This window comes from Microchirus variegatus (genome assembly GCF_963457635.1).
Source record: "Microchirus variegatus genome assembly, chromosome: 8".
NCBI classification, from domain to species: domain Eukaryota; kingdom Metazoa; phylum Chordata; class Actinopteri; order Pleuronectiformes; family Soleidae; genus Microchirus; species Microchirus variegatus.
Window position 1 is genome coordinate 25040994 of NC_139809.1, and position 144179 is coordinate 25185172.

The window sequence follows — 144179 nt, forward strand, 5'->3', positions numbered from 1 at the left end:
CACAGGCACACACACTGAGCTCATCTATGAAATCCTAAAACACCCTATTCTCTAATGGTCCAGAGCTGGAAAGTACAATTAGTATATCGAGCAGAGTAACTTGAGACTTGCAGTTTCATGAGGATAAGCGATAGTTGGCATCATCATCCTTTTCATCTTTACAGCCCGCTCACCCACAAAATGAGAACATCACAAAACAAGGATTTTTTTTTTTGAAACATTACCCATGATCATTATCCAGTGGTTCATTCATACTGTATGCGATTGCTGACTACAGGTCACACATGAGACTGAAAACAAGCTGTGTCATATGGGATTATAAATTGGGAGTTGACACCAATTTCGGCACAAACTGCATGTCGTCATTCAAGACAACTTTGTTCACAACCTCACTCACTGTCTCTCAAGAATAATTGGATGTGAAATGATAAATGTTTAAATGTAGGGGAGCAGCACTTACAGGCTGCACTCGTGTCTGTGAGGCACTGGCACGGCCAGTCCCACAGATTACGTCTTCAGTTGGGCACGAGTGTGCTTGTAGAGGGAAATCCTACATTTCTTGGCCACTATACAGCATCGCGCCTGGGCAGGAATAGCAGGAAGACCACTGTTCATTCATTATGGACCACAAGACAGCTGAGGACGGAAGAACTTTCAGCTCTCATGGCTCTGACACTTTTGACCTGATAACTACTACAGGCAAACTGTTTCAAGTTCATATAGAAGAGGGACGCATGGACAAAAATAAAACACCTTCAGTTCTGTTCTCACTTTTGAGTGCATGTGGGCACTGCCTGAACATTTTCATTCAGGGGAAAAGATCATTATGTCCTGTTAGCTCCAGCTGTGTTAGGATTCTCCTCTGTGATGATGTATTCACAACAGGTCTTTAAGTCCAGGACAGTGGCAGAAAGAACCACACTTTGTGTCAGAGTCATTGTTTTACAGTGAACAGCAGCTTTCTGCAGATGAACCCCCGCTGTTTCAGCACCTCAGCAGCGGACAGCTCTCTAAATACCCAGCAGTGGTTGCGTGTGTGTGTTTGTGTCACTGATCTGTCTCCTCTCTTTCTCTCTGTGTGAGTGTGTGTGTGTGTGTGTGGGAGAAAGAGAGAAGAGATGCTACGCACCTGCATCAGCTGTCTACCTGTCCACGCTTAAAAGCGATCACCCTCCAAAAAAAAGCCACTCTTTTCCCTCTCCTTTCGCTGCTAAGACACAGAGCAATGACGCACAGTGGCAAAAGAGTAAGATTCACTCACCGTGTCTCGCTGCATCTCCCGGCACAGTGAGAGTTAATCTGCAGTGCGGGCGAGCAGCTACAGCATGTATCTCCGAACACACCGGTTTGTTCCGCCTTACTCTCCCTCTTGCCCTCCACTCCCACTCTCTCTCTCTCTCTCTCTCTCTCTCTCTCTCTCTCTCTCTCTCTCTCTCTCTCTCTCTCTCCTTCTCTCTCTCAATCTCTCTGTGCCCTGCCTCTCTCTCCCACAGAAACAAGGGATGAGACAACCGTTCTTCACATCTCCTCCCTTTATATTCCCTCCATCTTGCCGAATTTCCGCAGAAATGGACAAGAGGTTTTGTGCCAAAGATGGAGAGCAAACAAATTCAGTTGGACCAAGTTGAAGAAAGCGATTCATTTGTAGTTGATTGCATTGAAATATTTACAAATCCAAGTTATAAAAGGTTACAGTGATTCAACCATCGGTTAAAGCCCGGTATGGTTAATAAAAAACAACAACAACAAATACACGCATTTATTAGCGTATCACTTATGAATAACTACCGGCATATTCACTTATTCTGTGTTCAACCAAACTAAAGGCGGTGACTGCCTTGTTGATAGGTTTACCCAGCAGCCTATCACCCACCACAGTGAGCCTGCTCACGGTCACGCGCAGAAAGGTGAATGGGAGCGACGCCTGCCTGTCAGTCAAACTCACTGAACATCACTTGTTATTATTATTTATTTACGTCATCCAAGACAACAGCAGCAGCAGCAGCATCATGTAGGTCCAGCTGAAGTCAAGTTTCTAGAGGCTGCACATGGGTAAAGACTATGTGCATTTAATTTATACATCACTTTTCAAGCATACGTACAGTGCATTCTAGATTATAAAAAGGCGAGAATATAGACTCAAATCATAAGGAGAAAAATCAGAAAGGAATGCAAATACTTCAGTGTAAAATAAAGGTAGTGTCTGTGTTGTGTTTTGTGGAAGGTCACAGATTAAAAATGTCAATAAATTGAACCCATACAGGCTACGTCACTGCAGTTTTACATCAGCTTGAGAAGCTGCAGTGTATCATAGCTGAGCCTGAGCGCGCTCCCGATGCTCGTCAGCTGCTCTGAGCCACAAGTCACTTTCTCCTCAAGCCGGTTTCCGCCGGTTACAGAGCAGAGCAGGCAAAGAAAGCTCTCCCTCTCTCCCTCAATGATGTCCTTGTCTTAACTGTGCCTTGGTAATGGTGCAAAAAGGGGAAATGGAAAAGAAAACACAGCATGTCTCTTCCTATATAATCCACCTAGTTTATTACCGTATATTTAGTTACACAACCAAGTGTTATTCATTCAAACAACTCTGCCCTCATTTCTCTCATTATAATTTACAATTTCTTTAATGACATAGTTGGTCATTAGTAAATCCAGTGACTCATTTATACTGATTACTGTATATGAATGCCTGATACTGATAATAGACAATTTCACTTTTGTTTTGTATTTAAAAGGTACAGCATGTACAATGTAATCTTGTCCCACACTAGAGAATTTGCAAATCTGACTTGATTTTAAAAACGTGGGAGACCACAGACACAACACACTTTCTAACCTTTATTCAATGTTTTAATATCACGAGAATGCACAGACTAGATGATCCAGTCAAGACGCAGGACCACACACTTGGCTTTTAATCAAACGATTTCAGGGATTACGATCTCACAGAAACTCATGTGATTTAACGTGACTTCACAATATAAACAGACATGGAGTCAGTTAATAGCTGTTGCGTGTGCACGATGTGAAAACTGTAGATTGAGTCATGGCTGAGAAGATGGAATCAATTTGGCTTGTATGAGTTGCAGTTCTAAAGAAAAGTATGCAGCATCAAGTCAAGTCTTTGTCATTGGTTATTGCAGGGTTCTGCTCACGAACCTATCGCTGTTCAGTCATAAATATCAAACATGTTAAATACTTATCATTTGAAAACAGGAAGACTCTGATGCATCCGATGATGTTAAAATCACACCTGTTAACTTCACAGGATCATTTAGCCAGACAATCTAATTCAAATTAGCCTAAAATCGGAAGCTCCCACGGTTGTTGGAGGGCCTGATAGGGATTATCCAGGCTTTAGATGTATTTATTACAACAGCAATTGAAGATAACATAACTCCATATGTTTTGTTTATAAGTGTATAATCCCCTGAAGTGTGAACCAGGAGCTAGGTCAACTCTATAGAGGCTGCCATTTTGGACTTAACATATTTTGAGTTCTGATGTTATTTAGGTTCCCCAACTCACTTGAAGCAGAAAAAGAGAGTTGAGAGAGTACATGTGCTTAATTGTGCACACTGTACCCTTAACATTGTTGCACGTTACATTTAAATATAAACAAAGTCCTATTAGATTCAAACTCTTCAAATAAGTTCAAGCCTATGCTGATGTACAACCCGAGCTGCAAACTCAGTGATCTTAAACCTGTGAAGTTTGGGAAGTGCTGGGGTTAGAGTGCTTCCCCCACAAAACCATGGGACTAAGAGTAACTGAGCAGCCAAGACTACAGAGAAGGTGGAACAGAACACTCTGACACCGAGGAGCTGAAGAGCTCAGGCACTTATACAGCAGGTGAGTGATGAGAAGCAGGTGCATATAATCAGTCCCAAGCTGCCTCTGTGCACCCACACACACACACACACACACAGACAAAAATACAGGTATGTCCAGGTATGAAATGAGAGACTATGAACGATTAATCATAATTCTGACTGAGCTAATAAAAAACAAAGTAAATCTGACCAGAGAATGAGAGCAGCGCACAAAAATGTTCATTTACCTGTCACACTTTGCTGCCCTCCTCACAGCTGCTGCAGGCCTCTCTGCTGACTAACTCTTTGTGTGAGAAGCACAGGTGATATGTGTCTCATTTATGACGCCGCTGTTCAGTTGTGTAAGGCAGGACAGTGTGACAGTGAAGCAGCATGTGGGGAAGCTAAATGGACTCAGTCATTTGGAAATCGTTCAATTACACCTATAATTTTCCCACTGTGACCTGTAAATATGGCTTCGGTGCAAAGGGCTCATTTGACTAAGAACAGTCCAGTATACCTTAAAGACAATAAACATTGACACTAACGGGGAAAAAAACAGTTTGGAAATAATCTCATAGGCTATGTAAGGATTTTGAATGAATGCAAAAACACTGCATTTATATTAATAAAGGAATAGAAGGGCACCACTCTTAAATCTTAACAAAAACAGATCATGCCTGTGTAGTAAACATGCACAGAAACTATATGATTTACTCACACACACCTTTATATTCACTGAAGCCAAACATTTTTTATTTTTCTAAATAAGACACTATTTCAATTTCGACTTTATACAGGAGTTAATGCTATTGTTCTGCATGATCAGCTCTCTCATAATGTAAAGTTGTAGCTGTGTCCACAGTGTTGTCCTCTTTACTGAACAAAATACCCTCATGTAAGAGAACCCACTGCAGAGAATAAAACCCTTATATTTTAACACTTTTCATGGGCGTTTAGGATGGCTTGCATCTGTTCTACCCATCACACGGTAATACCTGACAAGACATTGAACCAGTGGCAGGTTCCATGATAGTATAAGCAGTATTCCCCTTGTAAACATATACTATTGGATGCACTGCACTGTATATACACACAGTCGCGATGTATTCTATAGTATAACCATGTGAATTCCGTTTGTGTATTTACAGCAAAGTTAAATATTTTAACTCACACAACATGAAATTTAAACCTGTTTTGGCCTAAGTGCTCAAAACATGTATAAGTATAAAAACATGTGATTGTTTTTTGTACCATATGGTGTCAACATAAAAAATACATGTGCTTATCAAACAACAGGAAATGATTCCAGTATCAGGCCTAACAATACCACTCCTTTCTTCTCTCTGACATATTTATTACCCTTTTTCCTCTTTTATTTCTACTTTTGACAACTATGAACTGTATAGCTTTTATTGCTTTTTCTTTATCTAATATTCTCAGTGGGATTGTACTCTTGCATGAACAGCTTATAGAGCTATATGTTTTTGTCCTGCTTGTTGCCCGTCTCATCAAAACGTCTCCATGTACCACAGTACTGCTGTTCACTGGGCCATTTGGACCACAACCGCTTTCCAAGCTCTGTCTTTGTCAAAATCATGTGCTCCATTGGATGCTTGCTGCTGTGGGAAGCAAAACCGGAAAAAAGGGGAGACAAATTGTGAAAAGGGGGAAGGTGGGGAAAAAAAAAATACTGCGATAAATGATGTGTGACGAATGAGCGGCACAATCAATTTGCATATATGACAAGCTCATTGATTTTTAAGACGCAATTTACATGAGCTATAACTGGTGAGTGTAAAACAAGGAACAGGAGTCTTGTGCGATGGAAGCATGATGATGAACATTCCTGCTTTCCTCTCACCTCATAGTAATGGGTCAGTGTGTGCATGCTGTCTTCGCACTCTGGAGCCCCCATGCGGAGCTGACTCTTGTAGGAGGCACAGTGCACCACAGTGGCTGAAGTGAGAATCGCCTGGACCAGCAGCAGCACCATCAGAATGAGCAGGAGGATGTCATAAGATTGCTGGACCACACACACACACACACACACACACACACACACACACACACACACACACACACACACACACACACACACACACACACACACACACACACACTGATGAAATCAGATTGATAGCTCTCAATAAATAGTAGCTTCTAGACAAATAAATACCTGCACAGTGCATGCTACACCGTGCTTCATTAAAGCTCACCTTGGCTGTGGACACATCATGCAGAAAATTTTCGATGAAGCTGATCACACTGCAAGAGAGGAAGCCAGAGGCTGAGAAGAGGAGGGGAGATGTCACACTGCTGATGGCAATCAGCACCTCCACCTGAAAACAGAGTAAAACAGGAACTGAGGAAAGTGGGAGCAATAAAAAAGAACGAGTACCTTTATAGACACATAAGAAAAAACTGAAAAAGAAAATACACTTTGTTTGTCAAACTGGGAAATCTATTTTGAAGACCCAACCTAAAGCCTCACATGAGCATTTTGGCTCAGAAGAATCCAGAGATAAACATATGCAGAGGCTGGTAAAGAGGAAGTCACAGTAGTTATGGTGGCTCTGTCTGTTCTGCTACAGTATCTGGTGTAATATATTTATGTATGAGTTTTCCATGATTTTTAACTGGAAAAAACATTGAAGTTGGTCTAGTCAGTGAGTGAGCCATAGACTGCAAATGACCATTGGGACTGTTTTTAAGCAGAAATAAGATATTGTGTTTTGTCAGCAAAATGTTGGAGAAATGATCTGACATTTTAGGAAGTTACATGACAGCACAGATACATAGACTTGACAGCAGACTGTCAGTATTCAGGAGGCAAATAAAATAGGACCCAATGCAGAACCTTGAGGTACCCTAAAAGAAATGTCACTAAAAGTGCCTACAGTAACTGAAAGGTACAAAGAGAACCAGCAATATCATAGTATAATGTACTGTAAAATATTGTTGTGTATACTCACCAGACATTTATTGGGGTATTCTGATACCACGTGGCTTGCAATAGCACTAGGAAAACACTGCAAAACATTAAAGATCAGACACAAAGCTACCAGATAAGACCGTTGATAGATTTCATTTAGTCTCAGTCATTATGGAAAATTAGTTTTAGCAGGGAAAACTTACAGCCACAAGGATCCAGAAAAATGTGACGGACAAGTATGGACCTGGTAACAAAGCATCCATGTTGAGGGCAATAATGCCTCCAAATACAGCAGAGATTCCCACAATCACTTCGATCACCTGTAGAGACACTCTTTGTTGATTGATAGAGATGCATACTGGAAGGATAAGGTGATCATTAAAGCAGCAAGATACTCACAGAATATGCTTTAAGGAGTCGAGTGGGGAACACTGCAGGCGTTATGACCACTGGTCTGTCGTATGTCGCCGGCTACAAGACAGATAGTAAGATTGAGAGGAGTTAAAATGCAAGAGTGAAAGCTCAAGGGAGAGAAAGAATGGAGGCAAGTAAAGCAATCAATCACTGTCACATGCACAAACCCACACAAGTTCGGGCAGCTATTCTTCTTAGGACACAGCATCGAAAACAAGCTACTCTCCCTAACCATGACTAACCCTAACCACAAGACCTGAACAACCACACACACACACACACCTTCCTGTGACAGCAGCAGTCCTCTGCAGAGCGAGCAGACAGGATGACAGTGCTGGCCATCAGCACCTCGAGCAAAAGCATCAAGATGAGGTTAAAGTTGATCTGAGAAGAGACACAGACAGATGAGGAAGACAACAATACTACAGCAAACTATTGAAGAAATCAAAACTATAATCTAATATAGAACCAAATGACTGGTAGCTATCATCATCATCATCATCATCATCATCATCATCATGTTGTTATCATGTATTTACATTGACAGCAGACGGGTTCAGGACCAATTTACAGCCAAACCAAACCAGACAGGTGGTTGTTACAGCAAATGTTGACACAAAGACCACTTGGAAATCTGACACCTAGAAAAAATAAATCATGTTACCTGCATTAGAGCTTTGTGACGATCAGCAAAATTCACTTAAAAATCCATTAAATCACAATTAGCTTCTTGGCCTTTGGTGTGTTTAATGTTTACTCACCGCAACATGTCTGTTCTTGGCAATGGCAAAACTCGCTATGGCTGCTGGGAGGCCCTGTGAAGAAAAACAAATGCATCTCTGAGAATAATGTGGTCCTGGCATTTAGACATGATAGTTGAATCTAAACTTTGCTTCTAAACCCGTTAAGCTATTTTTGAAGGAAATACCAGCATGAAATTGTCACTCCACTTATTCTTGCAGGATGGTCACTTACAGAGCCTGCAGCACAGCGTAGGTAGTCCATGGCAACAGGAAACACATTTCCCAGGTACAGAGAGAAACCAGATGTAATGAGCAGACTGCCCTGAGGACACAGGTATGTATGTACATACAAATACACAAACTCATATACGTGCATTCAACAGGTACACACATAAACATTTAGGCCATCTTAAAAGTGCAGCGCAGAACTTCACTCAGTGCTGATTAAGACTATTAGTGCGACATTAACGTGCTGCCCTTTTTGCCCCTGCCTGCGCCTGCACTGCTGGTGTGTACGCAGCACAAACGCTCCCTGAATCAGGTCTGATAGTATTGCTTGACAGAGCCTGTTTTTAGATGAAGCATACAAATAACGATACATTGTTTCTGTTCAGGTCACACGGTTGGTGTAGTTGTTAGCGCTCTTGTCTTTGCAGCAAGAAAACCTTTGCTCGAGCCCTGCAAAGGTTGGAACAAGGGTCGTTCCGCACGTAGTTTGCATGTTCTATCTTTGTGTGCGTCGATTTTCTTCCAAAAACATGCAATATGGGTATTAGGTGAATTGGACACTCTAAATTGACCATAGGTGTGATTGTGAGAGTGAATGGTTGTTTGTCTCTATATGTGTCGCTGCAATGAACTGTCGATCTGTCCAGGGTATTCCCCGCCTATCGCCCTGTCAACTGAGATTGGCACAGCACCCCGTGACCCTCGTGTGGAGAATAAAGCGGTAGATGATGGATGGATGTTTCGGTTCGCTAAGGCTGAATGATAACATCAAAAAGTGACACACTGCAGCTTTAAGATTACACTTACACCATTTCCTCGTTAACTGATTTCACCTTAACTCTTCGTACTTGATGCTTCCACATCAGTTTTCTCTGTTCCCTATGACTCATAGCAGTCAACAATTGTTCCTGTGTTTCGACTTGCATGTGAAAGGACAAGACAAGATTTCATGTTGCCATCTCACTCAAATTAAAAAGGTTGAGGTACCCTCATATTAGAAAACTGTTACCCCAACCCTTCAAATTTGTGTGTGTTGGACTTAAAAGGTGAATCCTGTCATGTCCCTCCTGTGTAATGCTCCCTCTCTCACCCCTATGAGGACACTGTAGAGCCAGGCCCTGTAGCTGAAGCAGGGATGCCTCAGAGACTCCGGCTGGGACAGCTGCAGGTCACTGGCCCGCACGTCCACTGTGTAGCTATCCCGTTCATTCCTGTCCCTCTCCCCCCTGTCTGGCCTTCTCTCTGTTCCCCTGTCACTCCGTCGTCCCAGCGTCCCACCACCTCTCTCCAGAGTGGGCATGTGGCTGTAGGTGAACTCGTCTCTGGCTGACAGCTCCTCACACTGCATCCTTGAAAGAAATGGTTAACAATTTCAAATAGGTTTAAATAAGTCTTTTGTTTGTTTTGGGGTTTTGTAGACAAAGAGCATAGGCCCTCTCTGCCCTTTATCTTATTTTCCTCTTGGCTACAGAATCATCAACACGAGGGCTTAAGATATACTTCAGTATGAAAATGAAAATCTACATTGTAATTCAGGAAAAAGGAAACTAAAAGTACATGAAAATGTACAGCAATGAGGCCAAATACATGCAGTACGACAAACACAACACTTCCTTTGCCTGTTTTCACATAAGCACTGACCTGCTGTCGAGTCTCTTGTAGAATCTCCCAGAATACTATGGAAGAAAGGTATCCTTCAGAAACTGTGATCGATCCAGGACATGGAAAAGGAAAAGTTTATTTTTGTACGCAGCTCCTTGTGCTCCCCATTTCTCTTTCTCGCATTTACTCTCACATTAACCCTCACTCTCCTCCTGTCTTCTTCTCCCTCTCTCTCTCTTTTACACAATGTTTCTTAGAAACTGTTCTCAAAAGTTTTTTTTTTTAAATCCTTCAAAGCACGGAGTGACAACACATGGCTCTTGTGCTGCCAGCCCACTCTGTGCCAAAGAGAGAGTGTCTGTGCATGACAACAAGGGGAGGACAAAAGGGGCTCGCACTGGGGGCAGAATTCTCGGGGCAAACTCCCCTTTTGCACTCCCATTTGTGCACAGAACACACACACACATGCACATCAAACCTACTCACAAAACTGAACAATGGATGTTCAGAGCTGCCTGCACGACAACACACAAAGTTGTGTGGTTGTTGTGTTGTCCTCATCGCAAGAGAAACGAAGCAGCCTCAAATAAAAAGGAGAACCACACAAATCCCATCATGTGACATGTCAAACAGTTGGTTTTGTCTTTATATAATTGAATGTGTCACCCTGCAGAGCTCCACTCATGACTTCGTCTGTGGTTCTCTACTTGCGGTACACAGGCCAGTAAATTAAGATGCCCTGCAGTGCTTTAGAAAAGAGGCAACAGACACATTTCCACGGCTAAATCACATGGTCCCTTGTCACAACACAATTACTCTGATGATGGATCATTTTTGAGTGTCCTAACTGCTCATTCAGGAGTGGATCCTGTTGGATGACACCATGTTGTGAGTGTGTTCACCGTGACAGAGTGTAGGCATGTACACATGTACTGTATGCGCGCCTCAGGATTCCATTCAGTCTTTTAAAGAGTGGAGCATTCCCTGCTCAACATTGTTCCTGGGCAGCGGTAACCATGGCAACTCCTTAACAACTGCTGTCACCCTGTCCCTTCTAATTCTAATTTCTCTCTCTCTCCCTCTCTTTCTCTCACATGCACACAGCACACAGTCAAAAAGAGGAAATACATTGCAACAGTGTTTTTTTTTTACGCACGCACACACACAAATGTCTTGGCAGGATTTTTTTTTTGAGAGTTTACCCTTTTATAAATATCTTTAAAAAGAAATTTGGCTAAAAAAAAAAACATGCACCCATCCTGCTGCCCCTGCCATGTATGCCACATACAAAGTACCATGTTTGACACTTTGACTGCAGCAGGTTGACACAAAGCCTGCAGCAAAAAATCTTTAAAAATAAAAATTTTATCATGGAATTATGACTTCACAGGTTTGTCTTCAGCCTTAAAAGAATAACAATACTCATTCTCTGATCGCCCTCTGCTGTAAAGTAAGTTTCCCTTGGGGTTGAACACAGTCTCTATAACCCTAATATCTCATTTACACTCTCACCTCACTTAGTGTTAAGGCCATCAATGACACTCTTCCACTCTTTCTTAAGTCCCAGCTCAGTGTTGAGTCTCAAGCTGCTGCCCCATCCCCACTTCCTGGATGCTGGTTTCCTTAGGGTGTGTTCAACTCAGCTCCACTCCATCCTCAGGATCTGCTCAGCAACAGGCTCCTCCTGTCCTCAGGCAGGTGTGAAGGTCTGCTGCAGGATTCTGGTTTTCCTCCAGGTATCTGAACCACAACCTAAAATAACAGGTATTTTATCATACGAAACATTTGTGTGCTAAGAACTTCAGAACTGAGCGTGTGTAAGTTTTGGGGCTTCATAAATAAGTGTAGTATAAAAAGATGGAGGAAGGATAAAAAATAAGTAAATAAATGCATAAGTATTGCGTAAGTACAGTATTCTTTATATTAATCTTTATCGAGGAAAGATATATCAAGTCATACATACAAGTCATGTTGTTTCACAAAGCTGGACAACAACCGACGACGTCATGTTCCCAGTTCAGGACTAAACAAGCCTGTAATCTCTCACACAAAAATGACAACACCATCTGCTACACATTTATATTGACCCATGCTGATGACAAACAATGTTCTCACTCACACATGAAACCAGCTCCTCAGTGTCATCGTTGTAACAGTTTAAAAGAAAAAGAAAACAAATCGGACCACAGCCATCCTTCTGACATGCAACATTAAAACACAAGATATTTAAAACAGGAGCTCTTTGTTTTTACAGCAATATCCAGCAACACACATGAGAAAACATCTGTGGATTTATACATTAACTTATTAACATTATCAATAGCTCTGTTATTTATGAACAATATGTACACAGTCGCTGAGGAAGGAAAGGTCCTCATTTCCCAAAGATGCCAAGAGTCAGCTGATGAAAGTTTCCATTTCTCAGTCACATTACAGGTACTTGTCAGTTGTTTTACATGTATGTATGTATTTATGTAATATAATGCTAAGTGACAAATATACAAATAATTACTCTGTTTAGGTCCAGGTGTTGAAGCAAATATTCACAACATGACGCAGCAGTTCTTCCTCACAACCAGGAAGTGATACACTGATGGCTTTATCACAGTATGCTGACATTGTTCCTCGTCTAAGCACAAACAACCGCATGTTGTGACTCTGTTTACACGTGATCCACATGTAGCATATGCACTTTCTTGGCTGTGAAACTCCTGGTGGTCGAGGGGAAAGTATTGCAATACAGAATGTTTACTGGCATACTGTGATGTCGTAAAGTTAATTTGTAGAAGACAGACACCAACAAGGCAGACACACAGACTTGGAACCATCTGTGCTAAGATAACAAGAAGCATATTAGCAACCGAGACAGAATTTAATAACTGAATACTTCACAAGTCCTGTTTTTCTCTTTCACTCGAATTGAGCCGTCAATGAGTTGCTTTTCAATAAATTGTCACGTCTCTGGTGTTGCTCTGTTTAATATTCTCTGTTTCTGTGAGGATCAAGGAGATCAGACGATTGATCCTTTGGAGGAGGACAGGTGGATAGAGTGGATGCGGGTGGCCAGAGTTTTCTCCAGGTCCTGTAGGATGTCAGAACCAGGACTATCTGGAGGTGCATCGTACAGCAGCTGCTTGAATGGATCCAACTCAATCAGCATGACCATGTTCTTCAGGAAGAAGCCTTCTATGTAGGAGGCCAGGTCTGGAGCATCGAGAAACTGCAATGGAAAAGAAGCAAAATGACATTTTGCAATGCTTAATATTTCCTTTGCATCACTGGAGATTACAAATATATTCACACCTTAGTGTGGTTGTAGAGCTCCACACAAGTCTCTGTGTTGATGTTCTTGGAGCAGATACTTTCACAGTGTCTCTGCAATGCCTCCAACTGGAAGAACTTGGAGGCAGACAGAAGCTGCGGCAAAAGCACAAGTCATTCATATTGACATGGCATGGACTATTTATATTAGATAAAAACTGGGTAAGAACTGGGTCAATATCCACAAAAAGCCTCACCTCCATAATGTCAGTGTTCCTGATGTGCAGAGCGTCTGTTCCTCCACAGTAGAGATACTGCATCACCAGCTTAAAGGGGAAAAATATGTTATATATGCTACAGAATTTTAAGTTTATATAAACAGTCTCATGCAAAGTGATTATTTTACCTGGAAAATGTGATATTTAACATTGCTGATTTCAATGCATGTGTTTTCACCACAAGGTCTGTTTGCTAGAAGAGATTTAAACCTTGAATGGATTAAAAGAAAGAAAGAAAAAGAGACATGATTAAGCCTTGGCATGGAAAACAAGCCTTAATGTAATTCATTCTTTGGTATTATAAACATGTTCTATCGCAGATAATTGAGTGTGTTGCAGTTTTCTGTATGCACCATGAAGCACAACACATCCTGTACGAAACGATGATGAAATTAGTTTTTTAGACGTTTCCTCTGAGAACATTAAATCAACAACAAAGTGACGTGTTATTTCTTCTCAATCATTTTATGACAGGACTGATTGTTTATTGTCAGTGTAACACGACACAAGGGTGTAATAGACATCCTTTTTTTTCAGAGGCAGGAACAAAAAATACTTCAAGCACTATATACTTTCTTCTTGGGAGTGTTCATACGTCTAAATATACGACAGTCTGAGGTGAACGTGTTTATTTTGAAAGCTGTGTACAAGTACCTGCTGGAGGCCGTAAAGAGCAGGACCTTGTGGGCATAAAAAGGCTTCCCCTCCACCAAAAATGTCACATCTGACATTTCTTTATTGTTTAAGAAGTGAGGATCTGAAAGAAAACATGTGGCCACACACAAAAGAAGTGAGGAAAGAAAGCATTCCACTGAGCCTCCATTGTGGACTGATTGCCAGAACATGTAAAATACTTTCTTACAATTTCTGTTCAACTCTCTGAACACTAGATGGCATTAAGTGCACTTTAAACATTTGCCAGCCAACTAAAATACAAACAACTCCATCAAAGGCTTTTATGCCTGAATTGTATTCACACTTTGACATAGAATGGATTTTACAGACCAACAAAAACAAGATAAACGATGATCTCACCAAGGCGTGACGACTGCTTCCTCTTGATCTCTACCAGTTTGGGGATGGGGTAAGGGCCATAACACTGGGTGAAGATTGTAGACAGCTGCTGGCTGATCACCTCATTCTGACGACATGCAGAAAGAATAAAGTAAAACATCAGCAGGGGGGAGAAGCACTGCTCATCTCTGCCGGTCTGCATGTGCACATACCTTTGCAGGGGTTCACACGAGAACAATAGCACACACCTTCTCCACTCTTCACAAACATCACTCAGCAGTTCAGTGAGAGCGGTTAATCTTCTGCAGGCTTTTATCAGACTTAGCACTGACACATAGATTCAAGCAGATGTTCCCATAAGCCACATATCCAAGGTTATTTCACACCTTTGAAATTGGATCAGATGAATATCAGGCTTATATCTGGCACCCCTGTTCCTCAAAGAGTAATGGAGAATGAATGTAACTGGATGGATGGATGGATGGATAGAGTGTATAAGAGAGCGAGCCATGTAGTATGAGGCATGTGACTCTGTGTATTTTGCTGCAGTGTTTCTTTCTTATTTTAGCAATGACAGCAAACTCATCATGCAGGCAGAGCCATGCTAAACCACAATAAAGAAGACAGAACAAACAGAGATGCCAGATGGGACAATGGTGAGCTGTTTTGGATGTAATATAGTCAACCAAGGGGATCATGAGTGTAAGTAATGAGATAAAGCCCTGACCTAATGAGCCATAACAGAGAGCAGTGTGGTGCATTTCATAAATCATTATCATTTTAGGTAATTGATATTGAGTGGGCCTATGGGGTTGTGTCAGTCTGCTGGAATGATGCTGATGACCTGACTATGTAACGATAAGGGAGGAGGAGGAAAATGCCATGGCTCAGATTTTATCACAGGAGATATTTTGATCTTTGGATCAAAAGCTTTGGAAAAAGTCCCAGTCTTTTCACGATGATCCCAGTAGCATGTGAAAGAACTCAAAGTGAATCAACAGGTGAGGCAGACTGCGGTACCTTGCTGGCTCTGAGGATCTGGAACATGAGAGGCAGGCCATGTGTGATGAGCTCCTCCGTATACTCCTCCTCCTCGATGCAGCTGAACTCTTTCAGAAGACCTTGGATCAGAGGTCGGCGGTGCTGTTGGAAACATGTCCGCAGAGACTCCAGCCAAGTGTGCAAAGTCCATGGAACCCCTAGAAGATAGTGACAGAGGTAAACACACAAACATGTACCATAAAGACAAAATGACTTGTTTTACAGTATTAACATAAACTAACCAAGGCTTCTTATATCTATGGTGATGTCCACATGTCCGTGCTCTGAGCTGTGATACATGGCTTCTTTCAAGGCTTTAAGTTTCGCCTTCCCCGCTCGGATCAGGTCGATCTGAGACGGACTTCTACCTTCCAGTTCTGAACCTTCAGCCAGAATCTCCTCCAGGGATAAGACATCTGCTTTCCCTGTCTCTGTGTGGGACAGGAGCTTACGGAATACATTTCTAGAAAAACAAAAGCATAAAAACAGGAGTTTCATGTGAGTGGTTTGCACAGAATGTTTGATTTTGTGATTGTGCGTGTACACAGCTTGTTTGCAGAGAGTATGCATCGCCACTCTGGTGATGCTTTAATGAGTTTGTTGTTGTGCAGCACACTGTCAAATATCATGAGTGGCAATATTCTCGAAAAACAAATGCAATGATATTAGTAATTGTTTTTTTGTTAAAGTGAGATGACAGCGATTGAGTTAAAGTCATTACTGTGATAAACCATGGAAAATTTGAAATGACTAGCTTTCATATTAAGTCCTGCATAAATTACAGCTCAATTATCAAGCATAGCTAATAAACAAATCCCATATGCACGTCACACAGGGAAAAAATTATTATAGATTATAGTTGTGAAATATGAATATTAATTCAAAACTTCAACTCAGACGATGACATCAATGTGTTTTTAATATAATGGCCCATGTCTGTGCATATTTCTTTCTATTTGTGGCATTTTGTGAATTTTTGGATGAAAGATAAATGACTTAGTTGGACAGGTCATGTCCATTCTTTAGTTGGCAAATGCGTCTCACAGCACTTGCACAAAAGGGAGATCACGCTCTCACTTCATTACATCTTAAATTTCATACACGGAGATTAGAGCATTAAAAGACTAATGACACAAAACTATTTAGCCACTGAGGTGTCAACTTAGCAGATATGTTGAGTATTCCTTTGCAAGATTTCATCCTGAATGCGCAATACATCATCACACTTTAGTATCCTCCTCCTCCTCGGAGAAATCGATTGCAGCAAATACAAGACATACAAATGCAAAATCACTCAAAATGTAAACCAAGTCAGTGCAAAAACATTTAAATACTGAATAAAAGCAGCTGAATGTTACAGTACATAACACTCTAAAGAGTAAATCCTTAAAAGGAAGAACAGCATGTCAATTAATGAGAATACAATTAAAAAAACAAGTATATTTTGATCATGTTGCAAAGATCAGACCCAACATCAGTATAAACAGGCAGATGTTTGTGCATCACTAGCAAGCGTCACAATTAAACACGAGTGTGTGTTACTTACCTGTGTCCGTGAGCTGCTGCCAGACTGTAGGAGTTCATGTCTCCCTGTGGTGCTGTGGAGATACCGTTACGGTACATAGTGCCCACCATGGGATCGGCTCCCCGCTCCAGCAGCAAACTCACCAGCTCAAAGTTTCCTGTGCATGAAGAATGATTGGCAAAACGTATACACAAACAAACACACACACATTCACAATAAGATTCAAAGAGAAAGATGAGTGGAGGGGGTAGCAACGCTGGATCATTTGTTTTTCACACACGCCTTATTTGTCTTTATTTTTCCAGCCCCCAGGATAAATACACCTCCAGAGTCGTAACTCAGCCAATGATCCTGCTGACAGTCAGGTGTGATTATCAGCTGTTATCAGTTGGACTGGAGGCAGAGTAATGGGGCAAGTCGCACTGTGTCTCTGTACCTGCAGCAGCAGCCAGCTGCAGTGGCGTCTCTGTGTAGTTCTCCATCCCGTCCTGCAGGGATCCCTCCACGTTCGCTTTGGCATCCAGCAGCAGCTGCACAAGTGGGGAGGGGACACAGAGGGGCATGATGGGAGACGGTGACAGAGAGTCAGGTGGCCAATGCATCAGATTTTAACTTAGGTGCTTCAATTTGAGATTCTATTTGTCTAAGGAATGGTTTGTGTGCTAATAAGTTAAGTTAATTTTTGGGGGAAGGCACTTGTTTTCTTGTTTCCTCATATATGTTAATACTAAAGCAGCTGTCTTTACTGTGCTATGGGAAGATTTAATAGCGAGAGGTGTTTAGCGTTTGGTGACGTTTTTGTTATTACGTAATTATTCTGTTAGACCTTTACTAGAAGAAACAGTGTAACTTTATTTGTATGCTGTCAAAAAAAACTATCAGTCCCGACTGAGGGTGCATTTGTGTGTATACAGCAGCAGCACAGGGCCGAGGGGAGACAATAAGCATTTAAATAGCTCAACGTTTGGTTAGTTTGAGCAATAAAATTCACTTTTTGTGCACACTTCTTCGTGTTTTTAGTCATACTGTAACTTTTTTGCAATGACATTTTAAGTCAAATATCATATAAATGATGAGAGTGTGTTAAATCTTGCTTTCAGATCCATTGAGGGAATATTCTAGAAATTAGAAAATATCCCAACAAGGTCCTTCGTCTCAAAACTTCATGTCATCTAATGAAAAAAATATGCACATTTAAATAATATCCTGGGAAATTGAGTGTGAAATCATTTAATATTTACTGTGTTTGCAAAACTTTTTATAATTGCATTAATTTCTTCAGCTTCATTCCTTCTGATGTCCCTGCAGATCAAACTGTGGTCAAACATGGCTTAAACATTTTCCATTAGACTTTAATGATTCTAAAATCCAATGGACAGATTAGATCAAGGGGGCAAAGTGAATTAGTTTAATGAGTTCGATAATTAGACTGCTGTGTTTCCACTTTCCACTCGCTAAATGCAGCCTGATCTATTTGATGACAAATGCTAATTGTCAAGAAGAGGCTGTATTTGACACCACTGTTCAGACCTAAAGACAAGCACATTAAAACGTTTCATCGCACAAACAACATCTCAATTTATTCAGAAACAGGAAAATAAAAAAAAAAGAAAGAGAGACTGACAGACAGAGAGGAGAAAACTCGCAGTGGAGAAACATTATCATCATCACCACCAAGAAGCTTGGATGACAAAAATGACAATGATGACCAACCATGAGCTGAGACACAAGGAAAGGTCACGATGACAGATTCACAGATGAGGAAGGACGTCACTACCTGCACCACAGGCACATGTCCGTGTAACACAGCGAAAGTGAGGGGCGTCGCCTGCCGTGTTTCGGGAAAGACTGAGGTGTGCTTGTGCACTGAGTTTGGCACCTGGGGAGGGGGACACGGGTGGGTGGGTATAGGAGGGAGAAAGGTGAGGGAGAGACAATTTGAAGCCATTAAAACTACTGCAAGGCCTAAGGAACACAAGATAAGCAGCTACAGGGAGGATAAAAGGGAGGACATGAAACTCCACAGGAGAAACGAGAGTAATTAACTTGGAACCCTGGGGCTGCAGAGAACATCCTGTCACTGTGTTCACCTTCTAATGAACACGGTGGATTGATCACTCTACTCAATCCTAATGGATTCACTGTGATCTCTTCAGAGTTTCTCTGACAGGACTCTGACCTGACCCATCCCTCTCTCTTTCTCTCTCTCTCTGGTCAAGCTGAAATGAATGACTATGACCCAAATGAATGAATGTGTGACATACATGGAGCACAGTCACACGGACAGAACACAAAGGCAGATGTTTTTCCCCAGGCTGCTCTGGGAATAAAGGGAGTTTGTGGTGCAGAAGGGGATCCTGTAGTTAAATTTATCCAGGAACACTGTATTTATAGTTTAATTTGATGAAAAGCTTTGCAGCTCGCGATGCGCAGGTACAACAAGCACACATCATAGGTAAAGCAAATGTATCTCTAACTCTCAAAATGCACTAAACGATTCTGAAATGAATCTACATTTTAGTCAGAGGTTTGTGGAGTGCAAACTCAGTGCCTGATGGGACATGTTGCAGAAGTTACTAATGAAGACTGGGATCATGAGGCCTTCACTGAGCAATCATCTCTTTGCTTCAGGTCATGTGATCAATATCACTTTTCTCAGCACCTCATGATCCTCAGGTCTTACACATTTAGCCGTGTGACACATGGGAGAGAACAAACAGCAAAGATGAGGGTCAACATATCTGGTTTTCTCCAGTTCAACAACATAAGGCACAACATAGATACTTATACACTCGGGCTGCACAATATTAGGAAAGCAAACCATCTGTGACAACATTGTTGAATACTGGGACGAAGATATCACCAAATACTTTATGACACAAGGTTAACGTCTCTCTGCTTTATCTTCAATGTTCACCTAAATGCATTATTTCTATTCTATCAACATGGTTTAACAAAAACGAAGAAAAAAGAAAAGGAGAAATTTTTTCACATAATGGCCCTGCTAAAAATATCTTCTGAACAAACTACTTGAACAAAACCATCCCTGACTACATAGATCATTGGAATGCCTCAATGTAAATCATAAAACAATGATATAAATGTAAATAAAAATCATTTAAATCCAACTGCAAAGTCTCTCATTGCAATTGTCTGAACACTTTGATTCTCATTTCTTGGCCCACCGAAGCAGTTGCGATCGATAGTATGGGGGCTGACATATTTGGGAGACAATATAATTGTCTCCCAAATTCAATAAATAAATAAATAAGATCTTCCAAGAGGACTAATCTACAGTTCCAGCATGTGGATATTGTGATGATGGTACATTTTCTTTATATTGTGCAGCCCATATAACATACACAGAGAGACTGATAAATAATTTTAAAAACTTTTTTGAGACTCTTCTCATAACATTATTATGAAACTGTGCATACTGAAGAATGCTAAAGCTGACGGGCCCTGACAATTTCTTGATATACTGTACAAACACGACAGTGGGACTGCAGGTGTCAGTCACAGGGTAGATTAATTTTCTCCTGCAAACAAGATATTTCTCTTATCTCTGGTAAAAGCAATAAATCGTCCATTCTTTATTAGACTTTGATCTCCCCAGTGTTGGTACCAGAATACCAGAAAAAAACAATTCCATCGCCACTGACCTCACTGTTAATATCAGCCCCTGCATCCAGCAACATCTGCACCATGGCCTCGTCTCCACGGACACAGGCGTACATCAGTGGTGTCATCCCCTACACATACAGAGAAACATAGGGAGTGATGGGAAAAATAATGATCATTGTCAAAGTTCAAGATTCACTCCATTGTTTATGTAAACCACAAAATATTCCAGCCTCAAGGAGGTTATGTTTGTTTTTGTGTGTGTGGGAGCAGCATGACTCAAAAATATAAGGACAGGTTTCGAATGAAATTTTCTGTTACGATTCCACCTGCACCTTCTCCTCAATTTTATTATTAGTGTTGTTTTTTGTGGCTGCTGCTCTTTCCCTCTCCCTGACTCTGCAGGGGGCGTGGCTGACCCAGTTCCCAGACACCGGTGATCATTTGCACCTGCGCGGCTCCTCCTCACCTGCACCAGATGTGTAATCAGCGGGGCTTAAAGGCGGAGCCATTTCTCCTCACCGGTGTCAGATCGTTTTCGAACATACATGGGTAAAGTCATGCTGCCAGCTCTCTCGCTGTACTTACCTCACAAGAATACTTACCCGTTCGTCTCCGCTCCAGGTCGTCACGTCTCCTGCTGGTCTCAACTCCCTGGCTGTTCCGGTCTCCCTATTCTCCTGGGATCTCCTGTGCCACGTTCGTGAGTTGTCTCCACTCTGGATTTCCGCCGACCTGCCGAGTCACCCCCGCAGTAGCTGCAAGGACAATTTTCCTCCTTTCTCTCCACCTATCCCCTATCGCTTCCCACTTTTGGGAAGTCGTTTTTTGTTATACATTTTTCGTAAATAAATTTATATTGTTTTGAAATAGCCACCTCCGTCTCCGTCTGCTTTCGGGTCCACGCCACAAATCATTACATAACGATCTGACCAACATGGACCCGGCGGACTTTGACGCGTGTAAGCAGGCTATTTCCGCCCAGGGCGTACTCATCGGGCGCCATAGTCAGATGCTTTCGAAGGTCGCCCTTTCACTCCGCGAACTCATGGCTAATGCTGCTAAGTCGGCTAACCCTCCCGTAGCCTCCGCCACTTCCGTGTCCGCTAGCGCGGAGCGGGTAGTTGCGGCTAGTAGCGCTAGCTTATCCACTTCCACTAGTTCGCCGCGGGAACCTTTTGTTCCCATCCCCGAACGATTCTCCGGGGAGATTGGTAAATGCACAAGCTTCCTTTTTCAATGTTCGCTAGTTTTTAGCTTACAACCACGCACCTACCCCGATGACAACGCCAGAATTGCCTTCGTGGTAAACCTATTGTCGGGGCGAGCCGCTCAGTGGGCAACGGCCACGCTATCCAACGCAGCCCCCGCTTCAGTTAGTTACTCGTCGTTCACCAGCCAGTTGTGCAAAGTTTTCGATCACTCTCTTCAGGAGTCCGATATTTCCTCAAAACTAATCAACACCAGACAGGGTAATTCATCGGTGGCTGATTTTTCTATTCAGTTCCGCATTCACGCTGCGGAGAGTTCGTGGAACGACGCGGCGCTGCGCGCTATGTTCGTTAGAAATCTGAATAGAGAAATACGCGATGAACTAGCAACACAGAACGACGCCCACGATTTAGATTCACTCATTGCCTTGTGTATCATACTCGATAATCGCATCCGGGAGAGGGATCGAGATAGAACGGCGAGTAGCCGGCGTGTCACTAGCCACTCACGTCCCCTCAATCCGGCTCCCATTTCTCTGCCTCCTTTTCCTACCTTTCCTGGTTCACCTGAACCGATGCAGCTGGGGCGTACTCGACTCACCTCCGCGGAGCGGATGGTGAGGGTGAGAAGCGGGACCTGTCTCTACTGCGGCGAACTGGGCCATCAACGGGCAAACTGTCCAGTACGCCCAAAAGGACTAAGCCCTCCAACACACGCAGGAGTGTTGGCAGGCGGTGCCGTTTCCCGTGCCACAAAGAGACGTGTGATCCTCCCAGGGCAACTCCGGTGGGATCAGAAGTCGATCACGCTCCCCTGTCTGGTCGATTCTGGCGCAGACGACTGTTTCCTGGACTTGGACACTGCCCTCCAGGCCGGGATCCCCACGATCCCGCTCGAGACTCCGAAGGAGATCCACGACCTCGACGGCAAGATCCTGGCCACAGTCACTCATCGCACCAGACCCATCGCCCTGGTCCTGTCCGGCAACCACCATGAGCTGCTTCAATTGTTCCTGATTCCGTCGTCTTCCTCCCCGATCGTGCTGGGTCTGCCCTGGTTGGCGCTCCACAATCCTCGGTTCGACTGGTCGTCTGGGCTACTCTCCAGCTGGAGCGTTCCATGTCACTCCCGCTGCCTCCGCTCAGCACTGCCCGCTCCTTCGACCACTCCGGTTCCGGTTCCCAAGCCACCAGATCTTTCCACGATTCCGGCGGCGTACCACGACCTCGGGGAGGTGTTCTCCAAGGACCTGGCTCTCTCTCTTCCTCCCCATCGACCATACGACTGCGGCATTGACCTGCTTCCGGGGTCCACATTACCTTCCCGACGGCTGTATAATCTCTCCCAGACCGAACGCTCATGCATGGAAGAATATGTCAACCAGTCTCTGGCCGCTGGTCTCATTCGTCCCTCTTCATCCCCTGTCGGAGCCGGTTTTTTCTTTGTGCAGAAGAAGGATGGTACTCTGCGCCCTTGTATCGACTATCGTGGTCTCAATGAGATCACGGTCCATAACAAATACGCGCTGCCGCTCATGGACGCTGCCTTCAGCCCTCTGTGCAAGGCTAAAGTATTCTCCAAACTCGACCTTCGCAACGCGTACCATCTGGTTCGCATCAGAGAGGGCGATGAATGGAAGACCGCCTTCAACACGCCAATGGGACATTTTGAATACCTCGTCATGCCTTTTGGATTAACGAACGCTCCAGCAGTCTTTCAGCACCTAGTCAACGACATTCTGCGTGACATGCTGGACAAATTCCTGTTCGTGTATTTGGATGACATCCTCATCTTCTCGGAGTCCGAGCAGGAACACGTCCAGCATGTCCGCATGGTGCTGCAAAGACTGCTGGAGAACAAGCTGTATGCCAAGGCAGAGAAGTGCGTCTTCCACGCTTCATCAGTTCCTTTCCTTGGCTTCATTATCGACCAGGGGAAGCTGTCTCCAGATCCGGCCAAGATCAGCGCGGTGAGGGACTGGCCGACCCCCTCCAACCGAAAGCAGCTGCAGCGATTCCTTGGGTTCGCGAACTTCTACCGGCGATTCATCCGGGACTACAGCAAGGTGGCTGGACCCCTCACTCGACTCACCTCTCCGCTGCAACCATTCTGCTGGTCCGATGACGCCGAGAATTCCTTCCAGAGACTCAAGGTACTGTTCACATCTGCACCTATCCTCTCCCACCCTGACCCTTCCCTACAGTTTGTTGTCGAGGTCGACGCCTCCGACACTGGAGTTGGGGCCGTCCTCTCGCAACGCTCGCCTGCCGACCAAAAGCTGCACCCATGCGCTTTCTTCAGCCGACGCCTTTCCCCGGCCGAGGCGAACTATGACGTGGGGAACAGGGAGCTGTTGGCGGTCGTGCTGGCACTCCAAGAGTGGCGACATTGGTTGGAAGGTGCGTCTTTTCCTTTTATCGTTTGGACAGACCATAAAAACTTATCTTATTTACGAGACGCTAAACGTCTCAACTCCAGGCAGGCACGTTGGGCCCTGTTCCTGGGGAGATTTGTTTTTACCCTTACCTTCCGACCTGGGTCAAGGAACGTTAAACCGGACGCACTATCACGACTATTCTCACCTGATCCACCTTCTCTGTCTCCCGAGCCGATCATTCCCCCAGCTTGCATCGTGGGAGCCGCTTCCTGGCCGGTGGAGGAGAGGGTTCGTCTGGCCCAAAGAGAGGAACCAGACCCAGGGGACGGTCCTCCCAATCGGCTCTTCGTCCCGGGCGCGGCACGTTCGGAGGTGTTACAGTGGGCACATGGCTCTAAGCTCACATGCCATCCCGGCCTCAATCGCACGCTCCGGTTCCTCCGCCAGCGATTTTGGTGGTCCTCCATGCCTCAGGACACTGCCGAGTTCGTCCGAGCCTGTCCCGTCTGTGCCCGAGGGAAGACCTCGAACCGCCCCCCAGCTGGTCTCCTGCAGCCACTCTCCATCCCACGTCGTCCCTGGTCCCACATTGCGGTGGACTTCGTTACCGGTCTACCACCGTCTCGCCTAAACACCACGGTCCTGACGGTGGTGGACCGGTTTTCGAAGTCCGTCCACTATATACCGCTCACCAAGCTCCCAACTGCCATCGAGACGGGGGACCTACTAGTCGAACACGTCTTCAGACTCCACGGGTTCCCGCAGGACATCGTCTCGGACAGAGGGCCTCAGTTCACCTCCCAGGTCTGGAAGGCGTTCTGCTCGGCGCTGGGGGCGTCCACCAGCCTCACGTCGGGCTATCACCCCCAGTCCAACGGCCAAACAGAACGGGCCAACCAGAGCATGGAGAGTGCCCTTCGTTGTGTCGCCGCCCGCCACCCCGCCTCCTGGAGTTCCATGCTTCCATGGGTGGAATACGCGCACAATTCTCTGGTCTCCGCATCTACCGGCATCTCTCCATTCATGGCGACCCTGGGCTACCAACCACCCCTCTTCGACTTCCAGGAGGAGGAGGTCGCCGTTCCTTCTGTCCAGACCTACCTTCGCCGGTGCCACGCGGTGTGGAGACAGGTCCGGTCATCCCTTCAACGATCTTCCATCCAGAGCCAGAGGCAGGCCAATCGCCACCGCATCCCGGCTCCAGACTATCGCCCAGGACAAAAGGTATGGCTGTCCTCTAAAGACCTTCCCCTGCAGGTCGAGTCCCGGAAGTTGGCACCTCGTTTCATTGGGCCGTTCATCATCGAGCGGATGGTCAACAGGTCCGCCGCCCGCCTGAAGCTTCCTAGAGCTTTACGAATCCACCCGACCTTCCACGTCTCACTCCTAAAACCAGTGGAGGAGTCGGACCTGGTCCCACCCTCCAACCCTCCTCCTCCACCCAGGTTTATCGACGGGGGGGAGGCCTACACAGCCAGGCGTATCCTGGACAGCCGACGCAGGGGCCGGGGTCACCAGTACCTCGTCGACTGGAAGGGGTACGGCCCGGAGGAGAGATCTTGGGTACCACGCCATTTCATCCTGGACAAAGATTTGCTGAGGGACTTCCATCGGTCCCATCCGGATAAGCCTGGCCTAGCGCCAGGAGGCGCTCTTTGAGGGGGAGGTACTGTTACGATTCCACCTGCACCTTCTCCTCAATTTTATTATTAGTGTTGTTTTTTGTGGCTGCTGCTCTTTCCCTCTCCCTGACTCTGCAGGGGGCGTGGCTGACCCAGTTCCCAGACACCGGTGATCATTTGCACCTGCGCGGCTCCTCCTCACCTGCACCAGATGTGTAATCAGCGGGGCTTAAAGGCGGAGCCATTTCTCCTCACCGGTGTCAGATCGTTTTCGAACATACATGGGTAAAGTCATGCTGCCAGCTCTCTCGCTGTACTTACCTCACAAGAATACTTACCCGTTCGTCTCCGCTCCAGGTCGTCACGTCTCCTGCTGGTCTCAACTCCCTGGCTGTTCCGGTCTCCCTATTCTCCTGGGATCTCCTGTGCCACGTTCGTGAGTTGTCTCCACTCTGGATTTCCGCCGACCTGCCGAGTCACCCCCGCAGTAGCTGCAAGGACAATTTTCCTCCTTTCTCTCCACCTATCCCCTATCGCTTCCCACTTTTGGGAAGTCGTTTTTTGTTATACATTTTTCGTAAATAAATTTATATTGTTTTGAAATAGCCACCTCCGTCTCCGTCTGCTTTCGGGTCCACGCCACAAATCATTACATTTTCAGAGGATGGAGGTTGTGGACAAGGACAGGTGTTGATGTTCTGGACAAACAAAGCAGTTACCTTGTTTTTAATCTTGCAAGATCTTGATCCATGTTGACCCTTTTGGGAAATTGATCAGCCTTGGAGGAGGTTTGTTCTTTTCTAAGCGCTCTTTTCTCTTGTTCTAACTTTGCCACATTCTTTTGAACACGTCTTTGTCCTAAGGTGAGGCTAAAGTTTATGTTCAGCTGGAGATTTGTATCAATGACAGTTCCCCTCCTTGAGTGTCTTGCGAGAAATAGTCTGCTATTGATTTGAAGTTTGAAAGTAAACCATGAAATTAAATATTTTCTCTCGGCCATCAAAGGCGTTAGTTGAGCCTTAAACTTAAACTGTGCTGAAACTAAATGCTGACTTTCCCTTGGAAACTCAGTTACTCTTACAGTGTTTCCCCTGATGATTTACTGTACAGGAAGGAGATGGTAGTCAGGATAAAATGCAGACATTTTTAGCAGCAAAGCTGCAGGAGAAAACCGCATCTGACTGTATTGTTATGACTCGTAGTAGAGGAGCCACATTACCAAGCAAACAAAACTTAACCCACAGGTTGTGTTCAAGTATCTCTATTGATGTGTGTACATTTAAATGTGCCTGCATATGCATTATTTAGTGTGTTGACTGCGTCTCTAACCTGCTCACTCATGCTGTTGATACCATCCGGCCCAAGGATGTTGACGGCCTGTTTCACCAGGTCTGTGCGTCCACAGCTGAGCATACGGAAGCCCAGGTCCTGCAGGAATTTTGCCTCGGTAGATGCGGCATCTAGTTTTCTCGAGGCACAGAAGCAGTCATCCGTTCTGAAGGGAAAAGCACACAGTGCATGCTGACTCTTAGGACAATTTGCAATGCACCACATTTTCCCTAAACACCTGGCAAGCTTTATTTTTTTTTTTTTTACAACAGAGTGAGGCAGATGAGTGTGTTTTCTTGCTTATTTCACCGATTATGAGTTTGCATGATGTATTCCTGCGGGTGTTTCATATGTATAACTGTACTGACTCATGCACACGCACACACACACACGCAGCAACGCACGCACACACAGCAGCCTAAAGGTGGGGGAGCCTGCGTGCAGTCGTACCGGAGCTGGCGAGGCTCACAGTCCACTCCAGGCAGCAGGAGTCTGGCTGCCTGCCGAACATCATCGCTGTCCACAGAGAAGCTGCGTCTGTGCTCGGTGTGAACCACAGCCACGCGCACCCACTCCATCAGAGGTGGCAGCATCACGAATGGCCTGCGGGGGGAGATAGAGGCACATGTTGACACCAGACATACACACTGAACTGAAGTCACACAAGTGACACTGGCACTCCTAATAACTGCTTGTGTTATTTTACAGATCGTGCTTATTGTGGCAGATGTTTGAGAACAGGACGAACCAAATCTGGAGAATCAAGATCCAAACTAGTGTACATTATCACAGCGAGCACTTAGTACGCATGCACGCACGCACACGACGATAGTCAATAATCATGAGTAAGGATGAGTTACAGAACTCTGCCCCACTGATCCTGCATCAGTATATTACTGCAGTCACGTGGAATCCATATGCATGATACATATGCATGATGTTCCAGTTTGACCTTCCTAAGTGTAACATGTGGCTATAAATATTTATTCACTTAGGCAGTACAAAAGTGTCATAAATACATTATGTAAAACATGCAGATACTTTCTATGCCTCATGGAAAAAAAGTCTCAGACAATACATTACATCACACACTATTACATATTGTCAAAGATATTATTACTTATGTCTTCATTATACACTAGTCATGAAATAAACGTTTGATTTATAAAGATTAAAACAGCTTTTCTAGTATTCTATTTTAAAATGAAATCATCAGATTTTAGCATTGCTAACAACAATGTCTGATTCTGAAAAGTCCAGAGTAATGTTTTTAGGAGGCTTTGTTGACTATACTGCCCATAGGAATGTTTCAATTCACATAAATTCACTTTAAAATGAAAATTGCTTGATTTTCATAGTTTTAGAGAAGACTGTTGTTTGTATTTTAGGTAAGGGGCTTGCTGTACGGAGGCCGCCATCTTGTGTCGCAGTGTTTCTACAGCAGCTCGAATGGGCAAACCGGCCAGAGCACGCAATTACGCTTTGGAGAAGAAGCTTGCTCCGCAAACCTAAGACAACATCCTTCTAATACTTGAAGGCCATTGTAGTTCCCTGACACACTTGCGAACAGGAAAGGAGAGCAGACGTTTGCTCCACAGTCCAGAAATAAGAAATAGAAGAAGAAATAATCACGTGTTTTATATGAGCTGGTACATGCAAATCTCTATGCTGTGTGTTTTACAATGAAACTTGATTTGCTGTGCCATATATGACGTTACAAATGGTGTCTTAATGCCTGACCCATCTTTGACACAACCTTGTCGTACATCTGTCAATCACTTTTAATGTCGCTCATCAGTGCGGCTTGACAGGAGGATCAAACCTCTTTTATTTTACTCACTTCAAAGGGAGCCTGATTTGCAGCCATGTGTTGTTACTGAATCTGCAGACTTCATTAAAGCGCGGCACACAACACCTAATCAAGAGGCAAGAAACGTGGCGATACATTCCCTCACATGCCCAACAGAAACACTCGTTCACAAGCACTTCAAAGCCTTTCTGTTTCCATGAGCGCCTCAAAAACAGTGATGAAGTACAGATGAAGAGGTTTGTCGCAGCTTTGGGGGTTTCCCTTAATTTGGTTCTGGAAATGTGCTTAAAATTAGTCAAACAAAAAAAAAAACGTGATTTTCTTTACAAATGGTGCTTAGAAGTAAAACAGACGTGAGCTGGACACATGGGACTCACGTTAGCTGATAACTTGCTCCACTGCAGGCGATAAAGCCTGGAGCCCCAGAGGAGGACTGATCAGGCTCAGCTATCAGGACTATTTCCCCACCACAAGCTCAGTTCAAATTCTACTTTATTTATATAACCCCAACAACACAAACACAGTTTGCCATGAAGGGTTTCACAGTCTGTACAGTAAGTGACACCCTCTATCCTTAGACCCCTCACATAGATAATATACTGTATATATTTATTTTTTCTTAAGTTTCTTTAAGTGCAATATATTGTCATTTTTAATTTTTCATACTGTCAAATTTTTTATACTGTAGTTTTCTCATCAGTGCAATATCCATATCCTTATTTAATAGCTCAACCTTGTTTCCTTACACTGTAAATACCATGTGCATACTGTGTATATTCTGCAGACCGGTTATGTACATTCTACATTCTATTTTTAAACCTTTTTTTATAGTCAGTGTTAATATCTTTATATATTGTACTTTATATATTCTATTTCTTTTTGGTAATGCATGTTTATTATTTATTATCCTTATCTTTATTGTCTTGCTGCTGTAACACTGGAAATTTCCCCACTGCGGGACTAATAAAGGACTATCTTATCTTATCTGATCTGAGACAGAGGCAAAACTCCACAAAACCGTACAGCTTGATATATATATATATGCATGTACATATGCTACAGTGGAACATCATGGGTAAAAAGGAAAATAGAAAGAAAAAGAGTCAGCAAGAAAACTGTTTTGGGTAATATATGAAATGCCCAAGAACTACAGAACGAAGGAACACAGGAATTAATACACTCTTAGAAATAAGGGTTCCAAAAGTCTACAAGGTCTGAGGTTCTACCTCCTAACCATTTGTTTTTCAAGGGTTCTTGGTAACAATGATGGTTCCAGTAAGAACCATTTTCATCCAGAGAACCCTTTAAAACCCCATGAGTAAAGGGTTATAAAGGGTTCTTGGTAACACTCCTATGAGGACAAGCCGAAGAACCTTATATGGTTTAGGCGTAGCACTTTTAATTCTAATAGTGTACCAAGGAAACATTGTCTAATCCTGATGTCATTAAGCCACAAGTCACCTACACAGCCCTACAGCTGTCGCCCAATAATGTCCCATGACGTCAGAGGCAGTAATTATCAATTCTGACTGAGCACATGTGTGTGAACGCTCCTTCCTGTCCCTCCTCAGGTCAGAAAGCGGGCACACTCGAGAAGCCAGCAACTAACAATTCACTAAAATACAACTTCTTTCCACAGGAAAACATGTGGAATCTATTAAGTTTAATTCAGAGGTGAAAAATCTCATCAGACGCAGGAGTGAAAAGAGTTTCCACGTTTTCTTATTGTGGTCTCATAATGGCCTTTTATTGTCGTCTTGGTGAACATTAAAATATCAATATTTTTACTGTCCCATAGCATAAGATGCAGAGGTCTCATGGATAAATCTATACCACACAATACTATTAGTTTACCTTGTTCTGCAATGATTATTCTTTTCATCTTCACTGTATAAAAGCACAAAACATTCTTCACTGATGGTGGAAATAACACACTCACACAAAATGTTGCTATTTAAAGAGCCATAAGGATCTTACACATTGCAGGATGTAGAGAACACAACTTGCTATTTTTAAAGTTTATGGATGTGGTGAAATGTAGAACAGCACAAACACATGCAGAACATGTTCATAGATAGAGAGAATGTTATCATTTGAGAGGAAAGCTACATTTTTTAACAAACTCAGTGTTTGCACTACAGTAAAAAGAATGAACAGATCTGTTTGTGGAGCTCGAGGTGAATAAAGAGATTACAGTTTACAAAAACTTTTCTGAAAAGGTATTTTGTTAAAGATATGTGTTAAATGTGTAAGACTTTGTATAGTTGTTGATGTTGACATGGTGTCAAATTGTATACAAAAACCAATTGTGTTATTTGCATTGGGTTAAATAATGTCCATGTTAATAAAGTATTTAGAATTTTTCATTGTTCCATTCCCACCTTTGTATTTGTTTGTCCTCGTCTCTTTTTAACCAACTTTCAATCACATCATTTCAATTTGCTAGTTCTATCTAACTCCCTGGACTTCAATATTAAACCAGACGGCTCCATCAATTTTTATATGGGTTATATGGGTTATATGGTCTATGTTCTATGGTGTGTATACAGCAGCAGCAGCAGCGCAGGGTTGAGTGCTCAAGCATTGATACCATCAAACTGCTGAATGAACAGCTTTTTTTAAGCAGTAGAATACAAATGTTTTACAGGCACTACTGTACTTCCTTGTGCTTTCAGTCATACTCCAAACACTCTGCAATCGTCTTGCTTTACTAGCACCGTGTTGCTGTTAGCACAAAACAAATCACTTCCTGTGCACAGATCAGGCAACACTGCTGTACTGAGAAACAGCGATGTGGAGTCATGTGGAGCTGATACGCTAAATCAGCATTGTGTGAACCCAGTTGGTGTGAACACAACAGGCAGTTTTACATATTTAAAAGGTGTATTGTTTTTGTCACAGTGTTTGTTTATCACCTCTCCGTTTGTAAGGTGACCTTGGAGGGCTCCACATTCGGGTTCTCCCACTCCATCTGAGGGCAGTGCATGAAATAACACAGAGTGTAGATGGCTTCAGGTGACCACTGAATCACACTGCTCTTCTGATGGATTGGTGTCCCATTGTTGTGATTCTTCACGTACAGTGGTTGTAGGTGGTGCATGGCTCGGGACACCAGGTCACCTACACAACAAAAAAAAACACAGATGAATCATAGGCTTCAAACAGGATTAAACAAAAGGAACACAAGCAGTGAGAGCGGATGTGTGTGCAGACGTACTCAGAGCCTAGAGGGAGAAAAAACAGGAATATCCTGAGCACATTGCCTTTAAAAAGAATCATCTCCATCGCTTCCTCCTTAGCTTATCGAGAGGTTCCATGCACCACAGTGAGGAAAAGACAGCGTTCATACCAGTCCTTTATGTGCAGCTCACAGAGAGGGCAGGGCAAGAGCACAACAAAAAGGCTCAGGACTACACTGTGTAAAGAATGAATATTTACAGAAATCATTGGCTACTCAGAAACTATTTCCTCTGCATAATTTGTCCATAGTTTAAGATCATCTAGCAGGGCTTGAAAAATCAAGGCTTGGGAGCACTCTGCTAATGAAAATTTGAATTCTCTCTGGATGGAAGTTAACGGAAGTAAACAGTTGTTGGGAAAGTATGTTCAGCCACTTCCTTAAAAAACACTTCAAGGGAAAGTTCAATTAATCAAAAATCAAGAGAGTTTGATTTCTTTCGCACCCAGTCTGATAGCAACCTCTTTATGAAAACATGACCGCGTCACTGTGGTTATTATTGAGTGTGCCTTCTTGTTCTATTACAGCACTGACTGAAATCCCATTTCGTTGCACGTTGTCAGGTTTCTGTTGCTCCTGCTTCCTTCCTGGACCCACTGCAATATGACAAAATGTAATGAAGTTCTGATGCGGAGGTCAGTCTAAAAACGGATCTACCCCAGTCATTTTTGGACAAAGTGAACGGCAATAATTAATAGAGCATGATGGCACTTTTATGGAATGTCTGTCGACACAAAAGAAAATGGGGACAAACACTCATTTACACGGACAATATAGGTTTTCTTTAGCATCAGAATAGGGCCTATGTGCTGCTCCGTTTAACACTGACAATGTGACAGGCGATTGGGAAAAAGACGCCTGAATGAGGGAAGAGCATTCATGCAACATAACTATCAATCTCTCAACTGTCCTTTGGGAAGGGTGTTATGGTGCTGACAGAAAACATCATCTACTGATGCAATGAGCAGGAAAGAGTAGGACAAATGGTCACCTCATGCACAAACTCTAAGTTAGAGCTCCTGCAATTTCTCACATTTTATGTTTCCACCAGAGGAACTAGTACCAGAAAGTAATAATACTTTTCCAGGAAATATTTACATTTCCACAGCAGGAACGAGGAACTAAATAATGCTACTGGGAGTTTTTTTTTTCTGGCTCTGAAAATAGGCTTTTTGCAATCTGTTTCTCCTCTAACATGTGCAACATGAACAGACACAGATTGACCCTGTAACTGTACCCTTGCACAGTAAGATGGGCTGCTATGATCAGCAACAGCCACTTCACATCTTATTATTTATGCCTATGCCTGCGACGTTCCTATGTTTGCAGAACAGGCAGGCAGCAGGGATGAGTGGGAAGATTATTGGTAAAACTGTAAGAGTGCAGCAACAGTGAAGCAGCAGCAGCAGCAGCAGCAGCAGCTTAACATTTAAAGTGTGTCTACCTCCTTTAGCAGGTTTGAACTGAAATAACTGCTGGAAAAAAAAGGTCTCAACCTGTTGTTATCACCTGCAAGGATTTTCTTTGGCCTGGAGAGAAGACAGGACAAACAAAAGTTTAACCACATAAAACATCAATATCCCTTTCATTATAAGGCCCAAGCCTAAAATCAATATGCTCTCATCCTGGGTAATTAATGTCGTATGCTAATAAGCGAAGGGGAGTTGGAGGACACACGGCAGATCCTGCTCTTCAGGGTTTTTCACTGCTTTCCTTTGAGTGGAGCAGTGGCAGTGCACACATTCCTTTAGAAAAGCAGAAACACACAAATGTGCCAATTTCAAGGGCACAATGCTTTGATTTGGATTTTATGAGAGGTGGCAGCACTTGAGGTCAGTCAGTGACGATGCAGCAGCCACATAACTAAAACTGCTCATTTCTTCACAGGGTGTGCAGGCTGTTCAGTGTGCACTCTTTTCGAAGTGGAGAAAATGCCTCTCATTTCCAACAAAGCAATTACACTCAAGCTTTTAAAAGGGAAAAAAAATATACACTAACCGGATTTACTTTGGGTAATGACGAATGGGTCCTTGCAGCTCTTTGCAGCCACTGCCACCTTGACAGTTTCTGTGTCTCAGTTATTTGCTGCTATGCAGGCTTGACTACATTTAATGGTCGCCTGTGGCCATCCACACTAAGCGTTTCTACCTCCTGCTAATGGTTTTGTCCATGTCAGATCACATGGAGAGCATGGACATTATCTTTATGGACGTGCAAATGTGAAAAGACTCGTTAAGAAAGAGAGGGAAAAAGATTAAGCTCACAGAAGCGTCAAATCCCAGTCAGTGTCTCTCTTCATCACTGCACACCTTTCAGGACGACTTCATATCATACATTATAAACTGGGAGCAAACCTGTATGTGTTTGCGTCAGCTGCTACAAAGATTACATTTGGTGGTGGAGTGAGTTATACAAACATCGTTATAAGAAGAACATCTTTGAAGCTGCATGATGTCGAGTATGACTGGGTGATGATGATGCCACTCCAGCAGTCCTGATAATTGCAATTGATATTTACAAGTCATTTTAAATATGCTAATTTGACATTTTGGCAGAAGAGAAAATGAGAATACACAAAGAGTTAATTCAGCGAAAAACCTCTAAAATCTAAATGTCAGGGAAATATTTTTCCGACATAGGAAGCAGATTTTTACCCAAGACTGAAGACATAATATTTTTTATTTTGTTCATCTCTTAAATCATCCCAATCTTGTTAACACAATTTGTTAAGAGACACGTTCGGGAAGAATCGGTTAACAATTGATTTGGTGGCCAAGGATCAAATAACAAGGTCACTGTGACCTCAAGAGCCACAGCCATCGCTTTCGTCCATAAGTCATTATTGACCTCTGCCAAGGAGGTTATGTTTTCACCGGAGTTTGTTTGTTTGACTGTCTGTTAGCAACAGACAGGAAAAGTCACCGACGGATTTGGATGACATTTTCAGGAAATGTCAGTAATGGGACCAGGAACAAGTGAATAGATTTTATTTTGTATGCACTGAGCTGCCTTGCCAGAGGTCTACGCTCTCCGAGTGCTTTTCTAGTTTCATTATCGATTATGAATCGGTTGCAACTGGGCCTGTAAGTTTTCTTGAAAACATTTTACCTCTAATAAAAGAGGCTTCTTCAGTTCTGTATGTATTCAGACATGAAGAGGCCTCATGGATGAGCAATCGAGAAATCAATAATGGCAAAGAGGCAACTGACAACTTCTGTGTGCATGAGTGGCAACCAATTTACCCTCAGCAGTGGAGTGCCCCCCTAGTGGCTATGTTATGTATTTTATTTCATGGCTGCTGGGTCCAGGAACTTGGGAGACAATGTCCATTTTTTTCCCGATACCCAGTGAACATTGTTCCCTTCATTGTTTTGAATAATGAATAACACAGTTCAACTGTGATTTAAATCCAGTCATCATTTCTTCTGTGAAAATAAATGCATTCCAGCTGCCGAGACAATAGCACAGGCATTTTCTCTCACCATTACACTGAGCCATCAGTTTTAATATCATAATGACAAGCTTGAAAATTGTCAATCTCAGCTTTAGCATCATTTTTGTCTATTCATCTACTGTACGAGTCTGGGCAGACGTCAGTGTTTAACTGCCGGCTGGTGGTAAATCTGATTAATTCCTAAAAACTTCCTAATTTTGTATTCTTTCTAATTTTGTGACAGTCAATCATTGCTGGCTACTCTGCTTTCCTCAATCTTTTTTATTTCTCAGTTTGGGCTACGTCACAGTTAATCCTATAGGTACACAGAATTTTTCTCCACGACTGTAACAATAACATCCAACTAAGCTCTGCCATTTGCTGTGTCAACATAATAAAACGTGTCCTGGATTGTCCTCATCGATCGAACACGGACATCGAACTGCAGCCAGTTTCCCTCAGCACTGCTCTCGTCCGCTGTCTCAGTCTTAAGGACACACACAGTGAGATGAACCGACTTTGAACCCGTTTATTCTCATGACGAATGTTTACACTAGATCTAATATTTTTACAACCTTTTCTTGACATTGTGATGCCATGACAACAGAAACAGACCTTCAGAACATTTTTCCCCATTGCTTAGCTTGAGGATATGAGGTTGGGTGGAGACACTCGCTGCATATGCAAGTCAGTTTTTTTTTTTCGTCTGTCAGTGAAAGCTGCAGCTCTCAGATGTGTTTTCTGGAATGAGCTACAGAGTCGTGTGCATCCAAGAAACAAAACAATGCATCACTTCCAATGACCATCTTGATTTTGTGATTTAATCTGTTTATATAAAATGGGAGGGGTGATGTATTCACTGATTTGCCTGACTGCTTGCCAAAAGAGATTTATTGAAGGTTTGTTTGTTTTTCAGCCAAAACCCGACTTTGGTTTGTTATTGCAATTTGTACAAGTTAGGACAGAATGGTAAAACATAGTATATTTATTACATACTTATTATTATTTTATACAATTGACTCCTTAAAACAATTTCCCCTCTGGGCTGAATAAAGCATTTCTATTCTGAAGCCCAAGAAAATGACTTGGCACTGCACAAATATATTTGGAAAACAATCTGATGCCCATGAATAATGAGCGGTTTCTCAAACTTATTGGCCAAAATGGGATTTTTAAATAAATGGCTCCAGTTCATTAGAGCTGCTGCCATTGACATCGCAACTCCCACTTTATTTAAAAAGCTGCATAATCAGCAAGATTATGATATGATATTTAAATCACTGTACATTGTGTGAGTTAATGGTTGTTTGTCTCTATGGGTGAATTCCAATTCCCTGCTTAACCCTCAATCTTAACCCTCAATCTCAAAAATTCGCGCTCCCGCTAGTGCAAGTGCTGTCCCGATTCTCAGAAAAATTAAGTTGAGGTGCAAGTTTAAGGGCTGTATCGCCCTCAATATTGAGATTTTCCGACACCACCCTTGGGAGCAAGGGCTACCCAGAATGCATTGCGTGTTTTCACATAAGAAAGATGGCGTCGAAAGCAGCGAAGCGAGTGCGATACAAATTAAGTATTTTCTTTGTTAATAGAGATATAAAAATTATGAAAACCATTGCATTATCTTAGTTTAGGCCCATATTATAGATTACTGACGTCATTGTTGCGTAACATTTATTTTTATTTTACGATCTTTTGTCAATAGCTGGCTGGTGCGGACACGCGATCGTTCGCTATTGTTTACCCTTCAATAAGCCGTGGTGTGTGGTAACTGTCAGCTGAATATGTCCGTGGTTGTGGTATTTGTATGAGTATCATCTTATAACTAACTGACAACCTAATAACTTGACTGAAATAAAATAATAAATAAATAATCGTGACCTAAATGTGTTCTTCTTCTTCTTTTTTGGAGTTGACAGACTGGACGCAGCTTTCACGTTATTCTGTCCCCCACAGTCTGAAGACGTATCTGCATTTAAGGGGTGTCCCATTTCTAAGTGACAAATTAACCCTCAACACTTGGTTTTGAGGGCCAGTTAAGATAAGGGTTGAGCTTGAGGGTTAAGATTGAGGGTTAAGATAGGAATTGGAATTGGCCCCCAAATATGTGTCCCTTTGATGAACTGGCGATCTGTCCAGGGTGAACCCCACCTACCGCCCTAGGTCAGCTGAGATTGGCACAGCTTTCCCCCGCGGCCCTCATATGGAGAATAAAGCGTTAGAAGATGAATGGATGGATATGTAAATGTATACCACATGATGGGGGTATACAGTTAAAGACGGCCGGTCACCAAAGTCACAATTCATCAGGTAAATGAATGCAAGTCATTTCACTTTAGCCCATAATATGGCATTTATATAAAAGCTACTGTATTCATGGTGGCACTAAAGGAAAATTCAGGGGGTCGTAAAAGCCATCAGGACTGATTATTTGGGACCATGAGTGTCAGTGAATAAAGTTAGGCCAATTCATTCAGCCGATGTTATGGTTTTTGGACAAATCTCCAGCTGGAAGGCCCAATGAGGAAACAATGGGCATAATCACAGTGATTAAAATGCATCCTCTGGCCAGTTAAATAAAAACAATCTTTCAATAATTGTGTGATATTTTTATGTCCAGATTCAAAGTGGTTCAAACTGCACGAGAGCCTCTAAAATAGTCATTCCCAGATACTGGATCAGAACTTTAGACAAACAAAAATGTATGTCGTCTTCCGTTGTCTGCTCTAATGTCAGCTGGGAAATAAGAATATAGTATTGAGCAGCCACAAGGTTACAAAAAGAACACACTCTGTTCTGTGGGAAATTAAGTTTCGACTTCCCATATAATTCATAACATCAGAAAACATTTTCCTGAGGAGTTCATCGTCTCAGTTCATGATTCATGTTTTCAATTGGACATGATGACCAGGGTGATTGATGTCCAATGGGAGTGTGGCTGCAGGTGACGGCTGTGATATCTATTGGAAATGACTGGTTTACCTATTGATTATAATAGTGAGATATGTTAAATTATGTCCATCATTTTATGAAATCATCTTTCTCTTTTATCATGTCATTTCTGTACTGCTTCAAATGATTTCTAGGCTAAAAACCAAACTCCGTGTCTTAAATGTGGAGTATTTTTTTTGGGATGAAACTAGTAAATCTCGCAGCTCTTGGAATATCTTCCCAGAATACCAGGTGGCATCAATTTCAGCTCAAATCCTCAGTGACTATCTTTCTAGAATTTAAAGCCTGAAACACTCACAGACTTTTAACATATGTTTCAAACGTAGTTGATATTAGATGCTCCTTTCCAGCCAAAATATGTGGATATCTACATAAAAATGGCAACATCAGACTCAAGTGAAAAGGCATTAATATGATGCTACAACAGCCTCCACTTACCTGTGAAGGCCATTCTTCAGCCTCGTGACAAATTAGCAGCTTTATAGGGAAATTAATTAACTATATAAATAACTAAAGTGAAGGTCGTAGAAGCTTCAAGAGAGAGAAACACTTTCGTGGGCAAAAATGGTGCAGTTTGGATACAGAGGGAAAAAGTGACTGTCTTTATGTCTTAGGCTTACAGGCAAAATTCAGGAGAATAAAAGCCAGAATAATACTATATACAGTATAATGAGGAGAACAAACCTTTCCTGCAAACTCAGTTTTATAGTAATTATGGATAAGCCGATACTATATCAGTATAAAATGCTTCACTATGCACAGGCTGTAAACATGTCAATAAAGTGTGTTTTTGTCGTCTTCCTATGTGTTGTTGAGTCAAAGTTATGATTCATTTTATATCACATATTTTTAAACCATAATTGTGCAGAAGTGACAAAATAGACTGTTTATGTTTAATTTTTGAGCACTTTTTGCTCAGGTGTGTTTATATAGTTGGACAAAAAGAAAGAAAATCTTTTACATCAGATTGCCTATAGGTTGTGCTGAAAAAAGTATAGAAGACACTCTATATTGCACATTCATAAAGCCTCTGTATGGACATTTTAATATAGTACTACAAAAAGACACCTAAATGCTGTGTGTCTTAAGGATTAAAATAGTGTTGGTAAATGCTTCATATTTTAAAGGGACACTGCATAGTATTTATGGGTTTATATGACCCAAAATCCACCTTTTTATACATATTATGTGCTCCTGCATTGTCTAGTCACTGTATAATATTTTTTGTTTCATTTTCGTAGTGTTTCAAAAAGTCATGTAAAATAACATGGTCACGGGCCGCTGTTGCTTTGCCACGACGCCATGTTTCTACGGGAGCCTGTATAGACAAACCCAAGAGAACAAATCGAGCGCCGAGAGGAGGCTGAGAGCGAATCTTTTTTACGTGTTATGAATGGAGGACCATGTATTTTACAGCGGATAAAGGAACACCAGTACCTGACCGTACGCCCGCACCACAGAGAAAGACGACGAAGACGACATTTGACCGGCTGAGGATACCGTAGCGCTAAGGGAAGAGAGGGGGTGAGCAGAGGAGCAGTTCGTTGTTGTAAATTTCAGCCTCTCCTCTAGATGTCACTATAAACTACTTAATTCACCTTTAACAAAGTTTAAAATAACAGTCAAATTCAATCAAATGATAGCTGTATATATATAAAAAAAAAGGTATGTCATCATTTAGTTAATGCCCTGGTCTCAGTTCACATTTCAACATTGGTTTTTTTTTTTGGATTATTAAACACAACAATATGAATTTCATGATATTCATATTTAACTAAATTCACCTCATATAGAGGGAGGGGTCAACAATGGTTCTTCACTTCTCCAACCAGACTTTACCCCTCAGGCCCAAACATAGACAAACACACAGATAGAGAGAGAGATGACTCACTGAGCTCAGAGATGCTGCCCACTCTTGTTGCCAGTAAGCACTGTTCAGTGGAGCGCAGCTCAGACTGAGCCTCCCCGCTCTTCCCCGCTCGCTGCTGCTGCTGCTGCAGCTGGTGATGATCCCTGTGAAGAGTCAGACCCTCAGGTAGACTCAGCACACCTGTGAGGAAGAGACAGAAGAGTGAGACTGATGGTCTTCATTTACGTCAATTACAAAGTGATTTATACAGGAGAGCAAAAGAGACGGCAGCCCTTTCCAAGTCATGTCCTGATATTTCCCTTTATTAATCTGTCATATTACATATAACATACAGGGGGGACTGTTTGCAGAAGTAGAAAAGGTGATTAACCCTTAGCGCTCACACAGTGCCACAGGTGCACCCTTGGAAAATTGCCACAGTAATAATACACAACTGTTTATATGAACATCCTGGGGTTCCACACTGGTGGAATGACCTAGAACAGGAGCATCCCTGTCTATCTTCAAGAAGCTCTTGAAGACCCAAAATCTTCCCCTCTCAGCCTCTGTCAGACTACTGTTATTATCTCATGGATTTCTTTTATGAACAGTAGCTTATTCCTCTTTTGTCAGTCACTTTGGATAAAAGTGTCTGCTATATGTGTGTTTAAAGGTCACATCTTCAAGCTTTACAAGATGTGTTTTTATGTCTTCTTATGTGTTGTTGAGTCAAAGCTATGATTCATTTTATCACTTTTGAAAAAAAAAAAAATGGTGTTTTTCTTTTTGTTCATAAAAACAAGACAAGTGACCTTTGAACTGTGACACATTTCCATATTTTACAAATTCAATGAAACGGGTGAAGTGCGGACACAAATGCAGCACAATACAATGCAGGACAGTTGGTAACGGTCTTTATTTAAACCACAGCTGAGGAAATGGCAAACTTTGACAGAGTGGCAGAGATGCATAGTTTCTTTGAGGGGGAACAACAAGCAGATAGGTGGGTAGGTAAGTAGATGAGGAGAGTTGAACCTGACATAAAGCTCACCAGACAGTCCAGGGCACAGGCAGAGAGAAACCAGAGACGCTAAGGTGAGCTCCAGGGTTCAGGCAGAGGCAGGAAGGGTCAGCAATTGAAAGTGAGTGAGGAGCTGGAGTATAGGCAGGGCTGATTAGAGGAGATGAGGAGCAGCTGTGATCACAGGTGAGTAGTGTTGGCTTGATGAGGAGGTGTGTCTTCTCAGGTAGAGTGGGGCAGAGTCAGGTGAGTGGACTACTTTTTGCTCAGGTGTGTTTATAGTTGGTGATCAGATTACCAGATATCAGCCACTCTATATTGCACATCCTTATAGCCTCTGTATATATACGCTTTAACATAGTAATGGAAAAAAGCAGTTAAGAAGCTATCTGAATATTATTAATGCCTTTTAGCTGAGCATTACTGAAATATTGAAATGTAAGATATTAAATTAAATATCATGATTTACATTTGGATGAAGCTGATGAGGCAGTTTCCTATTCCTCTGCAAGTTTGAGCTGCATCCCTGTGTCTTTGCAGTGTGTAAAACTTAAACTGAACGCAGTGATTCTCTAGTGAAGTCCCTAATAAATATAGCTTTGGCTAATTTAATGCACATGCTGCCTGCCTACAGCAAAGGTGACATTGTCTAGTCGGGTGATTCATTTCAATTTTGCCTAATAAGACCAAAGGAAGTCAAAGTCTTGATGAAATTTAGAGCTTTAGGGTTAGGGTTTAATAAAATGAACTTTTATATTGATAGAAGATGAAATGTGTTTAACACAGTGAAATTGATCCAATGACTGGCTGGACCCTCAGGTACTGAATTGTGCCAGGACTGAGTTATGAAAGATTCAGTATCAGTGCAGCAAAGTCTTCTGCAGTATGACCTAAAATTTGATGCATTTACTTACTAACTGTTCACTATTGACCTGTAACTGTTAAATAGCATTTGCTGTTTTGTATGATTGTGTTTCTTTCTGTTTTGACTTGGTGTTGCTTGACGTTTTTGTTTTGCATGTCTCCTCAATATTAAATATCCACTGTAGCACTTTGAGTTAACCCCTCTGGTACCTCCTGCATTGGCATGCATACTTGTCATTAACGTAACTCCTAGACCGATGGTGATCTAGAAAATTCAAAAAGTAGGGAAGTAGGGAAACATCTAAAACATGCAGGGCAGTGGGTCCCCAGGGCCAGGACATGTACTCCAAAAACAGGCAGAAACTGTAATTGTGAAATTATTTGTGTCATTTTATGAGTTCCTATTTTGTTAAATAAAAAATAAAAAATCCAATTCGTTTTTTTGTCTTTTATTCCTTTAAACTGTTATTGCACAGTCAAAACACACAGAAATAGTGAATAGCTGCTCGATATTGAAGAAAGTGAAAGTTATCACTCACTAATTTTTTGGAAAACTCTACAGCCATAAAATCAAGAGTAAATCCCAACAGCCTGAATATCATGATGGTCATAAGAGGGTTGAGTTATCATGAAGAAATAAAAATAAGTATTACTCTCAAACACCTAATTTATTGCCTTATTGCTCACATTGCGCTCTCTTCGCTGAGCTCTTGTGCAACCTCCGGGAAATCCATTAAATAGTTTAAAGCAGCAGGAGGGCTACACCGACACTTTTCGTGCTCCCACTTTCTTCTCATACAATTATATAACAAAAATAAAATAAAATAGCCCGCTCAGCATGTGAACAAAGGAGTAATGACCAGACTCGTTTGATGTGCAAAGACTAACGCCCTACAGGTGTGATTTGGCAAAGTACTGCACAATAAAAATGTATTTTAAAGAACTGGGTTGATTTTTTAAAAGTGTCTTGCACTTTCTGCACCGTCCATATGTTTCATCCATTTATTGTTTGTTTGACATGATTTGACAAGATGGCCGTGGACACTGTCACAAAATGGAACACTGGGTACTTTTTAATAAACCCAGTGTGGAGTACAATATCAGTTCTCGTCTCATTCTACAAGAGTTATTATATGCTGTGGCTTCATTATTATTATTTCTCTCACTAGTTTGTGTCTTTCCTTCCTGTCCTCTCTCTTTCTCTCTGTGCTCATCTTGCAGGCTGCAGGATCCAGATCCTGTTTTGAGACTATTATTATCATTCATATGATATCATCACCATTATTATTATTATTATGCTATCATTAATATGTATCAGTATTTTTTCCCTGCTGCTGCTTGTATTACGCTATAGTACTATAAACATGTCATTACTGATACAGAACTGTCTTGTCTAAACTTATAACTTCATACATGTTGTATTTCTGCCCCTGCTATCTCTCTGTTCTGTCTCTACCTCCCTTCTCTCCTGTCCTCTCTCCCCTTCCTCTCCTCTGTCCCCCATGTTTCCTTTCACCCCAACCAAGCATCATTATTATAAAATTATTATACAAATGAATTTCATGGCCACAAATTAGAATTCCGTGCCCTCAAATTGGTATTTCATGCCCACTAATTAGTATTTTATGCGCATGCTTCACCTATTTAGTGGCCACAATTAGGTTTTTGTCATGTCTGGGGCTCTGTATTTTGCTACTTTGGTACATGTGCTGTGTAGGTTGAGCGCTGTAAGCTTGCTGTTTGATATAGTTTCTCCAGCCACAGAAAATATAACCTGAATGTTTTCCTCCATGTGCTTCATAGATCAATAATACCAGAACGATGCCAACTGGAAGACCCCAAGCAACTCTCACAATGTGCATGTGAGGCTGCAAGTAAATCTTTTTATTAATAATTATTATTATGATGATCATTACTATGATACATGATTCTATATGCACATAAAATGCAGTATAAAGAGTAACAAGTGAAAACAGAGTCTGTGCGGACTAGACCGTGAGACATTTTCCCCATGTTGGGTGAGTAGTACGAGTGTGGAAAATAACTCTTACTGTTGTTACACTTAAGTTTGCAACAGTCCAGCTCCTAAACATTGGTTCTGAGGAATAACCAACTGACAGTGAAGTGCTAGATGCTCTCAGCGAGGACAGAGGCAAGGTGACTCACTGGCTTTCTGTGTCCTAATGCAAGGCACTGTCTACCCTCAGGGAGGAAATGACTGAGCTCTTACATGGCAGCAAGCTAGTGACCATAGCTGCTCTCTCCCTGTCTCTCTGTTATGGAAAATGTAACATCAGCTCTTAAAAACAGTTTGTTGATATGCTCATACTCATAATGATATAATGAGCTGGTTCTTGTTTTCAGATATGCGATGGTGTGACATGATATTGGGCACCTGCCTTTCTTTGAGCGGACCAGTCCTGTTTGCCATATGGCAGCTATTCAGTGTCAGAGTGGAGAGAAAGGAGGAGGAGGAAGAAAGAGGAGGAGGAGAGGAGGCTCCAGGCGAGACAGTGTCACTGGAGAAGAAGTAATGAGTACAGGAGCTGCCATTAAGATGCCACTGAATGCACCTTAGTCATAGTCCGTGATGGGCAGCTGCACGGAACGGATCCACGACATGGTCGCGAGAATAATTATAATAAGCATTAAAAAGTACATTAATTCTCAGGTTATAGCCAAAACCATGTGATCTTTAGTCAAAAAACATTCTTTATCCACTAGTCCACGTATTTATGCTCAGTAAAAAAAAAAAAACAGCGTGTGACAGGTTTACAAAGATTGATGACCAAACATGAAAGCAAACTGTTTATTTGTGCTAAGCTATGCTAACTCCTGCCAGTACCCTCACATTAACCATAAAAACCTGAGGTGTAGAAATGCAAACTCTCAAAAATAGACATTGTTTACTGTTTAATTGTCGCTTGTTTCTTTCCTGAAAGAAAAAATAAAATTTGAGCATTGATAATATATATGTATCTTTTTTTTTTTTAAGTGAGAATACAGACTGACACTAATGCTGTCTATGAATAAGCAAACATTGCCATTTTTGTCATGTTTACTCATGCTCCCTCTGTGTCTGTCTGTCAGACTGTTGCTTAGATTCGCTCTTCCTCGTCTCGGGGTTGACTGGAGCAGTGGGGCAGGAATGCTGACCTCGATGTGGCTCCTACCCTGCACTTAAATCTATTTCAGAGGGACACAGAGAGTAATGCACTTCCCTAAACATGCCACGGCTCTGCAGGAACACCGTCGTTGCATTTCACTGGCAGATACGATGACGCTGAAGAAGGGATGGCTGGACGAAACTACTCAAGCAAGGCTTGGTGAATGAGATGTGATTGTAATGTAATATAACACGTATTCAAATTATTTTCACTGAATGCATGACTGTAAATTCACATCATGTGCCAGTTGAGCTGAAATGGCAGAAAAAAAAATGCAGATAATGTGGTTCTTTAATCAGAGATAGAGGCAGAATCTGCATGGTTGTCATTCGCTTCAGCAGTATTTCCCCAAACCTAACCAAGCAGTTATTTTGACAAAATATATCCAAAGTACCTCATCCAGGACAGCATTTTAAAAAGGTTTTCTGTCAGACTTCAGAGGAAAGTCAGTTTAGTAGGTTAGTGAGGTAAGATGAGTATAAATTCAGGGGTTTCATTGTCATGAAAGAGGCTCAAAACTACCCCAAAACGTTATCATATCCTATGTAAGTAAGCCCGCAGTCCTCACATTAATAAACACATAAATCTTAAATGAGATAAATTACATAACTTGTGGATTTGCACCATCAGCACTTTCATTCAGCAAGTTCTGTTGAGCCAGATCACTGAGAAAAGCTTGGCTGTTTCGAGAGTGAGTTCTAGGACCATATGGTGCTGCAGTGGCTAGCATTGTTGCCTCACAGCAAGAAGGTCACAGATTCCTGGTTTAACCGAGGGCTTCTGTGTGGAGTTTGCATGTAGGTTCTCTCTGGGTACATCTGCTTCCTCCCACAGCCCAAAAAAATGCAGTTTGGTGATTAGGTTATGGTCTGACGATCTGTCCAGGTTGTACCACACATTTCATCCTATGTCAGCTGGGATTGACTGCAGCTCCCCACAAACCTCAGGTGGAGGACAGAGCCTGTAGTAGACACTGCGTGAGTTAAGGTCTGTGTACATACAATATTCCACAAGAACAGAGATTTGTCCTCTCCCAGAGCCACAAGAATGACGTCATTATTTTCTTGCAGCCCTTGTTTGGGAGTTCTTGCAGCTTGTTCTTGACACATCATCTGGGCAGAGCTATTTCTTGTGTGGTGTCTGACAACTATTGTGTGATAAGCAGAGGTGGGAAAAGTACTAAAATATTGTACTCAAGTAAAAGTACCAATACTTTGATGAAATATTACTCAAGTAGAAGTAAAAGTAATCTTCTGAAAATGTACTCAAGTAGAAGTAAAAAGTAGCTCATTTGAAATGTACTTTATGTAAAAGTTACTTGGTTACTTTGCGTGGGGTAGTAGAAATATGACAAGGGGTCAGAAATCCAAAACTATTTTGGACAGGATATTACGTCACTTTTGCCGTGCGCCTTCCTCTATGTTCACGCGCCAGTGCTGGTGCTAATCACATCATCATTCGTCTGGTTCTGGTGTATATTTTCCCCCTGTTGGTCTTCATTGTGCTGAATTTCTCAGTAACGGATAGGATTTATAAAGTAACTATGTACAATACTTGAGTCAATACGTACTCAAGTAAAATACAAAATTCTGATTTTAAATTGTACTTAAAAAATACAAGATACAGAAAAAAGTATTCAATACAGTAACTTGAGTAAATGTATCTTGTTACTTTCCACCTCTGGTGATTAGCCAGACATTTGAAGATACCGTGGTTAATGCAGAAATGTTGTAATGTACTATGAGGACTTCCCAGGAGTTCTGCACTTGAGTTTTGGCATTTTGGCATTTTGAGTTGGCATGAATGCCAAAAAAATAACACATTTCTCTGTTTTCGTGATGTACAGGCCTTTAGTTCTCAGATGTGCTATGTAAATCAAACCTCAGGCTCACCTATGCTCCAGCAGGTGTTTTGATGAAAGTAATGCAAAAGTAAGATAATGTGTGACTTTAAATGTTCTTCTTCTCTGCCACACCATTATGGCTCTAGAGGGTTATTATTCATGTTGTTACTGTACACAGATCTCAGTCGTGCTCCCCCATGGCTCCAACTGTGTTCTGCCAGGCCAGATGGCTACCATATGTACTGTATACTGACGAGTGATCATAGAGGGAGACATGGTGAGGGGGAAAGTGGGAAACGTATATCATCAAGCCCTTCTATCTTTAAATGGCTGCTTTACGCATTCTGAATAATCTCCACAGTGTTGGTATTACTATTAAACTGTGTAGGCAGACAGTACGTCTCGGTTCTGTTTCAGGTATGGGACTGTGAAAGAGGTACAGTCTTGGTTTGGGTCCTCTGGTGACCACAGTAAGGTCTGCGGTAGCCACAAGTCTTTAATGGTTGCGTCCTGATCCAGCCACAGAGCTACAAAGGTAGAAGTGTGTGAGAAAATACATGTACACGCGCAAAATGTCCATTTAAATTAGGATACAAGCAGAGGAGGGAGGCACATGAAGACTGTACCACAAATACTTGAACACGCACAAGTCAGGAGCCACAAACAAGCCAGACTGCATACAACTCCAACCAAATGCCAGGACATGGATGCACACGCCCAAATTCTTAATTATTGGGAGTGTGACCAGACCTTCAGCTCTATTCACGAGAGAACCTTTATCCACTTTTTTATGAAAAATTCAGTGGCAAAATATGTGACTCAAAAAAACAGTCTTTAATTAAGTTAAAAGCAGTGAGTAAAAAGCGGTGAGGTTCACGGCTGCTGAGGTTGGTGCTTATTCACTATTCATTGGCAGCACGCACATTACTGCTGACGTCTGGTTACTGTGTGTTTGATATCTCATCAGCATTCCTTATTAGTTTTTACTTTTCATGATGACTCACCCTGACAGCACGGCCCTGGTAAGACTAGGGCAATATTGAAGCTCTCTATTCTCTCCAGACTTTCACTGTGCATCAAATACACTAACTGAAATTTTGCAAGACAACATTATTTAACAGTGTTGGGAACATCTTCTTTTGTGACTTCGGTTAACGCCTATTCTTCTTCTGTGGGTTGTGAATTCTGTTTGCAGTTACCAAACCAGTTCACAGGTAAATTACCGCCACCTACTGGACTGGAGTTTCGATCAATAGACAGGAAAAACACTTGAAAATCATGAGAAAACTCATCAAATTTTGATCTTGTGAAGGCTCCTGTCACAAGACCTCATCACATATAATATTAATATTAATAATTATTAATAATTTAAAAAACCATAACCCCTGACACATTCACTCTGACAAACTTTGCATAATGAATAATGTGTTCAGCTGAATTTAAATGGAATGTTTCCTATTGCTGGGCAACAACCATAACTCTTGATGTCGTTTCTGAAAAAAGCACCAACATCGACACTCAAAAAGCATCAACACTCCACCTCATGTGTTCTTGTACGTAAACGACGAGCGAACCACAGATGGAAACACGTCTATGCGTTTTTTTCACATCGATTCCTCCAGCGAGATCAAATCATTCTCTGTTGTTGTTTAGATATTAATGTTTTAAAATGAATGCAAAAATCCGTGTCACTGGACACTCAAACTGTCCAGTTAATCATGTTTCTGCCCTCCACATTGTTGCTACTTCACTTTATTTCTATACACAGAGCATTGACAGTCGATTCAGTGCAGTCTTTGTTTGGTTCACATTTACTGAAAGAGCGGTTTCCTTCAGGGTAAATACTTTATAAATACTTTATGAACAGGAATCAATTCGAAGTGTGTCATTAACTTTTAAAGCTATGCAACAATAAACTCTAAAAATGAGAAAAGAGGAAAGAAATATGACATACTGTTGTATTGTTTATTATTTGGTATTGTTGCCTGCAGGAACAGGAAGACGTTGGTATTCAGGTTATAATTCTCTTACATTTATTACTGATATTTACTAATTATAGGTCCTGCATTTAAGAATTTTGATGATCTGCATGTGTGTCTGTCTCACTGTCACAGTCAGCAAAGTCCGTAAAAAGTTCTATTCTTGGCTCCACAGTGCAGCACAGAGTCCTACACAAACTTGCAGCCTCAGAGGATTTATCTGTCCAGTGGATACAGGGCTGTTTTGGCAGGGTGATTGAACTGCTGTGGTGCTTCATCCATATGGTATTTTGACAAAGTATGTCACAGACATGTTCATTAGGACACCAGGGAACTCGGTTAATTTGGAGAAATAGTTTTTTGGAAATTGTGTTTTCCATTAACACGTTGAGGGATGCTAATTTCAATATTATTATACAGGGCAGTCACAAACACAGTAATACTGAACACATTTTTCGACATATATTTTTTTTTTCTTTCAGCAGGTTCACCATTTTAAATTGAAAATAATAAATAAAATAAAGTAATTTAATCTAGTGTGGGCAGAACTTTTGTGGCTTTAAGTAGAATTGGTTCACATTTTCATTTTCTATTGTTTAAATGTTTCATTTTGAAAACTTCAACGTGATCATTCTGCTTTATGTAACAAGAGCTGGTGCACAGCATACTGTAGGAATGCAATGCAGAGACAGGTCAGAGACCGCGGCCAGTTTGAATCATTCCAGACAGCTTGAACTAAAAATACAGATATGAATAAGTCCAGCAAAAAAAAAAATAACACACATGCTTTGCAAGTCCTCGAGACGACACATACACACAAGTAGTGACCAGTGACAACTACAATTATGCAGCCCTCTCCAATCAGAGGGAAAACAGCCTCCCTGCAGGCTGTGTGTTATTCAAAGGTACCAACTCCCTCGCAATTATTTCTCTGTTTTCCTCTCATTTCTTCTGTTTGGAGTGATACTGAATATTTGTGTGTAATATCCAGGCTTCCAGCAGAATGCTTTACAGACGATACTAGCAATCGACAGGGAAAAAATCTGAAGTCACCGAGGTGTAATCTCTGTGCTCACCCTGCTCTTCCTCCGTTTGAGCCTTTGAGAGCGTCTTCATATTTTCTCTCCGACTATTATCTCACATAATCTGATATGGGAAGGAAAGCAAAATGAAAAAGAGGGTCAGTGTCGTCTGTGACACTTTTAGGGAAAATCAATCGGTGCGAGTTACGACTCGGAAAAATATGAAAAGTTTTGGCAAACACGGGGAATCCTACTAAAAGCAGCGATGATCTGAAGTAATTGCTCATTTAGCACCGAGGGCAGTGGAGTAATTAAAAGCTATGACGAATGACATAAAACCAGATTTGCTGCAAGGGGAAATTTTAAAGGGCGATATCACAGTGAGCGGCTTGTAAACACGGGCTTTTAAGTGAAGATGCTCTCGGATATGGAAACTCAGAGCCATAAATATGATGAAGTGTCCAAAGTTAATAGGATTAAATCTTTATGGTCATACTGCCAGAGTGAATCTGTGTCTACATCTAAGAGAGACAGAGAGAGAGAGAGATATTTCCCAGCCGGAAGTGTGTGCTGTGTATCTGAACTCCGCCGCACAAAAATAAACCACACCACAACTGCCATGTTGAAAAAGCATACATTTTTACATAACTTTACGAAGGAATATTTCACCACTGTCATATATGTAACCCTGAAATTGCTGCTGCTACTATTTCTGCCCGTGCTCTTTACATTTACACTGTAAATCACCACATTTCACTTCAGCAAATGTCACCATGAAGATTTTTGCTCAGAGTTAAAGAAATAACGATTTAAACTTTGAGTCAAAAACATAACCTGGATGTTAAGTGAAATAATGAGAAAATGACACCAGGGTTTTTTAAAGCACAGCTGGTTCAGTGGAGCATGTTTAAGGTGAATCGGTAAAGTGTTTTTGTAATAACACTGTTACTGGACAACTTTGTATTACATTTATTCAAGTTATCCCATAAAAAGACCAATACCATGACGGAACAATCCTGATAACATATCGCCTGTGTCATAGAGCTCAATTTGATGAGGGGTGGATAAAAAACTGTTTTCCTATTTCCTGTCTTTCTCTTTGTAGAAATATCATCCATCCATGCATTATCTACCACTTTATCCTCAGCTGACATAGGCCGATAGCGGGATACACCCTGGACAGTTCGTGTAGAAACATCAAATAAATGAAAATGGCTTGTAATATTATTTCAAAAGCATTTTAATCATATTTTTTTTTACTGTGATGTGGTGTTACGTCCGCCCATTTCTGAATGAATGATGAATAAGACTGATTAAATATTCTCGTTTTTAATGCCTCCATTGTTCTCCGTAAAAGATTGATATGTTACACATACTTAGACACAGAAATGCGACTGTGCAGCGTCATATCCAGTATCAACACCTGACTGCTGGCCACAGAACACATCTCCATTTCCTCCTCGCTCCTCCCAGGAGTCCTGTGTCTGCAAACGGCCTGAAATGATCTGATAACTACAGCCATCCTGGCACAGAGGCCACAGACCCCTGCCGTATTGTGCGTCACTACCAAAACGTGTCAAGCTCTTGCTCCACTCTCTCTTCGTCTTTGTAAATGCTGGTGAGCTGTATTTACAGTGGGACTCTTACTGTGTTATTAGACACCTGCATGACAACCTCATGCACATTGTCAACATGTAGTATATGAATAAAACCAGTGTCACAGTGTGTGTAACATTTAACCTTTAGCCTTTATCCATTTTAACCATCATAAGCCTTTTAAACCCAACATAATTTGACATCAACTGCTCACACTTACATTTCACAGTGTGTCAGGGATCTAAGGTGTCCCATGAACACCATCCACCAGCTTCCACTTCAAAACACACGCTCCAACTGGTTTGTTAATTCCGGCTGCAATAGAAAAACTGTGGTACAACATGGCGACGTTTGTAAAGTAGAGGGTTAGGGTTAGATCAGGCCCAAAAAAATCAAGCTATACTTATAGGTAGTTTATGCATCTTCTGCCAATAAACCCCCCTAAATGATATGCACTCAACCATAGGACTTTAAGACACACTTTTCACCCATTATTGACATCAAAAAGTAGCTTTAGCAATTTCCTTTCTACTAATTCATGTCATTCATTCATTCATTATTCCTCTCCTACAATGGCAGACCACTGATTTTGGAGGGACAGACCTCCTCATTGTTCCCTAATTGTTTATCTCACCTTGTCTAATCTATCATTCTGACTTTGCTAAGTATCCGTGTGCAGCACGGACACTGAGGGCCGTACTTGACAGAGACTGATGAGGCTTGGGGCTTTGCTCTACTCTCCACTGATGCTTTTCCCCTTCCCTCAACCCCCCTCGCCCGAGGAACGACCCTCTCCGATCCTCCAATTTTCCTGTCACTTTGATAATGCAAGAGCATTCGTAAATGTGATCATTCAATTTTAAACAATGTTCTGAGCTCCGGGGACCTCAGATGTATTGCTTATTATGGAGAAAGTGGGAAGTCTGACAAAAAAAACTCAATGTCTTCATTGTTCAGTCCTTTGAGGGAACAATTGCCCTGTAATGGAGCAATTACTGTATCACTCATTTAGTCAAAAAAAGAATGTATCTTCAAATTGTAACCAATGGAACTAAAGAGACAGAACTTGCTGCTACCTCATGCATCATAAACAGAAATAAAATGAGCCAAACAAATCGACTGTGACAGACAAGTTTTCCAACAAGGTCACATTGCCCTCGCAGGATTGTTATTGCAGGTTAAAACTGTCACAGCCCACACCAACAGTACATCCTTTAACGAAACACACAAAGCCGGCCAAGGTAAACATTGAAGGGATCGTGTTTTGTCTGCCTTGTACTGACTGACTGCAGTCAGCTGCAGGTACTGTAGGCTGGCTCTGCCTCCAGCTCCCTCCACACATTTTCCCAGCATCTATCACACACACACTGCCTCTGCTGTGAGAAACACGGAGGGTGGAGGAGGCTGCTTGGCAGGGAGCAGCCACTTCAAATCCAAACACACAGGCACGGTGCGCGGAGCGTGCACGCCGCGCTCACACACACACACACACACACAAACACACACACACACACACACACACACACACACACACACACACACACACACACACACACACACACACACACACACACACACACACACACACACACACACACACACACACACACACACACACACACACACACACACACGTATCCCTCCACACAAACCAGATGAACACATCTGTGGTATGTGCACATGCAAATGTACACACCAAACACACACACACATTCTCACTCAGTTCCGGCTTCACTCTGCTGAGTTGCGAGATTCAAACAGTGCATGCCAGGAGTATAAATGCAAAAAGGGAGCCATTGTTGAAATGTACAGCATTCAACTCTCTGCTTGGTGCCTGAGGTGGGGTTCACTTGGAAGTTTAAGTCAGCAAAACATGGAGGGTGAAGTCTCTCAGAGACACAAACTGTTCTCAAATGAAACTTTGCTCTTTTTTTTATTCCTGTCTCTGTATAGTATTTATAGTTTGTTCTGTTTTAAAACCATCTCTTGATTAATGACTGAACAACTTGCACGCACATGGAAAATCTGGATAATATTACACATTTGTATACACTTCTTCCCTTGTGGGTATACCTGGGATTTTCTTTTAACCAAGGTGAAGTCCCTATTAAAGCTGATTAACACTGTTCCTATTGCCAGTGGTCGATCTGACCTTTGGCGTTTTATTTTATCACCCCTGTGTCACCCATGCATGAACTGTGATGTCTCAGGTGAACCAGAAACAAAACAACTCCATTACTCTTGGTGATAATGTTGTGGTCGCTGCTATTTTGCATCTCTTACTTCTGCTCATCTTTAAATCAAATGTTTAGAGGATCTGTTGATGAAATAAATGGCATTGTTCACTGTCCCAAGTTTTAAAAGGTAAGGATTGCAATGAATGCCTGCATGCATTCATTTCACCTGGAAGTAAATGCAGATTTAATGTTTTCCTAGTGGTCATCCATTCATCTTCTCCATCAAAATCCATCTTTGCTGCTACACCCCTCCTCCCATCATTTCCTGTTCTATCATGGGGATGCGCAGTCCATCATCATTATCTGGTCACTCATGTTCAACTCATTAGTGATAATTAACGGCGGCCAAAAGGCACCTAGAGCTGTGTGGAGCCCAAACCTCAACCTGTCCGTCCCTGACCAGCAGAGCTGACGCAGACACAAGTTGTTTTCCAGCTCGCTTGGCTGTTCGTCTTCATCAGTTCAGCTTAATGCATTTGGCCGAATAACCAAAGATGGAATCTGGCCAACACCAGAGAACAAACATTGAAGAAGTGAAGTCCATCTTCAGTACATTAGATTACTTCCTCATGGAGACAGACTGACACTAAGGAGAGGAGGTGATGTAACTGCTGTGTGACATTCTTTCAAGCTGACCACCAACATTCAGATCTGAAGAAGCCTCTGAATGAGAGATGAAACATCTCACTCACTGTCATTTATTCCTCTCAGTACTTCTGAGTACTTGTGAGTGAAGGATAAACACATGAAGTGCGTTGGTCCATGATCCTTATATGGGTTTAGGGCCAATTCCAATTCCTATCTTAACCCTCAAGCTCAACCCTTAATCTTAAATGGCCCTCAAAACCAAGTGTTGAGGGTTATTTTGTCACTTAGAAATGGGACACCCCTTAAATGCAGATACGTCTTCAGACTGTGGGGGGCAGAATAACGCAAATAAGCTGCGTCCAGTCTGTCAACTCCAAAAAAGAAGAAGAAGAACACATTTAGGTCACGATTATTTATTACGATCCGTTTTTCAGTCAAGTTATTAGGTTGTCAGTTAGTTATGAGATGATACTCATACAAATACCACAACCATGGACATATTCAGCTTACAGTTACCACACACCACGGCTTATTGAAAAGTAAACTATATCAAACGATCGCTTGTCCGCACCGGCCGGCTATTGACAAAAGATCGTAAAATAGAAATAAATGTTACGCAACAATGACGTCAGTAACCCATAATATGGGCCTAAACTAAGATAATACAATGGTTTTCATAATTTTTATATCGCTATTAACAAAAAAAATACTTAATTTGTAGCTGCTTTCGGCGCCATCTTTGTTATGTCAAAACACTCAATGCATTCTGGGTAGCCCTTGCTCCCAAGGGTGGTCTCGGAAAATCTCAATATTGAGGGCGATACAGCCCTTAAAGTTGGACCTCAAATTAATTTTTCTGAGAATCGGGACAGCACTTGCACTAGCGGGAGCGCACATTTTTGAGATTGAGGGTTAAGCAAGGAATTGGAATTCACCCTCAGTGTTAACTTGTTTTCCCTAATCTTCTGCTTGCCTCATTTCCCCACTTCAGACCAATCTGAGTACTAAATTCAAGATTAGCAGAGAGATGCCACTGGCATTACTGCACGACTGGTTGACTGCCATTGCATAAAAAGTATTTTTTAGAAACTAATTGTTAATTGCACTGAATGGCGTGAGAGTCCATGGATTTATAAGCCTCTGCCAGACTTTAAAGTCCTGTGTCTTGTTCGGCAGGGTGAGAGCAGAAATACCCACAGGCCTGTCAAAGTTTATTACCATTTTGTCAACAGATTTGTGGTTAAAAAGTCTCCACACTGGTATTAATAATGTTGTGACGTTTTACTCAGGCTGCCATGCATTCTCTATTTATGTCTTGCAGCTTCGCTTGCAGGAAATTAGCTCCGTTATTGATTTTCTCCGTTTGCGTTACTTAGTGCCTTTAAGCCATCGAGAGCAGTCTCCTCTGTTTTTCATAAAAGCTCGTATGCATTATGTAAAGTGTTGACTTTGCTTCCATGGGCGCTCGAGCCAAGGTCGTGATAGAGAGAGCGTGTGAGTGTTGAAGAACTAGTGCTTCTGTCTCCAAAACAGTCAGCTAGCTGCTCCATTCAGGTAAGGTTCAAAGTTAAATCTCACTTGTGGTTTTCACTTGTTTTCTTTTAATTTTCTACAACGACGCCCTCTTTGTGGACCAGGAGTGACCCTTATGTGTATACTGGTATTAGTGCATGTACACAGTGACATTAAAGCGTGCCAGGGCGATTAAGTGCCTCAGAGCATGTGAGCAGCCCCCTATACTAGACCATGGCTGTGTTTCTCTGCCTTGGCCTGCGTGCCTGCACACAAGGTCGCTAATCGTCCTTTGACTCCTTTCACGTAAGATGATTTCAGAGTGTGGTAGTTGTCCATATGAATCACTTCATGCCATGTCACATTACCTACCTTTATGTTATCCACGCAGGGTCGTACGTACAGTCCCCTCATTCCCGCAGCCATGTCAAAGTGAAGGGTGCATGACAGTGACACAGCCTTTAAAAATGTAAGGAGCCAAAGGCGTCGTTATGTTCTCGAGGACAACATGTTGGGATTTTCAATGAATATTTCAGAATAAATCAAAAGAAAGATGTGAATGACTGCGCTCTGCCAAAAAGATTCTGCTAGAGTGCGGACACATTCAAATAATCTAGACAAAATATGAGTGCAGTGACTTTTCAAGCACATTTTCCACCACGAATGGATGTCAATATATCTGATAAAATTATCCAGTTTTCTTTGACAAAATAAGGAACTATAAAGGCCTTTATTGTTGTGAATGGTTAAATATTTGTTTTGTTACAATAATGTAGAAACACAGCACCTCTCCTTTTGCCCATTACGTCTGATAACAATCTTGGCTTTGGTAACTGTGCGGTCTGCCAGTCTGCCTACATACTGTTTCTCTGCTTCATTTCTCCACCAACTTCTATTTGTTTCTTTTTTTTTTAACCGAATCCTTTGATATTCATCATGAACCTCAGCAGGGACCTGTCCAGACAAAAGTGATTGATGTAGAAACAAAGTACTAGAGACGGAGAGAAAAATGTGTCCTCAACAGCGACGTGTCTAAATCCTGTGATCGAGCTGCCTTGAGAACAAACAGCAAAATTACACTGAGTGCAACACATTGTCATCTTGACAATAAAATATCACGCTGCAGTTTTTCAAACTTATAACTCCTTTCTGTTTGGCAGTAATGTTAGTCTGCATGTGTTGAACACTCGGATCAGAAACTGACTTCATGACGTGCATGAGGTTGAAACAGACAGCTTTTATGCTCCTTCATTGGAAAAATACAGCAACACAAGCACATCAGTGCAACGTGACAATCTCTCACACATGTGCTGCATAGCTTCTTAGTTTCATCTATGTGCTGCATAGATGAAACTAAGCAGGCCACACAGGTGGTTATGGTATTGGTTTCTTCATTAAGGCATTGCAGCGCAACAACATGACACATTTTATACATCCACATCACTCTCGAAACTCCAGTTAAAAGTTAATATCTTCATATCTGACCTGTCTGTTACTGTGCACAGTGATTATTTGTCTATATCACTACTTTTCTATCACTTTTCACTTCTTTTGCTCACCCGGAAATACAAAAACCAACAATGAATGATGATGAGCAGAGCTCCTGCTGCATCATTCCCAAAATACCTCAATGCAGCCCCCAAAGGAATATCCACCTTTTAATTCACAAATCAAGGCGCTCTAAGAATTATATATATATATAAAAGTAAAAAAGTCTCTCAAACATTATTTTATTGCCTGGGTTTATAAAATGGTGGATGGATGGAGAGCATCATTCACCAGATACACATGTTGTAGCACAGGTGGAGTAAACAAGTGGACTCCTCTTATTTCAGATATATATATATATGTATATATATGTGTGTATGTATATATATATATATATATGTGTGTATGTAAAATAATGCAAGTAAAAAGCACAGCTAGATGTAGCAGTGTCTTGTTAAGATGTAACAGTATCACACTAACAGTAGTATTGAGCACTCACTGAAAATGAGAAGCTCCTTTGTGCTGAGATTAAGAGCTACTGTATGTTTTCAAGGATAAAGTTATTGATCCTCTCTTTCTCACCATGCACTCCCCTCCACCCACTGAAAAACAGATTAAGATGCTACTTACTAAGAAAACAAATGAAAACCAATTGATGAAGTGAGGACGACTATGCTCATCCCTCTCTTTCCCGAGACCCGAAGTGGCCTTCAAATATCCGAAATAATGGAAACACTCTTTCAGAATTTCTTTTCAACTCTTCCACGCTCTCTATAGTTTGTCATTCGTATTCATTGGTTCATGTAGACAGGGTCGTTCTTGGCTTGTGTAGCAAGCTTCTGCTTTAAAAAGGTAAAATACACTCAGGCTGCTGTAGAAAAATGGCACAGCGAGGGGATGGCTTAAGTAAAGCAAGGCCCTTTGCTAAAATACAAATAAAAGACTTACTTTTACAGATGATACGCAAACCAAACTATTAAATAAGTTTAGATTTTATGTTAAATTAGGAAAACATTTATTGTACATTTAATGGCTACACTGATTAATTGAAGAGGCATTTGTCTTTGATTACAAGTTACATACTTCATCTTTAAATCTGAATGTTCTGGTTTCTTTGCCTCTAAAACTGAATACCTTTGGTTTGTGGACACAAATGAGGCTCTTGAGATTTTCCTGTTTTAAACACAAGGATAGACATTTCACACAATGTTAGTTGACGGATGAATCAGTAATTAATTATCACCATAGTCATGAAACATTAAGCTGATTATAAACAGCACTAAAGCAGTGGAGATAAGTGGGGATGCCTGACTAATATCCCTTTGACTGCTGTCTACTTCAGATCCTCAATAAAGTTAGAGACTGCGCTGTTGTTTTTCATTTATAATCTAACTATTCTCTTGTTAATTTAAAGTGCATCTTGGTGCACTACAGACAGTTTGAGTATGAGGAATGTGATATGATATAGTATAATAACAGCACCCTGCATGAAGGAGGAACTGGTGCAGTAATTAAAAGGCAAATGTTTGGGGTTTTTTTTTACCAAGTAGAAATGAAGATGAGCTTTATGCAACACAGTTTGTGAATGGACAGGAAATGAGTGGACTCCTGTCAGAATAGCAGCTTGTGCCACACCGGTGTCACCACAGGGGATTCATATTTGCCAAAGCGTTTTTATTTGCCAGTGAATATCTGGCAAGCAACTCACATCCTCCCTGCGGGGATGGTGTTGGTGATCCTTTTATTTACTCGAGGTGAAAACAAAAGAAAGTCAAAGATAGAGTCGCGAAGACCAAGGATTCTCTTTCGCTGTATCTGTCACAGGCATGACAACACCTTAGCCTCTGTGCTTCCTGCTGAGATTCTCATCAGACATGGCAACCTCTTGAATGACTAACAATCAATATGGCTTGAGAGAAGATTCTTTCACTGTAGACAGCAGCCACGCTCTACAAGGAGTGTCGGTTCATGGACCTACAAGCACTGACGACAGAGATATCTGTGACGCGTTCTCTGTTCTGTAACTCCCAGAGAAACTAGCTGTACATAATTCACTCTGACTGGATGAAAGTGAATATCAGTACATTAAGACATACAGTCCCTGCTAAATATTACATTATGCTATACTGTGTATATACAGACCCTCACATACACCCTTTTTTTAAAAGTCTTACTCATATTTCTATAGCCTCGTTTCCTCTGTGGTTGTGACGTGAAGTCCTGGCACTTTCAGGAGTTTACTTCACATGCATAAAACGTAAAAAAGGAATGGAGCAACATTATTTAAGGTGACAGGCAGGTCAAAAAAAGTGGAGGGTATGCAATTTCTTCTTTTTGCTCAGGGAAGCAAATTCTTCATCTGTGAGAGTTTATGTGAATCTCAGATTGAAACTGTGACTGAAACACCACAGAGACGGCCTATAACAGTGTGCTCTACGACGCGGCTATTTGGGATTTTCCAAACACGATCAGCCAAGAGACAAAATATCTCATACCCATCAGAGTATATCGTCATCTGAATTGAATCATATACAGTACGTGTATGTTTTCACTAAGCTGACTCTGGGGATGATGAGAAAATCCCAGCACAAAGTTACAATTTAATTTAGACAAAAAGAGAAAAGAGATGGGATCCAAAAATCCACAAATATGCTGGATGTGTTCTTGCTTTTTATAAATTAAATATAATTTAACCGCTCTAAAATATACCCCATATTTGAAAGACTTATAATACTTAAATTATGTTAAAAGCTTTTTCTCTCCGTTCAAGCAAAATGTGTATCGCCCTCTCTGCTCACTCAAAACAGTGATTCATATTTATTCTATGAATAACAATGAGATGCCTTGATTAGAAGACAGATGTACAATGCGGCAAGAAGACAATAAGGAGTGATAAGTTAGACAACAGTGGTGAGCAAAAAATCAAGACAGAAAATCAATGACAGCAGGAAGACAGTGATGGACGGTCAATAGACTTGAGTATTTGGAGACAACACAACCAGTAATTGACGGTCGCTTTCCACCGGTCATCAAATATTACGGGGAAACAACCTGTCCAGATGTGACTGAAGCTTAAAAAACACTTCTGCTGTTTCCAGCAGTGACCTTGTGACATACGCGCTGTATGAAGAGGAGACAAAAATACAATCTGAAGGTTGAGAACAGACACTGATGCCCTTTGGTGGGAAAAAAAAAAACTGATAGTGTGTCTGCCTTCAAGCTGTGGGGGCAGGACAGAAAAGCCTGCAGGAGCATGTGAAACACAATCATTTGCTGTCAGCTGCGGGTCAGCAACTTTTACAGCACCAAAATAGGCCTTTGTTGTCAACCCTCTGTAATCAGTGTTTACAAGCACCACCACATTAGAGTTCGTCTCGCTTTTGTCACCCATTTCATTTTATGTTTAGAAACCGGTGGCTATATGCAGGCTACAGTAAAGATCCAAAGACAAGGGGAGTCTTGGAAAAAACGCTTGGATGGTGTTACAGCGTGCTGTTACAGCGTGCTGTTGTTGTACATAAAAGCAACCACTGAGCCGAGCGCACACATCCAAAAGGGCGTTGATTCCAGGATGACATCAATAGCTGGAGGCCGTCCGAGCCACTGGCCTGCAGCCATGCAGTGAAGGGCTCCAAGAAGAAGATCTGCTCTGCTCCCAACCTCATGTTGCCTCAAGGAACTGCACTCAACCAGAGGGTCTGACAGACCACTGGCTCACCCATCCACAACACTGCACCGACTGACCAGAAACATCCTGAGACATAACAGTCGTACATGCAAGTGATAGAGGAGAGGGAGTGAGGGCAGCAGAGTAAATTGTTGGATTGACTTGACACAAGTGGGAAGCAATAAAACTCCTCACCACACAAACTAATGACTACAGCATGCGGACTGCAGCACAGAGTCCCTCCCTCTCCTTCTGCCTCGCTTCATACCTCTTTCTCTCTCTGAAAAAGACCTTTGGGAAAAACGTATCTCCCGTCCAAAAACAAAAACAAAAGGACAAAGCTGTCATTTCATGCAATTAACATGGAACAAAGAGTCAATTTGCACCATTTGGAAATCGATCCACCCTTTACTGAGGTCACATGTGTGTCCCTGTGCCTGTTGTGCCACAGAAAAACAGAATTATGCGAATACTGATCACCACTAAAGCTAATGAATAGTGATGACCTTTAGTCCAACCGTCCACTTTTCATCTGCGGTATTAATTGAGCGGTTTGTCGAAACTCCCCTAACGGAAGGGACGATGATATCTGACACCGGCCATTACACCTGCCAAGCTGCATTTTCTATATGGATGCCAGCAAAGATAAAAAGTAATGGCAGTGACAGAAGAGGAAATGTAGTGGATGACCAGAGGGGAGAATGAACCAGTTCAAAGGGTTACACACTGATTCTCTTTGTAGGTGTGTACGGTTTCTGACCTGCAGGTGTCCAAGGCCAAAAAAAAACAGCTTAATGAAACATAAAAGAGAAAATGTCCCGCAGGCGTCGGCTGTGGAAGAAAGCACAATGATTCAGCAAGTATTGGAAACAGGTGGGAGGTTTCACCTTCTCCTGTTACAAATTCTCTGTTTGTTGCATAATCAGGGCTGTTTAGCAGAAAAAGGGAAGAATTACTTCTTGTACCAAGTGCCATGATGGAAAATACACAAATGACAATTTAAAAGATTTCACAGAGCATTATCGCAATTACACAACAATGTGTTGTTTTATTAATGGAACTGGAGACAGAAACATTGCTGTCAAGCTTGGCGTGAAAATTAATTCACTACTTGTTTTGCATGCAAGAGAAACTGACGTTAAAACGACTCACTCTCCATTTTAACTGCCCGAGTTTAACAATTTCGGGAAACATTATGTTGTAATTGTGATTTTTCTAAATATTGCAACTGCAATTTTACTTGTGATATAATTGAATGTCAAGGTTCACTTCAACATTCCCTGTGTAATGGATTTAAAATGTTATTGCACATTACCACAGTAATTACTTGAAAACTTAAATATATGAATTGTTCCCAACATTTGTTACATGAATCAAATTTGCATTGATGGAACAATCAAATTACAGACTTTAGGAATGACTAAATGTGGGGTTTCAAATTGAGATTTGATTTAAAAACAATTACTCAGCCCAACACTGAATTAACACATCCAATCAAAGTATTCTGTCAATTTCCTCCACCTGTGTCCAGTTAATTCTATTTTAAAATAAGAAATCTGGCATACTTCTACAGCTGTAGGCCTTCAAATGTAGGGCTCTTCTCTGTCCCATTTTTCTGTTCCTGTTTAATATCTGTAATAAAACACAGTTACCTCTGCGGGGAGTCAACAACAAAACAAAATCATCTGTCCAATAAAAGGAATAGCAATAAAACTCGCCCGCAATAAATACCTTTGTGAAGGTCATTGTTGAATCGATTGTGTCCAAGAGGCTTAGAGTCAGCTCTCTGACCATGTTTGATACCGCTGACGGTTTAGCTGTAATGCTGCATTATATGATGTCGTCGAGTGTTTGTGTTATTGTGCGTTTGAAAATGTGCAGCTCCAGCGCTGAGTCACTTTTCGAGGCTCGTGGCCTCCGACGCTGTCATCACTGCACAGATCAGCTTGTATGAGATCAATGAAGGATCATGCTGTCAAACACCACAAAACACATGCTGTTACTCTATTGATCCCAGATTGATTTATTTTTGTATGTATGTATTAAGTAGTGTTTTGGCCGGCCTCCAGCTGTGTCATTGGTTTAAGGAGCTAACAGTTTGCATTTGCAGCAGAGGCACACACAGACATTAGTCATCAGGATATTGTGCAGCAGCGTCCGAAAGCAGATTTCCCTGTACTGTAGAAATATGTGTCTCCCATGTGTCCAGTCTTTCTCTTCTTTTTCTCCAGCTTCTCATTTAACACTGCTTCCCAACCAGAACAATCTTAGTTTTTTCTGCCTCATCTACTTCAATCCTCAACTGTTTCCTGATGCTCCAGCCAAATTACCACTTAACGAAACGTACGGGAAACTCAAAGGGAGATTGCCTGTGCCAGTTGTCACTCACTTCCTCAATTAGCAGATAACAGCACATTTTACTTTGCATGAGAAAAATAAGAGATGTGTCTTTTTTGTATTTTTCCCTTTTTCCAGTGCTAGTTGGATCTAACGAGGTTTAGTCAAATCAAAGTGAGGAAATAAGGAAAGGCAACACGGCAGAGAGTGTTATGAGTGCACATCGGGTGAAGGATCGGATCCTCAGTGTGACATATTAATCTCCTTCACCCTGGGGAACATGACACCAACAGAACCATACAGGTAAGAGAGGAAATTCAGCTTCCACTTGTCAGCACAGGGTTTTAGTGCACAATCTGGAACTACAGATCCCACATTTTCTGTCTGTTGTTCAGTGTTCAATAAGATTTGTGTCAATATTTTCAAACAACACTTTTTGATGTAGCAAACAACACTAATTAAATAAAATATTGATTTAGTGAGCTTTGGAGCAGTAGCTCAATGGACCGGAAGTAGTCACAGGCTTGGAGTCGCATCTCGTTAACATCTGACAAAATAATTGTATTCCATAAATAATGGTTTCTCACATGATTGGACTTATTCTTCTTTTAATGTTATTGTAGCATTTGTTTTACAGCCTCGTCCTTGATGAAGTTTGTGAATTTCCTTCCTTTTCATGAGTGGCGATGGTGACTTTAAGTTACGATGCTGACACAATTATTACCGAGCTTTAACCAGCCATTTCAAAAACACAGTTCTCCATGTGAGCCGATATACCTTGTGTACTGAAACATCTTATCCCTACTTTAAAGTAATCCAAGCTGAACTCCTACGATGTTCACTCCTTTTCCCAAGCATGTCAAGGAACTACAGTGGCCTTCACATACTAAAAAGGATTTTTTTTTTTTCATCAAAATGTAAAAAGCATGCGCTAGCAATGTGTAGACATGTTCAGTCTGCCACTAAAAGCTCCACAATGTCACACAGGACCATTAAGGAAGGTGAAGATTCTTTGAAATATTGAAAATTGATTTTAAAGCACCCACAGACTGGAAGTTCCAATTAATGCTGTTTCTTTGTTGTGTATCTGCACCATTACCTCGTTTATGAAGCCCTAAAGTTTCAAAACAAACAGCTCAGACACTGCTGAGAACACTGGGTTTTAGTGTATTCTTGGACTCTGCAAGCGGTCTGAAAAAGCCTGGAATGGTTACATAAGGATCACTTTTCCTGAACAGCAGATCCTCCTGATCCGGGCACATCCGGTTGCGTACATTGAACCGTAGAAGAAGAATAACGTCCGTTGTGGAGGTGTTTCACTTGCGACAGTGTCTTCTGACCCTGGGTCCGACTCTGCGTCAAAGGCGTAAAAGGGACTGCGTCGGGGAGTCTTGATGAAGCCACATCGTTAAAACAATGTTTTGATAATGAGTAGCAATGCATCCACCGTTCCAGAGGGGGAGCTGTGCTTCTGAGAGCTGATGTGCTAATTACGTCACTTCCACTTCTGGGGGTGAGATTTCAGTCTGAAATAGCGCGGCTGACGAGAGCTTCAGTGAGGAGAGATTTTGATCGGCAACTAGGAGGTTTTTGACCATAAAAACAAGTTAATGTATGTAAGTAGACCTCCATAACTCACATATATGTGCGATAGGACCACTCTATGGGAGCCTTTAAGGAATTCTAAGGATTCTTCTTCCTTTTCTTCTTATAATTTCCGGCAAGCTGCACACCAGGAGGTGCTACTGCTCCTAAGTGTGGTAATGTTCAGCTGCTGCCTGAAACTAAATGTGCCTGGAATCAGCAAAGTGAATGTTGTCATTGCTCGGGGATCTCATGCTTGTAGATCAGGGAATGTTCTCATAACAGATCTCTCTTCATGTGGCTCTCTGCCATCTTTCCTTCATTACACCGTGGGCCTAAAAAACCCCAAACCAATGTGACCACAACCCAAGCATGTGGGTCTCCTCTGTTCATACTCCGTCTCATCCAAATAGGTCCAGTGGGGCGCTTAGTGGTGTGATGTCATGAGGCAGTTTTCATTAGCAAAGCTCCCCCGTGAATATGTGAAATCCGCACAAGTTTAGCGAGTCATTAGCAATTAACAAGTATAAATGAACACTGTCCCTTGAAAGTGTGAAGCGGCAGCTGAGTGTGTGTGTGTCGCTGTGTGTTTAAGGACAAAATGACTAATTAAGAAGAGTTTGTTTTAAATAAAAAAGAGGTGAATCAGAGGTGATTTGACACGTGGTAGTGTCCCCCCAGAGACGAGCTGTTATACAATGTGAAAGACCCATCAGAGCCATTCACTAGAAAATCAAAAAGCACATTCAGTGAGTCTGAAAATCCAGATCCAGTCTCCTAAAGGAGCAGAATACAAAGTGCACCTAAGGAATAGACTTCCTATTTCAACCCCCAGCTTCACCTATTTTCTGTGCAATGTACAGAAGGTATTAGACCACACTGAAACAAGACACATTATTCCTGTCAGTGTAGCTCGGCTCACACACAAAGCCCACACAGCTCAACAAAATCAAGCACAAGATTCAGTCACATTATGCAGTTTCCATGCAGAGGGTTGGACTTTGAAAGTAATTTCTTAATGGCTCTTTAATGAAGCTTAAATTCCGCTCGAGCAGTGCCAGCACTGGATCCATGAGAGAATGAAGAGCTTTATACGTATGCATCTTTAAACTTCTCTCTGAGCATTTTAGCTATACAACAATAAAGCTATACCCCACTGCTCGAGGTGCATTTCAAATGTTAACATTCATGGAAAATCTTGAAAATGTGACTTTGTCAGCGTGCGGTGACTGAATCCGATAACACATGAAAACGCTCCTTGCTACAGTATGCTCTCTTTCTTATTTTTTCTCCTGCTGGCAATGAGACCTTGAGAGGCATGCATAGTGTGCTAAGCCAAGCTTGATTTATTTGCTTCATTCTGCATCAGAAAGGATAGACATTTCAAATCTTCTGCACACAAATTTCACATCTCATGGTTCCCCAACTTCAATTGTGCATAAAATGACCCTCTCTGTCACCACACGTTCATTATTAACCTTCACAATGTCAGCCCTAATTAAGAGTCTGGGTACATGCAATCGTGTTATCCCTCAAATCAGAAATTACAATATTCCTTTTGATGGAAACAGTTTAGATAGGACAGGTCGGCTCTCATCCCACCATTATGAATATGTAAATGACTTGGTTCTGATTTGAATCTGGAGTAGTCATCCTTGTTCGTGGAGAAAATCAAATCATGCAGCGTCTTCAAACACTGTCGCATTGGAGAAGCAGTGAGAATGTGTTTCTTAAGTGTGACATCATAATCCATTATCCTATCACACCTATCAGTCATTGTGAGGCAGGGATTATCCAGCCCCAGTGCAGCAATCACCATGACAAACAGGAACAAATTTAACTCACAAACCAGGGAGAGATGACACATTTTTCAAGTTGTCAGCATTTAATTTATCATTTCTCTCTTCATAAAACCTTTCAGAGGGGACAGGAGGAATGCAGTCAGCCTCCAATCAGGCTTAAACTGACCTCATCATTTCATACATTTTATCTGAAATCAGTCTAAAAATCTATGCCATCTTAAAACTGTCTGCTCTGCACTTTGGATTATGGGACCTCAAAGACCAAAGGAGAGGAAGAGCAGTCTGAAGTCTGAACAAAATGTTGAATATTCGTCTATATGGATTTAGTCATTTCCAGGGTTTCCTGTCTCTTAACACCTCCCTCAGCTCCCCTCAGCTGCAGCAGCTGAAATACACACGGCGTGATAATCGTTATGCCCCTCACAGGGGCTGATACTGGGGTCAAGATCACTGGTGGGCCCCTGAGGAGCCATCACTTTGCCTCAATTACTGTTATAAAAGAGCTAGGAGTGGTGTGACAAGGAGGAGTGCTGGGTCTCCCTCATACGACCCCTCCAACCCAATGTTAAAGATAAATCTGCCTCAACCAGCAGAGAGCTACGCTCAGGAGAAAACGACTTTGTTATTCCATATGTATGAAAACAATATTCATGCTATGCATAGTATCCCTCGCTTCAAAACAATGAGATGAAACTCCATTCTCCTCACGCTCGTCTTTGAAAAAACCATGAGTGAGACTGCGTGGAGCAGAGCTTTGTAGCCGAGCTGATGAAATATCAAGCCAGATAAAGAAGTGACAGACACACCGGCAGTGTGTCGTCCTCGCACATTCACTCTTTCCTGTGAGTCAGAGAGCACTCTGAACATCTGACTGTCCAAAAGAGACAGTGACTGAACTAAAAGAAAAAGCAGTATAATGACAAGGATGAGTCATTTATACAACAGTAGCGTTTAAGCACCACTGTGCTGTGGCAAAGGTGTTTATTTTTTATTAGGAACATAATTTAATATTTCAATAGCACTGTGAAAGTAATGACTGCTGTACTCACTCCTCCCTCTAGATACACACACATTAAATTATTACATATGTGAGTGTGTGTGCCATTATCCATGAATCCTAAAGATGACAATCAAGTTTCTTAAAAAAAACGGAAAGATAATTATTCCAGATGAAAGTTTGATTATCAAGCACATAGTAATCCATCTTGGCATGGTTCTATGACTTTTGTACCCTGTGTCCTTTGTGTTTTTCTAAGAAAGTGAGAGGCAGAAGAGGCCCTCACTGCTCAAATCTGTCTTTTCACAAACAAATGAGAGCAAAGCAGGGTGCAGCATATGTTGCCAATACAACATGAACCAAACTGACACACCTTCTCCTGTGGTAATGTGTACCATATGCCCTTAGTTCAGCTGGGGGTTGAACAAATTCACTCAGTTGGAGTAAAAGATGGAGAAAACATATAATGTGCAGCTGTTTAAGTGCAAAATGACACAGACATATGGACCTTGTGTATAAACGTTGATTGGCGTTGACGTAGACGCAGTCTTGCTCTCTGGCACATTCTCATCATGTCTCTATCGCACATTCTGGAGAATGAACTCCAGATTGTAGTTTGATCTGGAGGAGATCTGTCACGGTTCAGACTTGTGTCTGTCCACAGTGGGGACTAAGGTTGAGGTCGGCTCCCCAGCAGGGCCTTCCATGTCTGGATTGACAGAGTCATTAGAGCGCTGGCAGACTTGTAGGACGAGACAAGGTTACCTCAACTCAGCACTTACTCTCTATCAAGGCAGCGACTGAAAGAAAAAAGGGAAGAAATGAAAAAGCAAAATAGAGAGGCTGAGGGGAAAAAGGCATGCAAATTAAAGACAGAAGGGCAAAGAGAGAGAATGAGTGATAGCATTTAAATATTTTAAGTCATGGGCTCTGATTGAATTAAGACAATTACACAATAGAAAATATAAAGAGGAAAGGTGCACAGTGTATATGTCATGGCACACACTCATAGTCCGAAGGTCAGTGTGCCGAGCTCTCATGGGAGGTAATGGGATACCAGTCCAGTGGAAGAGAATCAGTACTGCATCAGCAAATGCACTGCCGGCTAGAACACAACTATATCACAGTATGTATGTGCCTTTCTTTCAGTAAGCAGACCCATGTTCGGATAGAGAAAACGGGTCCTGAAAGACAAGTAAGGCTGCCAGAGAAAGATTCAGTCATTTAATAAAATGTACACTGAATTCATGGTGTCTTAACAAAAATGTGTTTATGTGAAATTTACTTATTTAGGACAAATTGTTGTTGGTTTTCCTCATAATTGAGAGTGTTGATGGATTACTCAATTCCAATGATTTTTGATCACTTTATTTAAAGTGTAATTATTCTCAGACAATATAATGTTATATCAAATTCAGGTTAATATAAATTGACTAACAACAGGACTGGGTATCACTGCTTACCCAGTCCTGTACCGGATTTCCTGAATCAGTTTGCTCAATTCAAGCTCCCAATTCAACTCGATATTCTACTACATTGGTTCTCAAAGTGCAGCCCGGGGGCCAATGGCAGCCCACAGAAACATTTCTGGCCAACAAGTGTAAACTGTAGAACTGCAATCTGGTCATTAAAATTACTACAAATGGGATTTCTTTCTGTTTTTTTCCCTTTGGCGGCCCTCAGTCCAATGTTGGGTTCCTAAATAGCACTCAGGTACCAAAACTTTGAGAACCCCTGTTCTACTAGATTCGATATCGATTCTTTTAGAAATATTTCAGTTTCCATGCCAATTTTGTTTGGTTATGAAAGATTTTCACAGAACTAATGCTGCAAAACTGTATAAAATTTAAATATTTTTAAATCTCTCTAACCGGGTGCATCACCAAAACGTTTATGTTAAAATAAATGTAATAGGTTAAGGCCCTGGTATACTTCCGCACACGTTGTGCGCCTAAGAGTGTGTTGCATTGCATGTCGCATATTGCGGACTCTGGTATACGCTTGCATTAGGGTACTGTAGTATCCCACATCACCATAAGGTGGCGGTACAAGCCTGGACGCATGAAATAGGACGCATTCCTACCAAAGAAGAAGAGAACAATGCTACAGGACCCTTGTACACATCTGGTTTGAGCAGATGTCCACGTACATCCAATACACCCCTTTGTGCGTGGTTCCAAAATCTGGGCTGCGCACTAACCCTAATGAACAAATCTGCAGACTCAGCTGTTAGCTTCACCAAAGCTCACAGTCAGACGAGACTATTGCATCAACACAAAAGGGATTGTGATAGTCTTGCGAGATTTGGGCAAAAAATACCACAAATCTAGTTCAAATTCAGCCCTACTAACAACTGTGATATACTACAGACCTCAGCTTTACTGACGCGATGTCCTCAACAGACAAGAATGCATTGATGAGTTCAAAGGTTGTGCAACTTTTGAGTAAACTAGAAAAACTTGTTCCCTTCATCTCTGTGTCACTATGACATTCACGACTGATGCCTTTATATGCAAGTGAATGAGACAAGTTCAAGCACATCCATATGATTGCTGGGAAAAGTCGGAGGACAGTTACTGACTTACATGCACTGCAGGTAGACTGGGAAATTGGTTATTCAGGTGGTTGATTCAGGGTTAATAAATCTCAGCTCTGATTTAATAAGGTTTCACATTTGAGTTTGATCAAGAACACATAGAAGAGGAATATCAAAGAACAGCAGCACAGATTAGCACAGGCCAGTGTATAGGCCTACATCCATATATATCCAAGGATAAATGTGTCCTTCAGTGAAAGTATATGTTTATTCCATGGGAATGCTGTTTATTTCTGGTACATGAACTTGATCTGTTTATACAGCTGATTGGTCTGTATTCTTTACGAGCAACAACTGCCTGGTCTTTTCGAGAGCGGTTTGTCTGGAAGAAGACTGAAATAACAGAAGTCCCAGCGAGCACCGAAGAAATCCCAGACAGGTTTGCACTGTAGACATGACTTAGACTGGCTGATATGAAGAAATAATTTCCTGATATCACATTATCATTGACGGACACTACAAAGCTTAAGTATCAAGTGAGGTTTGTTGCCGACAGGCTATTAACTGTCATCCTTGTGTTACTGTGCTTAAAACAGGTGAAATGAAAGGCCTAACTGGATTAGCAATGTTCTGCTTATTACCAATGCTGGCCATGCTGTGAGACAACGTGGGTGTATTTGTTGAGTTACCTAAATATCTTGGAACGTGGTTCACAGTTCACCAACTGTCACTGGAGAAGAACTGTATCTTGATGTTTCCTAACATGCAGGTGTTTCCCCTGTCACACATTTCAATTTTCTACTGGTGACTAAAGGGGATAGCATGGCTCAGGAGTAGCTCTTACTAACTGCTGCATAATACACATATTGGTGAATGATTTTACAAAGCTTTTCAAGTGGTTGACAGGCTAGAAAGGTGCTGTGTACATGCAGAGTGAAATTTATGCCTGGTAGATGCAGGGAGACAATTTAAAAGCTTATTTACCAGTGTTTTATTCATAAATTCCAGCCAGTCTGGCTCATATTAAAACAGGATTATTTCCATCTCTTGGAATTTTAAACTGCACAGTAGAAACGGATGCTTCACCCAACAAACCACTTGCTGGTACTTGTTTTCTCAGATTCATTTTCCTTGCAGACATTGTTGGTCTGGCTCTCATCTGTTGCCCGTTGCTTCTTTTATGAATTTTCCTATTTTGATCCTTGCCATCTGAGCCTCTTTCTCTCCCTCTGCTCTGCTTCCAAAGTCAACATATCCTTAGTCATAGATTCATTGGATTTTCTTTTAAATATTCTGATTAAAGCATTTTTCAAGTCTTATTGTTTAGTCTAGATAATGATGCTTTTCCATCATAGAGTTTCAGCACGCCATGAACTCTACTAATTTTTGTTGTTGTTGTTTTTTTCCATTAGGGGTGGCACCAGGTACCTAGTGCTTTTTTTGGTGCCTGCTCTGGCAAGGTTCCAAGCGAGCTGAGCCGATACTAAAATGTGACGTCAACGGACTGCAGGTCACACAGTGTCGCAACATCCAGAAGGATTTAAACTGAACAATGCCAAAACTGTAGATCAGCTAATTTAAAAAAAAGCATGCGTTAATCTCCAACATTTAGCAAGGAAATTTCTAAGATCTCTATATTGGGGTATTTAGCAACAGCACTGCTGAAAACCAGCGATCGTGAGCTGAATCACAACCCATTCCCAGGGATTTTAGTTCAGTGGCTGTGTCAGATGGAGTCTGTGCTCCGGTCATGCAGGAAGTACTGAAATAATCCCTTTAATTAATTGATTCTAATGATTTGGGGCCACATGGTTGGTCTAGTGATGAGCACTCCTGCCATGGTTGGAACAAGGGCCTTTCTCCATGGCCTTTGCACGTTTTCCCCATGTGCGCATGGGTTTTCTTCCCGTTCTGTCTTCCACCCACAGTCCAAAAGCATCCAATATGGGGATGAGGTCAATTGGCCACTCTAAATTGACCATGAGTGTGAGAGTGAATGGTTGTTTGTCTCTATGTGGCCCTGTGATGGAGTGACAAACTATCCAGAGTGTACCCCGCCTATCGCCCTGTCAGCTACCCTCTGGTGGAGGATAAAGCGGTAGATAATGGATGGATGGATGAAACGTGAAATGAATCACAGCAGTTGTGTGCAGCTGTGCTTTGACAACCCCATCCACATTAAGAAGGTACTATAGCAACGGAAAACCATGTGCCTGATACCAAACTGAGTAGAGCTGAGGACTGTATAATGGAAAAAAAGACAGAATACTGAGTACAGATGAGTCTGCCTCTGACTGTCACCCAGAAGATTTACAACAACTCTCTCCCAGGTAAAGCCCCCAACAGTGTGACCCAAAACACTGCAGCTTGTCGACTGATGGTAAACGGGAAGCTCAACGCATTACCCAGAGTGATTTCCATCCATTCAATAAGTGCACCGTGTAAGCATTGTTGTGACTATAATGGAGCAAATCTAATTTCAGTGTGAAAGGTCAAGCATGAAAATAAGATGCATACACTAATTTAGTCCTAGCTGCAGCAGCTCCAGCTTTATGACTGGTGCTTTGGTTTTTTCCACTTTCGCATGATCAATCGATGGCATTGATTATACTGTCGAAGATTATATTTTGTTAATTCTCTTCAAAAGGGTAAAAGCATGCCATATTTCCACTCTGCCCACTCCACACTGAATAACCACTAACAGGTTTGCTAAATACAATGACTGCATTTAAACTCGTATAGCAACTGACTGATACAGTGTGTATGTTTGCCGGCTGCACGTATAAACACATAGCACCATGCGATTGATCGTCTTAAAACAATCCTCTTGGATGTATGAGGGGAAACAATGTTACAGAAATAAATGTGCCCATCTATTGCAGGTATACCGCCAGCTGGATGCAGTATTAACTGGTATTCTGTCACCTGTCTCCTCATAATCAACTGAAATAAACTTTGCTGCAGCTCTTACTTGCTGTACCAGCCTCTGAGTCACATCAGCATTCCTCGTTCTCCTCCCAAAACTCACAATTAAATCCAGATTTTCTCCTGGGCCATGTGATTCTGTGTGTGTATGTGTGTCTTTCTGTCTGCACAAATCTCCCTGTTGCCTTGAATGCATCTACTGCTGTATAAGGGTTTCCCTTGCACATATGATATATAGCATATCTCACCCCCCCCCCCCCCCCCAGACATAATGGGGGCCAGTCTCCACCGGTACTGAGTGGTACCAGAGTAGACCGCAGTCATTCCTGTCTGTCTGCTTTCCCCAGTACGTGTGCACCAGGCACCAACCTTGCATGTCAACTCCAACTATTGGGGTAAAGAGTAAAAGATGTGAGTGGAATGGGAGGTGTACTCTCTCACCCCTGTGAAGTGCTGCTACAACAGCACACAGCTCCATAGTAGAGGAACTAGAAAGTGTAACATACTCTACACATCATGCTCTCGTCTTCTCCTTGTCCCACTCAACAAATGTACAACATTGAAGGAAAATCCCTCCTCACTGAAACACTTTATGGTCTGATGTTTGGCAGGATGTGTTAAAATACAGTCATTTAATACTTTTGTGTACCCACTCGGCACAAATTTGTATTAATAGTTAGTCATTTTTCAAATTTACCACTCTGTTGACAAGGCACAAAGGGCTGTGCATCATGCAACAGGGATAGCGAATAATAATTTGTAAGAAAAAAGGAAAGGGGAGTAGTGAAAGGAGAACAATAGCTGAGAGTAGAATGCCCGGTTCTTCAAATTACCTCAAATTACCCTTAAACAGGGTTATATTTCACATGCAGCTGGCAACTGCTCTTCAAAAGATGTATGTTGTGCCTGCTAACTGTGAATTTGGTATCACTGACAGCTCTGTGATGTATTTATCGCTGATTGATGGGCGTCGATGCTAAATTGACTTAAGAAAGAAAGACATGCTTATGTATTCTACACATGAAAGCACATGGATGCTTTACGCCACTGTGATTAGAAAACAACAGTGCCAACAGATAAAAAACATCTTTGGATGTACCATTCTCATTTACCAGTTTAAACCCACATGCCCGAAATGCGACAAAAAGTCAAATATAGGCCAAACTTAATGATTTTATTTGAAAAACCTAACCTGAGGCTGGTTTGTAAATGTCTCTGCATCAAATCATGTATGATAAGCCACCTGTCCTCATGGCATTAAACAAAATTAGTCTATTACTAACATACATCAACCTATAATTGTTTTTAAACAAATTCAGGGTGATCTTTTTCTTTCAGTTTCAACAAAATTACAATCCAAAGCATTTCTGCCCAGACTTGAAAATTGCCTCACACCTAAAAGGTAATTAGAAACTCGTCCTCAGGGTGGTACATGTCCCTAAGCGCTAGATATCATGCTCACTCGAGACGTTCTCCTTGACATGCACATCACTAAAGAAATCAAAGAGTCACTGTGTTCCTGTGTCTAGCGGGAGCCATAAGAAATATCCCACCATATAGAGCAGTTTCCTGTTCTGACAGGATCCCACAGCCGAAGAAGGGAAACCTAACACCCACCTGCGAATAACACTGAGTCAAACATGGTGAGAGAAGCCCCTGACATCTTGATGCATGTGCATGTGTGTGCGCGTGTGCGTGTGCGTGTGTGTGTTGGAGGCTGATGTGTGGGAGGCTGGCTGTATGCTTGATGTGCCATTGCAGAACTGTGAGCTGCAGTCTGTGCGAACAGACGTTATAGCATAAGGTAATCATGAATCCTGTGTCGAGGCAGACATTTTCACCTATAAAAGCAAACAGAGAGCAAGCTTTTCCCCACTCGTTTGAAAAAGCACAGGAACTACGAAGAAATAAATGAATGCACATGACGCACATGTACATACAACATATAGTATAGTATGAACAGTTCTTATACACAAAACCTCTTGTGCTTATTGGACTGCATTTCAAATAAGAATCACATTTGGATTTTTGATCCTGTGCAGCCATTTTATAACCGTTACTGTAGAAATTAAACACGTGGTCCTGGTAGATCTATTTCTATTACAATTTGACAGAGCCAAGCTAACCATTTTCCAAATGATGGCTGTAACTTGTGTGCATATTTCTGAAAATGTCCAACTACTGCCATTAAATTCAACCCCTTGAGGAAGAGAAAAAGCCCTCAACAATTAATCAGCTCTTCATTGAGGTACCTAATAGAGGTTTGTGAATGTTCTAAAAAGGGAGAATACCCAATGACACAGTGAGGCTTGGCTGACTTTGTGAGAGCACAATAAGAGAAAAACAAATCAGCTTTGTTGGAAGAGATGAAATTAAGATATTCCTAAAGGCTTGCTCACAGAGATGGATGGGCTTTGGCATAATACGGAAAAATCACCTCAATTACTCTCACTTGGCAAAGAGACACAACGAGAATGGATGGAGTGATGTTTGATTTGGCAGGCGGTGGTTGGAGTAAGGTCACCCCACCCTTGGAATGAGTGGCTGATGTTCCTTCTTTTTTTCCTCTTCTGGAAAGGCAAGACATGAAAAGTCTGTATCTCAGCCTCACTGTCACTGTTGATAGAGGGCATCCACATGGGGTGCAGGAGGAAATCTTTCACAATATGAAATTACCACAAACACACAACACTGTCTCTTAAACCCGGTCTGTTTTAATCCTGCAATAACTGACCTGACCTCACTGACTTCCAGCGAAACACTAACAGGGCAAATTTGGCTTTCGGTGTGTGCGGTCACCGTTACTGAATATTCATTTTGACACATTGCAATTACCGCCACTGACGAGGTTATGGTTTTGTCCATTTGTCTGTTTGCCATCAAGCAGCATAACTCAAAAATGAAGGGGTGGATTTGGACAGACACTGTGGGAAGCTGAGCAGCCTTGGCAGAGGTTTACGCTCTCACAATGCTTTCTCTGGGTCCAAAATTATTAATTACAGCAATTTTTTAGGCTTGTTCTAACACTTCAAAAGCACCACACATCACAGTATGAGTAACACAATTGAGCCTGTTACAGACCTAGACTTCATGCACACTCTGTCACTTTTCAAGCCTTTGAGGAATTACATCAATATTCCACATGCTCCAGACGTTTTTCTTGCATTTCATCCTATTCATCGGTCCAATGCACCACTGGTCACTCACCACACCTCTTCTACAGCTGGAGCCACATGCAAAGTGACTTTCCATACCGTACAGCCTCATTCTTTTAAGCTCTAATAATTTATTCCATCGTCTCTGGACTGTCCCACTATCTTTGCACTGTGTAAGGGATTTCAAAAAAGGTACATTATACAATAAATGTATTATTTTAAGAGATTAAATAACCACAATGTCATCAGAGAATAAGGAAAAATGTTAAACTCTAATAATTTATTCCATCGTCTCTGGACTGTCCCACTATCTTTGCACTGTGTAAGGGATTTCAAAAAAGGTACATTATACAATAAATGTATTATTTTAAGAGATTAAATAACCACAATGTCATCAGAGAATAAGGAAAAATGTTAAATTGAAATACTGACTTCACAGCTCGTAGCACTTTGAGACCCTGGTTGACAAAATGTTAGTCAAACACAGCGAGATGCAGCTATGGGTCAGAAATACCCAATAACTCTATTTCCAAACCTTAGAGGCCTTGCTATCTTTGCAAAAAAATCTCCATCAAAAGAGAGTCTGTATTTTATTTATTTTGTATTTGACTGCTGGAAGTGAAAAGAAATATCAAGACAGATGCCAAATGAGGCATATTTTCTCTCCTGGCCAGGTAAGCAATAGAAATTCAGCCGAGGATTTTCCTCTGGCTCTTGTATTATATTTAATATAATGTTATTACAGTCGCCTTGCCTCCTCTCGTGATAATTCTCCACAGCTGTGGCTCTGCAGACAAAACTTGCTATTTCAATCTCCCCCTGTTGCTAACGCATGAAACTCAACCAAATACATTTAATGTTTATAAAAAACAAAACAGATGCTGGGACAGCTACGTACATGCATGGGTGTGTGTGTGAATGACGTATTACACACCAGCTGCGTTACACACCACCACCTGTGGCAACCAACGTTGGTATTGGATACTCCATCCATCCATTCACCTACCACATTATCCTAAAAAAGAGGGTTGCAGGGGGAGCTGTGCCAATCTCAGCCTGCATAGGGCGATAGGCAAGGTCACACCCTGACAGATCGCCAGTCCATCACAGGGCTACATATAGAGACAAACAACCATCCACTCTCACACTCACGGTCAATTTAGAGTGTCCAATTTACCTAATCATCATGTTGCATGTGTTTGGACTGTGGGAGGGAACTGGAATACCTGGAGAAAACCCACACCCACATGGAAAGTCCATGCAGGAAGGCCCTTGTTTCCAATCGGGTCAAATACCCAGGTCTTCTTGCAGCAAAGACAAGAGTGCTGACCACTACACCAACCACGTGGCCCGGTATTTATACTTAAAGCTCACAGAGTGGTCCTGTTGCTCATGTATGTTAGTTATGGAGGTCTACTTACATACGTTAACTTGTTGTTATGGTCAAAAACCTCCTAGTTGCTGTAAACGAGCCAATAGAAATCCTCTTTTCTGACGGTGTTTCCCAGCCGCGAGATTTGAGACTCAACTCTCTCACCCAGAAGACAGAAGAGTCTTGTGATTGGCCAGTACCTGGAAGTACACCCGCTCTCAGAAGTGCAGCTCCCCCCTCTGGAGCGGTGGATGCACTGCGACTCATTATCAAAACATTGTTTTAACAATGTTTAAAAAATAGCTTCTTCACGACTCCCAGCCACAGTCCTTTTTATGACTTTGACCCGGAGTCAGACCCAGAGTCAGAAGACACTGTCGCTCGTGAAACACCTCCACAACGGACGTTATTCTTCTTCTGCGGTTCAATGTATGCAACCGGATGTGCCCGGACTAGTGCCGGACGATCTGCTGTTCTGGAGAACCGGTGTTTACGTAACCGGACCAGGTTTTTTCAGAGATCTCGCTGAGCCCGAGATTACAATAAAACACAGCTTTCTCAGCAGTGGCTGAACTGTTTGTTTAGAACCTTCAGGGCTTCTTAAACAAGGTAATGACGCAGATACACACTAAAAAACAGCATTTATTGGAACTTCCGGTCTAGGTGTGCTTTAAAAACTTAAAGCCACCTTTACACTGAACGCAGAGCGATTTTTTAGCATTGTTTGTGTGAACGCCTTTACACAATGTTGATGAGTGTTGTCATTACTGTAATTATCACATATGAGGTGTGCAGCTGAAATCTTACAATGCGCTATGTATTCGCACAGAAACAGTGTGACAGAGTGACATGTATTCATATTGTTTCATTGCAGCTCAGGAACAAAGAGTGAAATAAAGTGCCTCTCTGCCAGGCCTTGGTTGGTGATTCATCAGCGAAAGTCTTTCTAACTTTCTGTCTGTCCATCTTTCACTCGCTAACTCAGTTTTATTCACATCACTCTGCATAATGCGTGATAGCACATAGGTTCCCCCAAGGCCTTTCATTACATAAACCTGTTGCAAGAGGAGCCACAGCAGCACTTTCACAACATCCATCAAAACAGGAGCAAGCCTGCTTTAGTGTGGTGTGTGCTGTATTGCTGGTTAAGCTGTGGGGAAGTCTGAATAGAATTACAGTTACAAAGCACACACAAAAGAAGAATTTCATAACACTAGAAACCAAAATGTCATGTATTGCATGCACCAGAGCCGGCACATGTGTACAGGAATGAAAGACTTTCTTCCTCTTTTAGGGGAAAAGAATAAAAGCAACCCCTGCAGGGAATCATTGTACAGCTGCTTTTAGTAAAAGCTCTCATAGAGAGCCATAAAGCCTGGGGATGACAGACCCAGCTTCATCATGGTGCATTAAAAAAAACAGGCACATATGAGGGATATTAATCAGTAACAACTGTAATATTAAGACTGCACAGAAGACACAGGAGGAAAGAGGACCACTCTCTCCCTCTGTGGTCTATACTCAGTCATCTGCTACATGTCTGCTCCTCTAAAGGGAGGCACTATATCAGCTGCACAGATCATTTTAAACTTATGGCTACCATAAAGGTCCCAAAAAAGAGAGAATAATGGGTTTAATGTCCTGGCAGCAAGTGCACGTGATGATCTTCTTAAAAAGAAATGATCACAGTTCCCATAACTGTATAATTTATGTTGGTGATCTGACTGCATTAACCATTTATTCTATTTGAGATGAATAAATCAGTGGATGTTTTTTATGTCAACAGTGACGAAAAAACACACTTTATGACCAGAGGCATTGTGGTTTATAAACGGTGGCTGTGTGGAGGGGAAGATAAGAGGGGGGACACCCTGTTGCACTGGGTTTCATTATCCATAGCTCACCGTTTGCATTCTTCCCACAGATGAGGTGTTGCCACGGCTGCAGGGAGCCCCACATCTCCGCGTCACCGTTGACGGCCTGCTCCAGGAGCTCCACGGTGAACTTGGGGATCCCGTTATCTCGCTCCAGTAGCGCACTACGCAGCACCCGCGCGTACACCTCGCGGAAAAGGCTCTCCATGCACGCAGCCAGGTAGATGGCGGCGTGCTCGTGGATCCGCACCGCGACCCTGCTGTCCACCATCCACCTGAAGAACTTCCCCACGTTGAAGAGGAGTCCGCAGCGCACCGACTTACCGCGGCTAAACTTGTCCTCCTCCGTGCTCATGTTGTACAGAGACAAGGCACTGAGGGCCGCGCTGATGCAGCTCATCGAGACGCTCCACGACAGGACGATCTTTATGGCACTTTGGATCTCGTATTTGGTGCATTTGGCATAGCGCAAACTCAGGCGCTGCGCCTCCTTGGCGACCCTGACCAGAGCCCGGCTGACCAGCACCGACAGCCTGTGCAGGACGTCCTGCGGCGGGGTCGGCAGACTCATCTCCTCGTCCTTGTTCAGTGCGCTCGCCACTTCCCCGAGGCTCCACGGCACATCCTCAAGCTCGGGTAGTTTGGCGCACCGCACGGTGCACTCCAGGATCTCGGCGTCTTCGACCAGGACCGTGTTAACAGTGTCCAGGCTGTTGTGTCGACTGTGCATCGAGTCGGTTAATTGCCAGTAATTCGCCCCATGTGCATCCGAGCAGCACAGCGACGCACTGGAAGACCTGAAGGAGTCTGCGGCTCCACCATAACCTGAGTCTAGCGTCAAATCCTCCAGGGTCCTCGCGACTGACTTACTACTCCTGGCCATAACTGCACTTCATGCTGCAGAGGAGGGCTGCTGAAAAGTGCAGGAAAAATATCCCAAAAGATGCTGTTTGAGTGGGCACGTGCCCGGCGCGGCACGAGCTCTTTATGAAGGAAAAGAGAGCGAGTGTTGTTTTTCGATAAAGTCCATCCGAAGGTAAAGTTGGACGATCTCACAAACACTGCATCCACAGTGACACTCACAGTGCGTGACAGTGGGAGGCGGGGCCGCGGAGCGCAGAGAACAGCTGTCAGCCAATGGCCTCGCGGGATGAAGCAGCGGAGTTTTAATTGGATCGCTTTACAGGATCGATAAAAAGTCATTGATGTGATCCATGATCACACTGAATAAATATGTGATGCGATGCTTGTTTTATTATTGTCCATAAACTACTTTTGGATAAAAGTAAGTTCTCCTAACTTTGGCATAAATCGGTACACAAAGTGTTATATGTTAAAGGGAAATTGCTTGAAAACATGAGGCACTTAATACTGTTTTTACATAATCATGGTTAGGACAAGTCCCCCAGAGTGTCAGGCTTTTCAGATATTTTCTAAGGTCGAATGTCTGATGGTAACATGACTCAAGACCATTAATAATAGATTGCATGCATAATGTATCCTGTGCTCCTCTAGTGGAGAACTCATTGAAGAGATCTGAATCACTTTCAAGGTCGTTCTGTGATCAGGATCTAACCTACCTGGGTTATATCCATTTTGGCTAAAACACAGACACAATATAAACAGCTGAGGTGAATACATGAACATTTAAACCTCAAACTATCCTGAAAACAGCTGCAGCTATGCCACCCACTGTAGAACTGACACTAGTTAATATTCACATTTAAAAGTCCAGTGTGACTCCGTGGTGGATGAATGTAAACGAGTAAAATGATCATCTCCATGATATGGAAGTCACTCACTGATGCTGTGACGCTCAAGACTGTGTTTAAAATCAGTCTGGACATAATTGTTGAGCAACAGTGAACCCTGGTGTTGTGCAGTGAAACTGCAGTTTAAGTGCCAGTGCATGTGTGACACCAACTCTAAATGAATGACATAAATAATGTATGGAGCAGTATTAATTGAAATGTTTAAAATGATGTTGTCCAAAGCAGGGGGCTTTGTAAACTGGACTTTGAAAGTACATCTAAATAATAATAATAATGCAAATGGAGGCCAAACTACTACTGCCTTATACATTCAGTCGGATTTAGTTTATTTATTTTATTTAACCAACTCCCATTAAGATCAAGATCTCTTTTACAAGGTTGACCTGTTGACCATACAAGTTCAAAAAGACAGGTTACAAACAATACATTAAAATAGACAATCATTTAACAATTTGCCAAATACAACATGCAGGCGTTGACAATAGCAGTAACATCAAAAACACAGGCCCTGTTCAATGGATTCTCGTGGTTAAACATTTAAGATGGAACAAAAAGCTTCGAGTGCAATGAGTTCAGATATTTTTAGTTCCGTTTGTGTTAGAGTATTCCAGGCAGAGGGGGCAGAAAAAAACTTAATGCTCGCTCGCCCAATTCAGTCCAAACTCTGGAAACAATCAAGTGATAAATGCCGCAAGAAACGTATTGCATATGGCTATTGGTTCTTTGTAGCAGAGAGCATAAATAAGACAGAACCAAGCCAAGAAGAGCCTTATACAGTAAATCAGTGTCATCCAGTGAGTTTATCTTTGTATACTCAAAGAAGGTCATTTAGCCAAGAAGGTCACTCAACTTTGGCGTACAAGTCACAGTGATCATGAATGAGGCAACAACAACCTGAAGTAAACCATAGTGCAGTGATAAACAGTATTCAGTGAATGAAGACATTTGTTTACAGAAGATCACCATAATAAAGCAACGGTAAATATGGTAGCCAATACAAGGAGTTTACAGGTGGGAGAAGCGTGATTTGTTATGGTCACAGACCCCAAGCTTCACCTTCAGTATGTGGACCAAGTTATATAATGTATGCTATGAAAGAAAGTTCCTGATCAAGCAGAAAGCCCAGATACGTATAACTGGAGACGAACTCTATAGATTTGCATTGGGCAGATCTTATTTATATAGTATTTATATATATAGTAAGTATTTTCTGTTAATCCATATGTATGTGAAAATACCATGAATGATTTTGTCTGTGTTTAAAACCAGTATCAGTGGGTGCAAGCAAGATTGAACTGTATTAAAAGGGGACTGTAAAAGCTCTAAAGCGTGGCCAAATGAGGAAGAGCAGCAGCAGAGTACTGCGACGTTTGACAAGTTGTCACACAAGTTATTTATATAAATAGGGAAAAATATGGATTCCTAAGACTGAGCCCTGTGGCACTCCTTTAGAGGCCTTAAGAAAAGAAGAGGTGGGACCAGCCATTTGGACACACTGTGTTCTATTTGATAAATAGACAATAAACCAAGTGGTAGTTTGATTTGCGATGCCAGTCTGAATGGATCAACAGTATCAAATGCCAGTGAGGCATGAGTGGCAGTAACAGTGCTATGCTTTTCTCAAAAACAAACTGGAAATCTGTTCAAATGTTGTTTGCATCTCAAAAAAAAAAACAATTACATTTTTCAAGACTTAATCTTGAAATTGGCCTATAAATTGTTTACTTCCTGTTCACTTCCTTTTAGCAGAGGAAGTACAAAAACCGCTTCACTGTGCATAGAGGCGTACTGATTGACTACATTCAACCAAATAAATGCAAGCTTATTTCAAACTATGGGGTCTTTGCATTGTTCAGTGCATAGCTGATTATAAAAAAATGAAGGGGTTCCAACAGAGTTGTTGTTGTTGTGGACTAATAATAATTAGCAATTCTCAGGGGACCCTTCACAGCTCGGGGCCTCAGGCAAATGCCTGCTTTTCCTATGCTGATCCTGATCCATAGCAGATTTAAGCATGGCAAAAGCGTATGAGATGGAAAAGCAAATTTCACGCCCCTTTTAGTAGTTAAATCAATTACATTTTTGCTTTGTAATGCTGCTACTATTAAAGTTCAGTCATATCATCGAGTCATGACTTTTGGTTCATGCTCCAGTCAGATCTGTTTGTACATCTACAGCATGTGCATATCATAGCAACCATCGATTACTCTCATGCATGCACGTACACATGTTCAGGCTATGAAGGTCAAAGGGAAGGTCATAGTCACATAGGACAGCTCTCTATTATCACACATTTACAGATTGCCACACATTACTCTTATAAGGATAGGTCTGTTTCTTTATCTCTCTCTTTAATTGTGTTATTCATCAGTGTCTCTTTACTGACTGCCCTATCTTTAAAATCGATGATGTTGGTAGCCTGCATCATAGTTTGGCAGAGTTACTGCTGTGAAAACAAAAGTACCTAAATCAGGGTTAAGGCACCTTTAGACGATAAAACTAACCTTGAAAAGCCTTTTATTGTCTTTATAGCCGTGAAGGATCATTTAATATCTTGTGCATGTTGGGTGCAAAATAGCCTTTCCAGCTGAGGGACTACTTTAATCAAACTTAATGTAGAGGGACTAGTGTGTCAGCACAACTGAGGTTCTTTGAAAAAGTGTGCGTTTGTGGCAAAAACCAATCAACCAGGAAAAACACAACATTATACACATAACAAATCCTGCTCCCTTGCTTCCTCCATTCTGCGAACAGCAGGCTTTTTAAAATATGCAATGTGCAACAGTTAAGGTTTATTGGCATAAACTGAATAAACCACATGTATTGTAAATGAAAATCATTTGGTTTTCATAGCCTAAGAGTAAAGAAGCCCTTACCAAAGTACTTTAGGAAGAACTGCCTCTTATGCCGCCATGTCTCTACAGCAGCCCATTGGACAAACCAGCCAAATTGTGTGTTTTGAAGCAGATACTGACTATGAAAACAAGGTAGAATGACATACTTTTTGGTATGTCAAGGCCACCGTAGTTCCCTGACACACTTGTGAAAGGGAGAGGTGCACTTCATTTGTTGCATTCCACAGTCTAACCTTTAGATCTCACTAATTCTTACTCACTGGTCCCTTCAAATTTTCTACAAGTTGCCAACATATATCTTGTCAGGTGTGTTCCCGCAGGCCACTGCCATCATTTTGTCACTCTTAAAAAACAATAATCAGTTAGGAATATTGGTAATGGACAACTTTCTTATTTAAGGTATTGTTCAGAGGCTGAGGTTATTGGCAGTACACTGTTTATGTTTCCTCCAGGCAGGGTTTAAATCAAACCACAGCACTGATAATGCACTTCTCAAGGTTGTCTGTGACATCCATGAAAATACAGAGACAGTGGAAGGATCAGTATTTTAGTACAACTGAAAACAGGCAGAGTCAACATACTAGAAACTAGAAACCAAGATGGGACTATTTAGTGCATTACTAAACTGCTTGCATTACTACTTACAACATAGGGACTATTTATGTCTAAAGAAAATTGCACACATCTGCTCACACCGATTATTGAAAATGTTACATACAGTAATTATGCAGATGATTAATGTTATTATATCATCAGCATCAAGGTACAGTTATCCATTACATGTGCAGAGCAAGTGTAACACAAATAAAACAGAAGTACGGCTGAGCAAAAGACATCCTTTAATATTAAATGTAGAGCACTCTGAATTGCATTATGTGCAATGAAATTGACTTGCATTGCCACTTTGGTCCAGAGCAAAATATTTCAACTGGATAATCACATTTTATGATAGCTACTATAGAGCCCAGAGCATACATCCCAGTGATACCCTGACCTCCACTATCTCCTTTACCACCACCCACTTTTATTTAATTATTTTCTTCAGTAACAACACATCCCCCCCAGCATAACAATTCAGAAACGCAACATTCCCGTTTCTGAAGGCATCAAGACTGGCCTTAAATAGATAATGCTCCTCCCACTCTGCCTGCACAGGTGTGGGGCAATTGTGCATCCCCCAATCACTGACTGTGACCTTTTGACAGCTTGACTCAGGAAACCTGTGACACATCAGTCGATAATTACCCCACACCTGTGTAGGCAGAGTGGGAGGAGCATTATCTATTTAAGGCCAGCATGTCAAATGTTTGAAAAAGAACCCTAGACGAAGGTCAAGAGGGACAGACACATTTATTGTTGAATTCATAAACTGTGACACTGAGCAAAGAGCAGTGTGATTCGAATTCATTAACACTGTAAAAAAGTTGACGATCAGAGATTTCCAGGGTAACTACATGATGTATACTACCATGATAGATTTGTGGTTTTGCAGTGAAATGCATCAAAGCAATCTGTCTAGCAAACTGCTTTCATCTTGGGAAGAGCTGCAGTATGGCACTGGCACAACCATCAGGTCAAGGCAGCTATTTGTCTGATAATGTAGTGTGACACAAACCTCTTTATAAAGCATAATGCTTACTGTGCGATCAGACTGAAAACATTTTCTAATGATATTGTGGCTGTATATCTCTTCTTCTTTGTGTCAGTCATTTGCCAAAGCAAACCAATATTTAAAAAAAATATTGGATTGTAATAATGATAATAATAATAAATGCTTTTTTAAAGAATTAAACCATAAGTTAAGTCGGAAATAAATGAACGATAAAAAGAGAGCTTGAGTTTGAGACCTTTTCTGCCTGGTTAAGACTGCCATCTAGTGTTCATTTACAAAGCTACATGTTTTCCTCTATAAATACCGTTTCCCCGGAAACAGCAGTAATAATAACATTCAAACTCATCACATGTTTTCAATGACTTTGTTTGGTTAAATCAATGTCATCACTTGTGCAATCAGAATATGTGTAGATTACTATAACTATTATTAAAGCATTGTTGCAATTATAGAGTTGCTTTTGGGAAAAAAAAGATGTCCAAAAACATGATTAGTGAGTTTTGTGGAACATTACTCCTTCTATATAGTGCAAATAGCTTGAAAGCCATAACCCTGAGAAACAGCATGTTGTCAGCACATTCTCTGTAATTTACTGTGGTCATGGTGCGACTGAGGATGTTTCTGAAGCTGCTGGGAAAAAAATAGTCTGTTTGGCTTTGAAAGCTGCAGATACCCCCCCATGACAGGAGTTGCAATAAAATAATGACACAGACTACTTTACATTAAGATTTGCCTTTGTATCTGAATCAGTCTGTGGACGCATTACATTCTTGAAACCAGCACAAAAACAAACTATACAAATCTTCACAAAAGCTATTATTAGCCAGTAATTTTTTTTTTTACTATGCTCATGGCCTTATTTACATCCTATATCCTTAAGCAAGTATTTGATGTGCCCTGACTATCATTTGAATATAATAATGAGAATGTAGATAATGATTGGCCTCACTATTTTTTCATGACAATCAAACTACATGCTAGGGCTCTTAACAGAGAGAATATTATTATTATTAGTAGTAGTAGTAGTATTATTCTTATCATTATTATTATTATTAGTAGTAGTATTATTACTGCCCCCGAGAGTTTTCTCTCTGTAATACTTAGGTGGCAAATGAATAAATAACTGACTGGCCATTGGTGGTGGATGTTTAGGTGCAGATGATCGCATCCTCGCGTGGGCGGGAATGGACATATTGCAGTCATAGCGCGACTGGTGCGTACGCTACCATAAATCGAGCACACCCGATTCAAGGCAGACCTCGCCGCCATACATGTGCTCATCCGGGTACTTGGTGAGCTGTACCTACGACGTCATACAACCGAGAAGCTTCCATTTACTGCTGTAACCGAACGTTTTAGGGATTATTTCGGTGTGTCTACTTAGCTCAAGTAAACATTGCTTTGAAAAATAAAATAATACTACTAAATATCTAATTCTGGGTCAGTCGAAACAACCACAGACGACGAATAAGCAGTGAGAAGGAAAGCACATTACGGAAACGTGACGGAGAAAATGTTCCATAACGAAGGATTCCAACCAATCACAGTGCTCCATTCATCCTGCGTTTCCGCGTGGGTGGAGATGTTGATACAGAAACGACGTAGAACATGGCAACAGATTTGATTATGCTATACTTATAACATACAGCACTTAAAAGTACATCAGGAGTATACTGCGTACATGTAAGTAGACTGTTGTTAGATGCGGGAACGCGCTGAAAGTATTTGCTCGTTTGTAGGGTACCTTTTGCTCCTTATTGGCTTGCGTGACATAGGTTTCAGCTACACCTCGCATGATAGCTGGCGGAATTAAAGTTACACACTGCTGATGTGTGGAAATATGATAATTGTGAAATTAATTGCGTAAACTGTCATCACTTCGTCGTCTCCAGCAGTTAGGACGGGAGTTGTGCGCCCTCTGTGGTTACCTGCTGTGAACTCATGCATCCGCCGCTGATGCGCCATGGATTAAAGGTTTAGGCTCAGTAACTTTTGTTACGGTTCCGCAGAGCAAGATCTAAACTTGGTGTTCATCAAGGCTTGGTTGCTTGTATTGCTACAAACACAACGCAGGGGGTCGCCCTTTTGTTGTTTTTGGGGACCACATCCCATTTTCTGACCCCCGACGAAAGACTTGCTAAAAAAAAGCGGGAGACATGGTGGTCAACACCATCCACTGGTTCAGGAAAGGACTGCGGTTGCATGACAACCCTTCTCTGAGAGATTCTATTCGCAGAGCAGATACCCTGCGCTGCATCTACATCCTGGACCCCTGGTTCGCAGGTTCCTCCAACATGGGCGTCAACAGATGGCGGTAAGATGTAGTACAAGGTGTTGGATCGATAATGTAATGTATGTTAAGTTTGACTGGACTTTAAAAGGGACTTTGGGGTCCCTTAATTAAAGGGAGCCAGGCACCCTACATCAAATTGAGTCAAAACAAGAAAGTGGCACTGTACATAGAGGGTTGCGACCACAGTGTAACTTCAACAGGGCATGTGAGTGGAGCAGAATGGAAGTGGAAAGGTTTCAGCTGGATCGTGGGTCAGCCTTTTGTCTTATTCTCTATGTGTCCAAAGCAGGATTGACCCAGAATACATGTGTATTAGGCTACTCGTGGAGCCAGAGTGGCACCAGCAAGTATTTTCAAAAGAGTGACCCTCCTAGAAGCCTAGCAGACAACATTTTATAGGCTGCTCTGCTTCTGGATTTCTGGCAGGCTTTTCTCTGAGAAGCGTAATGCTGCCCTCCACAGGAAGATCCATCACTGTACATCCGAGTAGAGTGAATACATTTTAGAACTGCTATATCACACAGAACTCCAATGCTTATATATCATTAAACCATGGTAAATATTAACCAGCCCAACCACTCATTACTTTCAGAATTACATGTACAAATTCCCCATTTTCTGGCCATCAACGAGCTTCTAAAAGCAGCTACATCTGTAATTTGTCTGATGGCTGTAATTGTTTAACTGTGGTCTCTGTGAAAAGGTTGTCTTACATTTGTAGAATGATTCTTCTGTCTCTCTGCTTCTAGGTTTTTGTTACAGTGCTTAGAAGACTTGGATGCAAGTCTGCGCAAACTTAACTCCCGTTTATTTGTCATCAGAGGCCAGCCCACAGATGTCTTCCCTCGTCTTTTTAAGGTGTGTGAGATTAAAGAATTTCCAAGACAGTCTCTACTTGGCTTGGCTTTACTACGAATTAAGCTAAAAGTTCATTCAGAATTATATTTTGTTATTCAACTGAACTTGTGCAAGGCCCTTCCAAATTGATCCAACACAGACATTACAGAAATGTCAGAGACCACTTTGTCTTTCTTTGAAATCTCTTATGATTCTTATTACACATCATGCGACCCATGTGGGCCTGTACTCGAGTTTGAAGAGAATTACCTAAAAGTTTGCTGTTAAGCAGAAATGATATTCGATTGGAAATGGTTTATATTAACACTGGTCTTGGTCTCCGTTAGTCGCTCTTCATGTTTTTCTGTCAGAACGGTACAATACATTATATTGTATATACCATTGTGTTAAATATATATCATATTTTCTCAGGAATGGCAGATCACCCATTTATCTTATGAATACGACTCTGAGCCCTTTGGCAAAGAACGTGATGCAACCATTGAGAAACTAGCCAATGAGGCTGCAGTAGAGGTTATGGTGCGGATTTCACACACTCTCTATGATCTAGACAAGTGAGTATCTTAACACTATTTACATGAATGAAAATAGTAACAACAGCAATAGCATGCAATTGTGTGCATGTTTAATTCTGTCTTAATACTCCATTTTCTCTTAAAGGATCATAGAACTCAATGGTGGTCAGCCTCCTGTTACGTACAAGCACTTTCAGGTCCTCATAAGTCAAATGGCTGCTGTTGAACTGCCGGCAGAAACGATCACATCTGAGTTAATCAAGAACTGTGCCACACCCATCAGTGAAGACCATGATGCCAAGTTTGGGGTACCCTCCCTAGAAGAGCTTGGCAAGTTCCTTTTTTTTCCAAGTGTATGTTGTATCATTTTAACATTGAGGCTCTGTATTTTAAACCAGTTTATATGTTTTGCTTTTTCAGGTTTTGAGACAGAGGGCCTGACCACAGCAGTATGGCCAGGTGGAGAAACAGAAGCCCTCATGAGACTAGAACGGCATCTGGAGAGGAAGGTAAATGGACATTTTACTACATAGTATATGCACACTCATTACGTTAATATTATTATGGGAAATCCCTGTATTCACTAATGCACTCAAATGCAGGGATGGCACAACACATGACAGAAGTGCCTCACTAAGTGTGACATTACAGTTCTGTGATGGGAGTTGACATGGTTATGTAGACTACATGGAATAAAATGTAAGCAAGATTTTTAACTTTAGGAAAGCAAAGATGATCTCCAGAAAATAGTGGGGCTTAGTTAATGAGTGGTGGAACTGGATTTGTAGACACTACTCACTTGACTCAAGTGATAAACTCCACCTGTTGTATATCACCAGTAACTGCATCTTTACTATTTTTGATTGATACAGTTCAAAGAACCTCAAGACTCAAACATTTTATCACCTATTTATTGTCTGTTGTTATTTATCCAGGTGCATATTTTCAGTGGTACTGTTTTACTTAAAGCAGACTAATCATCTTTTCCAGGAATGGGTGGAAAATTTTGAGCGTCCACGTATAAATGTAAACTCCTTGCTGGCCAATTCCACCGGGCTCAGCCCCTACCTGCGCTTTGGATGTCTCTCCTGTCGGCTCTTCCACTTCAAACTTACTGATTTGTACAGAAAGGTACAAAGACAAGACATTGAAAATTAATAATTAATACATTTGATCTTAATTAATACTTTTAATCATATTAGGCAAACATTTAAATGTAATTTGCATTTTGAATAAACAATTTAATGTTTTAAAAAAAGGCTATACTTTAGATCATAAACATTGTTTTTTTTTTGCTTTCCATCCTATCAGATCAAGAGGAACAGCACCCCACCATATTTCTTATATGGTCAGCTGTTGTTGAGGGAGTTCTTCTATACAGGTGCCACTAACAACCCCTGCTTTGACAAGATGGAGGGAAACCCTGCATGTATCCAGATCCCCTGGGACAGAAACGCAGAGGCACTGGCCAAGTGGGCAGAGGGACGGACAGGTTTTCCCTGGATAGACGCCATTATGACCCAGCTAAGGCAGGAGGGATGGATTCATCATTTGGCATGGCGGGCTGTGGCCTGTTTCCTCACCAGAGGAGACCTCTGGATCTGTTGGGAGGAAGGCATGAAGGTAAGAATTAAGAAAAGTCAAGTAAATTTAAGTCTTGATTGGTCAATTTGTCTTGATGCTTCTGTTTCTGCTTCGTTCAACTGTTCACTTTCTTGTACAGATCTTTGAAGAGTTGCTGTTGGATGCAGACTGGAGTGTGAACGCAGGCAGCTGGATGTGGCTCTCATGCAGTTCATTTTTCCAGCCGTTTTTCCCCAGTTACTGCCCTGTGGAATTTGGACAACGCACTGACTCCAATGGCGAGTTCATACGGTCAGTCAATACTGTCATCTGCAAAACAAAGTCACATGAGAGGGGATTGTTATGATTTGAAGTCGCTGCAGTTGGTCAGGTCTAGGTTCAGCAATGTTATTAGTTCAGTAAATAAGGTCAGCTGACTACTTAATCTTACTGAATGTCCAGGTCAGATGTATTTCAATATGACAATACAAGGATTCTTGGTGCTCAAATTCTTTAGGAATGGTTCAAGGAGCTTGAGCTATAATTTTCACACATGGATTGGCTACGGAGTCCAGACTAGGGATGCAACCATCACTATCTGCTTAGTTACTGCATGCAAAACTTGATTAAAGCAGGCAGAACATAAGTCACCAGATTAAAGGGACGCGCAGTAACAAGATCAGTAATGTGGATCACATTTGGATCAGATGAACACTCCACAATAGTAACTGTCACAGTTACATTAAGCCTTTCTGAAAGGTGGGTGTGCTGTAGCCCAAAGTAAAGTCTGAAAATGGCCCACCAACACCTGAAATAATCAAATTCTCTCTACATGGACAGTAGGAAATATCACATTCATAGCTGTAGCTATAGCTGTAAAATACAGAATGATAAAATATAAACTGTACAATATATAATTATTATTATTACATATTTATGCAGGTTTACACATTTTATGACCTAATTTCTGTTGGCCTTTAAAAGGCCACATATTTGTGTATTGTCCTACATTGGTTTTATCAAGTTACCTCATTCCACATCTGTTGTCATCCGTTTCCGTCTCTATTTTCAGACACTATTTGCCCATTTTAAGGGGCTTTCCAGCCAAATATATCTACAATCCATGGAATGCCCCAGAGGAAGTGCAGAAAGAAGCAAAGTGTATCATAGGAGAGGACTACCCCAAGCCCATGGTGAACCATGCTGAGGCCTGCCGCATCAATGTAGAGCGGATGAAACAAATTTACCAGCAGCTTTCCTGCTGCAGAGGACTGGGTAGGAGCATGACTGAGTGACCACGCATACATTACTTTTACTGTCCTTTTTAATATCGGTTTTACATTGCTACACCGTAGTTGCTCATCCTTACTGATTAAAAGTCTGCGACATGAATAAATGTGAACATTTGTAAGAAGATGGTCTGTGATCATAGACCCCTCTAAAGACGCCACACACTGCAATGATGGCTTCAGAGCAAGTGGCCTTCAAAACACACAGTACACAATGTTGGTTCAAGTACTACAAGTAAATCGATGCATCCGACTTGTGTTCTCATATAAATTCATTTTAATTGTCACATTTTATTCTTGGGAAATATACACATTGATCCATACTTTTTCTAACAGACTTTTTCACAGTCAGATCCTAGCGGTATTTACAGCTTTGATCTCATATCTCACGGTGTATGACCTCAGGTGACACCCTTCAGGCTACATCCCTGTGCTGCCCCCCTTCCCCCAAATCCATTAATGCTTTTTTGTCCTACAAACCACTTTTGTTCTTCCAAAACAACCCAGTTAAAAAAAGGCCTTTAAACAAGTTGCTGCACTGGAAAGTGTTTCATAATGTTGTCAATTTAGAAAATCACCAATATCACCTGACATGTATTCTGTGTGTAATGTTTTAATGCAGAAAGAGGACAGCTGACACAGAAGAGGCGCCATGAAGAAGCTCCATCTGAGAACAGCTCTAAATCTTTGCGGCAGAGCAAATAGCCAAAGAGCCAAAAATGGACCTTGGGAAGTAAAGAAAGGCTGTGTCTTTGCCACTTCGCCTGATTAGCATGCTTAAAAACAACAAAGGGAAAGGTATATAACCGGGAGACACTGGAGTGTGAAGCTTGTGACCGGAATCTGGCAAAAATACAAGTAACAAAGGATTGGACCTGTAAGAAATCCCCAGTGCTGAGTGGAGCAGTGATCCAGACCTTCTGCCGCCACTGTACACAGTAGACATGGTCGCCTACCTTGTTTGTGGTATGAGTACCTACCGATTAGCTCAATTTAAAAAACACATATCTTTAAGCTCCCTATGAACAATGATAATATAAATAAATACATCACAGATTGATAAAAATACATATACAGCAATGTGAACAACAACTCCAAAAGCCCTCAACATGCCCACGATGCAACGTGGCACGACGAGAAGATCCCATTCCCTATATGAAAGGTACAAAACACAGGAGCGCGTTCAGAGCAGGAAATGGTATAAATCAGTATGGATTTTCCAGGAGCTCTGCCTGTATCCTCGGAACTGTGTCATGTGGTGCTCTCAGCTAACCAACAGGAACTGTACCTAACAACGATGGAGGATTGAGAGTGTGTTGGTGTTTGATCCAGCTCATATATTTAGGACTCTACCAAGAACTTAAGACTCCTGACTGGTTATTCCACTTCAGTCTCTAGATCAGCATGTTGGTTCTTCCCCTAGCAATGGTACAAAAGGAAAAGTCGAAACCACAAAAACCTTTTTCAAAAAGCCATTTTCATCTTATTCAATTTAGAAACATGAAATATGTTGAATATGAAATATTCAGCTTTTGTAATAGTGCTGGCTCCCATTGTTAGTGATAGTGATGAGACGAAAACCTTACCCATTAGTATGTTTGTACAAGAATATAATCACTTTAAAATAATAGTTTTCTGGTTGTTGTAATCTTAGAATGACAGTCAACTGTAGGGACAAACCAGCCAGAGCATGCCGTTTTTATTTTGAAGTGGAGGTCATCCTTTTTGCGTAGGCCACTGTACATCACTGATACATTTGAGAGAAAAACAGTCTTGCCATTAGATGCACTAATTCTTACACAATGGACCTTTGTAATCTAGCAAACCTGAAGTCACACGCTCCTAGGCTACTGTGAATAATTATTTCAAACATGTTTGCTTTGTCATGAATCGCATTGTTGCAATCACATGACACACACACACACGGGACGCCTGAGCCCAGATTAAGAACCACGGCACTACAGTGTGTAGGAGTTTCACACTTGAATGTGAAAATGTGCTAATCTAGAGTTGCTGACCATTGACCTCGATTAAAGGTTGAACACAAAAACAAATTATTTCTCAAAAACAAGCCCATAAATGATTCATGTCAAGAATTTGTTGTTAAATCAGCCAGTGACATGGCAGCAACTTAGACATGGTCAAGATGACCTTCTGAAGTTAGGAATGAGCATGAGAATGGGGAAGGAGATTTAAGTGACACTGAATATAATTTTTTTGTGTCGTGGTTTTTCATAAACTGACCATCTTCTGTAATTTTCACCACACAGAACTACATATAGATTTACAGCGAATGGTTGGAAAAAGGCCTTAAGGTCAGAGTAGAATGATGGTTTCAGGCAACAACTGAAATAAACCTTTGTTAGAACCATGGTATACAAAAGACAGTCTCTAAACACACATCAACCCAGTCTCTAAACACACAGCAAATAATGAAGCAATGTTGTCTGATACGTGTGTATATATGTATAATATGTATATTTTCTCATGGAATTTATACCTTTTAATAGATTGCAGTGAATCTATTATTTTTGTATAAAGAATGACCAAATGCAAACGGTATCAAATTGTAAATAAAGAACGGAAACATCGCTTTGTCTTTTATATATATATTTATATGATGGATGATCTGATCTGCTCTAGGCAACTGGTGGTAATCTCTTAATTTAATTCACGCTGTGTGACGTGTGTGATTACGGATCCTCGTGAGTGAGTCACACTGGGCTGCGTGACGATGTGATCACGCAGCTTTTGTGAGCGCTGAAAATCAACATTACTCACGGATCGATGGCTCGGCGTGTCCAATGACAGCTGCCGCTCAGTGGGCGGTGATGCTTCAACTTCTCGCCTCAATAAAACGCACTTCAGATCTGGAAATTTCCCAATGTTCGAGATGGAGAAGAGCCGACATCCAGTGGAGAAGAAGCCCGTGCGCGTTATTGCAGCGGTTTGCAATGACATGGGAATGGGCAAAGACGGGAAAATGCCCTGGAATTTACCGTAAGACCCAGCTCTTTTTATCAAAACACTGCTCGTTATATTATAAACCATGTATTGATATGTTGTCATGTGATATTCAACGGGCTCTCTGTCTCTGTCTAGCTGGGGTTGATCTTTTTTTAACAGCTGGTACAGTGTTAACGGAACAAAAACAGGTCTAAGTAATGGATGTTTAATGATGAGTAATTACGAATGTGTTTCATGTATCATACAATATATTCCCCAACATTAAAACCTGGTAATCTGGCTTTAACGTTTAAATTATTTTACATATTAGCATCAAACTGTGCCAGCCCTGACTGTGTTTTATATCATCTATATATACTAGACATTACGGCAAGAGCGTGCAATTTCAAAATAAAAGTCATAAGTAGCAGAATTGACCTGTCCATCCGTTTTCCACTGCTTTATCCTCCACATGAGGGTCGCGGACCCGCGGTGGTACTGTGCCTATCTCAGCTGACCAATATGAAGTTGTATCTTAAAATGCCACATCACTATGGCAGGATATATTTTGTGATATTTGTTGGATTTTGTTGGTGGAAACGGGTCATTTTCTTTTTTTATATCAGTCTAAATTAACATGGAAAATGGGTGAATGCTGCATTTTCAGGGGGCTTTTATTTTGATATTCCACATCTATTGCTACATCTGTAGCACAATTTGAAACATTGGATTCAGACTTGAATCGCCATCATGATATCACAAATATACTTAATAATACTATTTATGATGCAAAATTAATGTATTAATATAAAAACCAGACATTTATTTAAATTACATAAATAATAGTCTGGACAACTGTAATTAAAATTTGTGTCAGGAGCCGCTTCGGCCACTACCATTCATAATTATGACCAAATGTCTTATTACTGTTATAAAAACATTGCTAGCAAACATATATTATATTCTATCACCTCGCTGGCAGCTGTGCATCAGTTACACACTGTGTTTAAAAGACGGTAGAGGTCGTGGGCCATGTTTATAACCATCATTATATCATGATATTAAGTGGGGAGCCGCATGCAATCGATTGGGGGGCCACCAGTTTGAGACACCTGCTATAGACAGTAAAATATGACCAGGGCCTGGTTTGAAATTTTTTGAAATTTGTGACTTTTTTTTTTTCAGGAATGAGTTCCAGTACTTTCTGAACACTGTGACGAGGGTGTCAAGACCAGGTAGTTAATATTCATTATATCAGTATTACCTTTATGGCTGAGTATTATGATTTAATGTGTTACTGAATGTAATATATGCACTATATAATACACAGATATATAAAAGTAGAAAAAACACACAGCGAGCTCAGCTTCCACCAAGGCTGCTCATTTTCCATGTCCATATCAACACTATAATTTAATTATTTGTTCCCTGGGCCATAAGATACAGCCCCAACATTGATCTTATTCAAATGTGTATAGGGTTTCGGACATGACACATTAACCACACACATTGCGAAACCTTACCAATGGCTAAATTGATCATAAATAAATTAGACAGGGCACGTAACCCTTGAAGAGGTAATAAAGTGTCATAAAAGTGCTTTGCTTCCAGGGTCCAAAGGTGTTACAATTGGAAACGCGTGGTTTGTAGATGGTTCAGATAAGTTTGTTCAGTTCTGACTATGTTGTGGTGGAGAAGACAGATGGCAAAGTGTCCCGTGTTGGGCCATACTTTTGTTAAATTGATAGGTTTCTCCAAATAACAAGTCAGTGCATGTCGTACACACACTAACATCAGTAAAACATCAATTCAACCCTCGACCAGATTACTTTTCTGGCTGCATTCCAAATGCAGAAAAGCAGCCTAGTATTCAACCTCAACAACCTAGGTACCAGGATATAATACCATCCTTATCTCCCTGTGTGCTCGACATAATTCAAGTTGTTTGCCAAGTTTTGATACCAATCCCTGCAAGATGTCATCGTCAGGGTCATGGGGACTTTGTCATTTAAGAGGTTGAAGTTAATATCAAGTATTTTACACTGTTTGTTTCAGGAAAGATGAATATGATGGTCTGGGGTAAAAAGTGCTGGTTTTCCCACCCGGAAACAACGTTCCCATTGTCTAATGTTCTGCATGTGGTCTTGACTTCCACATTAAGGTGTGTAATGTTTCTTTTTTTTCAATCCATCTGATAGTTAATGTCTTTATTCACAGTTTTGAAGGAATTTATTTGTGATTTCCAGCTTTGCATGTTGATCATCACCAAATGCAATTCAGCTCCCATAATTTCCGAAGCAATGCATTTCAAAAGCTATGTTTTCACCGTGTCATAATGTGTAAACATGATCTGTGAAACTGCTGTAACAGTCTAACGCCATGCAAATATTAGGCAGTAACAGTGTTGTGCTCCAGGTTATGCAGAATGTTTAATTTGCCATTCATGCTTTTCTTCTTCTTGTGAAAATTGTTGTGTTTCAGCTCAACTCCAGATCACGCCCACTTCTTGAGTGATGACTTTGACAGTGCTGTCCACCTGGCGTCTGAGCCCCCACTGGCTGACCTGATAGAAACCATCTGGGTTGTTGGTGGAACGCAGGTTTACAAGGTAATGATCAAAACAGCCGTGCTAACAAACCAGTGAAACAAGTTTGCAGTGTTTGATGTGGCTTCATTAGTAAAATGCTTGAAAGAAACGACTTTGACATGGAAAAACAAAGGATAAAGCCCAATTTATACTCCTGCGTAAAGTGCTCTACGTAGGTTATGCGGAGAGTCTCTGCGTCGTCTCCGGCTGCACAAAATATTTTTTAAGTGTCCGTCACTCCGTCAAGGGACAACGGAGACGGCAAGGGCTGCGATTGGTCCTCAGGACAGGCCGAGCTAAGCTGCTCTGTGCCGGCCACAGTGTGCACAGAGCGTCCACAGAGGCGGAGCTGATCACCGCCGACAACGTCGCTGCCAAACTATAAATACGTCATATCTTAATACACAAAGCACATGTTTAGACCCTAAATGGTTAATTTCTCGCCTCAAATTATCTTAAAACTGCGTTCCGTGACACAGAAAAGTGAGAAACAGCCACCGTTTCAATGCTATTCAGCTGCAGCAACAACAACAGTCTTTCTCTCTCGGACGCCATTGCTCACTGTAGCCAGAAGCACAACAACCTTGCGTGGCAACCACTACTGATCGGGTGGGAAATTGCAGTGCGTATCCGTCTCCACGACGGAGAAGTATGAAGGCTCGAGTGGTCTCCGTGGTTACGCAGTTGGATAACGCATTACGCAGTCGGAGAAGTATAATGTGGCTGATGGCCAAACATCATTCTAGCTCAGTATATCAATGTTTCCAACTTTTTCTTTTTCTTTTTGAATTCTTGTAACCCTCCATCTTAATTTATACCCATTCACGTTCATGTTTATTTCGGTAAATCCATCTATCCATTTTCTACCTCTTTATCCTCTATATGAGGCTTGCGCTGGTGCCAATCTCAGCTGACATAGGGCGATAGGCGGGGTACACCCTGGACAGTTGGCCAGCCCCACAGGGCCACATAGAGACACAAAAACATTCACTCTCACAATCATACCCACGGTCAATTTAGAGCGTCCAATTTACCTAACCCCCATCTCGCATGTTTCTGGACTGTGAGAGGAAATCACGGAGAACCCGGAGAAAATTCACACACACACACACGGGGAGAACATGCAAACTCCTTGCAGAAAGGCCCTTGTTGCAACTGGGTCTCGATCCTGCTAACTACTACACCAACAAATTCATTAAAAAGATTTTGAATTAAAAAGTTCAGCATATTGTTCAGTGCTGTAAATTGTACACGAGTGTTGATGTTATTGGTTTAGTAGATAAGTGTTGAAACTATCAAATTACATTCCTTTATTATTGTTCTGTGGTACCATGAAATCTTCTCTATAATATTAATCCTTATGTGACCAGAATGCCTGTCGCTGCTTGTTTTCTGTCCAGGATGCACTGATGCACCCTTGGTGTGACCTGGTTTTCCTGACAGACGTCATGACTAACTTTGACTGCGACGTTTTCTTCCCCGAGTTTGACAGAGAACAGTTTGAAATTCAAGAAGGGTAAGAGAGATCACTTCATGCATAATGTCAGAATTACACCAAAATGGCAGACGGGAACCCAATTGCACGACACAAAAGAGATGCAGAGCAGTTCCAGTGCAAAAAAAAACAATGTTTATTGGACAGGCAGAGGTCAAACCAGGAAGTCAATCAGCAAAGCAAACAGGAAGGTCCAAGGTGACAGGTTCAGGCAGTATTTGAATACATAACACTGGATTAGGAAGAAACACGCTAGACAATCTGGCAGTGAACTGAGGGAATGGGCCGATATGACTGCAGAGCTGATTAGCTGAGGAGCAGGTGAGTATGGGGGGAATCAGCAGGAGGAGGGAATGACATGAGAGTCAGCGACCGCATCAGGAAACAGACCTTGACCTCAAAGAAACAATTGTAAAATTTTAGATTTTTTAATTAACTTAATTGAATGAAATAAAGTTGTTTTGTGCTCATCAGTCCTTCCCACATGATAGTGATATTTGCTGCGGTACAAAGTAAACAGCAGCGTTGCACTTTCTAGATTGTCTTTGAAGTATTAAAAGTAAAAAAAAAAAACAGTTTGGCCCAAAATAATCTGCTGACTTCCACCTTTGTAATGGTAATTTAATGGTGGGCAGATTATTCCCTTGCATTTTATAGTATCTTTGTTTTGTATTTTATTAATTAGTTAAACTTGTTTAAGTGTTATTGTCATGTTTTTAAGACGATTATGCTCCGCCTCCAGCAAATCTAGTGTTTTGCTTTCTTTAAATTTTACTTTTGACTGTCCTTAATAAATAAATAAATCAATTCCCCATTTTCTCTTTTTTTTTCCCTCCAAATAAGATATCCTAACGTACCCAGTGGCATCCAAGAGGAGAACAACGTGAAGTACAAATGGCAAGTTTTCAAGAAAGTGACCGGTGATGCTGTGTAGATGATGGGCCTAAGACATGCTACTATCAATGAGAATTGTGGATTTTTGAGAAGAAACAAAGACCAGTAACCAGTTTGTATTCAGTATGTGTAGTTTTTCAACACACACACACGTGTATATGTTTGTATGTACTAGACAACAGATTATTGGTCAAGTGATAAATATCCATTTTCTCTGTAATCCATGCAAACATTTTGTCTAAACCAGTTATTTATACTCTATACTTTGTTTTACATATTTTTTCCATTGCTGTGTGGTAGTCGATCATGAGCAGCACCTCGTAGTAAACCCACTGCCAACATCTGTTTTCATTGCATCTTGTTTTCCTCCTCAGTAATTTTGCAACTGCATGGAAAATGTGCTCTTTGGGGAGTCATTATTTACCAGGCGATGCAAGATGAGATTCATTTGTTGTCATTGCACAACACATACAGATGCTGGTCCTTTCTGAGCTGACGTGACAGACGTCTGTTTTAGACAGTGACGTTTGTACGTGGAAATGATGCAACCTATAATTTCTCCCGGTTTTGTCATGACATTTATATTGATATAGGTTTTTACTGTGAAGGTTTTAGAAATGTAGAAGATTTTTAAAGAAAACAAACCAATAAATAAACCAAACATCTGACGTGTGAGAGGTTTATTTTGAATTTGAAATGGTATTTTCTCATGTGGTTGTGTATACGTGTGTTTGCCACTAGATGGAGACAGTATACAGATAATTTATCCACTCACGCACCAACCGCTTGTTTAGTTTCATGGGACTGTCTGTGAATCCAGGTCATTGATGGACTTGTTTTGTTTTGTTAATGGTTGTGATTTATATTTAACAAGAAACAATTATGAAGAAAAGGAAATAGCAAAGGGCAGGACTTTTAATATAAAAAAAGGTACATTTTAAACCCAAAGGCAAATGTCATTTAATTGAGGTGTTTATTTTTGTGGTCTTTAAATACACTGCCAGAAATGAAGAGCAGCACGGAACACCAAACAAAACCATCTGACACAGAGTGAACCACTGCTTGTGGTTAAATAAACCAAATATTCTCAGAGGCTTTATGCGATGTTTAAAGGGCAAGCGAAAACACGAGTTTCACATAACGTACGTAGCAGAGTTGTTCTTGGTACAAGGACACACACACACGAGAACATTGTGTCACATTCTAACCACACAATCTGCCACTCTCTCATTTTCATACACTCACAATATAAGCCAACATCGAACCAGCTTAAGTGAAGAATGACCATTGTGGTGATGTCACACTCATGTCTCTGCAAGAAGAGCTCAGGTGCAAATAATGGCACTGATGATTTATTCATTTGGTAGTTCCAAAAGCCTTTGGTGAAAAAGTAGTTTTGAAAGGAGACGCATTGTAAAGACTCAAGGATTAGAGCAGGTTTAAATGGTCTGTGGTGTTTTTAAAGCAGCCGTGAATGAATAAACCACACTGTGTTATTAACACCAGAGGCGACGCTTCAACATTTATGCACACATGCCTTTGCAGCGAGAAGACCTGTGTCGGAACAAGGGACCTTCTCCATTGAGTTTGCATGTCCCCCGTGTGATCGTATGAGTGAATGTGAGAGTGGATGGTTGTTTGTCTCTATATGTGGCCCAGTGATGGACTGGTGACCTGTCCAGAGTGTACCCCGCCTTTCGCCCTATGTCCGCTGAGATTAGCACCAGCTCATATGGAGGACAAAGCTGTAGAAGATGAATGAGATAACATTTAAGCTCTTCAGTATATTTAATGTTGACTTTAAAAGACAACATCATGTTGGAAAACCACTGAAATATGTTTGACAGCCAAGTCTCACCAGAGCAATTTACAACAAATATAATAAATACAACACTATATTTTAAAACACTGTACATTTTAGGTGTCACAGTGTGGTAAAAGCATAGAGAGACTAAAAGGAGAATTTTCAAATTGAAAACAGCTTTAAAACAATAAAGATATGATCTAATCCAATCTTCATATTATACATATTAACAGCAGTGGTGGTTGTTTTTGGTCACACTTTAAACACAAAAATCTAAGCATTTAATTGCAGGTGTCACTTGTTTTTGGTAGGATATGAGTATGACCTTTATACTCTTAGAAATAAGGGTTCCAAAAGGGTTCTTCTAGAAGGGCTGAGGTTCTACCTCGAACCAGTTGCTTCTGAAAACCCTTTTCCTGAAGAAAGGGTTTTTCAAGGGTTCTTGGTAACAATAAGAACCATTTTGATCCAGAGGACCCTTTAATAGAAGGGTTCTTGGTGGAACCCTCGAAAAAGGTCCCAAGTAGAACCTTTATAAAAGGGTTCTCTTATGAGGACAAGCCGAATAACCTCATATGGTTCTAGCACTTTTATTTCTATGAGTGTACTAATATGTGAAAGACAGTGTCATGTTTAAAATAGAATCCCTCATTAACCTCTCTAAATTGACTCTAATTCTGGAGCTCATCGTGGGCCACTGGGTAAGAAACCGAGGCATTTATACACCTGAGGCCTCATCTCATCTGCACTGATGAAAGACAATGAAAGCCTGCAACAACGATGAGCTCAGAGATTCCTCGCTGATGTCTTTGTTAGCAGCTGACTACTGTATTCTATACAAACTTCCATTTGCCAAGTTTAAATCGAGTTGGTTTCACTTTTCCATGATCTGCAGTGGCTATCACCATGACTACACGACCATGTTCAGTGATGCACACAGCAGTAGATGGGAAGTGGAAGTTTTTTTTTTTTTTTTTAATGTATATTAGCACGACCCAATTGCCTCCTCCCTCTGGACACACGAGCCCCCTTTTTCTCTGTTGTGACCCCCATCATCCACATAACAATTGAGGAAACCTGGAGGCATAAAGTCATGGCTTCATTAGCTGCCATTAAAATGCACTCATAAGCATGTTTCAAGGGCTTTTTGCTGGCTTTCCAAACAAGACGAGAAGCATTTTATAGCGTCTCCACTTGACTTAGACACTGCGCAGCAAGACTGTATATTGATTTTGTGGCTTACTCTAAAAATACAGACACTAATCCATGGAACGTACACGGACTTGAAAACCTTATTCATAAAACCAAACATAATGGAAAATCTATTTTGCATAAATGATCTGAAACTCGGCTGCTTTTTGCATAAAGATTGCAGAGTGTACTGAAATAAACCAATTCCAGCCCAAATCAAAGGAACTTCATATTCATTGCTCTTTTTTGTGTCGAACATGGTTGCATTTGAATTCATTTGAAATGATAATGAAGTGACATTTCAGTCGTGAAATAGCTTGTAATAAAGTGTCTCCATCTCTAAAGTAACAATAAAAAACGGAGATACAGTTTAGATTTCCTGCCTGAGGGGAACATAATGCCGCCAAGAACATTATGTGAAAATGAGGCACTTGCACAGGCAGTAAATAAAGTGGTTTAAAAAGCCCTGCTTGTCCTCTGTAATACAGTTGACGGAGAAGTCGGCATGTCCCTCATTGTGTTTCTATAAAGTTGTTGTGAACAGTTAACATAAATAAGCTGTAAAAATAAATCTTGTTTAATATTCCATTTCATTTCTCACTGTTGACGGCAACAACTTTTCAAGATGCGGATAGTTATGAAAATGTCTCCGTACTGATGTATTCTACCATATTATAATCACTGGCGTAAAAAACAGTGTGTGATAAAGTTGATGACGGAAAAGCAAGTGCTGGAAAAGTAGTTTGCCAATTTCATTACTTTTGCTCCCACACAATTTGAGATTTCATGAAGAAAAAGCAGAATTTAGGTCAGTTTTCTTTCTTTCACCTGTTAAAACCTGCATTTTGTGATTGCTGTAGTTTTCCATTGAGCCATTTTTCATCAATATTCACTCTCAATTTAAAAAAGTACTCATTATAGCTTTTCTTACCAAACTTCCAAGGAGACACAGGAGTTACAGGTTTCACAAGAACAGTACAGAATATATCCAAGTCGTTTTAACTCAGTCATCTCCTTTTAAAGGGGCAATGGGGTTAAAAAGTGGTCTCTCTCGACGTAGCTGTAGTTTTCCATAGCTCATCTCAAAGTTCTTCTTAGTGCCATTTAGGAATTCTAGACTGCCTGTCCTTACATCATAGCCATGACCCCTCAGTTGCTGGATGCGGAAATTCACTATTTGCGTAGTTAACTCCAGGACGGTCGGAGTCTCCATGATTTGAGACATACTGATTCCAGCACTGAGGAGCCCTGCAAAGCGCTCAGCCAGAATAGCTTCGGGATAGTAAAGCAGGGCAGGGCAGTTGAGGACGATGTCCCGCAACTCTGCCTTGGAGCAGCCCATTTTTTCCTGGGAGTAAGCCAGGCTTTGACACATGCTGTCTGGGTTCAGCTCAATGATAAAGCCCTTGAGCTTGGAGATGAGGTGGAGGAGCTCTGTTTTGCTGAATCCCCAGTCTCTGAGGAACAGCAGGTTCTGCCTCAGGTCCTCGGGCGGTTTGAGGAGAGCAAAGGGATTCTGGCTAAGCAGCTTCTGAAGCCAGATATTCATGTTGGCCTTATCACCTCCCAGGTCCAGGTAGGCCTGCTGAAGGGTGTGGACCATCACCTTGTTCTCCTCTATTGGACGGCTGAAACTTTGGGGAGCGCTCGCCATGAGTTTGGTGATGAGTCGTTTGTTGAGGTTTAAGCTCCGGAGGTAGTTAATGTTTTGCAGCTGGTTGTCACGGTGGCTGGAGGGGGTGAAGAAGGAGGTGGGGAATTTCTCAATTATACCAACCAGCTCTTTCTGGTTTGGGCACACAGTCATCCAGAGCTCTTTCTGAGCCTGCAACTGCTCTGGGTGACAGAGGACTGATTCAGGGTGAACAGTTAAAATGTGGGAGATAATGGACCCTGAGGCGCCCATGTCCTTCAGCAGATCTGATACCTCCGTAGCATAGGCTGGACTCTGATGCAGGACCCAGCCTTTAAATTTACGGACCTTTTGAATGTCCACAGAGAGCTCATAGAGAGCCTGCACAGTCTGCTGGTTTTCTGCTGAGCTCAGCGTGGAACATATCCTAAGGTTGAAAGGCAGAGCTGCGACACGTTGGCATCGGACGATCAGGGATGTTGTGATCAAGTGAAACATTGATGCAAAGCCCTAATGCTGCTCGCCTGTGAGAGTGAGAGAAGATGGTACAATGGTTGATTGGTTTGATTAAAAAATGACTTCACTTTCTGAAACATCAAAGATAATGTTTATTGCAGTTTGAGCAGATGGTAACACTTTCAGTTGTTCCTTGTCTTTTTTGTACAATTTCTGAATTGCATTTCCATTTATACTGCCCTTATTAAGTGTTTTTTAAGTACTTTAAATATTTATCTATTTTAAAGGCTAAAACTATTAACTATGTATTTATTTGACTGTTGACTCTGCATTTGTGAGGACAGCAAGAAGAAGAATAATTGCACAGAGAAACGTGTTTTTCTTACTGTACATGATACTGAATTTGAAACTCATTGAATCCTGAACACAAGAAGTAAAACATAAAAAGAAACTAGTAAAAAAAATAAAACAATCCAGTGCTGCCATCAAACCTCACTGCTTTGACAAAATCAATACTCAATAATCCTTCAAGATTATTCCTAGCCCATTTCACTTTCTATCTAAACCATGGTAATACCATTTGATTTTGGCAAAAAATATTGTTCTCATATATGTTTTCAATTAATTGACTGATAATCATCATAATAGAATGCCAGAGAGTTGTGCTCGCAAGTTTTTAAACATTTTAATGGACAGAAAACGCTTGTAAAACCCAGACTGAGACAGTCCACAAATCTGAGGCAAATGTTGTGTCTCTTATTGTGCTTTTGCACAGTGCAAAAACATAATAATGATATATGTTGAACCTTTGTTGCGTTGATAAAAATCACAAATAAAATCAGTGAATTATTGCCCAGCCCAGTCAGTAGTCACCAGCTGCTGACTTTTTCAAAGCTCATAACAACCTTGCTTTCTTTAACTTTAACTGCTGCCAGATGTTTCAGAGTTCAGCCCAATTACAACCAATGATCCATTCCTCATTATCAAATAAAACACCACAAATACATCACTGTCACACTGGTCACAGCTAATACATGTATAGATCTCACCTACACTGCGGTCACGCCAGCCGTCTTTCGTTTTCCCGTGGTCAAGCCAGCCGCTCCAACATTTCAAGTGCGCCCTTACTGCCAACACTATGGCAAATACTTTGGGACAACTGGGAAAGTCAGCGCGTTGGCTCGCTTACTGCAGCGTATAGAAACTTCCGGTTTTCAAAATAAAACGTGGGTATTGAATGTATGAATATATATATATTTTTATTATATATTTTTTCATTTTTTTTAAAGAAAGAAATAATGTGTCTCATGAAGCAAGTGTGATCCTGCACTGATTTTGGGAGAGCAGCTGAAATAACCTGGAAACTATTGAGCTAAAATGCTCATATTTAAATTATAAAAATTATAAAAAATATAAAATTACTATAATGGAATAAAAAAAGGTGTGTCCTGACTAAGCAGTCTAGTACTATGTGTCTGCACTGATTTGGAGTCTTTAGGTCACATGATCTGGAAGCTATTGAGCTAAAATACTAATATTGACATTAAAAAAATTATTAAAAAATATAAAAAGGTCTAAAATGGAATAAAAAAAGGTGTGTCCTGACTAGGCAGTCTAGTACTATGTTTCTGCACTGATTTAGAGTCTTTAGGTCACATGACCTGGAAGCTATTGAGCTAAGATGCTAATATTGACATTAAAAAAATTATAAAAAATATAAAAAGGACTAAAATGGAATAAAAAAAAGTGTGTCCTGACTAGGCAGTCTAGTACTATGTGTCTGCACTGATTTGGAGTCTTTAGGTCACATAACCTGGAAGCTATTGAGCTAAAATGCTAATATTTACATTAAAAAAATTATAAAAATTATAAGAAGTACTAAAATGGAATAAAAAAAGGTGTGTCCTGACTAGGCAGTCTAGTACTATGTTTCTGCACTGATTTGGAGTTTTTAAGTCACATGACCTGGAAGCTATTGAGCTAAAATGCTAATATCTACATTAAAAATATTATAAAACATTAAATTTGAGGATTGAAGCTCAATAGCTTCCAAGTCAGGTGACCTAATGACTTGAAATGTGTGCAGAAACATAGTACTAGACTGCCCAGTCAGGACACACCTTTTTTTATTCCATTTTAGTCCTTTTTATATTTTTTATAATTTTTTTAATGTAAATATTAGCATTTTAGCTCAATAGCTTCCAGGTCATGTGACCTAAAGACTCCAAATCAGTTCAGAAACATAGTAATAGACTGCCTAGTCAGGACACACCTTTTTTTTCCATTTTAGTCCTTTTTATATTTTTTATAATTTTTTTAATGTAAATATTAACATTTTAGCTCAATAGCTTCCAGGTCATGTGACCTAAAGACTCCAAATCAGTGCAGAAACATAGTACTAGACTGCCTAATCAGGACACACCTTTTTTTATTCCATTTTAGTCCTTTTTATATTTTTTATAATTTTTTTAATGTAATTAGCATTTTAGCTCAATAGCTTCCAGGTCATGTGACCATGGGGGTCAAAATCAGTGTAGGACAGTTTAGCTACACTTGCTGTATGAGACACACCTTTTTTTTTTATAACATTTCAACACTTTTCATATTTTTAATACATTTTTTAAAATACATTTCATACAGTAAAATATGAGCATTGTAGCTTCCAGGTTATTTCACCTGCTGGCTCAAAATCAGTGAATGATCACACTTGTTTAATGAGACACACCTCTTAATGTTTTTGTTTATTATTTAGAAATACAAAACAAATCTTAACACTCATATTTAAAAAATAAAGTTTTGGCACATTTAATACTCACTTTTATTTTGAAAACCGGAAGTTTCCACACGCTGCAGTCAGCTCGCAAACGTATTTGACATAAAGTCGGCAGTAAGGGCGCACTTGAAATGTTGGAGCGGCTGGCTTGACCACGGGAAAACGAAAGACGGCTGGCGTGACCGCGGTTCACCACCGGATGGTTAAACACGTCAAACAGACGATTTCAAAATAAAAGCCGCTTTGCATTAAATCACTGAACTTCTATCTGCTTAGCATTTAGCTTGTCGGCTAACAACTAGAGGAGACGAGAGCAGCCGCGCTCCTTCTCTAACGTCACCGGACATCATGTCATTCGTCCTCTAGATACAACACTAAACACATCTTAACTAATGCTCGTAAATTAATTCGCATTTAATGCAGGAATACAAAGATTATGCAGTGTTACCTTCAGCAGCAGTCAGAGGAAGTGACGTTTTGTTATGAAACCTAATTTCTTCTTCTAATGTGTATTTGTGATGCTTGTTTGTCACAGCGCCTCGTGCATGTGACAACGGGCACTGCAATACAGTGCAGCAGCATTTTTTATTTATTTAAACGAGACCATGAAATGAGAGAGAGCCTTGCTATTTTTTAAAAAATATTTTACATGCAGAATGTAGATATTTCGGTGTAAAAATATATGTCATTTGATTGTATTCCCCCTCTGCCCCCAGTTTATTCCTTCTTTGTCAAACTCCTGCCCTTTCATTGCAGCTCATGTCTCCTGTAATTCAATTATTCTGGCAAAAAAACACAACTCTATCTCAAATGGCAGTCGGTGCGCCTCCAAACCTTGCAGCATATGGGGCCCTGATGAGTGTAATCAGCACAGGGCTGAATTGGACTGAACACACAGAGAGTTTTCTCACAGTTGGTGCATGATCATGATGCTTGATCACCAGCTCTGCAAGCTGTTCCCTGAGCAGCAGCAGCACTATGCTGCTGAGTGGGTAGCAGGGTTCATTATAGTTTATGTACTAGCAAACATATATGGCTTGAAGAAAACCGGTTGGGAGTGTCTTTTCTTTTTAGATCCATGTTGTCAGGGGTGAGCTGATTATCAGAATCCACAGATAGTGGTGTTATAAACAGCCTGTGCAAGTCAGGACAGACCATGTGCAAATGTTTCATGGGAACAACTTTATTTTGAAAAGAATCAGCATACACAATAAACAGTGTCAGTCATTCTTTACTTTCACTCAACCTGATAAGGTTGATACGGTTTTTAAGCAGCAAACTGGAATAATCAGTGCACGCCCTTCCTTGTTTTTTTAAAAATGTATTACAATTATGTTTCCACAGAAACAAAATCACAAAGGTCCACTGTTGTGATTTGATGACATCTTATGCTGTGTTCACACCAAAGGCGATTTGTCGCGTCACTACATGCCAATCACACCGCGACATAATTGGCCGCAAGTCGCCGAATTTTAGAAATTAGTATTTTCACTCTCAGCCAAAGCATTGTTGCGCTCTCGGTTGTGGAAATGTCTGCAGAGAAGAAACCGTCGTCTTTTGTGGTTTCACAATACCACGTGGAGCTAGACACCACGTGACAAGTCTCACCGTTAACTTCTGGTGTGTTCAAGTGTTGAAAAGCGGCGAGTGTCCACACACAAAAATAATGTTTCCCTGGCTGCTGGAAAATACATGGCGTCATTCAGATGATCTCTACACTGATTGGTTGGCCATCGAGTCATCTTGTTGAAAAAGTTGAATAGTTGAAAAACTCCAGCGTCAAACACAACTTGTGCCTTTAGTGTGAAGTTGTCTCGTCTAATGCGTCGCTTGGCCCGGGCCAATGCGAATGTCACATCTGTGCATTGACCTTATAGCTAAAGTTGTCGCACGACAAATTTGTGCCATGTCCGGTATGAACAAAACATGATGGTGAGACTGCATATTGTCACAAAGAGAGGACTATTCTGCTCACTACTCCATTTCCAAAGTGTGTCAGGTATAGTGGGGCCTTCGCCTACCAGGAATTTTGTTTGTGTCGTAAGGTTCTGCCTCAAAATGAGAAACATACATGGCTGGTTTGTCCATTCAGGCTTCTGTAGAAACATGGCAGAACGAGAGGACTTGCATTCATAAAGTGAGGCCCTTACCTAAAGTACACATGAGTCTTGGTCTAAGTATAAAAAAAAACTTACACTGGTTCATCTCGCTTTTCATTTGGGCGCACACGTTAACCAATGAGCAGCCGCTCTGCCCGTGTGAGATGCACCGATGTTTTTGGAAAATACACCGCCAATCTTTTACCACGAGACATGAGCAGAAAGATGTTGTGTTTGTCACCAGCCCAGCACTTCCTGTTTCTGTTCCAGAGTAAACACATGATTGCTTCTCAGTTCCTTGAATCAAATTCTTTCACACAAGGTTTATTGTGTAACATTTGTGCGACTGACAACGGTGCAATTGTACTCTAAGGAGGAATTTAGATGAGTGCAGAGAAGAATGTCGAGCAAGTACATTTTGACAGTTGCAGCAGATGAGCACTGATGCTGCCACACAATGCACACCCAACGTGACATGACGTATATTCAATTCCTGCCTATCAAACCCATATTAAATCATTTTACTTTGTCAGAAATGTATATATTATGTAATATATATAAAAAGAGTATAATTATTTTTATCTCTACCGATTGCACAATATAGATTTTCTTTACCCCAGAATGACATGTAAAGATAAATGTTGCAAAGTCTTCTGGAAATCCAACTGATCACCAAAAACCAAAATTGCGGCAAATTAATGTCCTGAAGAAGAAAAATACTTCCACGAATGCAAATCAGATTTCCATTTACAACAGAAAACACAGAAAGTGAACTGAATATATGTTGAGACACAGAATCAACTGAGCAGATGAACTGAAGCCTTTATTCCAGGCTGATTGCTGTCAACGGACAGAGCAACACATGTGCATCTAATATTTCCTCATTAGCAAGGATACCTATGACCTATGTATTCTGGATCAATAATTAATGAGGAACGTATATATATATATATAAACATGCAAAATGCAGATAAAAGATCCTCCATGATGGAAACAAAATGTCTGCGTTGACTGGTACAGTAGCTCTGTGTGCTAAGCTGCGTGTCATCGCACTCCGATGTGTCGCTCTCCACTGACCGTCAAATCAAAACAAAACGCCATTAAAAATGAAAGTGTAGCTCTTGCAGGATGTCGAACCTGCCTGAACATGAAATGTAGACATACTGACATCAGCGGGGTGTTTTCACACTCTGTGTTGCGGGTTTCTCATAAATAAAATGCAGCTATACTTTGAGCAGGTTACAGCAGAGTCTCACTGAGCAGAACAACAGGAGACAAGGGAAGAGGAGGAAAAAGCTTTTCCAATTTCCAGCAGACTGCCTGACCTCTTACACATGCTCACACATTTGTTATTAATAATTAAGTTCATTTAATAGCCCCTCTTCTTAACAATGTTACAAAGTGCTAAAAACAAGAAGTAGTAAAAGAAAACAATAAAACCAAACAAGCAGTTGACTAACAGGCTATGTGAAAATGAAAATTGAAACAACATTTTTAGAATGCTGCGTGATAAACATGCAAATCAAAACTTTGAGGCATCAACAAGAAAATTGACTCTCCAGCCACCATACATCATCTCACAATCTGTCCTTCACATGGGGAAATTTTGATTTTTTTTCACTGTCCAGTTAAAGCGACCTTTACTTTACTTGGCCAGGTGTTTTCTATCATAACAAACAGGTACATTTTCCCACACGTTTCCAAAAGTCCCTCCCTGATCCATTTCCTTCAGTGGAGGGTTTTCCCCACAGTGTTATCTGTTACAAGAAAACTGCCCAAGCAGCCAACAACAGAATAAAAGCAACCAACAGAACAATAAATGACTTGCAAAAAAATCATCACCAGTGGACAACAGATTGTGTACAACAGGTTTAATTCTTTACACTTGCAGTTAAGTTTGCATTGACAGATCATTAACATGAGTAGTAAAACAAATGATTTTCAGAGTTGCACTAGTGTTCTGCGCTTATTTATTACCCAGAGTACTGTTTCACTATTTTTTTGTGTGTTGCCCATTTCATTGTTCATTTGTGGGTTTTAGGACAGCAGATCTTCTGCCAGTAAGTAAAAATATGCGAATACGCTGTAAACAATTTAAGATGAAAGGAAATACTCTTAGTTCAGGGGTTATCGTCTGTTATCATTCAATTGCCTCACTCATTGTATTGTGTGATTAAGAACAGATGCCTAACCTACAACATAAAGCATTTGTTATCATGCAAAGTGCAAAACTATGTCAATGAACAGTGAAACACTTATCGAAAACAATACGATTAGAAAACCTGAGTAAACATATTTACCCAAATCTTGGACTGCATGAAATAGAAATGATTCACGAATGAATAGAAGTTTTGTGCTGTCTCACAGTGACAAAAGCAAGTGAAATGTTATCTGCCATAACACAGAGACATATTACCTGATACTGCATAGATCTAGTTCAGATTGGTGCGCACAGTAATTCTAGAGTGTGGTGGCACGCAAAAAACACGCAATGCGTGCATTTCAAAATGTGCAATCATCCTCGCTTGCATGGAATTTCCACAAAAAACACGTGTGCACATGAACACTCCTTTAAACTGCTGTCAAGCGATCTTGCATGGTGAGAGTCCACACCCATGGCTGTAAGTTAAACCAGTCCAACTGCACATCAACACTGTTAATGCTCAACCACAATCATAACTTTTTTTTATTTTAATGCTCTGTCTCTCCCCATTTATTTACAGACAGACTTGACTTTAGTTAATGAAAGACATTAATGTTTTTATTTGTCCACTCCTGTTATCAAGTAACTTGCGTGTGTGTGCGTGTGTGCATGTGTGTGTGTGCTCCTGCATCTGTGTTTGTTTAGGTCTGTGAAAGAGGAGGGAACTAACTGGAGGTGGAACTAAAGTGATGTTACAGTGATGAGTTTAAAAAAAAAAAAAAAAAACAGATTATTATTAGAACACTTCTCAGAGTGTGACCAGCACATGGCTCATGACAGTCAGACAAGATGACCTCCCTCAGATGTCTAGAGTTCCTGCTGTACATTGTGCTCCTCTCTCATGCTGACAGCAGGGAGCCAGAGTCCATGTTCAGAGCAAAGGGCAGCATGATCGAAATGGGATATTGCTTCGGAGTGGATTATATTGTTGTCTACAGATCTAGCCCGGAGGAAGACCAGCTGCTTGGTAACTCCTCAGACAACAACCCAGCCACCAAACCTCCTGCAGACATGCTGAATCGTATCCGCCTCAACCAGCACCAGCATCTGCTCGGGCTGCAGATCATGAACCTCACACACATGGACTCTGGGATTTACAGGAGGGAATGTTGGAAGAACCACACACTGGTCAGTCAGCTCATTCAATATCTCTCTGTGTGCAACGAGGAGGTTGAATCTGAGGAGATCATTGTAATGGAGGAAGCTGCAGGGACAAGGCTTCTGTGCAACAGCATGTTCTCTGGTCTGGAGGGAACCTCTGTGCGCTGGTACTATGAGAGTTACCCGTTTTATAAAGTCACACTCTTCCTGGACACCAGTGTTTCGCTGGAGCCTACGGTGAAGGAGCTGCAGGGCGTCCTGGACGTCAGAGATAGCGGGGCATCGCTCGTGCTCGACAACAGCGTGTTAAAAAATATCCAGCACTTTCACTGCCTTGTGATGAAAGATAAGAAATGCCTCAGTTTCCAAAACATATATTTACCAGACCGCACAGAGAACACAGACATTTTTGTCTCATCGGGAGACAGAGTGGTGCTAAAGTGCCCGCTGGATGGCAAAGACCAGCAATGGGAGACACCACTGGGAAAGATCAATGGCAGCAGCACGCGGATCGATCAGATGTATTTGTCATTTGGTGATGACTCAAAGGACTTTTCACTAATAATTCCTGCAGTCACTGATGAACTTAGCGGTGAGTATTTATGCATCTCCTCCTCCCTTGAGCTGCAGTACTTGCTGGTTCTTTGCCCTAAAAAGAATCCACAAGAAAAAACAGAAATTGAAGGAGGGAACTTCTCTCTAGAATGCAAAATCAGTCGAAATGATTCCCAAAGAGTGCAGTGGTACCGCATGGAAACTGCAGGGGAATACAAACTTATCTATGCCTCAAATGACAATAATGCTGACAATTTAGCAGACCTTAAGGGCAGAGTGGCTCTGCCTGACAATGGATCCTCACTTATGATCTCCGGGGCAGAGATGGAAGATGCGGGAGTCTACTGGTGTATTGTTTTAGGAAGCTCCGATCTCCTGGAGCATGACGATGATTTTAATCAGGATTATGAAGAGGAAGAGACAGAGGATTATGAAACTGCTGGTGACGCATACTGGGAGAGCACAGACAGGTGCATTTTTAAGCAGGAAACCGTACTGACAATAATCAAGGCTGTGACCTTTGAACCAGAGAAGAGGAACCCTGGCTCCATTCCCACAGAGGAACCAGACTCGGGAGCCTCGAACATTGCCATCTATGCTGCGGTGGGAGTGGCGGTGCTGCTGCTGGTCGCAGTGATCGCTATAGTGATTGCTGTCAAAAAAAAAAGGGCCAGGACTTCTCACTCAGGACTACATTCAAACAAGGCCATAGACATGAGAGAGGATCCTGGTTGTACAAAGGGCTTAACTAGTGAAGAGTGTGATGCTTAACCACATTTTGTTAAATATTTATACCCGGGTCACTTCATCATTTTTGGCTTGTGACATTTTTCACATCCTGTTTCTAACTGTCACATAGTTTCTCCTCAGTTTCAACCCCGTTTGACCCTGTGTCCTTCAGCTCACATGCCATAAACCAGTAATTCTTGAAACTGGGTTAGGACCTTAGGACATATTCCTTGGGTCAGAAACATTTATTGAGCTTGTTTGTTCACAGGACAAAACAGAGGCAGAACAACAACAGCAACAAAAATCACCAAAGGCTACTAAAGTTAAAGATTTGTACGTATATGTTTTTAAATGTGTTCAATGATGTTGTGAATCATTAACCAAACATATTTCAGTATGGTTTGTCATCTCTCCCATGTACAAAGTTTATGTAGACACTGTCATAAACTATGTTTTGGATACAAATGATGTGCTTAAAGTGAAGTACAGTTGTAGTTTGTCACTGAGAGATGATTAAAAACCTGTCAGGTCGCTCCCGCCCTGTCAACAGATTGTACAGTGGACAGGAAGTACCCAAAGCTCTGATGGTAAAAGAATCAAAAGAATTCAAAGATCATTTCATTGTGCAACTTTAATGCACAACATCAATGTTTTTCTGTATTAGAGTCTCCTCGCCCAGCACTGCTAACATCCCAACATGTCTTACCCCCTGCTATAAATCACTTTTGATAAAAGCTGCTTTTATTACATTCACATTTAATGTGAATGTAATGGTGAGGTTTTCTGGAGACACAGACCTGTTTTATCACTAATTTAAAGGGTGTGTTCTAACAGTCCAATCTTTACTCCTATTTCGTCTTCATTTCCTGGAAGAAATACCTGGGTCTGTAGCCAACGAGTGCTCCATTACATTCACACCAGCAAGTTGCTAATCTGGCTTCTTGGTGCTGGTACATGGTGGGGATGTTTGTGCACCAGAAATTGCAGCTGGGATGAAACATTGATGAAAGTACTGGCGTCAGACATGCTGATACTAAATATTGTTGTGAACAGTGAAGCCCTTCAATCACACAATGGTTACTGTAAAATATGTCTTATTGCAGCTTCAAAGAAGAAAATTGTGCAAAAGGGACTTTCTACAAATTAAAAAAAAGCACCAGCAAACAAACTTCTAATGCTCACAATTGCATCACACACACATACATTAATGATATCCCCAAACAATCTGGAGGAACCAGCCCTTTTTGCATGTCAACTATATGTGCCTCTGTGTGTTTCCAATGTAACAAAGGCCAAAGAGAATCAAGATGATAATCATAACCATGAGGGGGAAAAAGAAATCAAGCTGTCGTTACTACTTTGATGTTAACAAAAGGCTGCATTTTTCACAATAAATACATACAAGATGAACACATCGACAGTGGACATGACAAATGCATATGTCTAAGTTTTACAATTCAAGTTTTTAAACCTCAGGCTATCTCACTGAACACAACTGCATTACCCATTAACTGCAATATTGAATCGATATCTGCTGTGGCTGAGTAGTGAGTAAGTTAAGCAGCACACTGCTGCAGAGTGACCGTATTGATCCAATATTGCAGGTTTATGTTTGCAAAACACAAAATGAAGCACTGTGTATAAAGTCATTGTATTTGTTACCGAACTATAGCTGACTGCTTTCATATTGATTCAATTGGGCGTTTTATTATAGGTAATAATATACAAAGGGATGTGCAGTTTATATGCTTCAAGAAAATATGAGTCTGTCACACCCAGTAAAGTGCTTTAAGTGTCTTTTGTAACATGAACTTTAATAAATCCACATCGCTTCCACATCTTCTTCTTGTGATTTTTGCAATAGTTTGAAAAACTTCTTTCAGACAAGATGCATATTTTTATTCATTTATTTATGATTGCATTCTGAGTAGAGCACTCAATATTTGTTTAATCAATATTGTGTTTAAAGTTAATATGCAGTGAAAAGGTTCTTTGGCTGTTGCTGAGCGTACGCACCTCCACAGTGAAGCCACTCAAATGGAAATATGAGGAAAGATTCATATTCTACTCCTCCTTCACTACCTGAACACAATTTACAACACATATAGTGTCAGTACGGTTTCTCACAATGATAACAATTGTTCTCAATCCTGAATACAGATCTGTATCACCACCATTTTATAACCATTTGCTTGAGCTGAAACCTATATCCCCAGAAAATGTCATCAAAATCTAACTTTTTGACTAATGCTCACAGAGAAACAAATGAGCATGGCGACAAAAAAACCTGACTTCCTTGCAGAGTTAGTAATGTAGGAGTAAGGAGACAACCTGTCCTATAGAGACAGAGACAAGTTGAAGAAATGAGTGGAAAAACAAAGAGTGCACGTGCACTCCATGGTGCAATTAACCACTGAACAACTAACCAACTAACCTCGACTCATACAAATATTTGTTCCTGCATAATGATGATGATGATGATGATGATGCTCTTTACTCGTAGTCGCGAACAGCAACATAAACGGTGACTCCTGCATTATCATCTGTGTGGAAGACAACAGTGAACTGGGTCAGAAACGGTAATCAATAGCACACATTTGATTTGACCATTAGTTCAGCATGTACACATGTCACTCTGCTGATGTGATCAGACTGCATCAACACGAACAATAAGCTCCAAACCACATAGTGAGGGACACCATAGCAGAGCGCAGTGATGTGGTCGGATGAGTCATCCTTCACCATATTCTCAGGAGGATGGCGAAAGAAGTATGGCTGCAGACAAAAAAAAGGAAAATAAAAGTCTTGTTCCTTTAAAGCTGATGGACAATGTCATGAGGTCAAGGAAAGATGTGGCGGAAGAGCTGTAAGATTTTATACTAACAGGAAGGAAAAACACGACATCACACATGATTACACTGATATATCGACAAGAGTTCACCTTCAATATGCCTGTATTTGTCAACGTCTGACTGAACAGATGTGGCCACTAATGTAAAGTATAAAACAGATGCTCTGTTTCACCGTGGGACTGTGCTGATGCAACTTCAATCTTGCATCACTTTATATGTTGTTGCGGCAATTAATTGTCAGATGCCTTTATTGTCTTTCCTTGATGGAAAGTGCAATACCTTGTTCCTTCTATCAGGAAGCAACGACAAGTACAACGAAACGAAAAGGGACAGGAAATGACATCAGCCACAGAGGCTACTGGGAGCTAACAGCAGTTAGCATTTGGAAAAGAGATAATTTGCAGGCACATTGCCGTCATATATAACATGTATCCACTGGACAGATAAATTCTCTGAGGCTGGAAGTTTGTGTAGAACTCTGTGCTGCACTGTGGAGCCAAGAATAGAACTATTCGCAGACTTCCGGTTTTCCGATATCGTTGCCCTTGCAAGCACTCTCGCGTGTTTTACAGATAAAGCGGAGCTCCGCGAAACAACAATTCCAGGAATGTAGCGCATTGTGACGTCCCAATGAAGGCGGAAGTCGACATCACGTGTTTTATCTCCTGTACTTAGACTGAGGACCACAAAAACATGAGTGAGTCATCTTTTTCCACACTTTGCTGACTGATGGGGCCTCCAGAGTCTGAAATATAAGGTTTTAAATTATTAAAAAGTTGATTTTGCATAATATGGGACCTTTAAAGGATATTGTGACATCACCCGTAAGAGTCTGAATTTCTGTTTTGAAGCCTCCAGATTTGCAATATGAAGTACAAATACTTTGTAACTGTACTTAAGAAATTCACGTATATGTACTTCACTTTATTTTTCATATTTCTAGCAACTTTTACTCCCCTACTTTTCCTGTAACTCTCTTTTTGTTACTCATTACTACCAAATACAATCAGCAACTTTACACGACATTTTTGCCATTAACGCACTTCAACACAGGGTTAAGTGTCTTGAACTCGCCCTACCACTGAGCTACCATGGCGCAATCCTTATTACTAATAAAATGTAAGTACATTTTGTATCAGAAAATTACTTAGTACAGTAAATGTCATTTACTTTAAGACTTTTACTTATTATAAAAAGTGACTTCAACTTCTACCAAAGTCATTTTCTGCTAAGATACTTGACCTCATACCATATTGAGGTTGCAACTGAAAATCCACCAACAACCAGGCTCCTATTGGGCGATAGATAAATACACCACCATGCTTTATCGTCTATTTTCCTCTAAATGAAAACATCATTTGCTACATTTTGTGCTATTGAAGAAGACCTTAAACTTAGCTACTTACGGGAAGACTCCATCCACTTTTTTTATATATATGGTCGATGTTCATGACAGACCAATACTTCATGACCCACATTTCTAAAATATTTTCCTATCCAATCTGTAATCCTTACAACACTGTTTTACTATAGTTGTATGAATGCTACGAGTGCCTAGCTTACCATTTTCAAGTCAGGTTTTGCAAAAGTGAATTTATAGCCTTCAGAATGCAGTCTAATATTTTCATTTTGAATTGCAGTAATCTAGTTGCATATCGTATTATCTTATTGTCACTCATTGTCACTCATTTGTTATCATGAAAGAGTGTAACCTATGTGCTAAAGGAGAAACTCAGGCAGGTTTAGCTGTGGGGGTAATTTTCCTGGCATGGCTTGACTCAACAGATTGTAATGACAAGTTGTTCTGATCACTTTAAGATTGAACATGTTGGATATGTTGGATATTTTGGACTGACATGTTAGACAGGTTTCTCCTGTGCCATCAACACAACACCATAGGGAATATTTTCTGAAGACAGACAGGTGGTCTAACATCTCTCTCTGATGGAGACTGTGGTGAGAGCACTATTAAGGGTTACAGCATCTGCATAGGTGCTCTTTTTGTCTAATTTATATATTGTTACAGGTTGTTAAGCTGAACAATAATTGGTTTGCAGAAACACATGCGCTAGAATAATATTTTATATGGTTTCTATTCATTAAACCAGGACTGATGACTATTGTTGTAAAATGCGAGAGTTTAATGACTGATTTCTATAAAGGTATTTAATGTCATGTTTCAGCCTTTATACAGTGAACTACTCTCTTTCACTGCTGCTTTTTTATTCTTGAGAATATAACCGTAATTATCAATTACATAATAAAAAAAAATCTCCGCAAAATGTGTGAATGCATCCAGGATTAGGGCAATTTGGGAAAAATGGTGATTTGCTTTTTTTTTTGAGTGTGAAGAAAAGACTAATATCACTGTCAAGTCCATTAAATCCCCACCTACAGCCAATTAGCTTAGCTTAGCAGAAAGAGACTGGACACAAGGAGTAAAAACCCAGAGTCGACTCAACATGATTAAACTCTTTTCTTTGATCAGTTTAAGGATCAAAGCTCTCAGGCTTCACAGCACATCTCGTCATTTAATGTAATCCATTGCATGAAAGTAAAAAATGTGTTTCCCAATTCTCAAACTTCAGCTACCAAAGAATATAAACATGCAGAGGTCAAACCAGTCTGCACTTGTGAAACTCGCTGCAAAATTGTTAATAAGGGAGGTTTTTCTATTGTATATTAAACAAATTGTCCATACTTTTAGTATTCTTTAGATTCTCATCTGAGCTGCAACATCAGACAAAACCCTCCCTTGTCCATGATAAATCCAATCTGTGACTCTGAACCATCTGCAGATGTGGCTGTAAGGATAAATTGTTGTTTGTCTTTGTATATTGCTCCCGAGGCTGTTGACTTCTCCTTGGCGCCTCTTACCCAGTGTCAAAGGATTGGCTGCAGCTCCCGTGTTACCATTAATGGATGAAAACCCAATCTGTGTTTCTGCTTTAAAGTGAATTAATTTAAATATGTACAACAGTATTTAAAACAGTTATTGCAATCCCAAATGAAAACATTGCACGGTCGTAGTTGCCAGATTCCTGCGCTGCAATTATACCCAGCATTACACTGTGTTAGCAAACCACAAAAAGGTTACATAAATAAAAAATCCACTGACAAATTGTATAAAAGAGGCAAAGACTGTATGTCATGTCATGTTCTGCCGTGAGCTTCCTCTCTTCTTTCAGCTGTCTGTGTTTCAACACATCTTCTCCGCAGACTAGGGTTGCCAACCATTCTGTAAAATAAGGATGCTGTTCCGTATTTGACAGATAAGACATGTTCTGTATTGAACTGATACAGAACACACTTTGTTCTTTATTTTGATGATCAAGTCAGTCTTAAAGGTGCATTATGTAATAAATCTAAAGCAACTGGCAATAAAAGCCTCCTAATATGTCACAGAGACTCAGGAATAATGTTCATATAGCAAACTGAACTCAGCAACAACAACAGTACAGCCAAAATATTTGCATTAAAAAAAATACATTTTGCAGACTGCAAATCATCTTTATGTTTTGAAGTCATGTTTTGGCATGTGGCGCCACCTAACGCCATCTACCAATCATTGCAGTCAGTAGAGTCTCAGCTGTTACGTCAAATAACGACACCTAAAAGACCCTTGACACTTGATTAGTCCATGCAGGAGCCATGAATAAATGAATAGTTATTATCTATTATAGCAAGGTGTATAGATGGTTATATTTTGGCATTTTTTTATTTTAATTATGATATTTTTTAGTTAACCACCTGCTCATGTTCAAGTCAAGTCCAGTCCACCCACTAACAAATATTGTGTGATTTGTATGAGGGAAAATAAAATCCTCCTCCTGCTGTCAGGCCCTCTCCATCTGTCTGTCATTCATTACTCTCCAACACAAAATGGGCACTTTTAATTGGATCTGTGTACTATACTATATAAGGTGTGTGTAAAGTGCAATGCTTAAAAACATTATAAGCATTGCCTTTGGTCTTAACTGATCAAAACACCGAAACACAAGTACAGTTATTGTTTTTAATAATATGGTTATAATATATTGTTGTATAATATTGTTATCAGTGAAGCCAGTATTTCTGTTAACAGTTTTCTTTAATCCTTGATGACACATCGTGGTTATATTAAGCTTTAATATAAAACTTTTCTTGCATGTATCCCCTTTTTTAATTTAAATATTAATCCTGCTCATCATTTCCCAGCAATAAACCAAAACAATAGGAGAAACATTTTCAGTGATGCTTGGCGATGGAGGTGTGATAGGCAACTCATGTCATTTCTTGAAGCTTTCCATCTTTCGAAACAATCTGGTGATGTGTTTCAGCAATATTTTCAGCTGCCAGATTCTGTTATTCCCACACACTTAACCTTTTGGAGCTCATAAATATGTATGCACAGCTCCAGTGCATTCAAAGAAAAAAACTGTGGATTCTGCCAGGAAATATTTGTTTTTAAATTGATGTTGGGCCAATATTTGATAAGACAGCTGTGGCTGATGGGTGAACGGGAAGATACAATCCTAAACAGATTGCTTAGCTGCTGATAATATCTGTTCTGTTGGTTTTATTTCATTAAAATAGATACAAATAAATGCAATGTAGATGTGGCTGTAGAAAAGTTACGTTTCTCCCTTTCTCTGTTCCGTGCTAACATTGTCTTCCGAAACCCGGAGAACAAGCACTTCTATTCAAAATGCATCCAAAAGTGGCATGAGCAGGTAGGTGAGAAAAGTCGAGAGGTTATCAAGAATGCAACTGGGTAGTTTCCCCACAGAAAGTAATGATACAATGTGAGTATGTGTACCATCCAAAGTGGCTTTTTTGTTTAGAAACAACCATAAAATATTCAAAGCAGTCACTATCAAAAAAGAGAAAGAACTTTAATTTAAAAAAAAACATTATATTTGTTGGGTAGAGCTATGATAGTAATAAGAGAAAGAAGTTGGGCTTCTTGCTTTGTTTTCACAATAATTTTATTCTGTTAGTCAGAATTTTTTTTATTTCTCAGTCTTGCTAAAACACTGAAACAAAATCAGGGACGTCAATAGTTGTTTCTACTTGTGAACAGAGGTGAATCAAAAGAAGGAATGGAGTGAGTGGGAAATGAGATCTTCCATAGTTGCCTCTACTAGCCTATACACCCTGAATGATGGAGATACAGATGTATGAGTGGAGCAGCTGTTACTCTCAGGTGTAATTAACAAACGGCTCAGTCACAGCCCTGGTGGACCCAGGAGGCCTGACGGAGCGCTGAACAATCAGTGCACCTCAGAGAACACCAAGATTCAGCAGCAGGCTTCACTCGGCTTATTACAGTCAGAGACTTTAAATGGATCGGCTTAATTGCCGAGGCATCTCTCAGACCATCTGTGTGTGTGTGTGTGTGGGAGTGCATGTTTGAGCTCGGTCCGCCCTGCGTGTGTGTGAGTGATCGCTACGACACAGCAGAACCAAAAGTTCGGGAAAAAATAATCAATGAAATCAGCCGGGAAATTGTGTTCAGACACAGAGTCACTTGGGCTCATACAACAAATGTGACAAGACTTGTAATGTAAAGATTATGCATGGTTTCTCTTGTCGCTCTCTAAGACGTACACAGACACACACAAAGGTCTCCCACCAGATGCAGCATTCAAAAATGACAAAAAGAGGATGTTAACACAAACTCCCTTCTCGGTTCTCTCCAAACTTCCTCCCGACACATCTCTTTCTGTCTGAGCAGGAGGCCGTGTTCTCTCGAATCAGCATGTCTGCTGGGGGCTCCCTGGTGGCTGGAGGCCCGATCTACTGTAATTTGCCAGGCCTATTACTCCCACAAATGCTGTGAGCCCTGTGAGTGTGAAGCAGTTGGTGGAATAAAGAGCAAGAAAGATTGAAAGAGTGAGAGAGCACACAGTACCTCAGGATTGCTGCTGTCTCGCCACTGTGTCTGAGAGTGTGTGATGTGTTGTACTAAAGGCACCAATTACGCACCAGAGAGCACTGCTGATGGTTCTACAGAGCAAGTGCCGAGGAAAAAAACAGTTGCAGGGGGGAGGCCTTTAGGTCCAAAAGACAACAACAAAAAAAGTGCTAGAGACGAGCCACTTGGGGCTTTTCTCTCCTAATAGTGGTCTGCTCGCTAGTCGTATGGAGGTGTCTGGTTGGATTGCAGCCATGCAGGAATTTATGTCTGTTATTTTCAGAGGGCCAACCCAAGTGAGACCAACACCAATCAAATGCTCTCAATAAAACTAACTTCCCTGTGGAAGTCTCACAGATTTGATTTGAAGTCTATAAACCTAGAATCTAGTGGGTGTGAAGCTGAGAAGCCGTGATACTTACTCTTTGTCAGATCAAAAACCTCCACCCTCTGTTTAAGGAAACCACTGGATGATTGTGCTCGTTTTATGGCATTTACAAGCAGAAATCTGTAAATCCACCTTTATGTGTTGTGTGACACATCATGAGGAAACACTTTCTGAAGAGAAGCCAAAAAAAAAAGATTGGCTATCAACCGGTTAGACAAGAAATTTCTTTCCAAGTCGTTTTTATAATTTGTTCTTCTGGTATGTAAGAAACAAAAGAGTCACCTGTCAAAGTCTCGATAGGTGCCAGGAGAAAATGTAGAGATACTTGCTCGTACATAAGCAGATAATTACAAGTCTGAGCACAGGTGCAGAATTTCTTTAGCCACAGCAGCGTTACAACACAACAGCAGAGATGACTTGCTCACTCATGCAGATTGTGTTAGATAGAAGCTGGAAAAACAGCGACGTCAGAAGAGAATGGAGTGAAACAGGCCATCGATATTCAAGATATCTCTCCTTGCCTTGCATGTCAATGTGAGCCAGCACAGCCACACCTATGTTGCACAGATGGAGTGTGTAAACTTTCCCATTCCCCCTCCCGTTCCTCACTGTAATCTCCGTCTCTCTCTCTCTCTCTTTCATCTTTCTTGTCCCATATTCTTCCTCCCTCTCATCTCCCCATGTGTCACTCAGCAGCTCTGTCTCGCTCTGCCAGCAGTGAAGCACCTCGGCTTCCAACCTGTTCTGCCCAAATTGAACAAATGAAGCCTTGCGAAATTGGCAAGCCCGGTGGGAACACCATGGCAGGGTAAACATTAGCTGAAACCTTTGATTCATAAACATGCTCTGCTCTCACAAGTTTTCATGGGGAAACATGCCGTCATGGGCTTCTCTCTATGGGTGAGGCACATTTACGGCAGTCAGCAGAACAGATCGGTGGAGAGAAAACGGGAAAGAGAGAATAGCAAGAGCTGGGTCAGGGCTTATGTGGTTTTCAGTATAACAAGCAATCAGATGGGCTCAGAAACTGTCTGGCAGAGTCTGATTGAGGGCAGCACAAGTGAATTCAATCATGATCTCCAATTATCAGTCAAGAAATATTAGAGGGAAAAACCTCTCCACACCTGATTGCTCACTACGTTTATTCATTGAACAACCATTGGCTTAGTTTAGTGTCTAATCAGTTAAGCTGGGGACACACGACAAGAGTTTTTGCCTGGTTTTGCCCACAATTGATATTTGGGCAGAGTCTGCACCAGTCAGAACTTGTTGGGGACAGTTGGCATGGCTAGTTGGCACAGAAATATGTTGGTGTGCGAGGGTAAGAGACACAACTCAACCTCAGTCGCAGTCAATCAAACATGTTTGAATTTGAATCTGGATGCAATCAGATAGTGTGTGCTGATTAACCCAACAGCAAATGAAAAAGAGTAGGTGGGACACGATGGCGATGTTTGTTTAGCCTTTAAACTCAGTTCTTAAAGGGGACCTAGACCGGAAGTTCCAATTCAACAACGCTGTTTTTTAGTGTGAGTTTGTTTACAAAGCCCTGAAGGTTCAAAACAAACAGTTCAGCCATTGCTGAGAACGCTGTGTTTTATTGAAATTTCTGAAAAACCCGGTCCGGTTACTTAAACAGTGGTTCTCCTGAACAGCAGATCCTCCTGCTCCGGGCACTAGTCAGGGTACATCCGGTTGCGTACATTGAACCACAGAAGAAGAATAATGTCCTTTGTGGAGGTGTTTCATGAGCGACAGTGTCTCAGTGTCTGACGCTGGGTCTGACACTGGGTCAAAGTCGTAAAAGGGACTGTGACGGGGAGTCGTGAAGAAGCTATTTTTAAACACTTTTAAAACAATGTTTTGATAATGAGTAGCAGTGCATTCACCGTTCCAGAGGGGGGATCTGCGCTTCTGAGAGCTGGTGTGCTGATTATGTCACTTCCGGGTTTTGGCCAATCACAACACACTGTCTTCTGGGTGCGAGATTTATGTCTGAAATATTGCGGCTGGGGAACAGCGTCAGAAAAGAGGATTTCTATCGGCTCGTTTACAGCAACTAGGAGGTTTTTGACCATAAAAACAAGTTAATGTATGTAAGTAGACCTCCATAACTCACATATATGTGCAACAGGACCACTCTATGTGAGCTTTAAATATGTGATCGGTCTTTCAGTCATCATAGAAAAATATGCTGAAAGTTAGCGTGTGCTGCAAGTCTTTTCAAAATCAGTAACGACTGTGAAAGTTGTTTAGTGTGTCTCCAGCTTTAGATAGAAGTCAACAACAAAATCAAAATCTTATCTCACCAGAGCCATTAAAAATCTTTATTGTCATCGACTCTGTACAAAAATAGATTTTTCAAAGAACCACGCAAACCACACAGTCATGAGCAGACATTTCAAGAATGGCTAGATCTCTTTCAGTCTTTTTGGTACTGGAGCAAATATCCATCTCCCCTAGATTCTTATTAAACCAACAAAAATCTCAGCTAACCCTCAGCCAGGAATAGAATTAGCATTTTACCCAAACTATCAAAAATCTTGCTTATAAATACATGCTTTGTAATATGAAAAGTATTTGTACTGGGTGGTGGTGTTGTTGTTGCTCCAATAACTGAGGAGTTCTCAGCAGTTTCTGAGAAAGTGTGAAAGTGTGTGGTTGTTTGGTGTATTAAATTTAGCTGCCTCTGCCGGCATACTCTGTGAAATGAGATTTCTTTTCACCTGCTTATTGTACTTATTGCAAGGAGGGCTGAATAAAGGAGCTTTTTCCACCTCACTCAATCAATTGAGATGTAGTGTAAAGAAACAGCGACTTCATCCAAAAGCAAAAATTCCTCCCTCAGATAACTTCTGAGTTGTGCTTTCTGTTGTGAAGCTGACTGAGGATTTGCGTCTTCACCAAGAACGTGGAAGATGTACGAGTAGTGAAGCAAGCCCAGATTCAGAAAAAGCAGTCTGTGAGATATATGGAGACAAGGTTTCCCTGAACATTTTCAGATTTCATCTTAACATTTCCATTCATTTAATGATGAAAGGCTGCTGTCACGTTAAAGATCAGATATGGACAAGATCAGAGAGATATTGGGTAGAAAGAGTGCAGAATAATAAGGCGTTTGTTAAAGGACAGATAAATCTGGAGAAAAAACAACAATGAAAGACATTCTGCAACGCTGTTTTTTACCATCTGTGCGTGGTGAGAAACAACGTGTGGGTATAGCTAAACATGGAGGCCCTTGGAGGACTTTGTTTTCTGCTTACAGAAAATTCTACTTTTTCTTATTGCCTGTTTCTCACCAAGAAGGTGTGGGGGCGTTTGTCTCCCCAGAGCCGGGGAATCGATGCTGCAGGCGGGCAGCACGAGGGATCAGCTCAGAGAGATGTGCAGGACAGTCTCATAAAACTCACTGGGAGTAGTTGGCATCTTAATGTTCTTTGTGGGGTAAAACAATGTGACTCAATGCCCCCTTATTGCATGAAATGGTATAAACAAGTTAGATGAGGGCAGTTAGGGGCAGCAAAGCTGGAGCAGCTAATCCCACACTTTAAATGCGCAGTTTAATCAAGTTAAGGCCATAGTCTGACTAAGACAGGCAAGTATTCATGCATGAAGAGAAAAATCAACCTCTGTAGGTGGCGCTATATCTCTCTATAAGCTAGCATGTATGAAATCAGTTTCTTGTTGACCTTCAGGCAAGACAGATTGTGTCTTTTTAAAAGTAGCACTTCGCTTTCGCTGTAGCCGAAGCCATGGCGTTGTTTGTTCTTTTCCAGCAACAGCATTGCAGTTTATACGTAGTCTCCTTCTACTTCCGAGTCAAAGACTGGGGAAAAAATGTTGGTGCATGTGCACCGCCAAGTCTTACTAATCATATGGATGCAGGAGTAATCGGACTATGAATCGCATTATCTAGGTATGTTAGTCCGACTACGACTAGCTTGATTTTAGTCGGACTAATGTGTTAAGATGATATTAAGAAAACTGAATTATTGTCTTTGTCTGACAGAAATCGGACTTTTAACTTGCATGTTAACGCAGTGAATTAGGTTTCAAGTCTTCTGATAACTTTGACAAATCATCCAGCAACAGGAAATGCAAGCACAAGTTCCGCCATCAAGCCTCCTCATTTTCATGCTACCATTATACTCTAATTTCCATGCTTCCTTTTGTTTTTTCCTCCTCTAAAGCATGCTAACTCTCAATTTCTCACCGTCACTTTCTGGGTTGTCATTGGTGCGATCAGCTTATTCTTTTACGTTTCAATAGTGCTGCAACATGCCTGCCTTGTTAGTCAATCATCTCTTCGTCATTTTAAATAGTTTGCCTCTTTTTGCCTTAGTTCTGCTGTCATGCACTATCCCGCACCTCTCCATCATCACCAAGTCTATGCAGTCTCATGTGATCCATCATCCTTCATCCTCCAGTCTCACAAGGTCACCAACCACCATATCACCACCAGTGTCTGGTCTTCAGGGGAATCTCAGAGTTGCTGCTCAGAAGCAGGCATCTTAAGCTTTGAAGTGCCAAAGACTCTATAAAGACGACCAGCACATTATTCGGTTTAATCTATGATTTTAAAAAACAAAACTTCATTCACCACTCTCTTGACTGAACTACAAGTGAGAACGGGGGTGCTGCAGCAACATTATTTCACCAATCGTTCCGTGAATCTCGGTAAAGACACACTTTAGCTGGTAAGACTGTGCCGCGGGGAGAGATAAATTCTGTTCCCATTCCCAAGAGTAATGGAGCTGTCACTGGCTGAATCTGACCCCACGGTAACCCCGAGGGGCAATGATATGGCACCCATCTCTCCACAACATAGCAGTCAGCTGCAAAGGGGGTGGTGATAGCCATCATCCTCATGGGAATGAAAAGAGGTGGAGGTCATAATGTGATATTGTAATCACATGGGACAAGTATGTAGCTATGCATGCATAGAGCAGCGCTCCATTTGAAAGTATACTGGAAGTCCCTGCAGGGACAGAGTCAGAGGAGGAGGGCAGACACTCGTTTGTAGGATGCTGAGATGATTACAAACATGGGACATTTCTGGTGCTTGCACATTGGAAACTGAACAAAGATGGCAACAAATACAAGATCAGTATTTGTTTCATTTGACAAGTACAGTATATGTGCATGTACAATACATTTGACTCCATTACATTCTGTGTACTTACATGGGAACAAGGACTTCAAACCTGGAAAAACACTGCGTAAACTTTAAGAGGACTAACTCACAAAAACAAATGAATATGCTTCCCTTAAGTATGTTTGTATGAGCGTATAATCGCTTTCAAATTAAAATACCCATTTATATAAACGAGGGCCATGTTTTATGGACGACCTATGCAGCCAAAACTCAGGTTCTGGCTCCGCCCACACAATCCTCACGCATAAACAAATGCAGTAGGAGGAAACCGCAAAACAAGTGTAAAAGAGACTTTATATCGTTTCTGGTATGTGAAGCCCATACCTATAGTTCGCAGACACGTTTAGAATGAAGGGATGAATGTAGGAGTCATCCATCTGTTGCAATCTGCAGTCTCACCATTAAATGCCACTTATGCCTATTTCACACTGAAATTAAGGCTATTCCTGGGATTTTTGAACCAGGGTGCACCCTCTAAAAAAAGGCCATAAATACCAGCGCTAATGGTCTGTCTCCTGTATGTGGTGTGTGTGTTTTTTTTCATGTCTGCATCACCTGTATGTGGATTATATAGTATTCATGAATTGAATTTACAATTCAGTAACAAAACAAGTCAGAGAAGAAAAACACACCACCATTGGAGCTTAGTCCCTCATTTGATCAATCTTTAATTTAATCTGATCGATCGAGTAAATAAAAAAAAAAATTGAGCGCTGCTCAAGTTATAAAATATAAGATTTGCCACAAACATTCACGGCTAACAGTTATGCTCATGGCTGAGAAATGAACATGCATCATAGCTTTACACCGTTTAATGATGCATGAGTTTGTATCAATGCCAAATAAAGAGCAGATGAATTAGTGTTTAATTACTAAAGTTAGTGTTCACCTGGGTTTTGCTTTCCCATTCATGCCAATTACAGCCAAAGCTGATGAAAGCCTGTGTGCACTGCAGTCATTTAACCCGGGAATGAGTTTAATCATTCCCACTGGTCAAAAACCAGTTAAAACCATCAACTGACATTGCAATTGTGTGAACTCATTCTGAATCAGAGGCGACTGCTCTAAGACAACAAGGGAAGCTCAGCTTCCCCTAAAATGTTGTCAAATATGTACTGTGTTGTATTTACATTTGAATATTAAACGTGATTTACGTATTACCGTAGCAGCCTCCGCATGTCTTCAACGACAGGATTTGGCATGCCTACTTCTCATTACCGTGACTCCTAGACCTTTTGTGATATCTAGAAAATTCAAAAACTATGGACTAGCGATCTGTCCAGGGTGTAACTCCGCCTTTCGCCCTATGTCAGCTGAGATTGACACAGCACCCTGCGCACCCCTAATGTTGGGGATAAAGCGGTAGAAGATGGATTGATGGATACCAGAAAGCCGAAACATAGAGATTTGCGCCCATATACGTGTGGCCCTATGAACAACTTCTCAGTACCGTATTCCTAAATGTTTGAATAACTGTCAGATATCAAAAGTAAAAGTTATCTTGGGAAAAGGGAAGGCAGAAGCACTCACTTATTTAACTTTTTTGTCAATACTACAGCCATAAAATCGAAATAAATCCAGATGGCCATAAGACAGTTAAACCCACTTTTCTATGGGATGACGCAGAATATTTTTTTAGGCTCGACGGTGATTGGACAAATGTGGCAACAACATCACTTCCAGGGAAGCTCAGCTTCTCTGGGAGTCAATGTAGTAGTGGGCGGTGCAGATTCTGGGTGTCTGCATGAAGATTGGAGGAACTATCTGAAAGGCGGGACTAGTTTTTGATTGACAGTGTTGCAGAAACATACACAGCGGAGCCTTTTCTGCCTGTGAGGGAAGTATGTCGACAAATAGCTGGTCGTGGTACCATTTTCATTTGTACATATACACCATATAAACACTAACACTATTATAGCATTTCAGTTTTACATAATTACTGTGTTTTCTTGTTCTCGTGATACAAAGATCAGCAACCGCCACTGGTCTGAATGTAACAGACCAATTTATTTCTTTAAAGTTACACATTACATCTTTAACCCTGTAAGACCCACGGTTGTAAAATTACAACGTTGACTTTAGCCATCCCAAAAAACAATCTGTTATATTTGATCTGTGTTTTTTTTTTACCGCATGTACATAGTCATTGGGTCTTATTGTTCAGTCTAACAATGTTAGTGGATGTTACATTTGTTTAAGTCCTGCTTTATGGCCATGAACGCACACAAGATTTCAAGATTTCCTCCGTACAAAATCTCTTTGTTTCATTGGACTGGATTCATCAGATTCAAGTAAGTAAAATGTCTTTCATATTTTTTGGGGTTTGTTTCCCCAAAAACTCTTTGATTTCTGCATCAAAGGCCTCCTACAACAACATTTGAAAAGTCAAATATTTTTTTTCTTAATTTGGGTCTTACAGGGTTAACTGTGTGAGGCACCTGTTTTGGACTGTACTATACTGTCCAACAGAACAGCAGAATGAACAGAATCCTGCATTTGGTGTGTGAATGACATCAAATGCACGTTCCATATTGAAATTTTACTGCGTGTAAAGATCACATACATATGCAAGACGTAATAAAAACGTACCCAACGGGCATCACATCTCGAGTGGACAGTGAGACAATGTTGCGTCCAATCTGGAGCCTGAGCTCCAGCAGCATCCTCTCTCTCTGTCTGTGTGTGTGTGTGTGTGTGTGTGTGTGTGTGGTCTCAGGAGGATGAGACCGACATGCTTCCTCACTCAGCTTCTCTCCTCTCTCCGTCCGTGGCGCATCTCCATCTCTGAATGTACTTCGGCTACAGGCGGCAGCGACTGATCCCTCCGCCAACACACACACAGACACCACACACACACACACACACACACATTCACTAAGACACAAACTTTTACAAATGCAGGTCGAAGACTGGACTGGAGGACCGGAGGAATCCTATCTGATCGGGATCTAACGCGCTGATGGTGAGAGAACAATGCATTGCTTTCTTTTCTTTAATTGATCTGTGGTGTGTTTTACGCGCTGCGAGCCGCAGCCTTACAGTTATCTAACAAACAAGATGTTGCATCGTGCATCCTGCGAGCAGAGGAATCAACAAATATATCAATGATTTCCAGTGACTCCACCGCGACTTTAGGAGCACTTTCCACCACGTAGACCCAGTGTAGTGCTGTTGTCATGTTCACTGTAAGCAAACAACTCTTATAGTTGTGTTTTTATCCCATCAAATTAAACCCCTATGGTTTTGGAGGGTTTTAATTGCAACGTCTAATTAGGATTCCACGTCCAAATTAGGTGTCCTTAATCTCAGCCACAAACTCAGAAATTGTTACTCATTAATAATCCGCACACACTGTGTTATAAATTCATCATCATTGAACTGTGTGTGTGTGTGTGTGTGTCTGTATTTTCTTTTCTTGGCATAAACACAGACCTCGTCAGGATCGGTCGTCTTCATGGAAACCAAAAACCTGATTAAGTTCAGAGCTAAGGTTACGGGTTAAGGTTGCAGTGAAACGGTTATAGTTTGGGATAATGGTTTGTCCAAATGAATGGAAGTCAATACAGTGTCCTGAAAAGAATAGATGCCGTTTGTAAACAACTCGCACTCAGAGTCCTATAAAAGAAATATATCCTACAACAGACAAGATCAGATGGAATGATGCGATGATCCTTCTCTTCATTTTTCCTCTCACTTCTCTGTGAATTTGCTGCATCTCTTTCTCTGGCTCTCTGTGTGTGTGTGTGTGTGTGTGTGTGTGTAGTAATCATGTACGACAAGATTCATCTTCTCCTCTATCACAGGCACTCCTTTGTAGCCCGGGGTTAGATGCATCTCCTCTGCACGCTGCAGTGCTCTGCTACGCTCTCTGCCTGTGCACTGTGCGTATGTGTGTGTGTGTGTGTGTGTGTGTGCGGAGGGAGGCCAAGTGGACACTACCTCCAGTGTTGCTACTGTTGTTCAACTCTGTTTTCCAGGATTGATCATCAGGCTTTGCCAATAAACTCCTTCACTCACAGGACTTGCGAAAACACAGCAGTGCCTTAATAGAAAAATCTTTGGCACTGTCACATCCCTCAGTCAGTTGCATCCCAAGTCCCTCAGTCCCACTCTCATCACTAACTTCTAACTTCATTTGTTGCTTTCTTTTCCACAGAGGCAATTGCCTTCCCGGCACCATCCACAAATGTCATTATCCCCAGCACTTTGCTGTTAGCTATGTTAGCTCGGCAGCAACAATATCTCTGCTTGCTGAATTTACAACTAAAACCATTCAGAGGAGCATGCAGCACACGGTGTAATCTTTGCTTGAACATGTCCCAGAGGCTTTTCTCCTCTCTAAGCACTGTTAGTACGAGGGATCCAAACGCTGAGACCATCAGAAGAACGCAGTCCCGCTTCCAGCTGTTGATATGGATTATTACTGGTGTGACCACCAGCGTGTGAGCACTTATGAGTTGCGGACAAAGGAGGGTTTGTAAATCATATTTGTTTAATCCATAGAAGCATCTGTTTTCATTTCTCCAGAGGGCAATGGTTTGTAGAGCTGAGTATCCCCGTCTTTATCTTGTGCCTGGTGAATCAGTGATTCAGCGGTGCAGTGCATGTAGGGTGTTGTGTTGATGGTAGGACTGTCACAGACAGAAGCTACACTCTTAGAAATAAGGGTTCCAAAAGGGTCCTTCTACAAGGGCTGAGGTTCTACCTGGAACCATTTGCTTCTAAAAACCTTTTCTTCGGGAAAGGGTTTTTCAAGGGTTCTTGGTAACACTAATGGTTCCAGTAAGAACCATTTTGATCCAGAGAACCCTTTAAAACCCCTTTCCTGAATTAAGGGTTATAAAAGGTTTCTTGGTGGAACCCCCCAAATGGGTTCCAGGTACATGGAGGAGCCAAAAAGGGTTCTCCTATGACAGGGGTTCTGAAAGTTTTGATACCTGAGGGCCAATTTAGGAACCCAACATTGAAAAAACAGAAAGAAATCCCATTTGTAATAATTTTAATGACCAATTGCAGTTCTACAGTTTAGCGTTAAGTAAGCGTAAGATAAGCGTTAATATAATAACGCTTTATAATTTACTGGGTAATTACCCTGTATTTTGGCCATTGTTCTTACCTTCTAATTACAGGTTAATACCAAGTAACACATTTCTGTTACCATATATTTACTGGGTAAATAGCTAGTAATTGGGGGCTGTAGCTACCTGCTTATTACCAGCTTATAACCCAATAATACACTAAAATTCACCATATAGAAACCAGGTAAATACCCAGTATTTTTGTTTACACTTATTGGTCTGTATCCAGTAATGTCCAATAAACATTTAACAAGCTTAGCTCCTGGATTAAAACTATCAACTGTAATTCACTGCGGGCCGCCAGAAATGTTTCTGCGGGCCGCCATTGGTCCCCGGGCTGCAGTTTGAGAACCAATGTCCTATGAGGACAAGCTGAAGAACCGTATATGGTTCTATGTCACACTTTTATTTCTGAGAGTTTACATCTTTCATTTGAAAATGGCTTTTTTAAACGAATCCTATCCTGGATCCAGATGAGCGTTTTAGCTCTGTGTCAGAAGTAAATCTGCCAATCTTTCCATTATACAGTTCTAGCACTACTCGGCTCTACTCTACTCGGTGTGGTAGTCAGTGAGTTACAGAGCAAGTTGTCTTTCAACTTGAAGGTTGTCAGTTCAAAACGTGGCTCCGCTAGTCTACATAGACGTGTCCTTGGGCAAGACGCTTAACCCCATGTTGCTCCTGACGGCTGTGCCGGCAGCGTGTAAATGAGTATGAAAGATGAGTGAAATAGGTGTGAATGGCAAAACAAGTGTTAGGCAGCTGTGGTCACCAAAGACTAGAAAAGTAGTATATAAATACAAACAGATCATTTACAGCACAGAACTGCTGTGACTAGAGCTGCAACTAACAATTATGTTCATAATCGATTATTGGAGTAATCATTTGGTCCATAAACGATCAGAAAATGTTAAAAATGTTGTAAATGATGTTCTCGAATGTCTTGTTTTGTCCGAAAACCAAAATGATTCCGTTTGAATGATTTCTTTTGAATGATTTCTTTGTTATATGGAGCCACAAAAATTAAGAATATATTCACATTTAAGAAGCTGAAGCAATCAGAAATTGTGTTTTTAATCATGAAACAAGCTTCAAACCGATTAATCGATTGTCAAAATAGTTGACGATTCATTTTGTAATCGCTGAATCGAGTAATTGTTTCAGCTCCAGCCGTGACGTTGTTTTATACAACAACACAAGTGATGAGCAAAGCAGTTCTTTTTTTTGTAATGAATCATTGGAATCAGTACTAAACTAGTCACTGAATTAAAACACGACATTGTTCGGTTCAGGACCCTTCCAGTGGCGATACTCTCTGGCCTGCACTGACTGACTCACATTTTAGTTTCGGCTCAGCTCGCTTGGAACCTCACCAGAGCAGCTACCAAAAAAAAGCATCAGGTAAAAATTTTTTAGCTGAGCCATGCTAGAAATGTACAATTGAACAGTGCCTTAACACTCCTGAAATCACCACACACCATATTATCATCAGGTGCATGTCGGTGTAAACAGGATGTTGATTTACTCCTCTGCAGTTGTTAGTTTAGTTGCTTAGTTTCTCGCAAGAAACAACAACAGTAAAAATGTAAGAGCAGTTAGAATTAAGCAATTTTTTTCCACATGTTGTGGCTAAAGGGATCATAGATAACTCCGTCATTGTCAATCTCCGTCTCTGCCCATCCACACTAACACACAGCCCTGGAGTTTTTAAATGAAAACAGAGCCTGCAGCATTTTCACACTTGGTTTTCAGGAATCTAAACAAATCTTTGATAGTGTGGACGACAAGTGCACCAGAGCAGAATTTATATATTGTAAACAATAATGGAGTAGCGGGGGAAGTAGCTTGGTTAAATTTTCTTTTGATCATATCTGCAGTCACTTATTCTTATATTTCTCCTGCCTGTTCTTCAGTCTCTCATGTCCTTCATCAAACATATGCACAGATCAAGCAGCTTTTAAAATGGTTCAAAGTGAGATTCAGTGTGGCATCTTTGTTTATCATCCTGCCTGCAGCACCACTACCAGTCTAAAAGACAAAGTTTCTATCCCACTGATGAGTTCATTATGCAATTGATGTTTTCTTTTTTCTTTGCCATATTCAAACAGATTATCTCATGATGTCAGCTCAGTTCCTTCCCCTCTCTCACATGAAGTAAACGTCTTTGGTTTTGTGCCGTTTGTGATTAATGGAACATCAAAAGCTGGTCTCAGTGTCTCAGTGTGATATATTCCTGAGGATATGAGTCTGCCAGAGACACATTAACATCATTACTGAACAAGAGGCAGACTATAGAGAGACTGAGTGACAGAAAGGGGATGCGGAAGCAAACAGGAAGGAGATGTTTATTTTATTTTTTTGTCCGGAATGTAATGTATATTTACCAGTGAATTTGATGATGATTGCTTCTGCACACTGCATGAATGATGGAGAGAAAATCTGCGCCCAGGTTTCTCATAGGATTACTTACTATCAATTTGGTGCTTCAGTTCAAATGGATGGCAGCACCGTCTTTCTACATCCATTACAATAATCACATTTCCCCCTTTTCTCTTTTTTTTTGCCCAGTGGCAAAGAAGTTAGACACGTACAAAAGGAAACTTGGCTGCTCATCATGAGAAGACAGCTATATTTATCTGCGAATGTAGCTCTCTGCTAGGCTTAGAGGCTAATTACTGTGAAGAAATGAACATGAATAAAAATGAAATGCAATTGTGCAACAGTAATTTGAATAGTGGAACGGCATATGGGGGACATTACTGCCGAGTTTTACCACTTACGCTCTGACATTTGAGTCGCGATATTCATATCCAGTCTCGGGATCCTTTCAGATAAAAAAAAACCTTGAAAGTCTTCATTCAAAGCATTTAAGCCACTTATGTTGGGAAAAGTCAAAAAGGTGTTGTCTGTTTACTATCTTTGAAAAAAGTATGTTTAAGGAATAGATATTTTGCAAAATATTTTCCTGTCACACCAAACTACAGCTGTTTATCTTATCTCAGCACAAGCTGTCATTAAATCAATCTGAATCACCAGTTGTATCCACTTTATATCACAATTCCTGCATGAACGAAGGAGGGAGAAAACATCATCTCTTATAGAATGTTGTTATTTTTGGATTTAGCCTGTTTCCCTCTGCTCAGCAAGAAAGCAAATAAGCATATTTCTAATATCACTAAAAAAATGCTGCTACACAAACTGAAGGGCAGTGTTGCTGGGTCTTGATGGGAAAAGTCAATGACTCATACATCACGTTCTGCTGTTGATGCAGCCTGGAGCAAGAAGCTTAACCGCTCTGCAGTAGCTACTCGTTGGACATCAGTGTGGGAGCTGCACGAGTCAGAAGACGGAAAGAAAAATGTATTAAAATTAAATCTCATTGTGTGTCTGTGATTCCCTGGTGGCGTCAGCATGAAGGATGTAGAGCCAGAGGGCGGTGCAGGATGGAGTGTTCCTGGAAGACGGTGCTGCTGCTGGTGTGTGCCTCTCTGGGGGTCCAGTACACGGCCATCCACACACTGAGGGACTCGCTGCCTGGACCCTGTCAGGGAGCCTACAGGTGCCAGAGCAGACATCACAGAGGTAACGCTTCAGCAGCCAGAGCAGATTATCACACACGCACACTATACTGCCTCCAAACATATATATATGTACTGTATATGGATTTATATACGCTCATGTTTAATGCAAAAATAATGAAAAATTCATTTGTATCATAACAGAATTAGGTTCCCCAGAGCACCAGCAGGGAGCAGACACTGACACACACACACACACACACACACAACACTCCATCGGTAACAGTGACGTTGTCCATATATTTTAGCAGTTTTGAAGACAGCGTCGAACAAAGTAATTCGGTAAAGAAAGAAATCAAGGAATCAAGCTGCGGCACCACACCGTCACTGAAGCAGCTGAAAAAGCAGATTGGATCATCACTAATTAAGGGAATTCCCAAGAAGTGGGGAGGATAGAGAATTGAAATATATGTGATTCATTTTACAATTATCCTCCAATTTATCTCCATTAATCCGCCCTCTCTTAGCACAGCTGCAGCTTTGCCGGCACAGAGCTCCTGTGTACAAAAGCAACATCCCTGCTGCAATCAACTCCTCATCAGCAGTAATTACATGTTAGCTATTTGCACTATATTTAGAGATCCTCCATTTCATAAACCCCCCGCTCGGCTGATACCCACAAGCAGACAAGCAATTTACCCATGCCTGTTTACCCTCTAAATTATTCACACTTTATTGCCGAGATGCAGTGGTTAACTTTCTCCTGAAGTCATTACAGTCCGACTTACTTTCACTTTTATCAGCTTTTTAATAAGAATGTAAAGAGAGGAAACAAAAAAGGTTATGAAATAACATTTCATAAAATGTGTTTAAGGGCTGTCAAATGTTAAAGTGATTTATTACATAAGTTCAACAGTTAATCGGTTAATTAATCATGTTTATTTTTCCATAATATTATTAACAATGTAAAGCAACTCTTACCAGGTTATATCGATTGGGAATAAAATGCAATGCAAATAAAGTCCCTTTATGATTTGGTTATATGACTTTGATTATTTTAAATCCAAAATAGTGCATTTAGTCTGAGGTAATAAAATGTAACATTTGCTCTTTGCAGGTCTTTCAGTTTAGTCGCCTTGACATAGACTTTGTGTTAGTGTTGATGAATGAATCAGGCTGCAGCGCTGATGAAACGCAAACAATCTAAAAATAACAGAGTGATTCTGTGACACACGGAAGCAGCTGCATTTCTCCCCTCACCATCTGATTTGATTCAGTGTTTATTTGGAAGGGACATTGCACATTAATGAACATGAGTATGGAATACAAATGTAAACATGCCAGAGTTAAAGCATAACTGCCAAATTGTATCCACAGTCACTTGGTAGAAAAAATAAATAATACACAAAACAATAATACAATCTAAGATGAGAAAAAGTGCTTTATAGTCGCAATAAATATTGAGTGCATGTTTAATAAAGTTATTATGTATAAAATGTAAAATATGACCAAAGCAACAAAGCACCATTCAATCACTCAAGTCAAAGACAAAGTCCTGTGCACGTATGCATATGTATATGTAAGCATGCACCACACGGTAACAATGTATAGAAGAGAAAACAAAAAGCAAGGCAGATGTACACAGCACACAGGTACGTACGTATGTACTGCTGCAGACAAGCAGGCGACCTGTGAGTACACTGTTGGTTGTTTAGAAGCCAGTTTTTGAGTAGCTGCAGCTACTTTTCGGTTGAACTCTGCATTTACACTGGTTGACACTTGGGGAGACAACCCACAGGATGGGCTTGGCTGCTTCACTGGAAATGGTTAGGCCCAAATGGAAATATAAGTGATGTTACTTTGAAATCCTCACCTCAAAGGCTTAAGGGGGCACAGAATCTCAGCATGAGTCCACTGTCTTGAGCTCTTATCCTCCATTGCTTTGTTCGAAAGAGAGCCAAGCAGTGTTGATAGTGTCCATGTTTACGTCAGGGTCGTATTTTAAAGATATAGGCGTTGCATTGATGGCAGAGGCAAATGCACACAGTGTGTTTCTTATCTGGTTTATTTTCACATACGAATGAGGCTTGTCACCAATCTGATGATATATGAATCCATGTGCAATGTTTTTCCTGCTTACACTTTCATGGGGGCTCATATCTGATTTGTACATGGGAGGAAAATATGAGCCACACTGTTGGTGTTGTGGTTAGCCATCTTGATTTCAGATTTCGGGATTAGACAAATTGGACACCAAATTGACCGTGAGAATGGATAGTTCCTGTCCAGGTTGTATCCCGCCTTGTGCCTTAAGTGAGCTGGGATCGGCACCAGCGACCCTATAAAAGTGGTAGAAGATGGATGGATGGGTGGGAGGGAAATATCAGGGAAATATCAGAATTAGGGAATTTGCACAATGCAGCCTTCTTTATTTCACTTCCTGAAGAAACAATCAATCCATTTGCTTTTTTCCCCAAAGTCTCAGTGTACTCCACAAAACAACTGGCTGTTTGTCAGAGTAAGCACCTCTGACACACTCAAAATGAAGTGCTACATACAATTATCACCTCAACACTGACATACCCGATATGTTGTTTAGCTGTGCGATACTGATGCCAGTTACATCATGTTTTGGTTAAAAGGACTCAACTTTTCTTTCTTCAAGACTTCAGGTGGAGATCCGTGTGCGATGGCAGCTGGTTGCCTGTGGAATTGCCTCGGAAGCACATCCTGCTGTTTGCTACCACGCGCAGTGGCTCCTCCTTCACCGGACAGCTCCTCAACCAGCACTCAGGGATTTTCTACGTGTTCGAGCCTCTCTACCACGTTCAGCAGGCCTTCACCAACTCCAGCAGCAGGCTGCGTCGCACCCTGGACCGACGAGCCCTGCTTGGAGCTTACAGAGACCTCCTCCTCAATCTATACACCTGTGACCTTCACTTCATGGAGAATTACATACGGCCAGAGCCCCAGGACCATGTCACAAGCACCTTCTTCCGCCGAAGCTCGAGCCACGCCCTGTGTTCCCCTCCTGTGTGTTTGGAAGGAGGGAACACGTTGGCCTCTGATCCACCTGATGAAACCTGGTGTCCTAAGAAGTGCGGGGCCCTTAACCTTACTTTAGCTTCAATGTCATGTCTGTCAAGAGGGTATGTAGCCATAAAGACCGTGCGGGTCCCTGAGGTAGGGGACCTACGGACCCTGACTGAAGATCCACGGCTGGAACTGAAGATCATACACCTGGTGAGGGACCCCAGAGCCATCCTCGCCTCACGCATGATGGCGTTTTCGGATCAGTTCCGTGCTTGGAAAATATGGAACGCAACTGGAAGGCAACCTCGCTACGTGGACCTGTCACAGATTACTAGCACCTGTAAGGACATGTCTGCCTCTGCAGAGACCGGCCTGCAGAGACCGGCGTGGCTCCGAGGACGTTACTTACTGGTGCGGTACGAGGACCTGGCGTTACAACCGAAGGAAAAGGCCACCGAGATCTACAGGTTCGTGGGACTGGAGATGGAGGACAGGGTGCAGATGTGGATTGCAAAAAACACCAACAGCAACATGTCATCTCCGTCTGAGTGGAACTACAGGTACTCCACGACCAGAGACTCCAGAGCGACAGCAGAGAGCTGGAGGCTTCGGCTCGGCTTCGACATCGTGAGGACTATACAAAATCTGTGTAATGACACTCTGGCCTTGCTGGGATACAAGCAGGTCCACTCTGCAGCTGAGCTCAGAGACCTGTCCCATAGTTTAGTGGAGCACAGGACCTTTGAACCACACACATGATAGATATCATTTACTCGTTTATTTATTGAGGTTTGCACTTTAATTTTTTTTAAAGTTTAATTTATTAAATAAATTTTTAGTCTGTTATAATGTTGAAAGAATGGATGTATTAAAGATGTACCTTTGCTTTCGTTGGTTTTGTTTAAGATGTTAGGAAGGAGCCAAATGTCAAGCATGTTTGATGCTGGAAATGTTCTGATCCAGATAAAGGCTAGAGTGTTCTGCGCTCCTGTATGTCTTCATTGAAAACTTGTGTTTTACAGACAGTAAAAAAAAATCTCTCTCTCTCTTTCACTCATACACACACTTCAAAGAGTCCAGGTACCATTTCAGAGTAAATCTCACTTTGAGTCAGACCAAAAGTGACACCCCCGCAGGTGAGGCATGCTGTAGAAAGAGGATTTGTGTCTTAAAAAAAAGAAGAAATTATAACTCCCACCTTCTAAATGTCTCTCATGCATTTTTGAAAAGGACTAAAATGCCACATGTTCTTTTCTAGTGCCAGAGCAACTCTGTTTTATATGTGGGAATTTAAAAAAGAAAAAAGAGAATATATTGTTGTATAGTGTTTGTAAATACTTTATTACTGTGAATACTCAAAGTGATTAAATGCAAATGTGCCCATGTTAGGTACTGGATATGTTCAGACATTTCTGTCTGTGTGCTGTTCATATTTTTTAGACTTTTTAAAATAAATTATTCATAAATAACATACTGCTGAAATCTTGTTGCAACCATTTCTGTTTGATGTGCGCTTTTATATCTTTAATCCTGAGAGGAAAGTGGATAAGTGTTGCAAACGGAGGACGGTGCAAAATCGTTGTCTTTTATGTTTTTAACCCTCTGCATTTGGTTTGCTCTGTGTTTCATTGATCACGTTTCTTTCCTGGTGATATTTCTGCCGTCCTAGGTATGTTTCCGACCAAAGACAGAAACACTTCTGTGACTTCGACTATGAGCCTCTGAAGAACACCAGCATCGTTCTGTTGGTACCAGCTGTCTGCAGCAGAGTATAGCCAGAGATTAGGCAGTTGCACGTTCTCCACTATTTCCACCATTTGAAATCCGTCTCCGTGTCTAAACAGAGAAAGCGAGCGTGCCATCTCCAGACACCAGCCCATTAATTTCCAGCTGTTCTCTTGAGATAAATAATGAAAGTAGTTTCTGACGAAGAACTACTTGCTTGAATCGTAGCCAAACCACTGATTAGCTGTGATTTCTTCGCCTTTCAAATGCCAGCCATGCTTCTTTCTATGGAGGCTCCGGTTGTAGCCTGCTGGGAGCTTTGAGCTTTCACACTTATTCTGCCAATGAAAGCCACTCCAAAGTGAGAGAAGGTATATAATGTGAGTGGAACGGTTATGCCGCTCTTTGAGCACTATTTAATATTAGGTAAATGTGGCCTTTTATAATGAAATATATATTTAGAAACCAACTACACCACATAGTTATTGTAGCTGCAGACACCAGGGATATTCCAGCGCAGCTCAAAGAATTGATCTACAAATCCAGTAGAGGAGAAACAGGATTTCAGATGCATGGAGAAAAGAGTGGCCATCTCTCTTTGAACTTAATCTGCAAGGCTATACAAACTGGCCATAAAGCAAAGCTTTATGACACCCGCGGAAGATGTGCTTCATCGGTTTTTCCATCCCCACCCTGAGAACCAATGCTGCGAGTGGCCTGAGTCAGCTAATTACCCATTTCTTTGCACTCAATACTAGCAACTCATTTCTCGTCTCCTTAACGGTGCCGACAAATTTACAGTCCAACCAATAAATACTTATAACAAATATAAGATGCATGTGGATATTGGAAAATGCAAAATAGCACAGTTAATCTGCACCAGTGGTTCTCAACCCTTTCTTTTGTTAGATGAACTCCAGTACTTCTTTATTTCATCCTTTACTTCACTACATCCTTTACTAAATGTTTATCTTTGAGCAAACGTCAACATATTCATTCAGCCTCCTCTAATAACAGCACAGGTGAACTGTGGACTGGCTTACTGACCTGCTTTAACATCATTTTAAGACTTTTAATGCAACATAAATTGGTCTTCATTTTTAAAATCAAATAGTTTTATTCTTTTCAGTGTGCACGCTCAGAGCTGTAGATGTACCTTTGTGGTACAAGTACACCTCGACATTGTGACACAATATTTGACAAATGATAAATATAAACATGTATCTATTTTAGTATAACTGATGCCAATAGACATCAGAGTGTCTGTGTTGTCTTTCCCTGACAGACTTCAGTGAGAGGAAGAGTAAAAAATATGTTCAGCCCAAGATATTATTATTAAAAGTTGAAGTGAACATTTTTAATCGGCAAATGGTTTGTGTTCATGTGGAGAAGGGGACACAGACATCTGTCACATGCAGGGCAACACTTGATTTCCTTCTGCCTGTTTCGCTTTCA

General features: G+C 41.2%; 6 protein-coding genes across 6 annotated transcripts; 3 read left to right on the forward strand and 3 right to left on the reverse strand.

Moving 5' to 3' along the window:
- Positions 1–5353: 5353 nt before the first annotated feature.
- Positions 5354–9477, reverse strand: mlc1 (modulator of VRAC current 1; the record flags this gene model as incomplete). Its single annotated transcript, XM_083893246.1, has 11 exons — positions 5354–5431; positions 5674–5835; positions 6029–6151; positions 6785–6841; positions 6948–7064; positions 7144–7215; positions 7441–7542; positions 7698–7799; positions 7920–7973; positions 8134–8223; positions 9220–9477. The coding sequence occupies 11 exons, from the start codon at positions 9475–9477 to the stop codon at positions 5354–5356; spliced, it is 1215 nt and encodes a 404-aa protein (XP_083749372.1).
- A 3264-nt stretch (positions 9478–12741) lies between these two features.
- btbd11b (BTB (POZ) domain containing 11b) lies at positions 12742–80739 on the reverse strand (the record flags this gene model as incomplete). Its single annotated transcript, XM_083893192.1, has 17 exons — positions 12742–12951; positions 13035–13148; positions 13250–13318; positions 13399–13480; positions 13925–14027; positions 14306–14411; positions 15305–15483; positions 15568–15788; positions 16872–17007; positions 17287–17380; positions 18628–18729; positions 20513–20602; positions 27012–27177; positions 27462–27614; positions 31737–31941; positions 40333–40491; positions 79887–80739. 17 exons carry the CDS (start codon positions 80737–80739, stop codon positions 12742–12744), a joined length of 3042 nt encoding a protein of 1013 aa, XP_083749318.1.
- A 7191-nt stretch (positions 80740–87930) lies between these two features.
- cry1b (cryptochrome circadian regulator 1b) lies at positions 87931–95074 on the forward strand. Its single transcript, XM_083894293.1, has 10 exons — positions 87931–88409; positions 89138–89246; positions 89658–89800; positions 89907–90091; positions 90182–90270; positions 90752–90892; positions 91073–91384; positions 91485–91636; positions 92397–92599; positions 93236–95074. The coding sequence occupies exons 1-10, from the start codon at positions 88252–88254 to the stop codon at positions 93316–93318; spliced, it is 1575 nt and encodes a 524-aa protein (XP_083750419.1). The 5' UTR covers positions 87931–88251; the 3' UTR covers positions 93319–95074.
- A 432-nt stretch (positions 95075–95506) lies between these two features.
- Positions 95507–101104, forward strand: LOC310931296 (dihydrofolate reductase; the record flags this gene model as incomplete). Its single annotated transcript, XM_083894422.1, has 6 exons — positions 95507–95613; positions 96745–96794; positions 97615–97720; positions 98041–98167; positions 99547–99662; positions 100485–101104. 6 exons carry the CDS (start codon positions 95507–95509, stop codon positions 100573–100575), a joined length of 597 nt encoding a protein of 198 aa, XP_083750548.1. The 3' UTR covers positions 100576–101104.
- Positions 101105–104533: 3429 nt separating this feature from the next.
- On the reverse strand, positions 104534–105661 carry mterf2 (mitochondrial transcription termination factor 2; the record flags this gene model as incomplete). Its single annotated transcript, XM_083894029.1, has 1 exon — positions 104534–105661. One exon carries the CDS (start codon positions 105659–105661, stop codon positions 104534–104536), a length of 1128 nt encoding a protein of 375 aa, XP_083750155.1.
- Positions 105662–137834: 32173 nt separating this feature from the next.
- Positions 137835–141758, forward strand: LOC310930512 (carbohydrate sulfotransferase 1; the record flags this gene model as incomplete). The annotated part of the gene is made up of 2 exons (XM_083893528.1): positions 137835–138030; positions 140632–141758. Exons 1-2 carry the CDS (start codon positions 137892–137894, stop codon positions 141756–141758), a joined length of 1266 nt encoding a protein of 421 aa, XP_083749654.1. The 5' UTR covers positions 137835–137891.
- Positions 141759–144179: the final 2421 nt, after the last annotated feature.

Bases quoted from the DNA above. Each gene is read 5' to 3' on its own strand.
- cry1b (XM_083894293.1), top strand. From the start codon at position 88,252: ATGGTGGTCAACACCATCCACTGGTTCAGGAAAGGACTGCGGTTGCAT. The intron at 88,410-89,137 runs GTAAGATGTAGT...CTCTGCTTCTAG, and splicing joins ATGGGCGTCAACAGATGGCG to GTTTTTGTTACAGTGCTTAG. The intron at 90,893-91,072 runs GTACAAAGACAA...CCATCCTATCAG, and splicing joins TTACTGATTTGTACAGAAAG to ATCAAGAGGAACAGCACCCC.